The 144,179-nt window shown below is 42.5% G+C and overlaps 1 protein-coding gene across 4 annotated transcripts; it reads left to right on the top strand.

The window, feature by feature from the left end:
* The first annotated feature begins 46,173 nt into the window (after window positions 1-46,173).
* Window positions 46,174-111,507, top strand: UVSSA (UV stimulated scaffold protein A). 4 transcript variants are annotated; one of them, XM_075571238.1, is made up of 14 exons: window positions 46,174-46,285; window positions 51,354-51,455; window positions 52,445-52,775; window positions 52,922-53,042; window positions 53,530-53,937; window positions 54,167-54,276; window positions 56,464-56,592; window positions 78,003-78,102; window positions 93,209-93,383; window positions 96,097-96,225; window positions 99,995-100,178; window positions 101,755-101,866; window positions 105,320-105,506; window positions 111,089-111,507. In XM_075571238.1, exons 2-14 carry the CDS (start codon window positions 51,358-51,360, stop codon window positions 111,180-111,182), a joined length of 2,178 nt encoding a protein of 725 aa, XP_075427353.1. In that variant the 5' UTR covers window positions 46,174-46,285; window positions 51,354-51,357; the 3' UTR covers window positions 111,183-111,507. The 4 variants fall into 4 exon arrangements, with proteins under 4 accessions (XP_075427353.1, XP_075427357.1, XP_075427363.1 ...); XM_075571242.1 differs by having other exon boundaries at window positions 46,174-46,290; XM_075571248.1 differs by lacking the exon at window positions 46,174-46,285 and adding an exon at window positions 46,310-47,151.
* Window positions 111,508-144,179: the final 32,672 nt, after the last annotated feature.

Genomic DNA, 144,179 nt, shown 5'->3' with positions numbered 1-144,179 from the left:
ATTAGCCAAGTTGCTGATCGATCCGTTCTCCTGTGATCGATCGGCGAAGATTCGGCTCAAGGGTTCACTAAATGGCTGCCAGTGCAGCAGAACAGGACCAAAGATGCAAAGTTCTGTGGGGAAGACCATGTGACCAGGAGGTCACTAGATACAATTGGTGCACTGCTAGAGAGAGGACAGGGCTCAAAAAGGTGTGTCAGAGCCTGTTTCAGAAGAGGAAGGGGATTTGACTTTGTAAATGGTTGCTATAGAAACAAAAAAGGCTTGTTACATTATAATTCATAAATGGTTGCTATAGAAACAAAAAATACTTGTTACATTATAATACATTAAAAATGTAATTCAGATTTGTATTTAAAAAAATGCTACAAGTATTTTCTCATAGTACAGAACAGATTTATTTTAAAAAAACACGCATGTAGGATATTGCTTGGTCTGCAGCTTTAATAAGAGTTTAACGGTTAATGTGTGATTATCGAACTTCTCCCACAAATGTTATGTTGCCTAAAAGGTTCTCAGAGCACCGTACATCCATCTCCATGTGCTTTTTAGAAAAATGGGCACAATATATTTAAGTCAGAATAAGGTAGAAATTAACTGTTTAAAAGCATTTCAAAAGTTTCATTAGGTGATAAATATTCACGGCTAACTCCTAGGAGGAAATATGTTAAAACAATGGACATTGAAGGTTCTATACACAAAAAATAAATAAACAAATAGTTAAGATAAAAGAATTGGGCAACATCAGAGAACATGTCCTGTTCCTGTATATTTGCAACAGGATATTCATCCCTGAAAGAGAACGTTAATTGGCTTGGAATATTTGTATGTCTTGAATAGACAATTTATAGAAGCTAAAACTTTGAAGAAATTCAACAGACAATTTGTCACAGGATCTTGCAGCATTAGCTGATTCCTGTAAGGTTCTGTTGCACACTGAATCAGAACTTTTAGAGTTCTTTTAGCCAGAATAGGAAGGGACTGGAGACAGAACTCCTCTTTTTTTTGGTTGTTTCATTTAGATGACTTTGAAAAAGTAGAAGTTTATGACCCAGGTAGAGGAGAGATGTTCCTTCTTTGCAGGTCTTCAAGATGTTGATTTGGTGGTACAGATAGTAACGCAGTCTTCATTCTCCCTCTCTGGAGAAATACATTCAGGCTGTATTGACAGATATTGAGGTCCATCTGTAATCCAGGTATAAAAGCAATGAAGGATCTGCACCTTTGTAAGTAAGAGGTTCATGGCCGAGTAGCAGCTCTGACTTCAAGATTGTTGACCGAGGTTGGAAAGTGGGTTTTTTGCTGTTGCAAAGGACCCACATTAGGGTAGTTGGGTTGAAAATCTTCAGATAGTTTCCAATCGGATACTGAGATCTTGATGTGAAGCAGAGCCATTGATTCCAGCAAGCAGCTCTTTCAAACAGAGGAACACCTGGGAGATATTTACAGAACTAGACTTGCTAGCACTTTTGTGGGCAATTGCTGAGCAAACAAACTGTTACCTGTGTTCACTCCGCAGAGCGCAGCTTCTGTTCGCATCTGTAGCACCATCTGGCTCAGGAGCAGGAATTCAATAGAGGAAAGGTAAGTACTCAGAGTTTTCTAAGCGAGCCACATCAGTAGAACAGAGATCTCTGCCGCATGGTAGGCTGCAATCAAAACTCGTACTGTAATGCCAGGGAAGATCCGTGGTTGGTAATACAGAGAGCTGTCTCCAAGACCTGCAACATGGAATAGAAATGACGGCATAGCTCCAAAAAAGAAGAAGCATGATAAATTGATGCTGAGTATAGTGGTGAATTCTCACTCAAAGCTTGGTACACATTTGCCAATTGAAAAGTGTTTCATTTTCTTTCAAGGAGTATGTCATCACTTACTATTATCATTATAATGGGGTTGTGTGTCACCAGAGAGCAGACAATATATATAATAACCGGGCCAGATTGAACAAGATTAGGATATAGTAAACTGAATGAGTTTATTTCTTATGAGCAGAACAGACAATACATTAAGTAAATAACATTGCAGAAATATTTACACTTAATGATAATGAGATATTCAGTCGAATAGCAGCTCATTAGTTTTTATAGGAATCCGGACAGGCACGACAAGCACAGGAATAAGGGGTGCAAACAATTATATAGATACAGGACGCTATTCCTAACATGGCAGTTCAGTTATTGGTGAACAGTTACCTTGTCCCAATCACAGGTTGACAGGTAACGCGAGAAGCAGGGTTTACCCAGCCCCTCATTAGTATACCCCTCCCCTGGTCCTACTTGGCCAGCCCATTTATTAAAAAAATATGACAAGGGACCTGGAGTGCCATTATGTCAAGCAAAATGGTTATTGGGGCAGAGACCTTTCGTGTAGGGGTGTTACATTTAACAGGTCACAATGGTTAGTATCCATCTGTGATATCTGGCTGCATATGCAATGAGGGCGAGTCACCTCCATTGATGTACAGGTTTTTCTCACCTGTGGCTAACTTCTCTACAGGGGACCGGAGGAGTAAAGTACATCACAAAGCCTTTCAAGTATATTCCTTTGATTGTACAATTACATATCAAAGCTGCCATCTGGCAAGATTTTGCCCTATGTCCAAACTTATAGGAGAAACAGAGATAACTTATAAACTACATTTCCCGTGCAGTAACCAGGTTGAAGATATGTGTGCAACATGTGTTCTTGGCATAGTAAAATATATCCAAAATTCAGCCTTGTAGCACAAACACATACAGAGATATGATTTCTATGGGGTTTACATTATAGCAAATACACGCTTAAACCCTATCTCCACAATAACTCACCTCGATTGCCCCATTAACACATCAGATGACTCATGTAACTCGCACTGCCTTTCTGAATAAAAATATGGCATAAACTATTACATGGTTAAATCATACTTTCTATTGGTATGAAGGGGTTAACAATCCCTGGGCCGCCTGCTAAAGGTGGGATCTAACGTGTGTCCAAATTTCACCTTTCTAGCATGTACAGTATACAGCAAAAGTTATAATTTTACACTTTATCCATTGTCAGGGATACAATACAATTCTCCCCCTCTCTCCATGTTAATACATTACTTTCAATGGGATGTAAGGCTTTTGAACCTCTAGGACAGGATTTATACATACATATGTAGCCATGCTGTAAAATGGACTACAGTCATCTCTCCTGCTGGCAGTAAGGCCTGGTAAGTTATGGGCATGCCAGCAGTAATTATGGAGGTTTGCCCTCATACCCTGGTGAGGTGCTTTATGTATGGATGGGAGTGGTCACATGCTCTGAATCCATAATTAGTGATGTCAGAGTTGTGCCTGCCCCCAGAGGATACATAAGGCACAGCACTGCTCAAAAGTTAGTAGGTTGTAGATGTTGAAGCAAGGAGCAAGTCTGAGTACAGACTTGGAAGGAGGCGGCTCACTAGACTGTGACCAGGGACCTGGCACAGGGAATATCTCCCTGAGGGGAGATAGGGAATCCACCAAATTGGGAAGAGATACCTTTGAAAGGGAAGTGCAGTGAGCATGAGCGGCTGAGCACAACCGCTGTGAGGGGCAGCTGGCCCACCTCACTTCAATAAAGATGCTCTTGTTCAATCATACCCTCGTGTGTAAGTGTGGAGTGATTACACAGAGGAGCGCACCACAGAGGAGTTCCTCACCAGGACTATCCACAAGCGGACGCTGGGATCCTGATGAGGTGGAGGCGCTGCACTGGATATAGGTAGGACTCATGCACACTACCTCAGCTGCCTGTCTGGGTTGGCAATCCCCACACAACATCATGCGGGAGACTCAGGAGTCCTGTTGCCAACAGGTGCACCACCAGACACTACACTGTAATGGGGACTGGTTAGACCACAGGGGCCAATGTGAGATTGGGTGGGTCAGGCTAGGCCAGAAAATCCATTACACATAGTAATTACCACAAAGACTGCAGGAGTTTGCAGCCTTATCCTGGAACAAAACAGATGGATTAGGGCAGGGGTGGGGAACCTTTTTTCTGCCAAGGGCCATTTGGATATTTATAACATCGTTCGCGGGCCATACAGACACAGATAGGCAGGCACAGGGCAGGCACACAGCAGGCATGCAGGCACACAGAACCCCGCCCCCCTACCTCTGGTAGTTGCTGCTGCTGCTGGGGGGATCGTGTAGGGCGGATGCTGGGGTAAGTGCGGGGGGAGCTGCTGGAGAAGCTTTGGGGAAGTGCGGGGAATGCTGCGGGGGAAGTACGGTGGCTGCTGGGGGATTGCTGGGGCTAGTACGGTGGCTGCTGGGGATGTTGGGGGTGGCTGCCGGCGCCTCACACCACCTCCTCCCGATCGGACGCGTGGCGGCCCTTTTTTTTAAAATTAGCGCGACCCCGGTTATAGCAGTTGGCTTAGCAGGGCCAGACCAAATGATTTCGAGGGCCTTATACGGCCCTCGGGCCTAACGTTCCCCACCCCTGGATTAGGGGAATGCAGGTTATACCCAGCACCCATTAACCCCTCATATCCCGATCATGATAACAGGATATATACAATAACACACAGTACTGCGTTGGAAATTTTTCTAAGACCTGGGACAATTCTGCTGAAGCAGGGGAATGCAGATCAACATATACACAGATCCCATTAACCCCTGCATGATTGCAGGGACTGCCGGCTGGGTGTGACTCCTTTATTACAAGCCTGGCAGTCCCTATCATGGCAATGTGTTACAAATAGACCCTATTTTTAGGGGCAATTTAGTGGATAAACTCAAAATCATCTATAAAAAGACGTGGAATCTTAAGAATATTTTGGCCCTAGTGCCCGGAAATAATCCTCAAATTAATACTTTTCTCCAGAGACGCTTGGGTGGTTTTTCTTGCGGGCACTGTGTCATGTGCAAATATATGGCGTGTGACCAGATGGTTGGAGTAGAGGTCACAGGTCAGGAATTCAAAGTTTCTAGTTTCATTACTTGTCGCTCCAATTTCATTATATTTGTGATCACTTGCCCTGGCGGGTGGCAGTATATTGGGAAAACCTGCATGGGTGAGCACATTTAATGGTATTAAGAATGTGAACCTCCTCATTAGTCAGGGGAAAAGCGTACATGGTCAAGCACAGCATTTTGTTGACCAGCATGCAGGAAACCCTAATGACTTGCGTTTTAGGGGTCTTTAAGTGGTCCCTAAGGATCCAAGAGGTGGCCATCGAGACCTTAGGTTGCAACAAAAGGGAACAGTTTGGGATTTTCACCTTTCAAAGTAAGGCCCCTTTGGGTCTTAACGAGATGGTCGAATTAGGTCCTTTTCTTAAATGATACGGATGCAGCCACCAGTATCCGAAAACTTGTCTTGGAAAATCTGGCGCAATATCCTTGTAATGCTGCAACATTTCTGTGAGATTTCTGCAGACAGACTAATGGCCCATCGGATTAACACAACAGGGGTCCCTGGCAGTCCCATTCATACTGGATATAGATCCAATGTTGGTCCTTCTCCTTAATAGAGGTAAATGAGAATTTTAATCGTAATAGTATTTTATCTGGTAGTGTTAGGACCTGCAAACTGGGTCTGCCTTGTCGTGGCTCACAGGCTTACAATGCTTTGGCCAAAGGGTTCAACTAAATGACCCTTTATCAAGAGAATATATAAGTATTTTACTGTGTATTTTTGTCATGTTGGATGTAGCATTGGGCTTCTCTGTCGCTTGTTGTATACATTTGCCACGCTCAATAGCACTCCTTTTTGACACATATATACATATATATTTTGTGGGGGCTCAGAGGTTCCTAAAATGAGCTTGCTGGGGGTTCTGTGTGTTGTTTGTTAACATATTGTTTGTTAACATATTTGATGTAGACTCCATATGAGCCGGGCAGGGAGGGTTACCCAATTACAGTATTCTACAAGGCATACGTCTTTTTAAAGTCTGTCATGTGATCGAGCGATATCTGACTTGTAAATATAATTGCAAGTACATTTTAGCTAAGGATATTAATGCAGCATCAGTAAATTTAACAAATGCATGCTCACTTTATGCAGGAATAAAGCATATACTGTAGGGATTGAGCTATATTTTTTTTTTAGATAATTTGGCTAATAAATATGATGCAAATAAAATGAGCTTTTAGTGCATACAGGCCACTCTGTGCTATCATATAAAGCATGTAGTTTCAACATTTAGATAAGTTTGATTATAGTGCAGAAATACCTCCCACTACTGATTAACCATGGTGGATACTCTACCCACCAGTAGCTTAAAAATGTATATAGTGCAGAATACTAGAAGCCGCATTGGTTTTGGTGAAGTGTGTTTGAGATTGTGTACAATACACAGGATCTGAATACGTGTTTTCTGAGATCTTGAAAGCTTATCTGTAACTATATCACAAGTAAACGCTCATGTTACCATAATCTACTGTGTTGTGGTTGTGGTTCTAAAAGATTTTTGTGTTTTGACAAAACTCTATTGGATTTCAAGATATAAAAATGTGCGCGTTTCTGAAAAGTTGCACCAATTTATTTTTAAAAAAAGGAGTAAAAAAAAAAACATGAAAACCAAAATAAAATACAAGATTGAGCCTTTTTTGGGTTTTGACGCAAATTTTGCTTGGATAGGACAGTTCGCGTTCTCTAACTGCTCGACTCGAAATTAGAGTTGAACAGGGAATCAACAAAGTTTGTATTTTGATCCTGCAGATGTCTCCATCCTTAAAAGGTCACAGAAATTATTTAAGGGTTTAATTGGGCTTGTAAATCATTTCAGGGAAACGGGCGCTTTCAGCATTTATGCTTTGAAATGTATTTATCCTCCCCATGGAAATGAAGAAATTAGCTTGCCCGTGTCATTAAAAATTGTTTTTGCAAGTTTCATGTGTTCCATATCAACTAGTTGAACCGAGTTTTCAAAGAAAGGGAATTATAGGTGCGAGTTTAATTTTTATCACAAAGAACAAACTAGGTTTTCTAGTGCCACCTTCTGGATTACATGGCGAGGTTGAATGTGTAAAAATGTTCTCAGAAATTAAAACAAAAGTTCCCCATAATAATTATATTCGTTCCTATATAGGGCTGTCATTATACACAACTCTGTATATTGCAGGCACGACTCCTTGTCTCTTAGAACTTACAATCTAATTTAGATAACGGAGGCACAGGACAATAATGTAACTTGAACAAGGTCAGGAAAACGGACTGGAATTTTAACCAGGCTCGCGGGCTTCGAAGACAGAGACAAGGTAGTGATATTACCATTGAGCCCATGTCTTAACCCTTTGGGTGCCCTAGGACGTAGTGACTGCGTCCTGCCCACAGAAGTTTGTTTTTCTATGGAGCGCTTGACGCGATCTGCCCAGTAGCGAAACAGAGGACTCCTCTTCTGTTTCCAGGAAAATGGCCTCCACGGTCATGTGACCACAATTGCGAGCGGTCATGTGACCGCACGGTGCCAGAGGAGCTGTGGCACTCTGGTGCCGCGGCCCCTCTGGCACTCAAAGAGTTAAGCAACTTACAGTCCCATTCCACCAGGAAGTGGAGGGGACTGTTCGGCGCCAAACCTCAGTATTTAAACAGTCTGGTAAGTGTCCTCTAGCTACCTTAATAAAGGGCTTTTTTGCCTGAAACGCATAGGTGCTGCTGAGAGTCCTACTGTACATGTCTGTGTTTGTATCCTTTATTTAATACATTTTTTCATTACTTTGGGAAACGTATTCTCTGCATAACATTTTGTTCAATGGAGATGTAGTGTTCTGCCTTTTTCTTTGTTTCACCTGCTATGAATCACAAGCGGATGCACGCCGGTACCCCAGGATGCACGCCGGTACCCCAGGATGCACGCCGGTACCCCAGGATGCACGCCGGTACCCCAGGACAAGTGGAATCTGATTTCCAGAAAAGCGCAACTACACGTGAGTCTCTCATTTTTTTATTGCTGATGTACACTATTGTCTGGACACCAGAGAGTGTTTAATCTTCACTTCAGTGCAAAGTGGGACTTGTTCCAGTTAGTACATTCAGTATTGAAGACTCTAGTGCATAATATTCGGTTTCTGGAAGGGTACACCATTGAAGATCTCATTTATATCTATGCTAGACTAGCAAGATTTGCCATGTGTTTTTTGAGCATCACACAAGTGTTTTTTTTCTATGATCAGCCAAACAGGGTTAACAGGAAAACAAAACAGCCTAACTCCTGTTGGGAGAGCTCACTGCAACTCTCCATACACCATATATATGGGTTGGGGGGCAAGGCCCCTTACCAACAACAAACCCAATTAACAGTGTGGAGGTCAGATACCTTCGGCTGGGGTAGGGTTCTGGAAGTCTCCGTGCAGGGTTTCTCTCCACAGCGGTCCAGGGTCAAGTACCTTACTGACCAGAGAGAAGTCGTTCCTCTGATCTCTCCAGCAGTCCAGGGTAGCTCCCTGGACTAGAGATCCCTTTGAAGTGAATGCTGCAGGCTTTTTAAAGGTGCTAACGAGCCAGCTGAGCAGGTTAATTAAGACAGTCTGCTCTGTATTCACCTGCTCAGTGCTGGGCTCAAGCTCTCCACACAGGTTTTTCCTGCAAAGCTACAAAGAGAGAGAAGGCACCCTGTTACACTCTTATGTAATGGGTATTCCCTCTGGCCTGACCCACCCAATCTCACATTGGCCCCTGTGGTCTAACCAGTCCCCATTACATGGTCGTGTCTGGTGGTGCACCTGTAGGCAACAGGACTCCGGAGTCTCCCGCATGATGGTATTCGGGGTTTGTCAACCCAGACAGGTAGCTGAGGTAGTGTGTGCGAGTCCTACCTATATCACGTGCAGCGCCTCCACCTCATCAGGATCTATGCGTCCGCAGGGAGATGTTCCTGATGAGGAACTCCTTCTTGGTGGTGCCTTCCACTGGAGAGTAACTTCACACTCACACAGTGGGGGTATCTTTGAACAGGGCATCTTTATTGATCTCGTATGGGCAAGCTGCCCTTCACAGCCAGCTGTCTCAGCCGCATATATTGATTTGCTGTCCCTTTGACAGGTACGTCCTCCCAATGGATTGGGATCCCCTCTCCCCGTAGGGAGATCATCCCTGTGCCAGGTCCCTGGACACAGTGTAGCTCTTATCAAGTTTGATGTAGAAATGGACCACTATAACTAGTGGATCCTTCGTTCCCAACGCACTCCAACAACTCAGCAACCACTAACTTTGGGAAGTGCTGTGCCTTATATACCTTAGGAAGCAGGCACACCTCTGATGTCACTAACTGTGGACTCAGAGCATGTAGCCACTCCCATCCATACATAGGGCACCTCACCAGGGTGTGAGGGCAAACCTCCATGATTACTGCTGGAATCCCTGTAACTTACCAGGTTTACTGCCAGCAGGAGAAGAAACTGCAGACCATTTCACAGCATGGCTACACTTATATACCTAAATAGGTTTTTTTTTCTTTTAACATTGAATTCTACACTATTATTGTATAGTACAGCGTTTCCCAACTCCAGTCCTCTGGGAACCCCAACTGGTCAGGTCTTAAGGATATCCCTGCTCCAGATGGCTGACCCACCTGTGCTTGAGCAGGGATATCCTTAAGACCTGACCTGTTGGAGTTCCCTGGGGACTGTAGTTGGGAAACACTGGTCTAGTATGTTTCCTTGCTGTATTTTCATTTTGATACATATAATGATTTTTTTTCTGTGTATGTTTTGTCACTTTATTAGGGTTTGTCTGTATTGATTGGGCAGGGTTTCATGTGGTGTACAGTATGTGGGTATTTATAGACTCCAGAAGTGCTGCTGGTTTCCTTACAAAGAAAAAATAACTCTGGTGCATAGGCTTCACTGTAAATGAAAAGTATATGTAAGAAATATACTGTAAGAAATAAGAAATAATGCAGTCAGAATCAGAATCTGTCCTCAGATGACAATCAAATTGTTTAAACAATGCATATTTATTAAAACCTTTCATTACAAGAACTGTAATTACGTTCTACTTGAACCTAATATAAACAGTGTTACAGAATACATATAATAAAATATTAACGTGCACGTTTTTAAATAGATCCACTAAGTTGCACCAATTATCATTTGGGTGTCTATATCCCACGGAGGGAAGATCCTTTGGGTGGTATTAATCCTCCCCAAATCCTCCTAGGGACTTAATGGTAGTATTGTGGAGTTTATGTCCCGCTAATGTTTGTAGGACAGCTCCGTGGAGCAGTTTTTGAGTCTCTTAAATGACCTTTGAGCGTTTGTTTTTGAGATAACTGTGCTACTCAAGGTATGAACATTGGGACATCTTAACAAAGCAATAAGGTCCAGCCAAGTCAGATAATGAAAGTTATTCTACTAAACCCCAGTGACGCTACACCCAAGCGGGCTAGTATAGCAAGCAGGTGTGTCCAGACCAGCCAGACTGCAAAGTCAAGCACATTGTAGTTATCAGTGTGGCTGTTTCTTGATGCATCTAATCAAATATCAAGGGATTTTTGACAACCCTATAAACTAGGTAACAGCATTTACATCTGCTATTTAGATCTGCAGGTCAATTACTGCATCAGTGCTACTTTGTATACTGAGGAGCAGCACATTGTATCTATACAGTTCCTGTTTGATACAACTGATTCAACCAGTTTCATAGCACTACAGTTGCGACAGATATGTATCCCAGTAAACAGTACCGAATGATAGGTTTACTTCCTTTTTATAGTGAGGTACGGTCATAACAATATTAAGCCATTGAGGGATATCCCTCATCCCTTTTGCATTAGCCATTGTGGGTATTGGGCTCCTAGTTCTGGCTTCTGCACCATCATCTTGTTTTACGTTCCCTTTTATATGTATATATAACGTCACATCCCTACGCTTCCTATATTTGATGTAATAAAGTTTAGTTTTAAGAGTTATTGCCATATGATTCAATATGAATGGCCTCTGACGGGGGTTAATAAGATCCCGGGATATGCCTTTCCCTACTGTATTTGTATCCTGCATGAGTGCAAACTACAAGGGATTCTGTTTGACTGATTTTTCTTTATCAGCCACATTTGTATACAGTAGATGATTACTTCCTTTTGAGCACCTGGTTGACATTGTTTGGTACATTTTGGATATTTTTGGTTGAGCGTCAGGTATATTTTTGTATGTGCTTGTTTCTCCTTCAAGTTTAAATGTCCCGCGTCACGGTGCACGTGACCGAGACACTTAAACTTGTAGGAGATACCGGCACCCCATACTAGGGACTGTACCTCGGGAAGGAGGGGGTCCCCAGGGCTGAAATGAATGTGGATCAGCTCCGGAGACCCCCTGCTTCAATCCTGTGTAATTAAAATAAAATCAGCGCAATCGCCTGTAAGAGCTGTTTAGGAAGAGGGACCGCTTCTGTGAATAACATGGTGGAATTTAATCCTTTTAAGAATTGACAAATAGTCAATATTAATTAAGATTTTACAGTGCAAGTCACATTTTAAAAATAGGTCAAAACACAATACATGTAAATATTTATGTAAGTAGTTGAGTCACATAAACGTTTGCTACTATGTGCATACTAATATGAGGAAGAAGTCTTAATAGACCGGACATTCACAGCTGCATCTCAGGACTTGCTGTTTAAAGGTGGGCAGGGTGAGCGTGGAAACAGGGAGGAGGCGTCACAGACCTCTAAACAATTATTTACCAATTAAAAGCTACACACGCACAAACCCTGTAAACTCAAACCAAGACCCATACTAGAGAGGTAAAGAGAACATTTGCAGAGATAGTGTTAGGACTTGCAGGAATATGAGGGCACAGCTTGATGTGATCTGCAAATATACAATGCTTTGGCCAAAGAATGTAACTAAGTGACCCTCACTGATGAGAGAAGAACAGATAAGTATTTAACTATATGATTTGTCATGTTGGATGTTGCATTGGGGTTCTCTGTCTTTTGTTTTTACATTGTCACATACCCAATAGCACTCCTTTTTGACATAAATATATATGGTGAGTTGGGGTCTGGGTTTGAGATTACAGAGGTTGTGTGTTTTGAGGAGATTAATTGCATTTTCGATGTAAGGTTCTTCCTGGATGTCCTGCTCCCAGCCACAGTTCCTTTGTGTGTCCACCGGGTGTGCTGCTGTCTGCTCTGGGTTTTCCTCTGTCTGTCTCCTCTTAGTTCTCCTGTGTTTCCCTGTTGTCTGCCCTTGCCTGCCTTTATAGATTCCTGTCTTCTGTTCCTCTTTCCCTTTGTTTTGTGTTCTCTGGACTTCTCTGCCACAGTCTGTTCCTGATCCGGGATTCTGTACTTGTTCAGTCTTTGCTAATAAAGATCCTTGTATGTAATTAGGTTTGTCCCACTCAGTGCCTTGCCCTGTCTTTGCCACAGCCTCTGTTCCTATGGTTTCTCTTCTGCTGACCTCTACCTGTGACCCCAACTACAATTATTTCCGCCTGCCCTGGACCCCTGCCTGTGACCCTGAATAAGCTTTGCATTCTTCTGCTGTTCTGGCCACTGAGGTCCAACCTGGACTTGAAGTTCTGACATTCGGACACATTTCTTTACAATAGATTTGTGTATAATTACATAGCCTTGTGGACCAAGGGCTAAGTCACGTTACGGACTGTTTAAATGAACTATGCTAACCCTGATGAACATAAGCGACTTTGTGTTATTTTGTACATACACTGAATATAAGCTCTTTTTGTGATTCACGCTAAATAAAAAGCCTATTCTCGTCACCCCCACGTGTCTTTACCTACTCACTGCAACACCTCCCAACAGATGTTTAGAGATGAATACAGTAAGGGAATTGAGATCTCTAGCGATAGACACCAATGTAAACATCAAACAATTCAGCACGCGCTGGCTTTCAGAAACGCCTAGTCCCCCGCTTGTAAATGCGTTTCCACTGCTTCTCCGTATCCCCCACAGATCACTGGGGAAAACTTGAAGAGGAAAAAACATGAAAGGAGCGCAACGGGGAGACATATAAGTACTATATAACATTTTTATTTTATATGTCTCCCCTTTGAGCTCCTTTCTTGTTTTTTCCCATAGACACTTATGTGTCTTAAATATGAAAGAAAGCTAATGATCTAATTGGATGTAAAATGTCCCATTAGATAGGAAACTGGGCAGATCTCGCCTCAAGTATTGTGTGTGTTTATGGAGTCCACAAAAAAAGGGCAATCCAAACTGATTTGTGGGTTGGATGACAAATCTTTCGTTTGTCCGAGTCTCTTAGACGTAGAATGTGTTCTCCCGCACACACCCATTGTACATATTTTCCCCTGGACGGAGATTCCATCACCTTTATAGTATTCACTCAGTGTGGCAGCACTTATGTATTAAAGTGCACAATCACTCACAAAATGACTTCAGTAACAGTAAGATAATCAATAGATCTCCTTACTGTGCAGACTGTTCATTTGATGCTGCTGATAGTTTCACTCCTTATTTACTTCTCTGCTGCCGCATTCTCTGCTGAATATTGACATTTCCTGATTGCCTATATTTCTCTGATGCCCGGCGTTCTTGGTCTTCTTTCCTGCACTAAACATTTTCCTCTTAAAATTATTACCTAGTTTCATTTATAATGCACAATCAATCTGTGCTTGTGGGGCTCCAAGAAGGCCAAACACCGAAAAAACGTACTAAGTGCCTTATTTGAACACGAACATTGGGGCATCTTAACAAAGCAATAAGGTCCAATGCAACAGGATCTTATTAGTCAGATAATGACCATGTTGGATAATTAAAGTTATTCCACCTAGTGACCCTACACCCAAGTGGGCAAGTAAAGCAAACTGGTGTCCAGAACAGCCAGACTGCAAAGTCAAGCACATTGTTGATATTTTCATCGGTGATTCTAATCCCTTTCAGCAGTTCTAATATGCTGATAATAGATTAGTAATTTGTTGAATAAGTTTTTCTTTTCAAATTTTGGATGAATTGTTAGGAAACGTCATATTCAGTCACAACAAAGTGTCACTATGTGTATATCTGGACCACTAATTAGATACTTGCTCTTGTGTCACAAATATAGCAGTTTTAATATCGCCATAGTAGGCAAATTGTTTTAAGACTTTTTAGTAGCTTTGGAAAAATATAATCAACGTGCTAATAATGCCTGATGGATAAAAGGTAAATCTAGTGAAACTAACAATAAAAAAAGTAAAACGTAAATTAATCAGTTTAAAAATTGTTAAAATTTCTGTGATTAAAAAAAAAATGAAAAATAATCTAATTACATCAAACAGCGATACAAATTGTGTGTACAGTATACAAACTAGTGAAACTTTGTATTATTGATTGCTATTATTATTTATCAAATATTCAAAGTGCATGAATAATAGTGTGTAATAATTGCATCAGTGATAATAAGTAAACAGTTAAAGTATTATAAATTATGAAATGTATATCTTTATAAGCACAAATCTAAGGCAAAACTGGGAGAATACAGATGGTAAAAACACTGCGATGCATGTTTCCGAATGCGGGGTTTCAATTACCGTGTCCATATAAGGCGCGGTGGGCTCCATGGCAGGAAGTGAAGGCCGATGGCTGGAGCAAGGCGGGACTGGATGGAGCCCAGTTGCCGAGATTGGCTGAGCGACACACGGTAGTTGAAGGGCCGGTTCGACAAACACAGTACAATGGGCAAGGCAGAAGCAAAGTTCAGGCAGACTGAGGTCAGAGCAGGCGGCAGGCAGGATAACAGTATAGTGAAGATATTCACAATGCAAAATATGAAGGGCATATGAGGTAGGCTCTTAACAAAGAATTCACTTGTTGCACACCACAGGGTGACACATAACGTTTACTGATTGAAGTTAAAAAATATATCACGGTAAGCAAAAATGAACCATAATAAAAATAGATATAAAGGGTAAAGGGTAGACTGGTATTGCTATAAAGTAATCCGAGTGACCAGTCAAGCTGTGAATAGTAAATGGTTGGGGTAGAACTATAGTTTGATACAGGGGTGCGTAAACTTTCCCCGTTTCGCACCCCTGTCTGCTCTCCCTCCCTGCTCGCGCCCCCCTCCTTACCTTGTCTTCGGCGTCAAATGACGCAGCGGGTCACGTGATGCCATGTTGCCATGGCAACGTGACATCACGTGACCCGTGGCGTCAAATGGCGACACGTCGCCGCAGACAAGGTAAGGGAAGTTGCAGATGCCTCACTCGATCCCCCGGCATTTCATTTAAATGCCTTGGGGAAGAGCACAGGGCCTCTGTAACGGCCACCCCCCCCTGGAAAACTTTGCGCCCCTAGTTTGCACACTTATGGCTTAAAGTATAAAGGTGGAGTACTAAACCTCAATGGGCAAATAGTAACACCAAACAGCAGGGCTGCTGAGCTGAGAGTATATATACTGTATAAATATACTTGTAACTAGCTGTGGGCAGTGGAAATAGGGGCAACAATATATTGAATAGATACTCTCCTGAGCTGGAGAGGACAAAAATGCCACGAGTAACACTCTCTAGTTATATTATAACAAAGACAGTCGCACATCCACTTCTATTAATAGACTCAATAGCTGAGACAGATAAGATAGCATATTGTCACACAGCATACAATGTAGCAGCAGTGGGAGCCTCAGTGAAGTCTGTGTAATGAGTGAGACAGATCAGGTGGCTGCATGCAGGCAGAGCCACGAGAAGCCTCTGCCATGCCCGCTACAATGTAGCAATCTTAGATAATAATGGAGGCATTGCTAGGCACCTGCTCACTCAGATATCCAGCTTGCTAGACGCTACAGTTACATAATACACCCACCAGGAAACCCTATTAGAAAACCATCAGAGTATCTGCAGTGTATAATGCATAATGCTACATGTCCGACATACGTTTCCTTCCTGCAAAGGGGGCTTCGTCAGGACGGCATAAATGCTGAGGCTTCCACTGCTGCTACATTGTATGCAGTGGGACAAAATGCTATCTGTCTCAGCTATTGAGTCTATTAATACCAGTGGATGTGAGACTGTCTTTGTTATAATATCAATAGAGAGTGTTACTTCTGGCATTTTGGTCCTCTCCACCTCATGAGAGTATCTTTTCAATATATTATTGCCCCTATGTCCACTGCCCGCAGCTAGTTACAATTATATTTATATATACTCTCAGCACAGTAGCCCTGCTGTTTGGTATTACTTTTTGCCTATTGAGGTTTACTACTCCACCTTTATATTTGATGCCAGAGGTGCGCAAACTGGGGGTCGTGAGATTTTTTTGGGTGGGCGCGGCAGTTACAGACACGCTCTTCCCCAAGGTATTTAAATTAAATGCCGGGAGACCACGCCAGGCCTCTATAACTTTTTATTGTTCATTTTTTGCATACAGTGATACAGGCAGTCCTCGTTTTACAACGCTTTGCTTTACAACGAATGGCTTATCCAACGCTATGCAATGCATACCTATGTTCATTTTTACAACGCCAAAACGGCTTATCCAACGCTCTTACGACGCTTTGCGAAGTTGTTTATGTATATATAATATATATATATATCATATAATATAATATTATATTATACTATATAATATATTATATTATTAAATTACATGATATATTATGTTATATTATATATATATATAATACAGTATATACACTATATAATGTATGTGTGCTACATATCTTATTGCCTGAGTAAAATATTTTGTGTATTTTAGCATTAAAAATGCCTTCAGGAACGGAACCTTTCATTTAAACAGTGTTCCTATGGGAAAATGTGTTTCGCTTTAAGACGCTTCGCTATCCAACGCCATTTTGAGTAACGCAATGTGTTGGATAACCGAGGACTGCCTGTATATATTTTTAACTTCAATCAGTAAACATTATGTATTACCCTGTGGTGTGCAACAAATTTTTTACAATTGTTAATTCACTAATTCACACTTTTTGCACCCACTGCTATCACTTGATCTCTCAATAACCATGTGGTCAATTTGGTGCTAAATTAGTTGATATATTTCCCCCCTCTCTTTTAGTGAAGATATTCCGCTGAACTACAGTAGTTGGAAAATACTTTTATAGCTTTATACTCTTCTGCCCCTCCTTACATCTCAGCCCTAATTTCTCACTATGCACCGTCCCGACTCTACCTTTCTGCTCAAGGATGTTTTCTCTCTACCCCCTTTGTATCTAAAGCCCTCTCCCACCTTGAACCTTTTCACTGACTGCCCCACACCTCTGAAATGCCCTTCCCCTCAATACCCGTCTAGCATCCTCTCCATCCCCCTTTAAAACCCAACTTAAAACACACCTGCTTAACGAAGCATATGAGTAGCTCCATGGCTAATACTATACACCTGATACATAAAGCTTGGCCCCTTGCAGACGTACTTCCCAGAATGGCCTCCTACTGTACGTTCTTCCTACCAACCAATTCAATTGTAAGCTCTTCGGAGTAGGGACTCCTTTTCCTAAATGGCACTTTTATGTCTGAAGCACTTCTTCCCTTTATGTGTGTAGTCTAGTGCCCCTGGCTACAGTATGTGTTTCCCGGCCCTGGCATATAAGTCCTGGTAAGTGCAGGCAGTGTCAGGGTTAAATCCCTCCACATGGCCAGGATGTGAGTCTGTTGGCACACTAGCAATATTGTTGCCATAGCCAAGTGCAGGCTGGATGGCAGTGGAGTGTTAAGAGATCACACGTGGTATGGTGTGACACCGGGACCTCCTCTATACCTGCCCAGTTTGGGTCAGGGTCAGTAACTCCTCCCCAGGTATATAAGAGGTTCCGAACCCACATTTAGGAAGACAATTCCAGGATGTAGGCTGCTCCCCAGTGAGGGAGGCGGTTTCTGCCTTACCCCATCAGGGGGTAATGGGGTGGCAACTAGCCTCAAGGGCCTCACGCCCTTGGGGGGCCTATTCAGGGACTGACAGTGATGCAAGATGCGAGGGAAGATATTATGTGATGGTCGTGTAAGAAGTACCTCTCTTGCAAGAGATGAAATTGGGTCCTGGCCCACCAAATAAAAGGTGAATGGTTCCATTTCTTTGTGTGATTACTGGAAAAGGGGGTTCCTGTATGAGATACTACCTGTCTCTGGCAGCTACCCTGCAGGATGGAGGCACTGCATCGACGAAGTACCGATATGTCTCGTTGCTATTCCCATTACCATCGTGGAGATTCAGGCTTCCTGGCCTTATGCGTTTTGCGCTTCTCAGCGGGAAGATGCGTGAAACGCGTTAATTTCCTGGTCTGTACCTATCAGATGTCTCATTAATCAGCTTTAAACCAGCCATGATTTTTGGGAAGACACAGCTGTGCTCTGATTTTTTCCAGCTAGTTCAGCTGGATATCTTCACTATCTGCATACTACAGGAAGCACAGCAAGGAGCCGTTTGTGTTTGTGTGCCCAGTGAGTTTCTATTCTGATAATTTTACCTATCTATTGTGGAAACAGCTTGTGGAGTTACTGCAGCCCGTTGGATTACATGCCAGCCAGTGGCCTTTTTCTTATGGATGGGTAGTTGTGATATGGACTTGTGAATGTGTTGAGGGTACCCTTCCTTTCCATACTCCCACATTTCCTTATAATAATAATAATAATAATAGCATGTTCTTGTATAGCGCTGCTAGTTTTTTACGTAGTGCTTTACCCGTGGAGCTTACAATCTATGTTTTTGCTGCCTGAGGCACAGGGAGATAAAGTGACTTGCCCAAGGTCACTAGGAGCCAACACCAGGAATTGAACAAGGTTCCCCTACTTCAAACTCTCAATACCCGTCAGTGTCTTTACTCACTGAGCCACTCCCTGTCCCCAATGTTCTGTGTATACAGAGTGTACAAAATACAGAACACCTACAAGCTCATATTGAACCCCCAAAATACCCACAACATAAATATAAGCATATAAATTTCACAGAGGAGTGCTACTGAGCATGGCAATGTATATATTTAAAACCAGAGACATAACATAAAACACAGACAAAGCTCAGTGCACATCGAGAAAAACCTATATACGGTACAGTGCCTAAATATATATGTATAAATAACTAATAAATAAAATGGTCTTTTAGTTTAACATTTTGGCCAAATTGTTGTAAGCCCTTGAGCCAACTACACGGCAGATCACGTTTCAAGGGTCCCTACACTAATATAGATTCTTAATAACCTGTGCACTGAGCTTTGTCTGGATGTGCACTGGATGTGCACTGAGCTTTGTCTGTGTTTTATGTTACAGTATGTCTCTGGTTTTAAATATATACATTGCCATGCTCAGTAGCACTCCTCTGTGAAACTTATATGCTTATATTTATGTTGTGGGTAACCAGCTCCCATGACCTAATAAAATCCTCATCCACTATGTTATGAGCTGGGGCAACATTGGCACGTAACCCTCTAGGAATAAGTTCAGCTGACAGATAATTTTCAAAACCAAATATTTCCCACCATGCTCTTATACGGTTTCTATAAATATCATCAAGCTCTGTAAAGAATTTGGAAATATTAGGTTGTGTAGAGGTGTCTTCCCCTTCAAACTCACTGGAGAAAACATCCTCTGCCTCCTTCTGCCATGTTTGAAAGTCAGGTAAACCCGACAGGAATCCTGACATGATAATGTAAGTATAGGGCGAGCTAGGGACAGAATAAGGTAAAGGCCACCTTTAGGAGAACTATAAAACAATAGGGGAGCCCCTCAAACAAGTAATCAGTGAACGGTGCTTTGGGTATAAGCACAAATGAAGGTGGGGTAGAGATAGAACCCAAATTCAGCACTCAGGTTCACGCTCTGTGTGATAAGTGAATGATTTAAAACATAACTTTATTAACTGTACCAAATAAAATAATGGGTGTTAAAAACTGACGACCTGAAGGAATAATGACCTTCAATACTAGAACCGTATAGGTTTAGGGTCTAGAGTATAGGTGTGTTCTGTAAGATACAGGTAGCACACTGAACATAAATCCGAGTGAGGATCTGACCAATCTATACTCACTGGCTCTAAGGTAAGTACTAATGGCTGCAATCACCTATGGCAGACCTTGTTGGGCTAAATAGTGGGTGTGTACGCAGAAAGTGACAAATAACTGGTAAGTGGCTGGAGGTCAGTCTCATAAGGTAGATAGAGACTTATAGCTACAAACAGTACTTGTAATGTCCTTATAAGGCCTCGGTCCCGCTGCGCTAGTTGGCGCAGGCGGCCATGTCGCGAGTTCCCCACCAGCAGGGGAATCCTCGCGAGCCGGTCCCGGTCCCCCCTGGCGGCACAGCTGACTACACGCTTATACCCAAAGCACCGTTCACTGATTACTTGTTTGAGGCAGTAGCAGGGGCTCCCCTATTGTTTTATAATAAAAGCTTCAATCAGACTTAGAACTTTTGCAACTTATATTGACAGATTTATTATAAATCATTCTTCCTGGCAATGCACAGGTTATTAAGAATCTATATTAGTGTAGGGACCCTTGAAACGTGGTCTGCCGTGTAGTTGGCTCAAGGGCTTACAACAATTTGGCCAAAATGTTAAACTAAAAGACCATTTTATTTATTAGTTATTTATACATGTATATTTAGGCACTGTACCGTATATAAGTTTTTCTGGATGTGCACTGAGCTTTGTCTGTGTTTTATGTTATGTCTCTGGTTTTAAATATATACAGAGTGTACACCTGAAGCGCACACTCACATATGTATACCAGGTGAATCTCCATAGACTATGTAGCGAAGCTACTTCTTCAGGGTTCGTAGCTTCGCGCTACGAAACGCATAGGATTACGTGATCTCTGACGAGGCTAAATCATTTGCGAACATATCAGGTAACCCCTTGGGCTCTAATACTGTATGCTGCCAAGTACGGGTAAAATCCGATCCCGTTTCTGCCTGCTATTTTTGTTGATACACTGAGCAGCTGTTAACTAGCGGTGCGTTTCTATGAGCCGGGAGGGTTGTCTGCTTTGCTCCACTTGCTCCCTGGATATACGACTTCGATTAGTACTGTTTCCAGAGGCCATACTGAATATACAGGGTGCCTTTAAGGGAGACATACCCCGCCCAGAGACTTTGGACTTTCTTTACGATCTGGGTCCGCAACTATTGAAGTGGGATATCAGAGGAGACGGTTACATCAAGGAGGACTAATAATGCTACTTTGAGACAAGCCACCTACCTTAGAGAACCACACACCCCAGAAGCCATTGACTGAGAACATCAGAGGGTGCAGAACCAAGACTGTCTCTGTTGCATCCTGGTGTCGGGTAACCCATGCCGTAATACATGGAAATGCTTGTTTTATCATACTTGATGTACGCAAAATTATTATCCTTACTAATATAAATGGAAAAATAGGGTAACCCCAATTATCGAGGCCACTACCAGGCACTATGGAGTGTGTTTAGGAAAGAAGGTTTGACGCTGGTATACAGGTGATGCAGGTAATAAGGCAATATTGGGGTATCTCCGATACTAACAAGGGGAGTGGGGTACTGGAAAACCGGTTAGAGGTACAAGGGGACACCTCCCAAGGGGGCGCCCCCAAGTAAATCACGGCCCGGCTACCAATAAATCCTCACCTGTCTCCCCTGTGAATCGCGTGGAGGTCCCTTGAAAGCCGTTCCTGTTTGCGGCTGCAAGCTTGATCCTGGAGGCTCTGTGTGCTGGGATTCTGCTTGCTGGCGTCTGCGTGCCCCAACCGGATATGACGTCACAAGTAAAAAAAATGGAGATTGCTTCCGAGGTTCACAGCACCTTCACTCAGCCAGTTGTATGAATATAAAAAACTTTATTAGTAACCAGCAATGTACAACAGCATGAACACTCTTACGCGTTTCGTCCAAGCCAGGACTTTTTCAAAGAGTGCTGTTCATGCACAATGTACCAGTTTATATAGGGAGAGAGTTAGATCAACAGCCAATCATTTCAAAGGTCAGATAAATCTACCACTGAGGAAATCAATTAGGTGATTCGCTATACTATAGGACTGTTTATATCACATCGCTCTATACATGAAGGGACATACAGACATGCAAATATTGCATACATTGTTAACAATATTAAAATGACAGCCTAATGATGTATAAAATTAAAATCATACAAAGCATTATGTTCAATTACTGGTATAAATAAAACATTAATAAATTGTATAATAATTAATTAATAAATTCGATCTGAAAGAAAGTGGATAGGGATTGTAACTTACATAATCATAGAAATAAATGAATAATGTAACATAGAATTAATTCTCAAAACTTAATAAATGTTATAATACACAGTGTGGATATTTTGAATTAACATATATTAATGATTTTTCTATAATGGGTAATGATACCCAAATAGACATAATTTGGACAGTAAGCACACCCTGAACACCTTTCATACTGGGCCATCACCCCACCAAGAAGTGCTTGAGCTCCCAGTCTTGGTTGATTCCGGCCAGATGGAGTGTGTTCAGGGTGTACACCCAGTACATTTCTTGTTTATTCAATACACCTTCCCTATGTCCTCCTCTAGCATGACAAGGTATATGCTCAATAGCAGTATAGGAGAAATTATTTATACCTCCTTTGGGGCATCTAGAGAAGTGTCTAGGGACAGGGTGGGTAGTATCATTTCTTTTGATAAGTCTTACATGTTCTGCTATGCGAGTTTTAACAGGTCTAATTGTGCGTCCTACATACATTTTATTACAGCCACATCTTAAAAGATATATAGTAAAGGACGTATTGCAATTTAGAAACTCCTTAATAAAATGTTTTTTTGCGTTAGATTCCGATTTTACATATTTGGTACTGTGGACATACCTACACATAGAACAATTTCCACATGCAAAAAAGCCCTTAGGGATCCCTTTTATTTTATTAGAGTTTGATTGAAAATGGCTAGGTGCCAGGTGTGATGCTAAAGTTTTAGCCTTCCTAAATGTGAATCTTGGCCCATTTCTTATATACTCTACAATATCCCTGTCAAGTGACAGAGTATGCCAATGTTTATGTATGATATCACATATTTGTTTAGATTGTCGATTATATGTGGTAACAAAAAATGGACTCAAATCACTTAGCTCAGGGACAGGTTTTGTTTGATCCATAAAACGTTTCTTTTTCTTATATTTTTCCAGGAGTACAGAACGATCCAAAGATCTTGCATGTTCAAATGCCGTTTGGATATCCCTACTGTTATAGCCTCTGGCCTGAAATCTTTGAAACAATGCTTCTGATTGTGAAAAAAAATTCTCATCATTTGAACATATACGTCTTAACCGTATAAATTGAGCTTTAGGGATGCCTTTGAGTAATGATTGGGGGTGGCAACTTTTTGCTGACAGTAATGTATTCCTAGAATTGGGTTTACGGAATATATCAGTTTGGATTTTTTGATCATGGTCGATGTACAGGAGCAGGTCTAGATAATTTATACAATTAATATTATGCTCATAAGTAAATTTAATATTTCTATCATTAGAATTAAGTAGATTGATAAATGTAAGAAGTGATGATTCATCGCCGTCCCATACTATGATGAGATCGTCGATGAATCTTTTGAAATAAATTATTTGTGAACGATAGATATTATTGCTGTGATAAATATATTGTGCTTCCCATAAACCCATAAATAAGTTTGCATATGATGGTGCAAAACTCGTGCCCATTGCAGTGCCTAACAACTGTAAATAAAATTGTGAATCAAACATAAAATAATTGTGAGTTAATAAAAATGTAATAGATTCTAAAAGAAAAGTGCAAAGTGACGTGGATAATTGTGATAATTGTAAAAAATGTGCAATTGCTGTCAACCCGTGATCGTGATGTATAATTGAATAAAGAGAAATCACATCAAGTGTGACCCATCTGTATTCTTTCTTCCATACCAGGTCCTGTACATCGACCATGAGATCCGAAGAATCCTTTATAAAGGATGGCAATGAGCAAACAAGGGGTTGTAAATATGACTCCACAAAGCGTGATAAACCATCTCCCAAAGATCCAATTCCTGCCACTATAGGACGACCAGGCGGGTTGACCAGTGACTTGTGGATCTTTGGGAGATGGTGGAACACCGGAATCACGGGATGTGGGTTACTTAGAAAATCAATTTCCTGTTTGTTCAGTGTACATAGAATTTTACCAAATTCAATGAGTTCCTTATACTGCAAAATAAATTCAGCTGTAGGATCTTTTTTCAATAATCTGTAATGTTGTGGGTTCCCCAACTGTCTCAGTGCTTCCTGTCTGTATTGTGTAGTTGATAAAACAACAAGAGCCCCCCCTTTGTCAGCATTCCTAAACATAATGTCATTGTTACTTTTCAGGACATCAAGCTCCTGGACCTCTGTGTATGTCAGATTATTGGCATGCACAGAAGAACATGAAAAACCTTTTGCTAGTATTTGCAAGTCCCTTTCTACCAACCTTTCGAATGCCGTAATGAACGGTCCCCTACTATTATTTGGGCAAAAGATGGACTTCCTTTTTAAACCAGATGATTGGGTACCGAAGAAAGGTTGGGAGAAGGCATTAATTTCTTCACCTTGCAGTTCAAGTAATGCATCCAAATCTGACAATACACAGGTTTCCTGGAAAGTATGAAGTGAAATATTAGACATAACCTCATTATCTACATTAGAAACAGTATTGGATAAATCAATATCACATGTGTCAGGGATATCTATTTCGGGCGCATTAACAGTGTGGAATTGGCTTCTGGAAGAAAAAAACTTTTTAAGTGATAGTTTACGTGTGAAACGTTGTAGATCAATGACCGTCTGGAATAGATGGAAATCCTGGACTGGGGCAAAGCCCAATCCTTTGTTAAGTAATGTCAGCTGAGAATATGACAAATCCATTCCAGAGAGATTAATCACATTATTAACAGTGTCCTCTACATGTATTTCTTTCTCTTCGTTCGCCCGCGTGTGTCTGCGTTTCCGCTGCGATCGTCTGGTTCGTGGCGTGTTCTTGTTCCTGTTGATAAAAAAGAAGAGGAGGAGGGTGCCTGTTCCTGTATCTTAGATCTGGCTCCAGAGGTTATAATGGAGGATCTGCTGTCACTCCTTGACCTCCCCTGATTGTCCCGTATACTTTCAGTGGAACCTTCAAAGGATACTGAGTGGGATCTGAAATCACCTTCTGAGTAATCTGACTCTGCACCTGACATATCAGTAGATCCCCCTTTTAGGATGGATTTATTTGAATTATTTTTAGACCAGCCTTTCTGTTGGTTTTTAGGGCCTCTTTGTACATTTGGTCCCATATTTTCTCTATTCTGGGGTTTCTGCCAGCAATACACTTGGCCTTTGACGTAGTCTGCACGGTCAAGTTCAAATTTGCTGTGTTTTTTCTCACTTATTGAGTCCTCTATACTCTCAATGTTAGCTAGCAGTGTTTTGTAATTATTAATAAATTGGTCCATTTTGGTGAATGGTTTCAAATTATTTCTAAGAAGGTTTATTTCAAGCATTAGTTGCTCCTTCTGTTTGGTTTTCTGCTGTATTATTAATTCCATCAGTTTGTTTGAACATTGATTTAAAGTGTCCGTCCAATCCTGTTCGAACTGCATGGTAGTAAAACCAAATGTTGGAGTTTTTTTAATACGCAGTCCTCGTGGTATTCTCTTACACCTGATGTAATTATTTAATGATGTGATATCCCACCATAAGCGTATATTGGACAACAAAAGTCTTTCCAATTTAACAAAATAATGTGTGAGGTCTGAGGGCTCCTCACAAATAACCTCCGTGCTTTCATCAAACAAATGAGCAGCTTTTTTTAGACCTTTTAGTATTGTCCCCACAAGCATTGACAAATGTATCCACACATATAGTTTTCAGTTCTATATCCACTTCTTCCATCTCCAAGCTATATTGTATCCTCAATTTGAGGTAAACAATGTGAAAAAATAAAAATAAAAAAGGTTTAATGAAAAAATATATAAATGTAATGTTTTTATAATGATAAAAAAACATACGTTGGCTGAATCCTTTTTGAACACACTCCACAAACTCCAATAAACTTGTATTTGCTTACTTCCTCATAACACAGCAAGAGATGTAATGTCCATAATTCATAAGTTCATAACAAGTATTCCTGGTGGGCCATCAGATAGTAATCATGCAAATGGAAAAATAGGGTAACCCCAATTATCGAGGCCACTACCAGGCACTATGGAGTGTGTTTAGGAAAGAAGGTTTGACGCCGGTATACAGGTGATGCAGGTAATAAGGCAATATTGGGGTATCTCCGATACTAACAAGGGGAGTGGGGTACTGGAAAACCGGTTAGAGGTACAAGGGGACACCTCCCAAGGGGGCGCCCCCAAGTAAATCACGGCCCGGCTACCAATATATCCTCACCTGTCTCCCCTGTGTATCGCGTGGAGGTCCCTTGAAAGCCGTTCCTGTTTGCGGCTGCAAGCTTGATCCTGGAGGCTCTGTGTGCTGGGATTCTGCTTGCTGGCTGTCAAGGTTCTGCTCGCCACAAACCAGGACCGGACCGCGAGGCTGAGGTGGGGTTGTAAAAGCACCGACCTGAGACCGCGCAGGCTGATCCGGGTTGCGCAGTTCGTAGTCGTATGTCGCAGGATCAGGATTGGAGAAGACAGCGTCGTCGTTGTACAAGCCAGGGTCAGAACAGGAGACGTCAGGATAAACATTGTCCATGCAGGAGTTTGGCAACAAGGAGATAGGAGAGACCCGCTTCAGCTTAGGAGCGCGGGGTTGGCCTTTGCGCGAGCGACGACCATGGCCCATGGTGCTGGTCACAGGAGATGGTAGGCAGACCAGAATGGCACACCGTCTTGCTGTACGGGTGCACCAGTGCTACAACGCAAAAGTCCTGAGCGGGCAAGGGAATCCACTGTTTCAGCGCAGGAACCAGGACACGGCCTCTCTATATTAGGGAAAGAGTAGGCCCCAGGAACCAGGAAGCTGTAGATACAGGGAAACCTCCGCTTCAGTGCAGGAATCCAGGAGACTGCAGAACGCAGGGACGAACCTCTACTTTAGTGCAGGAATCCAGGAGGCTGAAGGACGCAGGGACGAAACCTCTGCTTCAGCACAGGGGAACAGAAGCTGAAGGACGCAGGGAATACCTTCGTATCAGCACAAGGAAACAAGCGGCTTGAAGGGAGCTGAAGGATGCAGGACGTAACCTGGAATCAGCATGGGAGAACAAGCGGCTTGAAGGAAGCTGAAGGACGCAGGGCGTGACCTGGTATCAGCAAAGGGGAACAAGCGAGAGCTTGTGGCAAAACAGATGACATCCAGTTAGGACTATGCTCGGCAAGGAGCATTATGGGCAAGCAATACTTAAAGGCCAGCGGGCCAATCCCCGGCAGGGGTGTGAAGGTACTGCCCCTAATGAGTGAATGCAAGTATAGTTTGCAATGAAAGGCTGCACAGGTGCAATAGATACCAGAGGGAGTGTGTATTGCTTTGGTGAGTGAATCCAGGCTGCAGCAAACATCAGGAGAGGTGCTCCAGGACTGCACAAGTCTGCACGGTAAAGCAACCAGTAAACCGCGGAGCGGATTCCTTACAGTACCCCCCCCTTTACGCGAGACCTCCGGGCGAACATGAGCACACCTAGAGTTGGGGAACCGGGAATTGTTGCTGAACCGTCTAGGATTGGGGGTAGAGTCGTGGTCCAGAGACTCGTGGTTACTCCTTAGTGTACCCCCACCCCATGGTGAAAACTGCGGCCAGACAGGGCCATCCATGGGTCTCGGAGACATCGAGTTGTTCCTAAAGTTCTTTAGGTGGAAAGGGGATCCGTAAACGAGCAGTTCCTTGGTGAGTACAGTTCTAGGATATGAGATTGATGGAAGAAACATCCTTGGTACATGGCTTGCCTTGCAAAATGTCTTGGAAATCCAGGGCTGTGAAGAACCAGAGAGTTCCAGAGCAAAAACGGTAGAAGAACCCCCACTGAAAGCCCAGTCCTTAATAAAGAAACCTGAATCTAGAATCAGCGACCCTGATAGTTGATCGAATACACCAGGAGAAACTTTGTAACAGAAAAAGTCTTGGCTGACCACTGCATGTTGGAATTTGCGAGGAATTTTTCCTCTAGAAGGCTCCCAAGTAATAGTTAGTAAAGGTATAGGCTGGTTAGAAGCATCTCCCGGTATTGGTATGGAAGGTGACAAGGCAAGCAGTAAACCTGGCATAGGGACCGAAATCTTGGGATACGTACAGAGTATTTCCAACTGAGAGGAAATAACAGGGGCAACCGAAAATTCCGAGGGACAAAACCATGGTTTAGCAGGAGCAGAGAAGCGAACAACAGTAGAGCTCTCTAATACTGGGAAATCTTCATTGGGAGAATATATTGTCAGTGAATCAGGAATAGTCCTTGGGATCTTCAAATCAGTAGCTTGAGAAAAAGGCAGAGCCAGGGTAGTGGTGGGAGGGAAGCTAACATCAGAATCTGAAGTCTGTACCTCAATGACAGGGCCCTGAGAATCAACAAGCAGCAAGTATGAACTATGAAAACTCTTAATGACATGCACCTTAGGAGTACAAAGAGTCTTCTCTAAAACTGCAATGGCCCTAACCACAGGGGTACCTAACCTGACAAAAACATGAATTGGTGTGTTTTCTAGTGCAAAATCTCTGATCACAGGACTCCTAACCGATAGTGAGGGTATCTGGGTTTGATTAGAGAAAAAATCAGATGTATTGATAAGTGACATAGAAACACTTACTGAGATTCTAAATTTGCTGGACATGTGAGAAAAAATACCCTTTAAGACAGGAGCTTTAATTTCTTCCCAGAGTAACCCCGTGTTTGCTGGGGCATATTTAGACACAGTACTGAGGGACTGGGTTTCAGCAAAGGCAGGACAGCTAAACAGCTCAGAGTTAAACCCCAGGACTTGTAATATATGCATGGTGACCTCAGACAGTACTAAGGGAGTGACCACAGATATGCTGATCCCTGGAGAATTAGCCTGGAGAGAGAAATCAGGGGGACCCCCAGACAGGATACTCCTTGTAGAAAGAGCTTCAGAATCAGAAGGGGAATCATTACCTCTCAGAGTCTCAAAACTAGAAAGACACAATTCAGCGAAAAGAGAAAGAGTGTGCAAGCTTTTTACTAATCTATATGGAAAAGCGTCACTTTTGGGAGAAAACCGTGCGTCAGCAAACATTCCTGGGAACATAATATGAACCCCAGGAGAGACATACAGACTACAGTATGCCTTTAACCCTAAGCTTAAAGAGGAGGAGAACTCAGACAGTACACGGGGGTTAATCATAACTGTACTGGTCTCTGAAGTAGGTATTTGGTAAGGGATGTCTGGGAAACCAGAACTTACTGCAGACTCCATAATGTGGGAACTATGCGCTGAAGCAGGGATCACCGCTATGTGGGCGACAGGCTGGTTCAGTGAAATACCCGGGAGAAGGAACTCTGTGACTAAGCTTAGGGAAAAACCTGACTCCTGAATACATTTAACAGGAACCAGAACTTTAGCCGAAGTCTCCGGAGACGAAACTGCGGAAACTTGAGCTGAAGCAGGGGATTTATAGCAAAGAATATCTAGAGACTCCGTACGGTTATGGGAATCCCTCAATGCAACCTCTGCTGTCTGACTTGTGGACTCATTCTCTGAGGCTACAACGAAAGCATTAACTTGGAGGCAGCAAGAATTTACAGGGGTTAATGCAGACATTGCCTGAGAGTAATACATAGGTAATTTTTTCTCTGTATTAGGAGAGACAAGGGATCTCTCCTCTGGAGCTAGGGGCGTGCCCGTGGCTGGCAGAGAACAGGGAATTATCAAAGGAGACTCAGAGAGCTGCCCCTCAGGGGTTAATACAGAAATGACCCTGGGAACAGAACTTAGGGATTCTTTCTCTGACGGGGAAAGTACACAGGACTGCCTAGCAGAGGTTAAAGCTGGAAAACCCTCAAGACCTAGAGAGAGGGATTCAAAGCTAGAAATAGGAGAACTAAGGGACTTATTCTCTGATACAAGAACCTTAGTGTTAGTTAGTGACACATATGTGTTCTCCAAGGGGACCTCACAGGACTGATCGGCAGGGGTTAATGTAGACATATCATTAGTGTAAGGGAACCCGGGTATACAATCAGAGCTTGGGACTGTGGCAGTTACTACGTTGGGAGATATTGGTAATAGTTCTGTTTGGTTATCTCCCGGAGAGAGAGATACGTCCCCCGGTTTAGCAACAGGACTGGTAGCCGAGGGATACCGCCAAACGACGGCGTGAGCGGCTAAGAGACGATCCTGTTTTAACAAGCAATCATCCAATGCACGGGAAAGTACATGCATCGTCTCGTGAGCGAGAGCCACCATGACGGAAGGTTCCAGGAATACTATAGGAATGTCCAAGGATTTTGTCAGGGCATTGAGCGTACTACAGGCGTTGACTAGTTCCACAGGACACAGCTCCTCCCCAGTTAAAGGGGAATCAGGGGAGCAGGCAATTTTAGCAATGGCCAAAACACTGGCCAGATACTGTTTTAAGTCTCTGAGGCAGTAAGCCTTATAAACCAGATTATTACGGCATTTCTTTTGCAAGGGAGTCAAGCCCTCCAACATAAACGGATCTTCCATCAGAGGTATTATATCGCACAAATAATTATCCTCAAACTGGGACTGGTCTACAGGCTGGGACAGGTTTTTAGGAAAAAACTTACCAACCCACACCTCAGCGGGGTCCGAGTTTGTAGGGCCGAGCATACTGTCAAGGTTCTGCTCGCCACAAACCAGGACCGGACCGCGAGGCTGAGGTGGGGTTGTAAAAGCACCGACCTGAGACCGCGCAGGCTGATCCGGGTTGCGCAGTTCGTAGTCGTATGTCGCAGGATCAGGATTGGAGAAGACAGCGTCGTCGTTGTACAAGCCAGGGTCAGAACAGGAGACGTCAGGATAAACATTGTCCATGCAGGAGTTTGGCAACAAGGAGATAGGAGAGACCCGCTTCAGCTTAGGAGCGCGGGGTTGGCCTTTGCGCGAGCGACGACCATGGCCCATGGTGCTGGTCACAGGAGATGGTAGGCAGACCAGAATGGCACACCGTCTTGCTGTACGGGTGCACCAGTGCTACAACGCAAAAGTCCTGAGCGGGCAAGGGAATCCACTGTTTCAGCGCAGGAACCAGGACACGGCCTCTCTATATTAGGGAAAGAGTAGGCCCCAGGAACCAGGAAGCTGTAGATACAGGGAAACCTCCGCTTCAGTGCAGGAATCCAGGAGACTGCAGAACGCAGGGACGAACCTCTACTTTAGTGCAGGAATCCAGGAGGCTGAAGGACGCAGGGACGAAACCTCTGCTTCAGCACAGGGGAACAGAAGCTGAAGGACGCAGGGAATACCTTCGTATCAGCACAAGGAAACAAGCGGCTTGAAGGGAGCTGAAGGATGCAGGACGTAACCTGGAATCAGCATGGGAGAACAAGCGGCTTGAAGGAAGCTGAAGGACGCAGGGCGTGACCTGGTATCAGCAAAGGGGAACAAGCGAGAGCTTGTGGCAAAACAGATGACATCCAGTTAGGACTATGCTCGGCAAGGAGCATTATGGGCAAGCAATACTTAAAGGCCAGCGGGCCAATCCCCGGCAGGGGTGTGAAGGTACTGCCCCTAATGAGTGAATGCAAGTATAGTTTGCAATGAAAGGCTGCACAGGTGCAATAGATACCAGAGGGAGTGTGTATTGCTTTGGTGAGTGAATCCAGGCTGCAGCAAACATCAGGAGAGGTGCTCCAGGACTGCACAAGTCTGCACGGTAAAGCAACCAGTAAACCGCGGAGCGGATTCCTTACACTGGCGTCTGCGTGCCCCAACCGGATATGACGTCACAGGTAAAAAAATGGAGATTGCTTCCGAGGTTCACAGCACCTTCACTCAGCCAGTTGTATGAATATAAAAAACTTTATTAGTAACCAGCAATGTACAACAGCATGAACACTCTTACGCGTTTCGTCCAAGCAAGGACTTTTTCAAAGAGTGCTGTTCATGCACAATGTCCCAGTTTATATAGGGAGAGAGTTAGATCAACAGCCAATCATTTCAAAGGTCAGATAAATCTACCACTGAGGAAATCAATTAGGTGATTCGCTATACTATAGGACTGTTTATATGACATCGCTCTATACATGAAGGGACATACAGACATGCAAATGCATACTGTATTGCATACATTGTTAACAATATTAAAATGACAGCCTAATGCTGTATAAAATTAAAATCGTACAAAGCATTATGTTCAATTACTGGTATAAATAAAACATTAATAAATTGTATAATAATTAATTAATAAATTCGATCTGAAAGAAAGTGGATAGGGATTGTAACTTACATAATCATAGAAATAAATGAATAATGTAACATAGAATTAATTCTCAAAACTTAATAAATGTTATAATACACAGTGTGGATATTTTGAATTAACATATATTAATGATTTTTCTATAATGGGTAATGATACCCAAATAGACATAATTTGGACAGTAAGCACACCCTGAACACCTTTCATACTGGGCCATCACCCCACCAAGAAGTGCTTGAGCTCCCAGTCTTGGTTGATTCCGGCCGGATGGAGTGTGTTCAGGGTGTACACCCAGTACATTTCTTGTTTATTCAATACACCTTCCCTATGTCCTCCTCTAGCATGACAAGGTATATGCTCAATAGCAGTATAGGAGAAATTATTTATACCTCCTTTGGGGCATCTAGAGAAGTGTCTAGGGACAGGGTGGGTAGTATCATTTCTTTTGATAAGTCTTACATGTTCTGCTATGCGAGTTTTAACAGGTCTAATTGTGCGTCCTACATACATTTTATTACAGCCACATCTTAAAAGATATATAGTAAAGGACGAATTGCAATTTAGAAACTCCTTAATAAAATGGTTTTTTTGCGTTAGATTCCGATTTTACATATTTGGTACTGTGGACATACCTACACATAGAACAATTTCCACGTGCAAAAAAGCCCTTAGGGATCCCTTTTATTTTATTAGAGTTTGATTGAAAATGGCTAGGTGCCAGGTGTGATGCTAAAGTTTTAGCCTTCCTAAATGTGACATATTTTGAACATACTTCACTATTTGCGTTGTGCGTGGTTTTTTCTTGTTTTTCTTGTAGTGTAGGGGTGCTGAGCCACCCCAATATCAACAGCAGCAGACGCCATTCTAATTATCACCAACACTAGAGGTTCTGTATGTTATCTATTCACAGAGGTGTTGTTTGTTTTATGACTGTGGGTTAGCTTCTATTATATTTTGATTCATAGAAATAGTTTATATACACGTCAATACTAGTAGCGCACTTATATCTGTTTTTTGTGTTCAAGACCCTTCCTATGCCTGTGCTGACGTACAAAAGGGGCTTAATTGGGGGTGGGGAGGGGGGTAAGCTATCACTGATGGCTCACTAAAAGTGAAATGTGTGTAATTTAGAAAGCTATAAACGATAGCCAGATCCTGGGCTGTCAGCCTCATAGAGAAATGTAGCATTCTTGAATTATCACAGAGAGAGGTGACAAATAGCTCACCACTTAGTTGGAGGACTTTATTAAAGATGAGGATATCATGTGATGACATCTGTTCTGAATAATAACCGGTACATATTTGGCATTGTTCCAATAAGATGAATCAAATCATACCACACTCTTCAGGATTAAGGGGTGCCAAAGACATATCTGTTTCTCATGCAAAAATAGATGTTGGGCAGTCACATTTTATGTAGGCGTGCCTGTGGAGAGCACAGATGCAACTGTGAAGATGGAGTTTGTCTAAGTATTCGGGAGATTAATTTATGCGTGTTTCTATATTCAGTAATAAACGTCACCCAAGTAGCTGATTTACGACAGGGGTGGTTCTTGTGTGTTTCAATGCAAGGAGGTCTGAGCATATATGTTGGCACATTTGAATTAAAAAAATCAGAATTCAACAGAGGTGTGTTTTGGGATCAGAACACAGGAATTCTCTTCTATTCCAGTGACCTCTCTGGGACAGGACTTATGACACATGGTAACGTACTGTATAGGGATTTCTGTTTGTTTTATCCTTTTATTTTAAGAAACTGTTCTGCATTTATTGTAACAGTATGTTCTTGTAATCCTTTTTCTGTAATCTAAGCACTGTATTTTTTATATATGAAAACATTCTTTAATAAAGTAATGCTTTGGGCCTCTGGATGAACGGTTGCATGCTTTGTAGAGCGTATTTAAATTTTCGAACTAATTTCACTACAACAGATTTTTGTGTTAAGTGCATACTTTTTTTCTGTAATAAACAGGGACCTGAGACCATGGCAGATATTAATTACATATTTCGCATACTTCTCAGGTGGTGGGTGTGGATAGATATAATTGCAATTGAGTAAGGGGTTGATATTACCTAATTGAAAGTACTTTGTGCAGGAGAAAGGCGAGTTGGCTAGAGTAGCCGTGTGTATTAACCCTGGTTGCACAGATAAGTCACGTGCTCACAAGTCTGCTGTTCATGACAGATGGTATATTGGGACATAGTGAGGGGAGATATTGTTCATTTGAATGACCTTTGGGGAAGGGGAAAGGTGGGCCAGCTAGGGAGCGCTGTATTAACCCTTGTCCCGTATGCAGGTCACGTACTCACAGGTGTGCTGTACGTGACAGAGGCGTTTGAATAAAATTGATAAATTGTCAAATAAAAACATGTAAAAAATTGCCTGCTATATGGGACATTACATAAATGCAAATCATACATTCACATGTAATAACTTTTATTTCACGTAGCGCTTTTCTCGCATTGAGACTCAAAGCATTTCATAATTACAGTATAGTGCGTAGTAAACAGCATGGTACATAGGATTGTTACAGACACAGTCCTGCCCCGTAGAGCTTACAATCTGCTTTTAGTGCCTGTACATGTACAGTATGAAACAAGACTGGTGCCCAATCATTAACTATTGTATATCATTTATACGGGTGATTGCCACAGCCATCTGATCAACTGGAATTGTTAAGGATTGGCTCATTGCCCTTGTAAATCTTTACAATTCCAACCCGTTAATTAACACAGGGCTTATAGCTCGAGAAGTCTCATTTGTGCTGTGATGTAGTTCTTCCCAGTGCTTCTTGACACTGCTTCTGACCTGCAGCATTACTGACTTGGAGGAGATCACAACCCCATCAGAGAAGCTCATAAAGCAGAAGCCTTCCAAGGCTTGGCTGGAAACCAAGTGGAGGTCTATTACAGAGAATGTGTTCATGCATGCAGTATCTCATACAGGCCATAGGGAATACATGTATGCTATATTTTCACTAAAGTTAGGCAAAAATTGTCAATTGTTGGTCACAAAATATTTTGCATAAATCTGAAAACTTTGACATGAATTTTTGGCAGGGAATAAAATGCAATGTGACAAGTCACCTGGCCCTTTCTTTGCTGCAATTGTTGCTAAATTCTGTCTTACATTTGATTAAAATTGACAAATGGCTGTCAAAATTCTAGTGAGGTTGACAATATTTAGAGCACGGTAAGCTGCAGAAATGTAAGGAAGAAAACAAACAACTTCATGAAGCAAATTTGAAGAAATTTTCACATCTCTAATGGGGAACCAAAACGTATTGCAATATAAAGAAAGAGGAATAACATAAAAAACAAAAACACACACACATATATGTATATAACATGACATTAAGCGCGATCATGGCCCCTGAAAGGGGGAGGGGGGGTCAATACTGGATATAGCATACAACTTCCAGCTGGGCCTTCCTCCGCCGCTGCTAGGCTCGCTACTCCCCCGGGGCCGGGCCCTCTTCTGTGGCTAATGTACTAATCCTAATCAGGGTCACGGAAAACATTTTTTAGCGCGCAACTTTAACTTAACTGTTTTCATCTTATTGTAATACGGAAAAAAACATTACAATGCAATCCGTTTATTTTAATATTTTCAACAAAAGACAAAGATATCAAATGTTACATCCAATGTGACAAAAGGCCTTGGGGGGGATTCAGTATTGGCCTGTGACAGGCGGTGGGGCCTTCAACTGGCCGGAGGGGGCCTTCAATTGGCAGGTGGTGGGACTGATTTCGCAGGGGCACGTGGGTGGGTGACTGACTGCCTGGGTGGGTGAGTGACTGACTGCCCGGTTGGGTGAGTGAGTGACTGACTGCCTGCATGGGTGACTGACTGCCTGCTCAGGTGGGTGACTGACTGACTGCCTACCCAGGTGGGTGACTGACTGACTGAATGCCCAGGTTGGCTGACTGGGTGGGAGGGTGACTGACTGGGAGGGTGACTGACTGGGTTGGTGGGTGATTGACTGGGTGGGTGACTGACTGGGTGACTGACAGTGTGGGTGGGTGACTGGGTGGGTGCGTGACTGGGTGGGTGACTGACTGGGTGGGTTGGGTGACTGACTGACTGTGTGACTGCCTGGTTGGCTGCCTGCCTGGGTGGGTGACTGCCATGGGTCGGTGACTGACCTTGATTCTTATGAGCGCTCAGATTTGAGTGACCGAGGAGTGGTTTTTTCAAGTGCTCAGCTTCCGGTATATTTGGGTCCCTATTCAGAGCGCAATCTGTGAAAGTTGTGAATAAATAAGACACATCATCTGAGGATCATTTGCAGGATAACAAATAAGTTTATTTCAGTGTACGTGTACTATGGTATTCATATTAGAATTTAAATGACTCAGCAATAACACCTTATACAGGCCGGTGACCTATACTCTACATACGGGACTTCATGGGAACCTCCCTCAGAATGCGAGACGCTCTTGTTATCTATCTTTTATTTTCATAACATTCGCGCTTTTCTCCCCTCTTCAAGGTCTTGTGGCTTAGCTGGACAGCTTAATGTCATTTAAAACTTCAGGAGCAGAAAAAGAAAAAAATTTCTTTAAACTAACTTCCATACCAACACTCGTGCAGACAAATAGACATGACAATATGAGGCACCTAAGATGGATGCTGACTTAAAATGGCTGCTTAGATCCCAGTGCTGTTTACGTCAGACCTTCCCCCCCCCCCCCACCTCCTTGCATCCTATTCTCACTTTGTCAATTTGTTTTACATTCTCTCTCTACATACCTGTATGTATCTTTCACTCCGACAAAGACTGCCTTCCCTGCTCCATGTGAATCCAACTCTTTCTCGGCTGAAATAATATGCCTTGCATCACCCGGCATTTAAACTCCCTAACAACCTCTATTCACCCGAATGTAGTACAAATTTCTAGCTTTTACCATTTGGGAAAATAAGAATTGGGTGTACTTTGGGGGCTTAAAAATGAGGTTTAAAGTTTGCCGACAGAGGAACTATGAATGCCTCAAGGTGTAGAGGAGCGCAGGTTCAATATGTAATAAAGAACAAATAAAATTACAACATATGCAAATAAAGTTCATAACTTGAATGTGTTTGTAGATACTCTGTCAAGTGGAGACACATGTGGTATCAATCTATATAAGGCGTTTCAGAGATCAGTGGCATTAGGCTTGACTCTGGTGTGTATATACTGGAACTTCAATCGAAGAATGGAAGATAGTAGTATAGGTTATTTATTTCGGTGTTGGAATAGGGCAGTTTTGCAGGGTACATGCAATCACACACGCGGATTCTCTTGATAAGGCTTCTTTATTGAGCCTTCAAAACATACAGCACACAAAACAAAATAGCTTCTCTTCAGCATACAAAAACAAAATAGCTTCTCTTCAGCAGACAAAAGCAAAATAGCTTCTCTTTAGCATAGAAACCAAGGCAGCTTCTCTTCAGCATGCAGGACACAGACAGTTCATCACACATGTACTTTGAAAAACAGACCTTATATCAGTAATCTCTTCAGTATTTCAGTCCTGTCTCCTGACAAGCTAGCCTGCATGTGTGTACAGCCTGGGGGTTTTAAAACACCTTGATTATGCAGCTGGGGTCAGACTAATTAAGCAGCGTTTTTCAACTGCAGCTTAAACTCATCACTGCTGCACTGCAAACCTAAACATAGGTTTGCCAGGTATATGGCTGGTGACGTTCATTCATCCTGTCACAGGCAGTTAAGATATATATAGGGTTAATTAGATATCCAGATCTAGAGTGAGAGACAGAGAGTGTGGGTAAGAGAGACAGATAGAGTGTGGGTGAGAGAGAGACAGAGAGAGTGTGGGTGAGAGAGAGAGTGTGGGTGAGAGAGAGAGACAGAGAGAGTGTGGGTGAGAGAGAGAGAGACAGAGAGTGTAGGTGAGAGGGGGTGACAGAGAGAGAGAGAGAGAGTGTAACAGAGAGAGAGGGAGTGACAGAGAGGGAGTGACAGAGAGAGAGAGTGAGAGTGACAGAGAGAGAGTGAGAGAGTGACAGAGAGAGAGAGAGAGTGACAGAGAGAGAGTGACAGAGAGAGAGAGTGACAGAGAGAGAGAGTGACAGAGAGAGAGAGAGACAATGAGTGACAGAGAGAGGGAGGGTTAGAAGGTGGGTGGGCAGGTGGCTGTGGGTGGGCAGGTGACGTGGCTGTGGGTGGGCAGGTGACGGTGGCTGTGGGTGTATGTCTGCACACACACACTCAGTCACAGTGTCACACACACACACTCAGTCACAGAGTCACTCAGTCAGAGTCACACACTCACAGTCACACACACACACTCAGTCACACACTCACAGTCACACACACACACTCAGTCACACACTCACAGTCACACACACACACTCAGTCACACACACACACACACACACACACACACACACACACACACACACACACACACACACACACACACACACACACACACACACACACACACACACACACACACACACACACACACACTCAGTCACACACACACTCAGTCACACACACACTCAGTCACACACTCAGTCACACACACACTCAGTCACACACTCAGTCACACACACACACACACACAAGAAACTGAGCCGTGCGGCACATCGGAGGGCCGTGGGGCACATCGGAGGGCCGTGCGGGACATCGGAGGGCTGCACAGGACATCGGAGGCATGTGGGGGGGGGGGGGGGGGCATCAGAGGCATGTGGGGGGGCATCAGAGGCATGTGGGGTGGGGATGGATCAGGCATGTGGGGGGGATCAGGCATGTGGGGGGACATTGGAGGGGCATGTGGGAGTATGGGAGACGCATAGGAGGGGTATGGGAGAGGCATGTGGAGGTATGGGAGACGCAAAGGAGGGACATGGGAGGGGGGTGTGAGGGTATGGGAGAGTACTTACGTGCTCAGAAAGGATCAAGATTGAAAAGGAAGGCCGCTTCCATGCGAGCTCATATAGAGCCTGGATGTGCGCCAAAAAAAAAAAAATTGTCAGTGTGCCAAGTCTCGTTAGACCAATCAAATAGGAGGATTTTTAATTTTTTTTCTTCCAGCGCGAGCAGGAAAAATTAAAAAAAAAAAATGCTGCTTGGGCTAATAGGAGGTCGCCACACAGGTCACCATGTCAAATCCAGTCGCCCGGGGCGTGCGGGGGACCGGATTTGTCAAACACTGTATATATATAGTTTTATTACAGTAATGCATTGTGTATTTATAGTGTCCATGATGGTACATTGTACTAGCGATAATAAGAATTGTTTGTTCTAGTATAGCTGCTAGTTTTTATGTAACATGGTATGTCCATAAGTACCTCTCTTTTCCCCACAGTGGGCTTGTGATGTAAATCCCTAGTTCAGGGCCTTCATGGGTTAATCTATGGGCCATTGACCCCCCTTTTCAACCACTTGTCAGTGATGGAAATAAGGTGGTAACTCATGGCCTATCGGTGATGGGTACAGTCCATGAGACCACCCCTTCCTGAAGCTGAGTGAGAGGGTGTTGCAAAGTTAGAGCAGTCTTGCTCTGCCTTCCAAGGTAAGAGCATGGGCTGTCAGACTCTCCCATTGCTGGATGAGCTGGCCCGCCTAAGGGCCTGAGGGTCATCAAGACTCAAGGCCCCATACTATCGGGGCAGCACCCTCCTGAATTCCTGGGTCATTGGACCCTAACATCTATGCTGTAAGAAGAGCTGTGCAGCATGTCCAATAAAGCAACCTGTTCATTATACCTCTGCCTGGGTGTCAGTTTCTGGGCAGGAGGGGTACGGAGTGCAGTGGTGGGGACTGACATCCATACACCAAGAATCCCATCACCGCTGGAGGCGCTGACACCATGAACATGAACCCAGAGACCACCCAAAAGTCTGTCCTGTTGCCCCTTACCACCACGGCAGACTCAGCTCTCCTGAACCAGCAGGTACGGCTCAGCACCACACTAGACAGTAATTCAGTCCTTCTCCCAGGGGGGGGGGGGGGGGGGGAGGGGGTAACAGGGGTTACATTTACATAGCGGTATGCAGAGACATTTTTTTTTGCAGACAGTCCCTGCCCCATGGAGCTTACAGTCTATGGTTTTTTTTGGGTGCCTGAGACACAGGGAGATAAAGTGACTTGCCCAAGGTCACAAGGAGCCGACACCGGGAATTGAACCAGGTTCCCCTGCTTCAAACTCTGTGCCAGAGTCAATGTCTTTACTCACTGAGCCACTCCTTCAGATGGAAGAATTTGTCGAAATTCGATTCTCACTCCCCTCCACACCACACCTCCCTAATTTTAGGGGTTAGAGGAAATCGCAAATATGGTGTACATTTTTTTTGCCGCTTTTTTAATTTATGTTTTGTGAATTGCAAACTTTCGCTTACAAGCGAAAGTTGTGTTTCGAGATTTCTGAACTTTCGCTTATTTTCCAATATTCGAGTATTCACACTGTTTAAAATACAGTAATATACAAAACACATTTTGTTTTTTAAATCACTAAAATTTGAAAATGCAAAAAAACGTGCAATTTCTTTGCAGAGAATTAGAATTTGGGGGAAGAATGTGTCACTCTAGTTGTCACCGCACATATAAATCAAACACTACAGAATGAGGCCTTTTCAGAGTTGTGTGTATGGTTTGAATGGATGGGGTATTAAGACCCCCTCTCAGGGTGCTTGGGGGAGCTCATACAGTCGCATGGTTATAAAGTGCCACCTAAAATTTACATACCTCTTGGTCTAAAGATGCCATTTGATTTATAATCTTAATCCTCCTACTTAAAGCAAAGGCAAGAGGTTTGGGACCTTTGGCTGGCAAGGTCAGATGTTAGTCAAGATTTGAGTTCCTCAAATGGATATTTATTGGCCTTATACATATTTACTGTTTTATGGTTATTTAATAAAGAGCTGTGGCCTTTACCATCCTTCAGTGTGTAACATGTTTTATTGGGTTGGGTATAATTACCCACAGAGGGTGGAGGAGGAGTGTAGTCATCCAAGAGTCATATTTCTTAACTGGCTAACAGCAACAGACATTTACCATACTAACAAGACCAGAATATACAGCCTTCCAGCTGCTGCAGAGACTTATAATGCATAGAACAAGAGAAGCAACTGGTGATACAGTAACTGTTCTAACATGTCAGATCTTTTCTTCCAAAACATTTTCCAGTTTTTATTTTCCTGGAATTTATAACACTTGACCATTAACTCAATATTTGTTTATAATGGACCCTGATCAACCGGGTGATCTTTAGTAATATGTTGAAGTGAAAGTTTTTGTCTCTTCGTCAGCAGGAGGTTACAGTAATTGAGGCGGGACAGAATGAGGGCTTGAGTCAGAGTTTTAGCAGTCGAGTAAAAGAGGAAAGGGCGTATCTTTGTTATATTGCGGAGGAAAAAGTGACAGGTTTTAGATACGTTTTGAATGTGAGGGGCGAATGTAAGAGAGGAGTCAAGTGTGACCCCTAGGCAGCGCGCTTGGGCTACTGGGTGAATGATGGTACTTCCAACAATAATGTGGAAGGAGGTAGTAGGGCCAGGTTTGGGAGGAAGTATGAGGAGCTCTGTTTTTGCCATGTTAAGTTTAAGTCGGTGGATGGCTATCCAGGATGATATCCCAGAGAGATATTCAGAAACTTTGGTCTGTACAGCAGGTGTAAGGTCAGGGGTTGAAAGGTAAATTTGTGTGTCGTCAGCATAGAGGTGATATTTAAACCCAAGAGATGTGATTAGGTCACCTAGAGAAAGTGTGAACAGAGAAAAGAGAAGAGATCCCAGGACAGAGCCTTGGGGTACCCCCACAGAGAGATCGATAGAGAAGGAGGAGGTGTTAGCAAACGAGACACTGAAAGTACGATGGGAGAGGTAAGAGGAGATCCAGGATAGAGCATTGTCTTACCAAGAGTATACCAAGAGTATGAAGAATGTGAAGGAGAAGAGGGTGGTCCATGGTGTCAAATGCTGCAGAGAGGTCGAGTAATAGGAGCAGAGTGTAATGACCTCTGTCTTTGGCAGCATGGAGGTCATTAGTTATTTTAGTGAGGGCTGTCTCAGGGGAGTGAGCAGTGCGGAAGCCAGATTGTAGAGGGTCTAGGAGAGAATAAGTATTGAGAAAATGTAGCAATCGAGAGAATACAAGACGTTCAAGGAGTTTAGAGGCAAAAGTCAGGAGGGAGACAGGTCGATAGTTAGAAAGACAGGTAGGGTCAAGCTTGCTGTTTTTGAGTAATGGTACAACTGTTGCATGCTTGAAGGAGGATGGAAAGGTACCAGAGTAGAGGGAAGAGTTAAAAATCTGTGTGAGCGTAGGGATTATAGAAGGAGCAAGAGGTTTTAGGAGATGGGAGGGAATGGGATTAAGAGGGCAGGTGGTAGAGGGAGAAGAGGAGATCAGCAGTGACACATCCTCCTCCGAGACAGCGGAAAAATAGTCAAGGAAGGCAGGAGGAGAGTTAGGAAGCGGTGTGGGATGGGAGGAGGCAACAGAGGGGATGTTCTGACGTATGGATTCCACCTTTTCCTTAAAAAAGTTAGCAAAGTCCTGAGGTGAGATGGAGGAAGAAGAGGAGGCAGCCGAGGGTGGTCTGAGTAGAGAGTCAAAGACAGAGAAGAGTCGGCATGGGTTAGACTTGTGCGTGGTGATTAGTGATGAAAAGTAGGTTTGTTAGCCTGAGAGAGGGCAGAGTTGAAACAGAACAGCATAAATTTGTAGTGAAGGAAGTGTGTGTGAGATTTCCTACAGAGGCATTCAGAAGAACGAGTGGAGGAACGCAGCATGCACGTGTGGGAATCTAGCCAGGGCCTGGGATTAGAAGGGCGAGGATGGCAGTGAGAAAGCGGGGCATGTAGATCAAGAGAGGACAAGGCAGAGTTGTAGTTCCTGACCGGGTTGTCAGGGTTTGAAGAATGGCTGAGAGAGGAGAGTGAGGAGAGTAAAGTGGAATCAAAAGCTGGTAGGTTAATAGAGCGCCGGTTTCTGCAGAAACGAGGGCTAGATAGAGAGGGGGAGAAGCGAGAGAGAGAAAATGAGACGAGGTGATGTCAGAGAGAGGAAAAGGGGAAATGGAGAAATCAGTGAGAGAATTTTTTTTAGTGAAAACCAGGTCTAGGTAGTGGCCATCCTTGTGGGTGCTGGCTGCAGTCCACTGTTGAAGGCCAAAAGAAGAGGTTAGAGAGAGAAAGCAGGAAGCCCAAGGGAGAGAGGGGTCATCAATGTGGCAATTGAAGTCCCCAAGGAGAAGAACAGGGGAGTCTGAGGAGAGAAAGAAAGAGAGCCAGGATTCAAAGTGAGAGAGAAAGGCAGAAGGGAGATGAGTAGAGGTAGGTGGGTGATAGATGACCGCCACGTGGACAGGGAGAGGAGAGAAGATCTGGACTGTGTGAGCCTCAAAGGAAGGAAAAGCAAGAGAGGGGGGAATAGGAAGGGTTCGGTAACAGCAGAGAAACGGGAGCAGGAGCCCCACGCCTCCACCCCTGCCACCAGGGTGTGGGCACATGACCCTGTTGCCATGGAGATGGACGTATTGGGTCTCTCCGCATCGCGGCATCATTTGACGCCGCATTGCCATGGGAATGCGTTCCTGCAGCTCTTCAGAATCCCGGTAAGTTAGTTGCAGAGGCCTCACGCGATCCCCGGCATTTAATTTAAATGCCTGGGGGAAGAGCGCAGGACCTCTGCATCAGCCCGTGTCCCCCCAGACAAATCTCCCGCCCCCCCTGGGGGGCACACCCCCCAGTTTGCGCACTGCAGTGTTAAAGATATTAATCACCAATTCCGTTGCCTTATTCGCTCCCCTCTCTTTGACTAAACCAACCCGTTTGTGCCTTCGACCAGCCCGCCGTGTCTGTCTCTTCTGCTTCTGATTTCTCTCCGCTCTATAGGAAGCCTTAACCCCATCGAATGATGAGTCTCTTGTATTGAATTCAGTGTGTTCTGACTGACTGTGACTGCTGTCTCATTGACGTTTTCTGGCCTCTGCAACTTTGTTCATTAAATCTAGAATCCCAAGTATAGACTCTGTCATGCGCATAATCTCTTGCATCATGGAGGAATTTAATCCTCTTCCTGCTGTAAAACACTAGAATCTCATCCAGTTTTTTCCAAAGATGGCTGATGTCAGCCGGTTGCAATGTGCTCTTAAGTGTTTCCTCTAGCTCGACTATTCGTGAATTTGAGTCAATCAAATCCTTCTGAATATATTAAATTGTTAGAATGATCAAGTCTAGTGAGCACTTGTTCAAAATCCCATCCCATTTCTCACAATACTCAATCTGATTGGAGAAAAGATTGGGTCCTAATGGGCAGCGACGTCCCCTGGGGATGCGCTTGAGCCGTTAGTATTCCACCAATGTTGTGGCGTGAAGTTCCAAATTAACCCTGTATTGAAGTAGTTTTTCAAGATCCCTACGTGTGTCTGGAGCATGATCTATCTGGAGAAAATCCCTAAACAGAGCGCTGCAATGCATGTTATGTCACTATTTAAATATGAAAAAGTGTGGGAGCCGGCTGGTCAGGCACCAGGCTCTTGAATAAAAGACATATGCCTAAGGCCTTGTCCAGGGTCGCGCTTAGCGGGCAGGCGCGTTCACGCTGGCCGCAGTGAAACACATTGTGGCAATGTGTGTGGCCAGCGTGAGCAAGCGCCTGAGCATGCGCTGCGCTTAGCTGCTTGCCAAAACAAGCAAATTTGAATCTGCCGCCCGCGCGTCATGCGAGCGGTTCGCCCAATGAGGGCAAACCAGCTGTTTTGTCTTGGCTGCGCCCCCTGACACGTCTCCCCCGTGCGCGCACCTAGCCTGCCACAAATCGCCCGGCCGAGTAGGAGCGCGTGACATCATCGCCATGAGTGCCAGCGAGCTCTCTCCCTGCCTGGCCGCAGCCGTAATGGGTGCGCGCCTATGGAGGGGAATCATACAGAAAGCATGTGGTAAAAGTAGCGCTTCCGTTCATATAATAGATGGAATACTAAGGCTGCGTCCCTGCTAGCGCTGAGTTCGCTGAGCAGGCGGCGCTTGGCGAGGTGACTTGCGTATATATATATGCAAGTCCCTGCTCACGCGATGCGCGCGCGGGTATGCGCGTGCACACACGCTCACCAACGCTCAGCGCTTAAGTAAACACATTTTTTAAACTTTCTAGCGCGCTCAGCTTCCCCCCCGCACCCCCTCCCCGCGAGCGCTTGCGAAACTTTAAAGGACACCCGGCGCTCATGCTTGGAGAGCTCTCTAAGCATGAGTGCGCTCAGCGCCAGCGGGGACAAAGCCGGAGATGTAAAAAGGTGCAGGGGAACAAATGGAGCGACCCCAATTCTCTCCTAAACAAACAATGTACAGTAACAAACTGGTGTTCGAAGCACTCCAAAATACAACAAGAACACTGATAGTACATCAATAAAGAGTGCGTATTGCAAGACTCAACAACATTATGCAACAATATGCAAAGGCAAACAGGAATGCAAAAAAATGACTGCGGGTCCAGCCTGGATGGGAATAGGGGAGGAAAGTGAGTGGGGGAGGGAAATGTGAGATCACAGGGGGCTGGTGCCCCCGTCACTCTGAGGAGTGTCCCTAAGTCCCCTCCTAGCCTGTCCGCACGTCACCTCCTACATTCGCAGTAGATCTTATCATACCCATTGGTGCCTCTGCCCACCTCTGCCCTTCCACCTGTACATGTCATAGACCACAGGTCTTATTATTGTTTAACTTCAACCTTATGCCTGGTAAAATGTGTTGGCTGTTCATTTGTATCTGAAGGGTACCACTAACTTTACCCTAGTTGTTGGGTTAATATATCTTAACAACATTAACCTCCCCTCTCATTGCGTATCCCTTCTGTGTGTCTGTGTGAGGTTTCCTGACAGCACATAGGCCAAGGAGGAGTCTGTGCTTCTGCAGCCACGCCCCCGCCATCCTGATAGGACCATCCTTTCCCCTCTCTGCGCATGCCCAGTATCCAGCATGAAGCACAAGCATTGCTACACAGGCTGGATGATGTCACACGCATGGTATGTAACCAGGAAGTGAGTGCTGCTATGCCCCGCCCCCCTGATGGCACCCCTGGACAAGAAGAATAAAGCAGTCGCACAGACTGCACGGAGTCACCCCGCAGCCTGCCACGGACACTGACACGTAATGTACACACTGCGCTAGTCTGTACTTCAGGTTCCCAATGGAGCTGCTGCCGGTCTCATAGGCTGTAACACAGGGACTTCTCTGCTCTCAGGAGGGCTGTCTGATGCGGTGTAGCTGCGGCTGGTGACTCCGAGTCACAGGATTTTCTGTCTTGGTTATCCTCTGCTTACTGTTGCTTAGCTTTTACTAAGAATGAGTATCTCAGCTGCCTGCTCAGGTTGTATAATAAGGTGTTAATACCATAGTGTGACACACAGATCTTACTGCACTGATCACAAGTAACATAGCCCTTTGCTTACTACCTGTATTTACTAGACCCTCATGTTGGGTGATACTAGTTGTCATTTTTTACATTCCTGTTTGCCTTTACATGTTGTTGTGTCTTGCAATACACACTCTTTATTGCTATACTATCAGTATTCTTGTCTTTTGGAGTGCTGGGAACAGCAGGAGTGTTACATAGTTTGTTTAGGAGAGAATTGGGGTCTCTCCATTTGTTCCCCAGCACCTTTTTTTACACCATAGGCTGGGGCCATGGTACCGCAGACCGTGCGGATGCGTCCCCACGCTGAGGGGACAGACTGCCTTGTTTGTGTCCATGCTGTGTGCGTGCGGAAGCGGGAGGGGGCACGTGTTGCGCAAAAAATCAGTTCAAACTGATTACTTGGCGCGACAGGCCAGTCACGTGAGCGGTTCGCCCACTGAGGGCAAACCAGCTCCGTGACGTCACTGGCACGCCCCTAGATACGCCCACGGATGGCGTGCGTACCATGGGCAAAAACCACACCTGCTTCAAGAGGGTCACGGCCGTGCACGCCTCCGCATGGGCGAAGGCGCTATGGACTTGGCCTTAGTATATGAACGTAAGTGTTGCCTTCACCGCATACTTTCTGTATAATAATCAATGGTCCGAAATTAAGAGCATTCTAAGTCGCCATTGGCATATCCTCTTGGAGGATGATGACTTGAAACAGGTGTTACAAACTAGAGCAACCCTAGTGAGTAGGAGAGCACAAAACATCAAGGATAAACTTGTTCACAGCCACTTCACTGCATCCACTAAAGACACGTGGCTGACCAATAGGTCGATAGGCAACTTTTAGATGTCAAGGGTGTAGAGCTTGAAGATTCTTACATCTTACCAAGTCGTTCTCCAACTGGGATGACAGCAGAAATTACATCATTAAACAGTTTATTAACTGTCGTATAGTTGGAGTTGTATATCAAGTGGTATGCACTTGTCGAAAAAAGTATGTGGGGAAAACCAGCAGACCATTAGGACGGAGGGTTCTAGAGCACTTTGGTGCAATACAAAATCACCTCGATACCCCTCTGGCAAACCATGTTCATCAGCGAGACACATCGGGCCTATTATTCATGTGCATCGAGCATGTACCACCTGGTTTAAGAGGAGGTAATTGGAATAAATTGATTTTTTGCAGGGTGGATCTGTAACCTGGGGACTTGGCTCCCCAAGGCTTGAAATGAGAGATTTGATTTTTCACCTTTTTGTGTGAAGAACGGCCTTCCTGGTACAATTCCCCTTCACTCCCCTTCTTTTAATGAGATCATACTTCATTGTTTTCAGATGAGACGTAAATATTTGTGTGCACCTATCATCTCGATGTACTGAGATGGCACAACTAATATATATTGTTTATAAGGGATCCACTATCACACATTGTATTTAGATCCTCTGATAATGCTAATCATATGTGCCAATCGTAGAGTTATGCATAAATTTGTCCTATTGCAGATTGATCACAAGATATCGTTTTAATATCCTTCTGTGATTTTAACAAAATCAGGAATGGATTTTGAGTAAATTTTTATTTTATGTTTAATATAAGCCTTTTTACACCAATGAGCACTAGAAACAGGAGCAATCCTTAAAATAAACTACTAGAGTGTCCTGTCTACTAACAGAGTTGTAATCTCTATACTTTACATTATGAACCAGCATTTTAAGGGGTTAACACTTACCTTGTTACATTGGAGAACAAAAGTGTATAAAAACCTTTACTGCTGACTGGGTGGTTCTCACCTATGAAAAAGCGCGAAACGTACGTCGGTGATGCGCGCCGACGTCATGATGCTCGTGCATGTGTCCTGAGGGGAGTAACAGCCAGAACAAACCACTGTGGCTAAGGTGCTATTTAATCATTATAAAATGACTGTGCTATAACGCAATACTGGCAAAATGTCATTCAAGATACAATTTGTATCAGCTGAAACGTGGGCTATAATTTGACACGGCCGTTGAGCCGTGCCCCATGGCTAATAACCCACTTTGTGTGCCTACTCCTTATATATTAGCTATATAGTTACCTGCAATAAGCTATACAGTCATACCCCGGTTTAAGGACACTCACTTTAAGTACACTCACGAGTAAGGACACATCGCCCAATAGGCAAACGGCAGCTCGCGCATGCGCCTGTCAGCTCGTCCTGAACAGCAATACCGTCTCCCTACCTGTACCGAAGCTGTGCGCAAGCGGGGAGACTATAGAGCCTGTTACACATGTGTTATTTACATCAGTTATGCACGTATATGACGATTGCAGTACAGTACATGCATCATTAAGTGGGAAAAGGGTAGTGCTTCACTTTAAGTACATTTTTCGCTTTACATACATGCTCTGGACCCATTGCGTATATTAATGCGGGGTATGCCTGTAAATGGTTACATATAGTGGCCGAATTATACAGATTCTTTCAATCTGTTTGTATGAGATATTGTTAAGCATATCCCAATTCAGGCTGTTTTCATGAGATGTCTAAGTATGCGCTGGAAAGGGGGGTTTAAGCTAATTACGAATACCTTTTTTGTGGTATAATTATGTGATATTTACCTTATTTATCTGTTACAATTACTAACCACTACATGTAGCTTATCACTATTAGGCCACGCTTATAGTGACGGCGACGCAACGTCGTCCGAAAACAAATACATTGCCACTGCTGCGTGCGCTTACAGCCCTTGAAAAATCAAATGTTGCCAGTTTCCAGTCGCGGAAACTGGAAGCCGGCAAAATTAGATTTTTCAAGGGCTGTCGCGTCACGTGACGGCCCTTGAACAAATCAAATTGCCGGAATCCCGCGCCGCCACCCGTCGAAACATAACGTTCGTCGGTGACGTCGCCATCGACGGCACTATAGGCACGGCCTTACCATTGCAGTCTTAGTGCTCCTATTTACACTTCACCTCAGGCTGCTTGCATGCGAGTTTCTAGTAGGCACTAGATAGAATGATCCTAGTTAGCGGATTATAGAGGGACCCCTAGTTTTGTGGTATTATATTGTGGTAATAATACTATTGGTGCCTAATAACTGCCACACACACTGGCTATAATATACTGCTTACTAGGGTTAACCTCACTAGCGAACATTTTTGCTTATAGTTATTCACCCTTTTTGAGCATTCAGACTATATATATATATATATATATATATATTTAGAGGCAGTCGCTACATGTGACTTTCTAAACCAATCAAATTGTGTGGCCCCCTTTAGTGACGTCACTGGCGACCATCGTTATTTTTTTTTTTTATATATATACCTTTTGCTGGTGGCGACCGATGATGTCATCGGTCGCGTCGCCAGCGCTATACGCACGGCCTTATACTGTTCTTTTAAAGTATTTCACATTGTTTAAGCTGCCAGAGCTTCTTTGTTGTTTGTACAAAATCCAGGGTTCCAAAGGCCAGCAGCATAAAGTCCAGGGTTTTCAGTGACCAAAGTCCCTCTGTATCAAGTACTCATGTGATGTTTTGGTGTCCCACGTGGTCTGTACACTGACCAGGGGAGAGGGGCAAACACTTCCCTCTCCTGTCTTTTTAACCATTGCTGCACTCAGGTGGGCTGATTAGTAGCACTGCAGGAAGGCAGACAGGGATTAACTACCACTTGGCCGACACCCAACAGCTCTATCTGTTGTTACTACGCTTGCCCCTCTTACAGAGTCCCACACACCTGAGATCTAATCATATGAGGGAATCGCACACCTGGGATCTGAATATCTCTATCATGAGTGTCAGCATGAAATAATCTGATTGTAATTTGATCAAATCTGGGAAATCCAAGGTAGCAAGCATACTGTTATTTGACAGGACGGAAAGCACAAGACTTGCTCCCTGGATACTGTATGGATCTTAAGTGTCCAATTGGCTATTTTCTGAAGTCATACCTGTTCCTGATGCTATTTTTTGTATAACTCCAAATCAAGCTGCTATGTTTAATTGCCTTTTTTGTGTATGATAAATATCCCTTTTGACTGACAGGTCTTATTAGAGATCAGTCACTCACGTTTACCATCAATATCGATCATTCCATAGTAACTTTTTCACCTACTCTTTGCCTTAACTTTTCGTTACTAAAATCCTGCTTTTCATTCTAGTGAATGCTGGTGTCTGCGCTTTACAGACTAAACATGAATACACAATACAGTATATTGAGTCTAAAGGGATGGAACAACTGTCCTTAAGGTGGATCCACTGATACAGTAATTCCCTGTCCCAGGCTAGGCTGTACAAGATGTGTACAAAGAACCCTACAGCTAAAAGTAGCATGCCCAGTGTGTTCATGGGCATGTCACTACCCACAATCCTTGTCTACAGCTTCAGCACTGTAAATGTCTTAATGACATGGCAAATGATGCCGATTTAGAGGATCTAGCGGAGACCTGCAGCTAACCCGTGTGTTTTCTGTGTCTTATTTGCAATTACAGAGACTGATTTTTAAATGTTTCTTCCCTCTGGCAATGCTGTGCAGCCGTTAAAGATACGCTTTACAATGAATGGCAGACCCACTGGCAATGAAAGGGTTAATGGGCAACGCCTTTTGACCTTGTGCCCTGGTCATACCAAAGTGGGCATGGGTCATGCAGGCAAACAGATTTGTATTTGCCTGGCCAATATTACAGAGGGATTAAAAATGGTTACTATGCCCCATACTGAGATATTGAAATATTACAGTTGTAAGAATCTATCGACTACACAATTGTCACCCTTTTCTGTTTCTGAGTTCCACAATCTTTAAATTATTCACTTTGTCTTTTCTACTTAGAAATATGGATGAGAAACTGAGTGACTTGGTGGAATCGCTTACTACATCTGGAGAACCACAGCTGAATCCAGAGAAACTGAAGGAGCTCAAGAAAATCTGCAAGTATGGCTTGTCTTGGCACAGGATTGCATGCTTCTAAAAGAACACAGAAATATCAGGCTTAGAAAACATCTGATCTTAAAAGCCATTTGTAAATGCCGTTTGCAAATTGAAAAAAATCTATAAAAGGAGGTGGAGAGAAAAAGGTCAACACCGACCCTTCATCAGGTCTAAGATGAAGATGCAAACTGTATCAGTCAATACCCCATGCAACTTTCTTTTTTGGGGTATTTTTACAATACTGAAGAATGCTATCGCCTAAGCCCTTTTTATAACATTACTGATAGGACATGGTAGCCATTTTTTCTAGATGTCTTTAAGACCCACCTTAAGACACATCTGCTTAAAGATGCATATGAATAGCACTGGATAATCCTGGACACATGATACATAAAGCTTGGCCCCCTGCAGACGCACTTAGCAGAACTCCCTCCTACTGTCTCTGTACGTTCTCCCTACCTACCAATTAGATTGTAAGCTCCTCGGAGCAGGGACTCCTCTTCCTTAATGTTACATTATGTCTGAAGCACTTATTCCCATGACCTGATTTATATTATTTGTTATTTATATGATATGTATTACTACTGTGAAGTGCTATGTACATTTATGGCGCTATATAAATAAAGACATCCAATACAATACAAATGTAGGAGCTTCTAAACGGGTGTTTATCTTCAATGTTGCCGTGCATAAGGAATCGTTGTGTAAAAGAAAAAGGCTTGTTAAGGCTTACTCCAGAAAGGGTTTTTGAGAGACTGCAAGGCAAAGTACTTTATATGAAATATTTAGCACACAAAGAAAAGCGAGTGTGTAGAGACTTTGAAAAATAATTTTTGAAAGGGGGCTTAAACCTCCCCAAACAGTTTTTGCAAAATAGATGTTGTTGGACATTTCAGAGGCTACGGATATTAAATATGTCCAACGAATGCAGTTTCAGGTCCAGACGGTAATCACTGTTGGCTTTTATTTCTCTTCCTCAACCCTTTTTTAAGGTCTTCAGATGCACATATCGATCACGTGTACCATCTCCTCATGACTCAGCTGAATCAGGAACATGCCGAGATCCGCCTGTCCGCTTTTCAGATCGTCGACGCGCTCTTTGCGCGGTCTCATCACTTCCGGACGCTGCTGATTTCCAACTTCCAGGAGTTCCTGGAACTCACCGTTGAGACAGATTATGAGCAGCCGCTGCCGCCTCCCAAAGCAGTGGCTCAAAAGCTGAAGAACATGACAATTAAAGCGGTGCAGGGATGGCATGACAAATTTGGGGAGGCTTACAAGAAACTGTCTTTGGGCTACCACTTTTTAAAGCGGAACAAAAAGGTAATCTCGATAGTGTTTACCCTCCATTTATAGGCTCATTGTCACTCCGTGGTGGCACCTTCGCAATGTCATTAGGTTTCTTAAAGAAATCTTTGAAGTCAAAATAGTTTTTTGTTTCTGTTGCTAATGGTTGGTTGGTTTTTCAGGTGGATTTTCAGGACGTGACATCCAGGACTTTGGCTGACAGGAAGAGGGAAGAAGAAAAGCAGAAACGTTTAGAAAATATTTATAAAGAGAAGGCCAAGAAAGCGGAGAAAGAAATGGAAGGTAAGGAAATTGTGCCACACATTCCAGGTCCCATTAGCACGGTAGGGGTGAAATATTTTATATATATAAATATGTACGTAAGATTGTTTGTTTGGGAAGCATGCAGGTTTTGGTTAGTGGTTCAGATTAATAAAAAAAAAAACAGCACTGCCTGTTTAAAATGTATGTAAAGTGAAACTGTGCTTGGGTTCAGCATTATTCACCCCACGGTGTTGACAGAATAGGTACTTTTCATATGCCATTTTATTTGAAAGAGATTAGTCAACGTAATACCGCACAATGATGATGTGGCCACTTAGAGCTATGAGTATAACCAGTCCTGATACCTTGTAAGAGAGTGCATTATTCGTGTCATTCGTTCATACAGAACTTTTAGAACCTCCCAGTTCTCTTGTTTTTATATCGGTCCTTTAAAAGGTATTGGATAATTGGTGTTTGGAGCATTGACCACCTTTTTTTTTTATTTTTATTTTTTTGCTTTAAATAGAAATGTTGGAGGAGATCCAATCAAGTCTGACGGAGATGGAGAACTGCTTTAAACTTTTGTTGCCAGACCCACTTGATTTTGCTGTGGTCAGTGAGGACAAGGACTCCTCATTGAAAAAGGACAATAAAGATGAAGCAGTTTCTTCTCAGTCTAAACCAGCCAGGCAAACGCCCCCTCTTTCTTGTGATGTGGATGACGAGCAGCCGTGTTGTAGCAAGGATTTGCCTCCTCTCTCCTTGTCCCGCAGCAGTTGTGCGAATGGAGTTCAGGAAACGTTAGGGGAAGTCTCGAGGAACTTGGACTCTGATGAAGAATCAGATGTTGACTATGAAGATGTGGAAGAACCATTCATCAGGGACCATGGCCTTGGATCTCACAAGTACACTCTCAGTCTTGATATACCAACAGGTAACATGCTAATTGTATATTATATTTAATTATTCGCTGTGGAACACAATAATTATAATGAGCAACTTCTTCCCAAGCCCCTGTTCCATGTACTTGACACCCTAAGGAGTATCTGACCTTTTGCATTTCATGTGTGTGTCCTCGGGCATTGTAATACACCCTGATTACAAAAAAAAGGTGGTGGGTGGTAGTTTTCAAGATCCAATTGTGTAATTTATTTGTTCCGCAGAACTGAAAGTGAATGAAAATGAAAATAATACCGATATAGTAAACAACCTGATGGACGCACACAAACTTGTTAAGAACAAGTACTGGCCGGCGGTGCAGTCTTGGATACAGGTACATGTCCGGTTTTTGTTTCCTTTTTGGAGTTTGTTTCTAGTCGGGTTAAGTGGGTTCCGTGTCACCTGTAACAAAGCAAATTGAGAGTACTTTGTAAGTTCTTTTGTTACTGAATTTCATTTTTGCAATAAATATGGTTTCAAATAATTTTTTAAACTGCATTTTGTCAATGTATGTATGCTTTTTAGTGGAATTATTGAAAATAACTTGTAGATCCCTTGTGTCGCTTCTTTTCAATACTTCCAAGACTAATAAAACTTCATCTTGTGCAAAATAGTGCAAAGTAAAATAAAGACACATACATCCTCGCTTGAACTGATTTAAAATAAATTTAAAGTGTGGGGCGGGGGAGGGGGTATACTCGGACCAATAGTTAAATCATTAGTCCCTTTATGAGATTAAGGGCCTCATGCAGAGAACAGCGCTAATAGCAATCTCGCCATTTTCCGGCGAAAATCGCGCTAAAAACAGCCAAAAATGGCGAGATTTGAAAAAAGCGCCATTTTTTTTTTTCCCTTGAAATTCGCCGCGCGGCTGGAGAGTTTCTAATCTCTCCAGTTTTTTTTCCTGCCATATGCAGAGAGCCGCGATCGCCATCTAGTGGCTGTTCGCGCCAAAAAAATGGCGCGATTTTCAACATTTTTCCTCTCCACCAAGCAGCTGGCGCTCCGCGGCCGGTGGAGAGGGAAAAAAAAAAACCCCATTTTTTCCCCACTAGTTTCAACAGCGCTTATAGCGCTGGTTGAAACTCTCCATATGCAGAAAGGCAGTTTTATGCCCTTTCTGCATATGGAGATAAAAACTCTCCAAAAAAGCTTAAATTTTTCCCCCTCTCCAATTCTAAATAGCGCTGCTCTCTGCATGAGGCCCTAAGTTTTATTATAGTCTTGAGATATGCAAAAGAGGGCAGCAGAAGGGATCTATTTCTTTTCAATAATTCTATTACATTGATCCTAGCCAGCACCTCCTCACCTTCTAAAATTAGTACTCCATACTTGTACATTTGTGTAGCATGATTATTCATTCTTTTTCATTTGAATGCTCTTTACTGACCATAGTTTAAATAGGAACCTTTTAGGGTTTGAGGATCCGAATAATGGGACTCTAGTTGATGTACTTTGGGGCTTTAATTGTTTGTGCCTGTGAGTAGGGATTGCCTAGTGACACAAGTCTACATTAATTTGTGTGCGCGTATGTATAATATATATGAAAATTCTGACAATTGCATCATATCAACCTATTAGTTTTCTAATAGTCCGAATTTTAAGTATAGTTTATTTTGTTTTAATGTTTACATACATACGCGCACACAAATTAATACAGACTTGTGTCACTAGGCAATCCCTACTCACAGGCACAAACAATTAAAGCCCCAAAGTATATCAACTAGAGTCCCATTATTCGGATCCTATATATATATATATATTAATAATATTGTATTTTTGGCAAATCAACCAAGTCTGGATTGGTGTAAAGGTGTAAACCTCTCTGGCTAACCGCTTGAGTCACACACTTTCTTACATTTGAAACAACGCAAGCAGAAAAATGAGTCATATGTTAAAACAAACTTCTATTTGGACTTACTTTATGTTGATCTGCCTCCCCTTCATTAGTGTAACACAATATATATCTATATCTATCTCGGGGATGGAAAAATCCCAGGCACCTAAAAACAAAATCCTGGTGCCTTTGTTGAGGCATAGTGCTGACTGACCTGTCAGTCACCGCTGCTACCAGCAACGGTACAGCCTTTTGCTTACTGACAGGTCAGTCAGCACTGCACCTCATACGACGGAATGTAGGGAGGGGGAGAGGGAGCAGGTGCTGGAGACGGGTGCGAAGGGGAGCCGGAGTGTTCCAGGACTATGCCCACCCCTGCTCTCATTTCTCCCAGTGCAGCTAACTTGGAGAGGGGGTGTCTGTGGTGCGCAAACTCTGATACACAGCTGCTGACGGGGAATGCCATGACAGCTCTCCCTTCTTTACCAAACGCTGGCTCCTAAATAATTTGTGCTGGCCCCTATTTAAATTTATTCTTAAACTATTTTTGTTCCCCACTGATAAATATCTACAGTATATATCCATATCCATATATCCTTGTACCTGTTAGTGTTATCTATGGGATACTGTTGCTTTATTCGGTTGACAAGCAAGGTTTATTTATTTATTCTCTCTTCTTTACAGGTATTTACTAAGGCAGGGGTAAATGATAACTGCCTTAAACGCACAATTGACCTCAAAAAGAAATTAGAAACTGCCATGACGATGCATAAGGAAATGAACATTGAATGCAAAAGCAGAGAGAGAAAAGTGGTGAGCGTTTTGATTTTAAGGTTGGCCTTGATTTTAAACGTTCTGATTTGACCGCCACGTTACATAGTGTAAGGGGCGTCTTTAAGGATCTCCACATGGAGATGGGCATAGACCACTACTCACCACTTCATCTCTGCCGTGCATGCTCAGAAGAGGGCGGACTCAAAAGATCACAAAGATATGCATGGTATAGCTTTAATAAATGCTTGTTAGGAAACAGAAGTGTTGTATGTAGCGGATGTTGAAGTACATAATGTTTCGGTTCTGTTTAAGTATGTATGGGGCTTATTTTATATCAGTTTAAGGCCGCCGTGGCTGATATACAATGAGCCCATAAATGGCATAATTCCTCAGAAAAGTGGTGTGTGTGTGAGAATGTGTGTGTGTGTGTGAGAATGTGTGTGTGTGTGTTACTGGGGGGGAGAGGAGGGAGTGTATTTCTGGACGACTGCTAGCCCAGGTAGGCTAAACATTGATTGGACACCTTCATTTTACTCCCCCCCCCCCCACCCATACTCGGGTAATCACATCAGGGTGGCTGGGGGTTAGGGGAAAACAAGAAAAAATGGACATTTAATAACCATGTTTGGTCAGCTGCATATTCAAATAGGCGATGGTGTTGAAAGAGCTAATAAAAACAGAGTTTTAACTAGAAATTTAGAGTCTGAAATTTTGCTCACATTTCTTCAAATCTAAAACAATCTGGATAGATTCCGCAGACCTTTTTCATAAATAAACACATTGAGTTATTAAGCGGCGGATATTAGAAACCCTATTTAGATACGCCAATGGTGTCACTAAAGTACAATTCGTGTCAATTTTTCTTCTCGCCACCGCGATTTATAAATATGCGTTTACAGGGAAACTATTTCACTCTTCTAGAACTCGACATACCGTGGCCTACTGTTTTAGTGGCACAGTAACTCAAAGCCATACATATTCGCAAAAAACATCCATTTGTCCACCAACCAATTTCTTGTCTTTATTGCCATTGAGTTTATTTTTTAACATCTCTGTATAATATAATATTTTTACAGTAGAAGCGTAAGGATAAAGAACTGAAGTTTTTAATACATTTTTCTCATTTACTTTAATCTTCCTTTTATTATTTATCTTTACCGCAGTAGGGAACGTTCATTTTGGGATAGAAATCTTTGAGTGTTATCCTTTTATCTGCTGCACAGACCATTTATCAATGGCTTAGTTATCTTGTTATAATTAAAGAGAGCGTCGCGAAAGGCTAGAGCTTTCTCCATGTACCGACAAACCGCACGATCATGCTGGAAATAATTATTTAACTCTGGTCTACTTGTGAGCTTGCGAAATTCACTTAATCTCCTTGAGCCTCAGGCATCAACATAGGATTGTAAGCTCTTCGGGGAAGGGAATCCTGGTGTGTATGATTATGTACAGTGATTTGTACATTGTCGGCGATACTGTATATAACAACATATATAGAGGGTTATTCATTATACTGCGATAGTGCCTATCTGTGCACTATTGCACGGAAACCGCCATTGACTTCAACGGGAGTTTCCGTAGGTCGGCTCTATTGCAGTTTTATTCTTTTGCGTGCCTCTGACGTTCCCCGAATGTCACGTGGGCCACGACTCTCGGGGTCCCGTGACGTATATGACATATCATGTCGTCATTGCTCATTTTGTAGTGGGAGAGAGATCTTTCACTGCTCCCTCAGAGCGGTGACCAAGATTGTAACACAAGTGGAGAGCCCCCTTCTCTTCCATTCACGTCATGGGGGGGGGGGGGGGGGATTTTTCTAGATTAGACGGTCCATGAGAGGATTTTGAACAATTATGAAGTCCTTTAAAAAAAAAAAAAAAAAAAAAAGAGTGAGTTAACTTCAATAAAATGCATCTTGCTGAGCAGGATCCAGTTTTCCTTATACTCCAAAACCATGGGTGTGCAAGATTTTTTTTTTTGGGGGGTGCGTTGGTTACAAAGGCCCCAAGCTCTTTCTCTCCCGTCCTCTTCCCCCCTCACCCCCCCCCCAGGGCATTTAAATTAAATGACGGGTGACTGTGCGAGGCCTCTAAGTAGCTTAGCTTGATTCAGATGGCTTCTGGCGATGCGGGGTCACGTGATGTTAAATGACCCCACTGCGTCATTTGACACTTGCTTCAAGGTGAGGGGTGTCGCGTGCAGTGGGGGAGAGCAGGGCAAAAAGTTTGTGCACCCCTGCTCTACAATACATGCAATCTGTTTTGATAGAATACTCTGTATGCCACTGGTTAGAATACTCTGTAATCCACTGGTTATATATGTGGAGTATCCCTGCTCTGCTGTAAGTATTAATATATGTCCATGATGGCTGCTATTAGGGATAGATAACTACAAAAACTGAGTTAAAAAAAAACACTATTGTTAAACACTCATAAACTAGCCTTTTAAAATAATACAGGGAATAATTTGGGTCCCTCGTTCAATAAGCTCTCAGGAGTGAAACGTGTATCGGGCCATTACGATGTCACAAGGTCGACTTAGGCGCTTTAGATAGAAAGCAGTCATGCAGTAGAAGACGCTGCAGATTTTTTGATACACTGTAGGGACTGAGTGTAGGATTTATCCCCATACTTGCAGCTTTATCATATTCTAAGCACATTTGCAGTATTATTTTCATTCCTCAATGTATACATTGTTTAGAATCAGTCATTGATAGTTACAGCAGGTCACAGGGTGAGCTCATGTCGCCCTCGTCTCGTCACTTCTCTTTCTCACACCGATGATTTACAGATTTTATTTCTTCTCTCTATTTCTCTATCTTGGCAACTACTTAGTTTGCACTCATACTCGTGAGCAAGCGTCATTTCACACTCTCACTATTTCTCACTTTGAGAGACACAGGTTATTCATTTGGTGATTACACTGCTTTATTTTTTTGTATTTCTCATAGCAAGTATAGATTTAGTTTATTATTCTTAATAGCAGTTCTGTTCATCATTTTATATTTCCCATTGGCTCCATCAACAGTTGGTCGCCGCTTCTGTTGAGATTTGACCATATGTTTTAATTTTGGCAGCATCTTTCCTAGTATTACATTTTACTGCATATATCAAGTTACTTTTTTTAAATATAGAGGCTGCTCTTTAAGTGCTTAACAATGGGGGTCGTGTTGAATATAATATATATATATATATATATATATATATATATATATATATATATATATCACACCAAATTAAAGGTGCAGTTCCCTCTTGTTTTTTTTTTTTTTCCTTAATTTTTCAAGGGCGTTTTTCCCGCAGGCCAACCTGAAAATTCCTGCTGTCGGGGTTAGGTGCGCATAGCAGAATCAGACTTGTCAGAGCCAGAATGGGACCATGATTCTCCCTCAGAGTTAGACACCTGCTTTTCATGCGAATGCCGAAAAGTTTGGGAGTTGATGGATAACAGTTGACCACGGTGGTCAGCTGTTAACCAGCAACTCCCTCACCTTTCTGCATTTGTATTCCTGAGGGAATGTGGTTGTTACTTGTTAGAGGTCGAGTGATTCCTGCAGTTGTTTGGCTTTCATCCATCTGTGTATATCTATATACCGTTTTTATAACCACTTAATATCTTTTACACCTCAAAGTGGTGTAACCTTACTGCTGTGTTTTTGTGTTTGGGGAGCGCCAAATAGTCACATCTTTTACCCCCCTAACTTGCTTTTCATGCAGCCTGGAGTCATGTGTGGACACAGATTTCATGCCATTTGTTTTCAGGCTTTTGAAAGCAAAATGATTGTTTAAGGCTTGGTATAAAAGTACCAGTAAGAATGTGTCTGTGATGCATTCTGTCCTCCTTTTTCGACGGAACAAATTAGTTTAATAATCTCAGAAATCTATATTCTGTAAGTGTACAGTGCCGACACCCGAGGAAGATTCATGTTGGGTTTGCATGTTAAGTAGCGGGAGAACGCATTATTGGGCTTTTGTGACTCTCCCCCAATGTGTCTAGTTGATTTACCATGTTCATTTCGCTTGGTGGATGGGCAAAACCTATTTCCTAGAAAGACACAGTAGTTCTAATAGTTCTGATATATTTTATGGGTAGGAGGCTTGTCTCTACTGATAAAATGTATTGCCCTCTGATTTCATGAGTTTATTAGTATGTTGGCTGAATTACTGTGTTGCATAGCTACTATGTGTACAGATTTACTTCTCTGCATGGGATAATACGGAGATAAAATATATAAATCTTTATTGGCTAAGCTTTTAGTCCCTAAATATTTAGTGCTGCCAAGACGCATTTAATACTAATATAATCAAGGACATCAACAGTAGTAGTTTTGTGGACATAGCTAATTAGATAGCTGCACTCTGAAGTGTCAAAATTGTGATTTATCTCATCACGAGACTCGTTTGTCTGCTTTTCAAGTTCTATTTTTGAATGCATCTCAGTAGATTGTGTTACTGTGTTATTACCACAAAGTAAGCAGCAGTGTCCGTTTCTTGATTTAACTTAAGTCTAAATGAAACAAATGTAGGAGTACGCATATGCAAAAATTATTTATTGCAAATGTGTTTTTCTAAAAGACAACTAACTGGATACCACTAGGCCCAGATGGGCCAGTGATCCAGTAAAGTCCCCCTATAATAGCACTCAATGTCACTCTGGAGGGAGTACTATACAAATATAGATGGTAGACTACGGAAATAAGAAATAACACGGACTGTAATGTATATTGGTTAAAAAATATTTTTAATAGTAAAATAATGGGGGTTAAAATAGGAATACACGAGTGGAGACGTGCCGCTAGACCTCCTGGTCGGATGGCCAATATATATGGGACACAAATGTACCAGAAAGGATAGATATATCCAATGGACTAGGTAATACACTTTCCAGCCCAACGTCTGGTCTGATGTATATAAAGTACCCCAATTGTGACGATTAATACACACTACTAGAGGTGCTCCCCCAGTGGGGTCTGCAAGAAGATAATACCTGGGTAATAGCCCAGGCAAATGCGACAAACCAACCAATCCGCTGGGTGGAATGGAAAATCCTATACTGCAGCTACACACAAGAACGTGTACTGCCTGGGGGCATCAGCAGATAAATGGCCCTACCGCTAAGGCTATAAAGTGATCGGACAGGTGGGTATCCCTACAATGTCCCCAGCCTAAAAACGCTGGTAGAGACCGAGTGTATAACTCGTATGTAGGCAACAGCAAAATATTTCTGTGTGCACAGCCAAACATCAAATCCTGCTAACATCCCTGTAACGAAGGCTATACAGTGTACGGACAAGTGGGTGCCCCTACTATGTCCCTAGCCTTGTATACCGGTATGGGAGATGGTGATTTGGCTGAATGCAGATGTGCACAAACAATACTTCCTAAGCCTATAAAGACTCACTATGAGTGTGAACCAGCACTAAATCCCTTCTGTATGGTAATGTAACAGGAGGGTGTGCTGGGTATGGCGCTTTGGCGGTCTTGCACAGCTCTCTAGCTGGCCCACTTTTCACCTGCGCAAAGGTTCCTAAAGTGAACAATATCTTCCTTCAATCCATACCTATATACCATCTGTCATGAACAGCGCTCAAGTGAGCACGTGACTTGGATACGCAACCGGGGTTAATACAGAAGGCTACTCTATCCAACTCGCCTTTCTTCTCCGCAAGGTACTTTCAATTAGTTATATTAACCCCTTACTCAATTGCAATCATATCTATCTGCTTCCACCACCCAAGAAATATGCAAAAATATGTTAATATTTCTGCCAGGTCGTGTGTGTGTGTGTGTGTTCTTAACCCACACATCTGTTGTAGCAAAATATGTCCGAAAATGTAAATTACACTCTGTGTGCAACAGTTGATTCAGAGCCCAAAGCATCACTTAAGAATCGTTTAATATATATGTAAAAATACAGTGCTTTAGATTACAGATAAAGATTACCAGAACATAGTTACAGTAAATGCAGAATAGTTTCTTTAAAATAAAAGGATAAAACATAACACTGAAATCCATATACAGTACGTTGCCATAGGGGTTTTTTTTCCCCCCCAGAGAGGGCACTGGTGTAGAAAGACGAAAATTCCTGTGTCTCATCCCCAACATACCTCTGTGGAATTTATCATTAAAAAGTAGGGCTTTTTATTCTGTCTTCCCGTCTTTGGGAACACTGAGACCACCCCTGTCGTAAATCAGCTGCTAGGGTGACGGTTTTACGACTTAGAAAAAACCCTTCTCTTAAAAGACCTTTTTAAAAGGTGCCTCAATATATGAAAGACTTCATATCATAATTCCTCTAAACTTGGACAGATGCAAGTCATATTAATAGATTCAGCGAGTTTGCTGAATGTAACAAGACTGGTTTCGACCGACTTTCCTATAAGTTTGAGTGAATAAAGGATACCTGTCCCTTACTACCTTTGTAGACATGAAGGGATTGGCCTTATTGCATTTGTCTCCTTGCAATTATTCCCCATTTCTAAACGCTCTGATTTAGAATAGAAATTATCACCTGATAGCCTCATTTTTATTTGACTATTGTGAAGTACCATCTTAGCCACGCCCTTTGAACCTTGCAGAACCCTCCAGAGGAGGCCTTGAAAGTCCCTTTTAAAAGTGTCCTGTTTATCTGGGTGTTGGAAGAGCCATAATTTTAATTCGATCTCTGGCAAATAAATTTCCCTTAATTCTAGATGTTATCAGTCCCATACAACACATTTCACTTTTAGTGGACTGTAAGTGATAATTCCCCCCCCCCTCCACAACCTGTCAAACCCAATATTTTCAAGACAAACCAACCACATTAACCCCATAAAGCACCCGATTGATTAAAATACTTAATATCTCATGTTATGATCATAACAGACAGACATATTTCCACTTACATTTTTTTTTTAAATAGTTACTTTTTTAAATGTTTTGAAACGTGTGTATTTTATGTAGACAGGTAACCTTGACCATGGACCAAGTGCAAACCGGGAACTCGCATGACGGGTACGGTTTTTGGTAGATCTGGGTTAGCAAGATGTCTTTCACCGGTGATTCTGAAACCCTCCTCAAGCACCTTAGGCTGCGTCCACAGTGAGCGCACGCGCGACCGTGCTCGTGGTGTCACGCGCGCCTGTAGCTGCAGCGATTTGTGGCTTGGGGTAGACGCGACCGGGATGCGTGGCCGTGACTTCAGCTCTCTTGCCCTTATTGGGCGAACCGCGCAAGTGCCCCGGCCGTCGTGCGACAAATTTGTCTTCTGGTAAATTGCGCATGCCCTATGGCCTGCCTCATAGAGGCACAGAATTTTGATCGCGCCATCGTGGGCACGCTCACCATGGACATGGCCTGTGGAAGCAAGCCAGTGCTATATTCATATGCAAATTATGTGCAAGGTTACGCCTAAAACTTAATGTGATGGGTTGTCCCTCTGGAATAGTGTGAAGACCATGGGCGTGCACATAAAAGGGGTATAGTAGAGAAGGCATCACTAAAATGAAGTTGTGGAGGTGTTGTAGTATGCTAGCGATGCTCCTTCACGGCTTGTTTAATTGAATCGGGTCAAAATCCCACCTTGCTCCTGATAAAGGGGACACAGGCACTCTATAACAGAACTATTCCATTACTTTTGAAAACCATTGTGTATCCTGCTGCATACACTTCTTGCTGACATTTTAGGCAAACAGGCGATATCAGGGTCTGCAAATAGCTCTAAGAGAGAAACAAATCAGGCATACATTATTATCCAAGTTTGAAAGTCGTCATAAAGGTATGAATAAAGTTAGTACCTCGCAGACCCCCTTAGCATGCTTAGTGTTGTGTACAGATGTTTGAGTAATTATAGTTGCATTTTATTACATTGCAGGAAAACATTGGTATGTACAGTTTTGCGTCATTTAGCTCTCTGCCCAGTAGAGGGCGTGCATAGCACATGCTGCAATTTATTTCCACTCACCACTTTGGCTAGATTTGATGTTGGCTGGGATTATTTTATTATTATTGTTTGTTTATGAAGTGCCAACATATTCCACCGCGCGGATCAGAATTACAGCAATTACATAAACGATGACATGTCAAATAAGCAAACACAAACCGATACAAACCGTGATGAGGACCCGGCTCGTGAGAGCTTAAAGGAGCTTTTAATGTTGCACGGGATTGAAGCAGGGGGTCTTCAGAACTGGACTCCATTAATTTCGCTCCGGGGACCCCCTTCTTCAGGAGTTACCTCCGTAGGGGGTGCTAGTAGCCGCTCCAGGTAAGATAGCTGGGCTTTAAAGTTTAAAGATCCCGCCTCACATGGGCCAATAGGAAGCCGAACCTGATGTCACGGCCTCCCATTGGCTCGCAGGGCGCGTTGCTAGGGGCCATTTATTACGTGAGCTTCAGTAGCCGAGCGAGAGCGGCTACCCTCCCCTACTACGGAGGGAAGTATCTCCGGAAGCAGGGGGTCCCCGGAGCTGAATTTAACGGGGTTCAGCTTGGGAGACCCCATGCTTCAAAAATGGGTAAAAAAAAATTAGCCGCCTTACTACCTTTCACCGAACCAACATTACAGTTCTTCATAGATGAAATGATAGTGTACAGAGCTTTCAAAAACCTCATAAGTTTCTTTAAGTTCGCCGTATTATTGCCTACACGCAATAATACTTTTTATTTTCCCTTTGACATAGTATCTTTTGCTCTATTGACTGTCCTTTTAATAATAATAATAATAATAATAGCATGTTCTTGTATAGCGCTGCTAGTTGTATGCAGCGCTTTACAGAGACATTTTGCAGGCACAGATCCCTGCCCCATGGAGCTTACAATCTATAGTTTTGGTGCCTGAGGCACAGGGAGATAAAGTGACTTGCCCAAGGTCACAAGGAGCCGACACCGGGAATTGAACCAGGCTCCCCTGCAGCAATCTCAGTGTCAGTCAGTGTCGTTGCTCACTGAGCCACTCCCTCTCCCAGCGTTTTGTGTCGCCAGCGTATGCATAAGAACAATGAAGCTATAGTGGCAAATTTGGCCTCTGAATAATGTTTTTGTGCCTTTTTTTTCGTAATGTAGCTATTAGCTGGTGAATGCCCCAAGAGATGTGATTCTCTTTCAAATGCTATATTTAGTTTTGGCTTTTTTTTCCCCCCTGATATCTTCAGTAAAAGTCTGCTGTATTTTTTTTAGTTGAATCCTGCACATTATAAAGATGACATTATAACGTAGTGAGGGCGTGTAAAAAGCACTTGAGTGAGACTCATGTTTCACACTGGATCTCCTAGTCTGTGGCAATAGCTGCAATATCTCGCAGTATTTTAAACTGTTATTAAGTTTGTGGCACGGGCATACAAATTAGCACATTAAGTGGACAACTTTTTAGTTCCTGTACCTGTAGTTTAAACGTCTAGGAAAGGCGGGTTTATGGTTGGAAGTAGAAAGCCCAGAATCCAAATAAACAATTTGAAATTGGTCATCTTGACTTAATGTGCATTTTCTTTTTCTTGAAGAAAAACAGTGTTTTACCCAATTCAAAGTTGTGTTGTAGTAATGTTCAATTATGTAATGTAATTAATACCAGTTTTGTCTTTAGTGAGCTTGCAAAACTCTGACCACTAGTTCAGCTAATATAATATTCTCTTGCCCAAAACTCTTCTTGCATGGCACTGCCACCACTAAAAAGTCTCAAACAATGGACTGAACCCGCAGCCTAGCTTAATTTGTATTTAAGTGCACTTTTTATTTCTTTATCACTTCATAGAATAAGTATAACACAAAGCACAAAGATGCCCGTGATGGGGGCAGAGTATAGTCTCGTCTTCCTGTGTCACGTTTCATGACCTAGACACGTGCTCAGAGAAAAAGTCTTGCTTTAAGCCAGGGGTGCGCAAAGTTTGTGCGCTGCGCCCCCCCTTCCTGCCAGCCCCAGCGCTGCACCCCCCACCCCTTTGACAGGAACCGGCGTCAAATGACGCCCACAGGTCATGTGACGTCACGAGATCTGCAGCGTCATTGGACGCACGTTGCCATGGCGAAGTGAAGTAGGAGACATTGCAGGGGCCTCACGCGATTCCCCAGTTTGCTCACCCCTACTGTAAGCCATCATGCAGTGACACTAAAGTTTAACATCGCTAGTTTAGCTTGAAGTTTTTTAATGCAGCAAATATAAATCCCATTTGTGCGCACATCCGCATGTCTCAGACAGATCTGCAACCCTATCTTTCCCCATTATCGCTTCCTAAACAGTGCTTCCACTGCAGCCGGGGATTCTGGGTAATGACGTGCAAATGAGCACCCGCAGTGAGTCGCTCTTTAGGTCTTATCCATTTTAACATGGACCCCTATAGCTCTAATAGAAGCACATGCATGTTTTTAGAAAGCTGAAGGGGCATACCATTACTGTTGGAGACACCCATATTGGGCAGTGAACATACACGCATCAGCTTTTCATTTTATCTGCGGGGACCAGATGAGTAATGATGACATTTTCAGAATATTCGTTTTCCGTTTATAACAACCAAATGACACTAAAAGAATTGCAATGGACCAATGACCACAATTATGCATTTTGTAGAGCCTTTTCATGTTGTCTTTTCCCAAAAATATTTTTGGCAGAACTGCACCCTTTTTTTTGTTAAAAACCATGACTCGCTTTGATGCTGCTGCCTGCAAAACGCACTAATTTGCACAAATGTAAATGATCTCTCTGAGCAATGTCCATTCCCCTTGAAACATTTTGTCTAAGTGATTTAAATTCCATAATTTAACACGAGATAAGGCAATCGGAAATTCTTCTGGAATAATTAACAAAGCATCCTTCCCCTGAGAGAAATTAGCATCTTATTCTCTGCTAGCTTTTTTTTTTTTCTTCTTCTTCTTGTAGAAACAAAGCAGTCGGAGGCCATATCAAATTCAGTGAAATTGGCCATGAAATTCATTGCCCAGTAAATAAAGATAATTCCACTCAAAACAAACTGTATGCTTCTTCATTCTGGGATCTACAGTGTATAATGAAAATGAATGTTTTGCCATTTAAGAAACAGATAAGCACTTTAAGCCAGGATGCGGTTTAACCGCTTCTGTGCTGGGGGAGCTTACAATTTATAAGGACACCCTCATCGGCCCTTTTGCTACCTGTATTAGCTAAAATCAGGTTCTGGCTGCTTATTTGTATTGATATTGCCTTGTGCTATATGCGCCTAAGCAATTGGTCATTCAGCACTGTTTGTATCAAGCCCAGACAATATTTTTCTTGCCCTGCCTTGGAGAAGAAGCAGGCATGTTTGCTGGAATTTTATGTTAAATCACTGGACCTTGGAAATTATTTCTTGAGCCAAACCTAATCTTCCCTCCCCTGCTGAAATTATGCTTTCTAAATGTTGCCTTAGTGCCTTTTCCATTTTTAAGCATTTGAAGCATACATTTTAACATCCAACCTACTGCTGCTTGATTCAATGAAGTTGACCTAGGAGCATGAATTTCACGAACTAGTTTTGAAATTACTGTATATGTCCATTTATTTTGAAATGGAATATGCGTAGCCAGAAAATATGATCATCATTTCTCTCAGGCGTGTTGCATTGTTATTTATTTAATTCCATATAGTCCCATGTCAAGTACAATTTAATAGTGGTCATCTTGTTTAACCAAATTGATTTTATTTAATTTTAAGTCTCTTTTTGAATTCTTGTGGCACATAAAACATCATTGGAAGCAGTATATACATTGTAAGATTTGTAAATGGCAGAAAGCCATGTGTATAACTGAAATAAGTTTGAAGACCAGTTATTTTGTAATATGAGTCTATGGTAGCTGTATCTTTTCTGTAACTACATTTGAATAGATGGCTTTAACAAAACATTTGAGTATCTAATTTCTTACGTTCTACAAAAAAACATGACCAGATATAATGGTAAAATCGGATGTTGGTGGAAAGCACAAGTTAGTAGCTGTATCTTTGCAAGGAATTCGCACAGTAAATTGTACTTGGAAATCGGTTTTCATTTGTTTATACTGTTTGATAGTGAAACTGCATTCCCTTCATTTGAAGAACCTCCCAAAAGTTTGAAAAACATGGCTATTTACGCATTAAATATATATATATATTAATGCTTATATTATACAATATCCATTCATTCACTGGGAAGCAGAGCCCTTTTTTTTGTGAGAGAAGACGGCAGCTTTTTATGCTATTAAAAAATATAATGTAATCGGATATCAGGATCATTGTAGACAGGATAAAAAAAAAGAAAAAGGTTTGTTACAAGGCACCCTAAAGAAAATGTACAGATGAAATTCCCATAGGAGGTCCTGCATCTCATTCACTTCAGCGCTGACGAGGTTGAGCAGGTTCTGTGGTAGTAAATTTGTAAAATGCTTTGGTTGAAACCTCCCATCCCTTGGAAAGAGAGAGAGAGGGGGGGGGGGGAAGCTTTGGCTGAGTAGATGCATATGAGATATTGGCATGGCAGAATAATTTGCAAGACCTTCTAGTTGAGGGTATTAGCATATAAATAGCAGATGCAATGGCGACCATCACAGCTGAGTACATTTAATTTTTAGTTTATAAGACAGAATGGGTTTTTAAATGCGTAGCCATCAAGCTTTGCCGAAAAGACAAATGAAGTTTAGAGTTCACTTGCCTTCGAAATAAATAAATGAGAGTGGCTTAAAGCATCCTAAGCAAGGGAGCACAACACAGACACAACCCAGTTTTGTTAGGTGGAGAGTAATTGAGATTGCACAGCAAATTAATTGCAAAATGTATTTAATAGTCCTGACGGTAGTTTCTGAGCTGTGGATTAGCAGGTTAGTTGATGTGCCGGAGTGTTGCAGTATTTCTCCCCCCCTCCAACTCTCTTCCAAAACTAATTAGTTAACATCACTTCATCCAGCTCTGCGAACTGATTAGGTTATATGTTTTCATCGCTTTTATTACCCTATATAGCTTGTTTAATTGTGATTGCCTGGTCATTTTTTTAAGTCCTCTTAACATCGCGCAGAATTGATGTCTAAAACTGTACTATCTGAATATTTGTAATCTGTTTTTATATGACATTCATAAACAATTAATCGGAGTAGTATTCTTGAATACACTACTTTGCTTTTTGCTTTCTATGAACTAGAGCGCTAAAGTAGCTTCATTAAATCATTATTCCATTTAAAAATAAATAGAAATGACCTTTTTTACTACTAGTCTGCCATTTTTGACATCTCGATTTTATATTTATTTTTTTGTAACGGTATTTGCTTTTGTATTTTGTGATTTATGTTTATTTTATTTTGATTGCTTCGCCCCAGAATTCACCCTTTCCCTACATGCTGCTTAACAATCTTATTGGCTTCTTGAAACAAATTAAATCATACTTAAATAACAAAAAAATCCACTTTTTGGGGGGGGGGGGAGGAGAGAGTGGTTTCCGAAGAGCAATGTCTGTAATTCAACGTATATTTTCACCCTTGGCTTTCTGCTCCCTCCCTGTCAGACCCAAGCGGGAAAAGTGGAAAGAGGGGAGTGTATTTAAACCACACATTGTGGATGCTGGACAAGATGGCGGCTCATTATATTTGTGCTGTACGGCAGGGGCAACTGGATTCTAATATGGTTTTCCAGACGTTTCATGCTGTGAAGCAATAAAATCGTTTATAGGTGTCAAACCGTAAATTTGGCATTGGTTCCGTTAGGTCCTTGGAGAAACAGTATATTCTAATGTCTTTATTACAGTATATTTTTAACTAGAAACTTGACAGGACAGTACACTATTAACTCTGCGGCATTTAAATAAAATGTTTTACCGATATTCATGTATATGATACCCCATGGTAGGGTACGTGTCCGCTCCCTTGAGTGCTAAGAAATGCAAGGCAATTTGGGCAACTTGTATAAATAATGTGAAAGCCTATTACATTGAAGATATATGTGAAAGTAGACCAAAAAGCGATGTTAAATGTGTACGTGATAAACATATATAATTGTTGAGTGATACAGTCATGTGAACTTCTTTTTTTTTTTTTTTTTTTTTAATTGCAATGTTGATTCTGTGTTGTAATGTAGCCCCTTTTCTGCCAGCTGGTATTGGGTAGAACTGTATACACTTGCTTGGTGTCTTGGTTTTGTGTTTGCACTTAGCAAAAATGTTCTTTTTGAAATTAGGGAAGCAGGGATAACCCATATGCGATTTAAAAGCAAAATGTTGCATTGTCATTGAAATGAAGAAAAAGATTGCTGCAAATAGCGCTACAAGCTTAAAACAATGTGTATTGTGTGAAGTGAAAGCTAATATTCTAACACTCAAATATACCCAATGATTACTGGGCAAGGCTGCCAGGAATAATTGACCCAAAACTAAGTCAACCAAAACAACAACAACAACAAAAACAATACAAACCGGCGCCTACAAATGTGTCCAAAATCAGTCTGATTAGAGTACAAGAGAAATGACTGTTGCAATGATGCACTTGAACTTCTGTAATTCCAAACTTGAATGAGTCCACTGCCACTTAGCTGCGATGCGTCCCGGTGGCAAGGTGAGCAGCACCTAAACGCCTGCGGTCATTTGTTTGTGGCGAGACGGCCACTACCGAATCTCATAGACTGCCTTACGGCCATTCACTTGAATGTGTCACTTGGGTGTCTTCCAGGGCACAGGGTTATCTTCTGGAATGGCTCCGCTTAATCAATATGGGCCCTAATCTTCAAACAAGCGCTGGCATCGTGATCATGTGATCACTTGTGTGACATCACAAATGGAAGAACGCCTGCTTGCTATGCGTATAATCTCCCGTAGAACGGAGCACACGTCGGACGGTATAAGGGCCACCAGCATGCATTGTCATTGAAATGATTAAATAGCAGTCCAGTGCAAACCCAAGAAATAAAACCCTACGAGTGACGTGTTTCGAGGAAGAAATCCTTTATTTAAAATAGTGTTTCCATGTCTGTTTGTAAATACAAGAGACTGAAACGAGTGTCTGACTTGCTTTAACTCCTCTTTTGTGTGATGTTACTGCATTGTTCAGGACCTGCCCTACCACAGGCAAAGTACCCTCCTCTTTCCTATAGGGTCTTCTCACCGGTGTGCCGAGTACAGGGACAACAATTGATTTACAAGCAATTCTTAAGGGTGTCCTCTAGAAAGAAACTTCAGTTTTCAATGCGCCAAAAAATGGAAAAGGCCGGTTACGTTTGTTTACGAAATGCATGTGCATTTTTAGGCTGGCGGATCTGTTTCCTTAAGACGTTGATTGTGAAATAGAGAAAAACACAAAAAACAACGCACAACGCTCATAGTGCATTAAATAAAATATTATTGGGTTACACAATACAAGGTAAGTAATCTGCGTACATCATGGAAGAGTTATAACAGCAGAGACCTGGTCCTGCTGGTTGGCGCTTGGGTAACCATATCCCTTGAAATGCTGTTATAACTCTTCCTTGATGTACGCAGATCACTTACCGTGTATTGTGTAACCCAATAATATTTATTTAATGCACTATGAGCGTTGTGCGCTGTTTTTTGTGTTTTTCTCTGTTTTAGTTCAGGGGGTGTTTGAGACACCCCTGCTTCTACAGCTGCAGACGCTCGCTTCAATATACAGTTAAGATCACGTAATTAGTTTTTTTTTCACTATTTTTGTTTTACCACCATCTCACTTGGGTTTTTATGTGTGGTTGAATATTGAGTTTGATTTTTAGTAGCGCATTACTATCATGTAAATTGAGAAATAATTGCAGTAAAAGGAAAAAAGTTGGCATGACATTTGCCTGCCAGGTTGGAGAGTCAGTTCAATATCTTCACTATTTTTGGCTAATGAGTATCTCGCAGAGCCGCTAAATCGGAAAGGAGTCTGGATTTTATCATTGTATTTGCTGTACTCTGCGGTGTACATTGTGAAAAAGAATTTCGCTGTTCACCCACAGTTATCACTTTTCTAGTTACGCGGGTAAAATTACCTTTTTTGTTTGGAAATGCTTTTTTAACTGGGGGATGAAAACCTTTGCTTAGATAAATGCTTGGATGCTTTTTTGGTAACCTATACTTGGATATTTTACAGATAAAAAATTGTCTGCTGCATCCGTACCACTTTTGATCTATAATGCAGCATTTTTCATGTGTGCATACAGTACAGAGATTTGGTTTGAGCATGTAATTCTGCCCATAATGTTATAGGAGTTTTCACCGTCTACCAGTATTTTACTCCTTGGTTTTTATCAGCCTGGCATGCAAAAATTCAAGCCAGACTTATCGCCTATCAAGCTCTTTAAGTTGAAACAATGACATGTCTTCCGTAAAGGAGCAAATATGACACTATCCGTGTAATAAAAGAAAGTGAATAGAAACCAACTTAATAATGTAACCGGCTTCCTTAACCTCCTTTTTAGACATCAATAAAGCAAAAACAATAATTTTTTTGTTTCTTTGGAGGAAATGTTTTCCTTACAACAGAGGCCCCATTCCATATGCTAGGAAAGCCACCTCCTCCCCATGCTGGGGAAACATTCAGCTCCATGCAGACAAAAGATGTGAAAACCGATTCCTTGTGTTGGAGAAGTACAAATTCAAAAGAAGGGAGCTGAACATTTTCCCAGCACAGGGGCGTCTGCTTTACTGCACACCGAATAGCAGCCCTTATCTGCAGAAGAGAATAGCTAATACCAATCAAATATTCAAGACCTTTAGTATTCAGAGATCCTATAACCTTGTTACCCCTATTGGTTCATTTTGGTCCAAGAGGCGACTTCAGTTTAAAGCAGAAAAATGTATAATCGGAAGCTGGGCTATTATCACCCCCACTTCCTGAGTTATTTCCCTTTATGTGCCATTGAAGATGATTGCCGGGATTGGTCACTAAGAATCCGCGATGTCCTGCTCTGACATTGCAGCTTCCTACTAGCCAGTAAGACTGAGGCTTGGTTAGCGGCGATATTGATCTCCCAAAAGGGACCGGAAAGTGCTGGCTCATTAAACTGGAAGTATGGCTGCACCTGGGGGTATCCCAGGGCAAAAAAAAAGCCCCTCAGTTCCAATTCCTACTACAGTATTATTTATTTATTTATTACAATGTTAATACATATGCGTATTAGAGAATGCTGCTTTAAGCATTACAAAGCAAACTACATTTGCGTGACATTTGCAGTTAATGTTTCTGCTGAAACGAAAAATATTAAAATGAGACTAGTTCTTATTCCATTGACCGCACGGATTCCCAGATCAGAGGACTTGCGAAGCCTCCATCCCACATTCTTCCACCTTCCTTAATTTCATCAGCTCAATAATGGACAAGACAGAGTAAATTGTCTTGTGTGTTGGGAAAAAAATGTTACACCACATGCATTTACTTAGTTAGGACTAATATAGATAGTTTAGTAAGTTAGCTCAACTTCATCATTTGAATTTGCTTCTGGTAAGAGAAATCGACGCTTCCTCCTTTTGAGAGAGAACTACAAACATTACTTGCTAACTATGCCCAGGACAGACTTGAAAACGAGAGTTAACTCAATGTATTACTTCCTGGTAAAACATTTTATAAACAAATATATATTTAGTGCCAAATGCATGCAGCATTTAAATGTTATGTTCTTGGTAATAATGCAATATATGCCTAAACATATTACATAATGAAAGGGAAGTCCTGCCTGTGTGAACTCCATTATCTTCCTTTTCCAACACAACTTTAATAGGATGTGAAAAAAAAACCCAGCATGGCAATGTATATTAAAAAAAATATATATACTTCTACATATGTTTTCCTTATATTGTGACAGCATCCACTTATACACAGGTTACTGTTTGTTAGTTATATTTGCGCACCTTTCTTTTTTCCTTTATACATCTACATATACCTAAACAGCACGCAGGGCTGTGCTGGTGATTCATAACGTAAGATCGTTAACCTCTTGGCATTTTAGCCCAAACAGTCAAACTCTGAATAGCACTGTGGGAATTATGAGACTCACCAATATTACATATAGATCGTAGCCACAATAGAAAATTGCAGGTACGATCTGGCAATAGAGTATTAGACTAGTGCAAAATGCAAGACTAAGGCCTCGGCCATGTTACTTGCTTGCTGGCGGAAGCGCGCTGAGGCGCGCTCCCGCTCAGCACTGAGCCCCTACAGCCGCAATTAGAGCGGCTTTAGTAGGGGCTCACCTGCGCTTCCGCGCGCTTGCGGAAGCGCAGGTCTTGGGGGAATTTAAAATTCCCCCGCTTGCCGGCGAGACAGGCCGGTCACGTGAGCGGTTCGCCCAATGAGGGCGAACCAGCTCCGTGACGTCACTGGCCCGCCCCCGGCCAGTGACGCGCCCGCCCCCGGACCGCCCCCGGACCGCCCCCTGACGGCTGCTGAGAGCGCTTGCGGTAAGCAACCGCAAGGCCAGGGAAAGCACCCGCTTTCCCTGCGCCTCAGCGCGCCTCAGCACGCCAGCAGGGACCGTGGACTCGGCCTAAAGGAGAAAAGATGCAAAACTATCATGCGTATTTGAGCAGACTAAATGGAGGTGGGGACTAGTTAAGCATCCCGAGTGTCCTATTGCTGTAAAGGTCAGGGCCAAGGAGTTGCATATATTTGCAGAAGATTAGGATTCCCGATGAAACACACAGGTGCAAACAAGAAGCATAATATTTTATTAAAATTACCCCCCTATTCAAAACCTGGCACTGTTATGCATTGTAGCACCGAACTCATATCTACCTTTTTAGGAAATTAAAACCCATAAATTCTGTTTAGTGTTTGATATGCACTGCAGTCGGTGAAAGCAATAATGCCCCTAAAACCTTGGGTTGCTTTTCACCTTTCATAAATTCCTGGGTAGATTCTATACAAAAAATAATTTTCAGCTCCGCAGCTCATTGTTATTCAAACTTGATTGATCGTCGTCATTTACTCAGTGAGGAAGTTAAGTGCTCCTGTCATTTGGGAGAGTATAATTGGGACGTTTCACAGGTCAGCGATAGTGGCAGGGTTTCCCTTTTGATTAGTGTTAGACTGATAACAAAAATTACAGTTTCCAGTGATGGATGGGTCCCATAGTGTCTAAATGCACCGCTCACGCATTGTACCTAAACAAAATGAATTTGCATCTGCTTATCCTTTTTTAAAGAGCATGGGGTATGATCTCTGCATTTTTTTTGTTTTATTTAAAGGAAAAAGCTATGCATAAATGGCTCCTCTAGCTAGCTTAATACACGGATGTTAGGTTTCTGTTTGGTTGGTAATCTATAAACTGCATCCTCGCTGAGACTAAAATCGGGGAAGGTAATATATTTTATTTCACCCCTTGGTCAAAACCCTCAATGGCTCTGAATCAAGTTTCCTTATTCTGGAAGGGCAGTGAGATGCCACCGGAATGCACCGCAGGGCCTTCTGACAGTGAAAGCGTTAAACCTCTCATGCAGCATAGTTTTCCTTACCTGCCCCACTTCTGCCGGGGGGGGGTAAATCACGAAGGTTGGGCGTTTGAAAGGGCAGTTCTGGCCGTGGTATGTATAAAACTGTTCCACTGTGGCAATTGATGCCTTTTGAAATGTCAAATCAAACAAGCTTTTCAAAGCACGACTGCATGTTTTCTCTCATGACTCTGAGAAAGGAGGGTAGGTATTATCTGAGTTCTTATGTTAATTACGATGAAACGCAATCGCATGCATATACATCGCCAATCCTGTCAAAGAACAGGCTTGGAAAGCTGTAGGTGGCTTCTTAACCCTTTTGCTGCCAGAAGGGAAGGCGCCTGTTGGCATGCAGTTCGGGCCGCGGCGTGCCCGGGTTTATTGAATGTTGCACGCCAGATATTCCATGAGCACCATGTAATAAGGTTGCGGTAACAATCGCTGCGCCCGTAGAGGACAGCGCATTCAAAGAACCACGTAGCCGGGGGGGGTGGGGGGGGGGCTCAACTCCAGTCAGTCCTCAGGGCCCCTCAACAGGTCAGGTTTTCAGGATATCCCAGCTTCAGCACAGGTGGCTCAATCAGGTTGAGCCACCTGTGCTGAAGCAGGGACTTATTGAGCCACCTGTGCATGGGGGGGGGGGGGGTGAGCTTGAGGACTGGAGTTGAGCCCCCCCTTGTGTAGCGGATTGGAAAAAATTAAATAAAACCACTTAACGGTGTTATCCGCTTATTGAAAAAGTTTCCTGTTAAACAAGAAACTAACAACCCTTCGGGCCCCCTGCGTTTTGCGTGTGCCAATTACTTATGGTTATCTGTATGACTAACGATGGCATCATAATTATTAAAAAAAAAAAAAACTAGTCGCCTTATAATTTTGCGGATTGATATAGTCTCATCATTAAATGACCTTACAGAAAGACTGTAAAAACCTCCAGAGCTTTTACCGTGTTCAGGGTGTTGTTTTTTTTTTTTTTTTTTCTAAGTGTCAAATGGCTACATTTAATCTATCGAACATACCACAGTCGTTAATGCCCTTTTATCCTATGTAGGGGTGCCACTGTGAAAGCAGGTACTGTATAAATGGCCCTCTCTTTAGCTGCTTTGATGCACTGCACATGGTTATGGTGAGATTCTTGTCTTTTTGTGTGTTTTACCAGTTCTACCAAGAGAGGTGATGATAGCCAGGTACATCCCTAATCATACCTTTGCCAGAGGCCTACAACCTTCACCCACCCATTAACCCCATATGATTTTGGTTTCCTAATTTCATCCAATGGAACATTTTAAAACAAGGTCGTTACAGGCGGAAACTTGAATGATATCAAGTAGGTGAATCCGGCTGCTTGTGGTCCTGAAGCAATTTGCTTCTGTTGTTGTTTTTTTTTGCCTGTGTCCAGCTCTGTGCTTGAAGACCAGCTTATCCCCTCTTGAATAGTAATTGAGCTAGTGAAAGTGGCGTTACCATTTCTTGCTGACATTGCCCCAGGCGTGGCGGCAGTTGTTTGTACACTGATTTAGGGAGAAGGTCACCAATGAGCATTAGTGCTTAGTGATCATGGTCCCATTTGTCTAGTTCAGGGGTCTCAAACTCAGTCCTCAAGGGCCACCAACAGGCCAGGTTTTATGGATATCCCTGCTTTAGCACAGGTGGATCAGTCTTCAATTGAGCCACCCATGCTGAAGCAGGGATATCATAAAAGCTGGCGTTGGTTGCCTTTGAGGACTGAGGTTATGACCCCTGGTCTAGTTAGTACGGCAGATACAGTGCGACAATGATTACTTTAGCAAAGAGCGCTGTGTGTTCCAATACAAACTGGGCTGTACGACAATGGGACAGGAGACCTTACCTGTAGCGTTTTTTGTGCACGGAAATGGACGCTATTTTTTTTATACTACCTTTAAAAATAAAAAATACCATCAACACGCAAACAGACCTCATACATGCAATGGTGAGAATCACTGTAGACAGTATAAAAATGTTTGTTAAAATGTGACATCCACAGCATTTGTAAAGTGGTGTCACATTTAAATCGCCCTTCGCTTTTGTAGAGTAAATCTCCGTCGATATTCAATAGCTGCATATTTTTGTGTAGGTCCGAGCCAGCGACGACGAAGACGAAGACGAATTTGAAGAGGTCCCTGAGAAGGAAGGTTACGAGCCTCACATTCCAGACCACCTTCGGGAGGAGTACGGTGAGTTTGCCCAGCTGTGAAAAGCTTTATCCCGGCATGTTACTGCGGCAGTAAAGTAAATAAACAGCCATTATGAAGTAATAAAGTGATCAGTGGTGTGGGTAATCTCTCTGACTGCTGCGAGGAAGTCATTACAGAGATAGGAAAGCAGTGATTGGCCCTAGATAAACAAATACTTTGTAGGAGAAGCAGCACAGGAGACTGCCGGCTTATTTCATTCAGTCATGTAGCACTGTAGTTTAGAGCCTGCTGCTGTTATGTGGACTACAAAGGAATATTTATAAAGGGATATTTATTTTCTGTGGAAGAAAAATATACAGCTTCAGCTGGCTTCGTAGTAAATGTTTTTTTTTTTTTTGGTGCGCTAGAATTACAGTAAATCTGTTTAATTAAATCCCATTATACAGAGTGATATGACACCCCTCAGTACTATACAATTACAGTGTATAGGAGATCTTTGCCTTATTATGTGATTACATTGTAAAGTTATGTATGAAAGAAGCTATCGTTGGTGTTATAAGACGGCATTCTCCGCTCCCTATAAAAAGACATTACACACTACCTTTTTATTTTTTTTTGCGTGGTATCGCTTTGCATATATTATGCTCGTGTGTATATAGAGATAACTTGTAATGTTTTAATACTCAAGCTAAATTCTGCATAGAGGACACGTACATTATAACACGAAAGAAAGATTAAGCTCTGAATAGAGGAACATTACATTGGATGCCAACTTGTATACAGCATGGAAGCACTTTTATACTATAAGATTAAATGCTAACCCCTATGCAGAAAAGCCTTGCCTTAGTGCTATATCATTGTATTTAAGGTTCTGAATAGGGGGGGTTTGCATCATCCCTTAATACTATGATTTCATGTTAACTTGCATCTTGTCCTGGTACTGTGTGATTATGTTATGGCTGCTTGGAAGGAGCTTGGTGGCTTATTGTACGGTTGTTACTGCTTTATATAGGAGGAACGTGCCTTGCGTAGTCTTCGGTGTAGAAGGATACTGGGTGATACTCTTGCATGTTCTCAGTATGTTGGTCCTTGTAGGTTTATTTCCAACGTAAGTGGAGAATCTGATTGAAATAGGGAAGTGTCTGTCTTTATTGTATTTCATAATATTACAGGGGCTACCCCTCTCGGAACCAAAGTGAATTTATGCAGTAAAATATTTAATGTAGGTAATTGGTACCATTAAAAATAATAATAATAATAATAATAATAAAATTGGTGCAAGTCCTTCCTTCTTTATTTATTTGTAACATTACCTGAATCCAGGAGGTTCTCCGGAGACAATCCATGATCCTCGGCCTTCTGGGGAACCCTTTGGTTCCTGAGATATACAGTATACCCGATTTTTAGCCACTGAGGAAAAATACTTGCCCAGTGGACACTGACTGCTGGGGTTAGCCGAGCTTCAGCGGGTAATAGAGCACTGAGTAGGCTGGCGTTCTGTGTTCGTGTTGGGTTTTGGGGCGTTGAGGAGCCCTACGGACTCTTGGTGCACCTAAAATGTTTTTAGACAATTAGAATACGACTCCCTTTTTTGTTAGGGGAGCAAGAGCGCACAGCTTTTATTGTAACCCTTATAGGTGGTAAATAGATTTATAAATTGGGTGTATTTCTTGTTGGGCTTTAATTCAGATTATTGTAAAAGGTGGGGCAGCTTAATTTGTTATGCACCCTTATTACCCTTATATGAAGTGTGCTGCTGGTAAAAGGATTGGCCTTGCATAAATGGAAAACAGAAGAACAGATCGTGCGCTCCTACCAATTTGGGCTAAAATGTATTCGTGACAGGTTTACATTTAGAACCCAAGTCTGTGTAACAAAGGAGTCATTTGGCTGCATCTTTTGATCTAAGCATGATTCAAGCCGCCAACCTCGTCAAGGTGGCCTCCGTTGAGTTTGTTATGCAGTTAAAGTTACTATTTTATCCCAGAGTAAATAAAATGAAAACATGCATTGGCCTATTGTACCAGAGGTCATGGGGATTGGTTATTCTTATATCATGTAATAAAGCAGAAGAGAAAGGTATGTATCTCTTATGCCTCACAGGAGAATCACCAGAACTCAATCTGAGTCAATGATGGAGGTAATTTCCTCACGTTCAGTTCTATTGCTGCAAACCATGACGTTGCTTGAATTTTGCCATTTGACGTGACTATTAATACAATTCCCTGGGTTTATTTTTATTTTTTGTGCATATCCCTAAGTGCCTTCTTTGCGTCTTGGAGATTTGTCTACCCACTCTGTGGGTTGTTTTGTTTTATATATGCACCCCAATATATATATTTGGTTTGCGATTATGCTTCATCTTTGCTTTTCATGGGGTTGTAGTGCAGAGACACAGTGACCTAGTTGTGCTGTTGTACTGAACGTTTAGTTTGTGTCCATGCTGGGTGGTCAGCACCTCGCCCCTGTGCACGTTGGTATGGTCCTTCCCGTGCTTCAGCACTGGATGTTTCACTCCCACTATAGAGATTAGATCAGATGAGTGGATTAAACAGATCGCAAGATACAGTGCAATATAAAAGGTTTTGATCCTTGAAGGCCTGAAAATTAAATAGCAAGTGAATAGTCTGCTTTCCTTCTCTTTGCAGACTATTTGCTTACCCCCCATCAAAAAAAAATTAAAAAAAAGACTTGAGCTACATCTGAGAAAAGGGTGGTTTGAGATCTTGGAATCTAAAATTAAATTCTTTAAATGGTTAGCCGTACCCAATGCATTAATAACATTGTGTTTTTATTAATAGAAGCAACAGCCCTTCAAAGGAGATTATGGCTAGTGATGGTGGGAAGGGTTTGACAACATCCCAGTAAATCACTTGTCCATTGCTGGAGAACTAGAGTACAACAGGTGTGTTCTTGACCGTGTGTTCCCATCATCATTAGCTGGCATTGCTGGCACCTATTATTATTATTATTTTTTTAGTTTCTGTTCCACGAGAACATAGAAACACAGAACTTGACGGCAGAAAAGTTTGCATATATTCCTGTTTGCTGTAAAACCTCCGACACAATGTAATCCTTGGTTTTATATTATATTATATTTAGGCTAAGCCTCATGTCTCTCAAGCATTTTTACATTTTCTTACTGTATTATCCTCTGCCACCTCTGGGAGGCTATGCCATCAATCCACTACCTTGGCTGTGAAGTACCAACTCCTGTTTACCCTACGCATACCACCTACCTGCTTCAGAGCATGACCTCTTGTCTAGCACTTCTCATTCTCTGAACATCTCGTTGGAGGATCAAACCAAAACAAGGCAAATATTGGTGAAAGTAACCAGGAATAAAACTGCTTACTGCAGCAGGAGTTTAACTTTACAACGAGAGTCCCCCCCCCCCCGGCTCTCTGATTTACGGTATCTTCCATTTTAGGTCCTGTAAATGTGCTGTTTTTAGTAGCCCAGGGTTATTACCTGCCTATTACAATTATATTTTAATGTTTTGTCTTAAATTTTTAGTTGTTGGGTAATTACCTTACAGTATGTTGAGCCCAATTTCAATCGGAATAAAAAATAAAGAAAAAAAGAAGCAGAGTATATATGCTGTATTGTGAATTGCCCATAAAAACAAATATATTTACTATTGTAATACTTTGATTTGAAGATTATAACAACGGACGTCATCGTCATATCCCTCCCCCCCCCCCCCCAAAGTAAGATCTATGGATATACTACTTCAGCTCGAAATGTGAATTTGTTTTAAGATTAATAATTAATTGGTTTAGTGAGCTGTGAAGCTATTGCCTATTAGAGAGCGTCATACTAAATGAAGGTGCTCATTTGATTTTTTTTTTTTGTTTTTTTTAAAGGAACTTCCATTAATAAAACTCTTATTTGCATCTGATGCCCAGGTGGTATCTGTGAACTAGCTGTAAACAAATTAAAATATGTACAGTATGAAGATATGAAGTATGTACAGATCTTTTCATTTGTTGTAAAATGTGGTCCCTTATTTTCTTTTATGCTCCCATGACTGGTTCTACATTATTTCAAAACCCCCTTGGATTAATATGTGATAAAGCAAGCTATCTTCTGTAAAACCATTTCGTCTCTTGTATATGTAATTTAAAAATATGTATTGTTTCAAAAAGTTTGTTTCCAGTAATAGCATGTTCTTGTATAGCGCTGCTTGTTTTATTTAGCGCTTTACAGAGACATTTTACAGGCACAGGTCCCGGCCCCGTGGAGCTTACAATCTATTTTTTTTGGTGCCTGGGGCACAGGGAGATAAAGTGACTTGCCCAAGGTCACATGGAGCCGACGCCGGGCATTGAACCAGATTCCCCATGCCAGTCAGTGTCTTTACTCACTGAGCCACTCCTTCCAGTGAAGATGCAGTTCTACTTATCCTTTCTGAACCTATTCACTGCCCAACATCTGACAAACTATTTGATAACGGCCCGAATCCCATTCACTGGAGGAGTTTAAATAAAAAATATACCTTTCATCAGATTTTCAACTCTGTTTCTATTCGTTTTGATACAATGAAGAACTGGAAAAGTGATTATTTCCTCTGTAATTATATGGAAATGAAACTTGATTAAAAACAAACAAGTAATTGCATTTTGGAGACGTGTATTTTTGGTGGCACTGATTATAAATGTTGTTTACACAGCCTCACACCTAATGGACTCATAAATTCATCACCTATAAGTACTTTACACAAAGCATCATTGCTAGAACTTATTTTTACAATACAGGTGTGCCGACGAGTATTCTAAAACTTGCCTTGGAAAATTTGGGGCTATAACCAACAAGACCCAGGTACATGCTGGGGTACATGCTGCAACATTTCAGTGACATTTCTGCAGAGACTAATGGCCCATCGGATTAACACCGCAGGGGTCCCTGGCAGTCCCATTCAGTTTCAATGGGACTGCCAGGGACCCCTGCTGTTAATCCGATGGGCCATTAGTCTGTCTGCAGAAATGTTGCAGCATGTACCCAGCATGTACCTTGGTCTTGTTGGTGATTGCCCCAGATTTGTTTTAGGCACTACAGTACATCCTACTATTCAGGAATTGGGTTTATGCTGTCTCCTGTCGGTGTCTTTGACTGCATCCTTTTCTAATGGGAACATACATTTTCCTGACTGGTGCGAATGCTGTATGAACAAAATGCTTGGGTTAGACATGAGGCTATCCTAAATGTGACCAACAAGGATCACATCGGGCCTGAGGTTTTACAACAGATGGGGAATGTGGGCTAGATGAGCCAAGTGTCTTTTATCTACTGTCAAGTTCCATGTTGCTATAGTAATTGCTGTCATTTAACTGTCCCTTTACATTAACTAAAGAAAAGGGCAGGAATATATTTCATAAGGTAAGTTGATCAAGGTGCAGTACTATAAAAGAGATACGTGGCCAATTTGACCGAACATCTGCAGCATCAGTCCCCTGATTTGTATGATATAAGTTTCTGTCAATCATTTACCATGATTTTCACAGTGATTTGCTACTTTCCTTTTTGTGTGGATTAACATGAACATGTTCTAACTTTTGAGCCCTTTAAAGATGGTTGCCATAAGCCAGGTAATGCGGTCTGTGTTTTTTGCTTGTTGCTGGGTTTTGTTTTTATATATATATATATATTTTAAGATATATTTATATATATATATATATATATCTTAACATGCAGCGTTAACTGCGGCTTTACAAACATCTGACCCCTTGTTGTTATGTCTATGAAAAACAGTCTTAACATTTAACATTGGTGATCGTGTGTTAGTCCAAGTCAATATTCACAAAGCTTAAGGAACGGGCACGAGAGAGGAAAAAAAGTGATGGGACAGCATCTTAGGCCATCGTAGAGGCCCCCACTGAATAGTTCTGCAGAACAGAGTATTACACACTTGACCTTGAGAAAGATCTCTTTCTGAAACAGAACATTTGCAGCACTTGCAGCAATATTCGGCTTTCTTGCAAAAACAAAACCCAGCAACATATATATTTTTTTACCTTATTTGGAAAAGTGGCCCCCCTGGGGCTGAATCCAATCTTGGATCAGTTTCATATTTTAAAAATTCCCTACATTCCCTCGGGTGGCCAATACAAAACCACAACAAAATTGTGAGACAACATTGCAGCTTCCAGTTGAGTGACCTGGCAGTCATCTTTGTTTTTTCCTTGTATGTTCTGGAGAAAGTAAAAAAAGAAATATCTATATATCTCTCTCTTCATTCCCCCGAAGCTTGAGTATCACAGTTCAGCTCTTGGAGGCCCCCTTGTTCGTACTGTATGTTTAAAAAAACAAACAAAAAAAAAGATTGCTGCCTTAACATGACTTTTTGAAAATGCATGAATTTCCTTAAGTCCGTCATTAATAATTTCCTCCGAGGAAGATGCATCATACTTTCTATAGGTATTTGAAAAAGAAGGCATTCATGTTTAGGTTCTGTCACCACTTGGGGCTTGTTTGATGCAGTTGGAAGTCCATACTTCAATACTAGATGACAGACACCTCTTAATTTGACTTGGAGCGCTTCGTCAAATTAATATGGCCTGCATTTGACAACAATGTTCAAACCCGGATAGCATCAGAAACGGAACATGGCTCAGCTTACCCCAATCCTCCTGCCGGCAGACTTCGGAGACCAAGCTGTTGGTAAGAAAACATCCGAGGCAGGAACAGTGTGTTTCCTTATCACTGTACTAGTACGCCCATTGCAGCATTGGTTTGGAGAACAATACGCTGCCCACAGTATGCCTCTAATCAGTGTTCCTTTCATTGAACCTTTCTGTAAGCTGCGGTGTGGGAGCACATACATCAGAAAGCTGTTGTGTGAAGTTCAAAGGGATCCAATTCCCTCTGTGGCAGAAAAGATTAGAAGTAATTAAAAAAAATATATCAACTAACTGGTCTAGTAACAAATGAGCTGGAAAAGTAACGTCCTCGTGCTATTAATCAGTTCTTTAAGGAAACAAAATAAAAACCGTGTTACGTATTCTCTCTCCCCCCCCCCCCCCCCTGCCTAAAGCTGTTCTTGTCCCTAATATTAGATGTATATTACAGAAGGATTGTCAGACGGTTTATTGAAAACCGTGTTATACACTTATTCTTGGGGGAATAAATCTTTGGGAAAATAGAGACTGAACAACTCCAAGTCCATAGTCCTATTTTTGTTCCAATATTTAAAAAAAAGAGGAAATAGCAGCCGTCTTAAACGTGGCCAATACATCGATCTGCAAAGTTTTTTTTTAGTGCGCCAAACAAAAATCAATTACTGTAGGAAATATTGAAATGGTTTGAATAGAAATCTACAAAATCATAACCAGGCAATTTGACTTATTTTGAATACGCAGCCCAGGATATCTAAACATGTGTAAGCAGTGCCTTGGATCATTTGCGTCTCAATGCTAAGTATTAGTTTTATAGCCTGTTTTATTCCCATCTAATTTTGACACTACTTTTGAAAGTGACAGTTGTGCAATAAAAACAATGGGCCAAACACCAATATCTTCCTTGGATTCAATTTTGGATTTTTATTTTGGTGCAATGCTTGGCGTACCCATTTTCTCATCGTTTCAAGACTTGAACTCTTGGCAATGCAATGAAAGTTCATGTACAGTATTTAAAAATAAATAATGATTTGAACATAGTTAAAAAAAAATTTGATTATTACTTTTAATTGGGAACAAAGATTTCCCCAGAAACCTTTGGTGGCGACCTGCTGTGTAAATCTGTCCTCTCTGTACCCGTAGAGTTAAAGGGAGATAATGGTTTGCTCAAGTAGTTCCACAAAATAACTTCAATACTAATGTTGAGAATACATTAAAAGAGGACTCTAATAACTAGTTTGAATCCATAGCCCACCACTATTTAAGTCTTGTACTTTTCTCGGTAACCAAAAAATACCCCCTGAAGGTCACAGAGGATAAAGATATTCCACACCTCTGTAGCCTCATTGGGGATATCCATTCAGGTAGGAATCTTGAACAAGACCGTACAGTCACACCCCAGTTTAAGTACACTCGCGAGTAAGGACATATCGCCCAATAGGCAAACGGCAGTTTGCGCCTGTCCGCACGTCCTGAACAGCAATACCGGCTCCCTACCTGTACCGAAGGTGTGCACAAGTGGGGAGACTATAGAGTCTGTTACACATGCGTTATTTACATCAGTTATGCACGTATATGACGATTGCAGTACAGTACATGCATCGATAAGTGGGGGAAAAGGTAGTGCTAAACTTTAAGTTCGCTTTACCTACATTGCGTACGTTAATGCGGGGTATGCCTGTACTCACATTTTCTTTGAGTTTCTATTCCTTCAGTCGTTTCCCACTCCTTGAGTCTATTGAAGGTGTGACCAGCCCCAGGTAAGCGAAATCCAGAGACAAAAATACAAAGATAGCGCACAGCCAAACTTTTTTTTCTCTCTCCCCGTTTCTCTGTACCCAAAGTGACTACGAGGTTTTTACTTGCCTATAGGGATACGATTGTGCTGCATCAGGAGTGACCGCAACATTCTATACACCTTCCTTGACCCTCGGACCCTATTTGATCCTTTGCTTGCTCTTGTATTTAGGATAGCTTTGTCTATCCCAAGCCCTTTCCTTTATTAACCCCTACACAAGCTGTTGGAAAGCTATTCCACGAATCTACCACCCTTTCAGTGAAGTACTTCCTAACATTTCCCCCTTTGTGTGTGTGTGTGTGTGTGTGTGTCTTAGTCTTAGAACAGGTCAGCCTGTGTCTATCTGCATCCTGTTGCCTAATGCCTGGGTCCGGCTTACAGCAGGACTCTGAGTGAACTAGCGGAACTAAACCCCCTGTCTGTGTGAGGGGCCTGGTTCCATACGCTCTGGTGCGTCTTGAGCCAAGGAAATAAGAATCCGTAAGTAATTTACCATATCTGAAAAGTCAGCCTTCCTAAAATCTAAGACCTACGTTTTTTTTTGTTTTTGTGTGTTTGGTATGTCTCTGCCTCTGTCTTTTTACTAAACCACACATTGATCACTGGAACCCATGTTCTCACCTACAAATACATCTGATACTTTATCCCCATGAAGTCCAGGATTACTTGAGTGCTAGTTGCCTATGTCACCAGCAATTGTTTGTCTGCCCCTTGCAAGGAATCCAGGATGTCGCTGCTATTGGATGAACCTGAAAAAGGCAGATGCAGGTTCATAGTTGTGTATAGATGACACATTCTTGCAACATATTGGTATCAACACACAGAACCCCAGCAAGCTCTTTTTGGGAGCTCCACAAAATATGTATGTGTCAAAAAGGAGAGCTACTGAGCGTGGCAAATGTATACAACAAGTAACAGAGAAGCCCAATGCTACATCCAATATGACAAAAATACACAGTAAAATAGTTATATATTCTCTTGAAAAAGGGTCATTTAGTTTAACCCTTTGGCCAAAGCGTTGTAAGCTTGCGAGCCACGTCAAGGCAGACCCTGTCCACAGGTCCTAACACTACCAGATAAAATACTAATATACCTCTACTAGGATTAAAATTCTCATTTACCTCTATTAGGAGGGAGAAAGACCACATTGGATCTATATCCAGTAAAATGAATGGAACCTGCTGACTTGGGAAGTGGGGAGGGGTGGGTGTAAAACCTGGGAAGGAGGAGCCACTAACCTCCAACAGCTGTGACAGCTGAAATTAAGTTAACAAGGCCTGCCTTGTCGTGGCTCACAGGCTGAGGGGGCTCAGGGGTTCCCAAAAAGAGCTTGCTGTTATGTGTGTTTTGTTAACTTAATTTCAGCTGTTGGAGGTTAGTGGCTCCTCCTTCCCAGGTTTTAAGCCTAACCCCTCCCCACTTCCCAAGTCAGCAGTCCCATTCATTTTACTGGATATAGATACAATGTTGGTCTTTCTCCCTCCTAATAGAGGTAAATGAGAATTTTAATCCTATTAGAGGTATATTTGTATTTTACCTGGTAGTGTTCGGACCTGTGGACAGGGTCTGCCTTGTCGTGGCTCACAGGCTTACAGTGCTTTGGCCAAGGGGTTAAACTAAATGACCCTTTTTCAAGAGAATATATAAGTATTTTATTGTGTATTTTTGTCATGTTGGATGTAGCATTGGGCTTGTCTGTCGCTTGTTGCTTAACATATTGGTATACTCTGTTGTACCAACATTTACCACTCATATAGGTGAACTTTCTATAGCCTGTTAATATAAGATACAGATGCAACGGCCGTTATCTGAACATTTACCTCGGTACATTTTGCGTTGTGCCGTGTGTAGGTTGCGATATATTCACGAGTTTTGCCACTGCAGACATAATGGCCCATCGGGTTAACACAGCAAGAGTCCCTACTGTGTGAGTCCTACCGGGTCTGCCTTTCTGTAATAGACGCGCAGTAAGAGGCTGAATCAGTCACTAACTGCACGCCTCTCACAGGCGATCGCGGGGGTTTTATTTAATTTTAAACATTACAGTATTGTAGCAGGGGGGGTCTCTGGAGCTGAACCTCATTGGTTTCAGGTCCGGGGACACCCTGCTTCCCGAGATACAGGCCCCGTTATGGGGCCTGTATCTCGGGAAGTAGGGGGTCCACGGACCTGAAATCAATGCGGTTCAGCTCCGGAGACCCCCTGCTACATTACTGTAATGTTTAAAATTAAATAAAACCGTAAGCCCCAATACACAACCCACCCCGTGTCCCCACATACTGTAAACCAATATTTATTTTTATAGACACACGATTAATACCGGAGGGTGGCTGGCGTCCCCGGGTGGCCCCGACAGGTGTCCGCAGGCCCCACAGTGCACCCCGGGGGGTACCCACGGTGTCTGGGGGCCTCCAGGTGATCCGTGCTAGTCTCCGTGGTTTCTGGGGGTCCCCTGGTCATCCCCACGGGTGTCTGGGGGCCCTCGGGTGGTTCCCACTGGGGTCTGGGGACATTTCAATGCATAGGAGATACCGACACCCCATAACGGGGCCTGTATCTCGGGAAGCAGGGGGTCCCCGGACCTGAAACCAATGCGGTTCAGCTCCGGAGACCCCCTGCTACATTACTGTAATGTTTAAAATTAAATAAAACCCCTGTGAGAGGCGCACAGTTAGTGACTGATTCAGCCCTCGTACTGCGCGTCTCTAACAGTCAGCAGACCCCGGTAGGACTCACACAGCAGGGACCCCTGCTGTGTTAATCCAATGGGCCATTATAGACTGCCTTGCAAAACTTGTGCGGATCACAGGGAGATTTCAAGATTTGTTCGAATAACGGCCGCTGCATCTGTACCTTATTGAATTTACTAATTTTAACCAACAGGTCACCGTTTTAACCAACAGGCCACCATCAAAATGATGACAAAATAGACTTATAACCTAATCTTATCTATCCCTTGGAAGCATGGATATTTGAGTTTCTTTCAGACCTATATCCAGTGTACCCAATACAGGACGCCAGTGATTAGTTCTCATCTCTCATACATACCATGCAATGCCCTGCGTTTTGTACCATTACGTGAGTAATATGTATACGATTACCTTTGTAGCAACTACCATCATTGGAATAATGCTTTCAATTGTTTATAAATGTTAGTTTGATATGCTACTTGTAGGCATTCGGTTTTTATCAAATGTCTCACAAAATACCTCTAATAAGCCCACCCCCCTTCTGCACGTGTCTTGGACAGACTTGAAAAATTACCACCACCACCCCCTTCCTCTCCCCCTCCCCCTCTCCCCCCCCCCTCCCCCCTCACTCCTATTTCTCAGCTCTTTTTCACTTAGTTAAGCACAATAGAAAGTATAGCGCACAACCAAGAGAGTGGGTATCCAAAAAATGATGAGCTTTATTCGTCCATTAAAAACGGAGGTCTAACAATCTTCCTCTATGTTTCATGCAATAGCACTTTATCAAGGAGTGAATAAAGGATTTTTGGATACACATTTTGACCCACTCTCTTGGTTGTGCGCTATACTTCCTATCGTGCTTATCTTCAGTTCACCACTAGCAGCACGCTTACTCAAGGCACAGGATGGTGGCAACTCTAACATTTGAGTACACTTATAATTGTTCAACTCATGTGGTCTAATAGTGGTCATGGGACTATCCCAATGAGGTATTGAGGAGTCGGCTCATACCCCATTAATCTTTCCCCTCGGGGGTTATATTTTGTCTCTTTCAAGGACTCCATACCATGTGGGAGTTGGTTTCAGAAAAATACTCGCCATCTAATTATTATTACTAGCCCCATACCCTGTGCCTTTGATCATTCTCCAATTTTTACAATACTTTACAGTGATTCGGCGCTAGAGCGCGTATACCACTCAACTTTATTTTTCATTTAGTTGCCCACACTTTCAACCACTACACAACACCCGCCCCTTCTTTTCACTGTTGCTAGGTAACATGAGTTGAAAGACGCCAGAATTTTGCACTTTTTTTTTTTTTTTTGCTCCATTATTTTGATAAAACTCCCCAAGGAGGACCGAAACGTGAAAATGTTAGAATAAACCAATGTTTTCAATTCACAAGACCCATGCGTGCCAGCATCATTTCTTCATATAAACGGATACATTGGCCGAGCACCAGGGCGAGTCCACCGATATGTTATCTTGAGTGCCTTTTGGACCTGCTGGTTCATTAGCTACTTGCCCTGCTAATTGCTTGTGTCTTCGTTGCCATTTTGGAAATCAAAATGGCCACCAAATAGGCTTTGGTATTGCAGGGAAATAGGAAGCCACAACGTCCTCGTGCGATGAGGTTTTGGATTCTTATTGGACAACTGCGGTCGGCCGTCTTTAAATATCTAGAAAGTACACTATTGCCTAAAAAGACACAGTGTTTGAGGGGAGCATGGTTCAAATCCCGGTGTTGACCTTTTGTGACCTTGGGCAAGTCACTTTATCTCCTTGTGCCTCAGGCACCAAAAATTAGATTGGAAGCTTTACGGGGCAAGGACGCACTATACCTGCAATTCTAATTGCGCATCTTTGAAATAGCTATTAAAAAAAAAGTGCAGTTCAGTCTTGGGTCAAATTCATTTAAAAAAAAAAAAAGTGGTGGCTGTTTTTAACCTTTTGAGTGCTGAAAGACCAATGGCACCCTGTTCTTCCATAATCCCGACCTAGTGAACAATTGGAGTACAGCAGCAATCATGTAGCTGCAGCCAGCCTCTGGTGATGTGATCGAGCGTGGAGGGGTTCCATTCCAATTGCGTTCACTGCTCACAGCATGACGCCGCGATCGTGGACTTCACCTCCCCAAAGCGAGCAGTAGTGACGTGGCCCCTAGAGTGTGTCTGACCTCATAGCGTACAGGGAACGTCCTAAGGCAACTCAAAGGGTTAATACAGCAAGATAAACTTAAGCTCTAATACAGTATTTCTTTTCAGATATCCAACTAAAAGCACAAGCGGTTCAGCAGCCATATTTAGGTTTTAGAGTAAAGCCCGCACAGCTGTTCAGACCTGTACATTCTCTCTCTCTCCTTTTATCTCCTTTCACTGAATTTTCACAGAGGGGCTTTTATCTCCCATTTTAATCCCACCATTTCTGTCAGGACATAATCTCTTTCTCAAATTTACATTTTAATTACCAGGCCAGCTGAACTGGCTAAAATCAATAATGTCAGCATTCAGCGGCCTAAGTTGGAGCTGAGCGCCCAGCCTCTCTCTCCCACTATCGATTGGTTCCCTGAACACGCACTGTTTTATTGCTCCAAGCAAATAGGGTGCCATTTGGTCATTTTAGACATGAAAAACCTTTGACCATATTATAATTGAGTCCAAACATTAAAAAGATCTTCTAAAGAATCTACTAAATACATTGATTACAATTCCTTCCTGAGCCCCCAAACTCGCAAGAGAACATTTGAAGATACTTTAGTAAAAATAATTGACTTTGTCCTTTTTAAAGGGAGTATTTGTGTACAAGCTTTTGGTTTTCAAGAGTATTTAATTGGTTTTATCTTGTTCTCTTGTGTATTTTTTGGAGGTGAGAGGGGGTGATATTAATATCAACCTTAGAACACAAAGATGAGTTATATGTCCAAACTCATTCCGTCTTTAACTGCCTGACGCCGCCTCTACTTGTATACTTAATGATTTAGAAATCCATGTCTCGCACATATACCCCACATTTTTAGCTGCACCCCATATTGCAGTGTACTCTTAAAAACCAGAGAACCCATTGCTCTAAGATGTAATGTTCGTATTACTGTCACGCAAACAAGTAAAATTGGGGTATATACAATATTTGACAAGCAAAATATGCTTGAAGGGGCTGGGAATCTCTCTACAGTAGAGTTGCTTGGGGAGAGTACAAATATCCTGCTTAAAGGGCATATTTTATATCCGCTGATGCAGCCAAGCGGGCCGTTTCCAGCTGAAATTCTCTATTGGCTTCATTAGGGGATTTGGTACAAAAGAGGACCGATCTGCCACTTCGGTGGATCTAGAATAAGCCTCCAAGTCCTTGGTGTAAAATGTTACTTTGAGGTAAGTTTATGTACAAAACAAAGGTGGAAACATTCCATATTATTAAGGACTTGTTTTAACAAATCATCGAAGTACTTTGGTGTATTTATTTCTCAAATGAATTAATTTAGCTTGTAATGAAATGAAACATGATGTAGACAGGAACATATCGGCCGTACAGAGTAGTCATTTCTGCCTATTACAGTACAGCATTGGAGTGGAATAACAAGGCAGTAATGGTGCCTAGTGTTGAACTGCGTAAACCCTTTCATTGCCAATGGGGCAGGCATCACAAAGCCTTCTCTCTGGCACGCCAGGATTTCATGCTGCGTTGAGGAACACTGATTCTTTACCGACCATGGGTAGAAACCCTGAATCAGAATATTCTTCTCCGAATGGTTATTAATGTTTGTGTTCATTTTAATACAAGTAGGCTTGGCTTTTTTTATGCCATGTTTCTAAAATATTCAAACTGATATTTCAAGAGTATTCAAGCTGCAAATATCATGTATTTAAGCCATGGAACATAAACCACAGCGACCTTTCTACACTGATCTGCTCTCTGTAATCTCCACCCTTCTTCCATGTAGAGTTCCCTCTTCAGAGAAGAAACTACCTTACCTGTTGTCTCTGTATATGTTAACTTGCCCATCCTACTGTTGGCACATAATAAATGATGGTAAAATGTCTTTGTAGGTCTAGAGACTTCTACAACTCCACCAGTTAAGAGGGTTGAAGTCAGAAAAGCAGTTGTATCCCACTCCCAGCCACCTCCAAAGAGGAATGATGGTGAGCTGGATCCCACCTGTGCTGCGGCGACGCTAAAACTAATGAAGGGCAAGCTAAAAAACATACCTTCTTCAACCTGCAGGTAGCTTTTCCTTCTTTACAATGCAATCTCTCCTGGGGATAAAATGAACCAATGACATGCTGAATAAGGGCCAATATTTTACTAGGCGAGCTGTGCTATAAGACCTCTTGCATTCAAGTGAGTGGGTTGTTAGGCGTCTTCTGCAAGATGTCCCATGCATAGCACAACTTATTACACATGGCCCTGAATTTCGGTTATTCTACTTTTTATTCATTTGCAATCAAAATGATTAGTTTCCCCCTCGCCCCCCCCCTCCCTCCCCCCATAGTTTGTAGGTATGGTAAGCTGGAACTTGAGAGATGTTTAGTTAAGTTGTCCCTTTTGTGTAATGTCGGTGCTTGTTGAAAGAGTCATCGGCTTCTGCTCAAAATACAAACTGCCCCTCTGTCATTCAGGGTTTTCAGACAGGGAGCAGGTTGACCAGCGGTAGAAGAAACATTTGGTGTTCATAGATATTGCTTTAAATAGTTTACCTTGAAGAGGACAGATTTTATTTAAATTTTTTTGCTTCTTTATAAATTAGTTTTCATTTTTTTTTCTTTGTAGTTGATTGAAGAAGCTGTCCCGCCTAGTAGGTCACTGCACTTGGTGATTTAATGTACATTTTTGATAGTGCTGATCAGAACTATCCCCGTTCAATGTAAAACTCCTCTGTGAAATTGTATGTACGTGTATGTATGTTATCTCCGCTAGCTATGTCGTTCTGGAGATAAATGGATCTGCAATTTGAATGTAATTGCCCTCCCAAGGTTCTGAATGTGTGATCTTGGCACAATCCCCTCTACACAGAAGTACAAATGCAAATCTTCATCGTGTATGGTAAATGTGTGAGGGGGTATATAAAAATGCCATAAAACAAGTCGTCTGTCACCATATAACAAGCAGCTCTTAAAATCACAATTCTTGTTAAAATAGTTCAATTTTACAGTTTAGTGTTTGTGAAATATGATGTAAAAGGAGCAGGGTTATAGGCAATATATAACCATAACCAAACTTTTCCAAACTCGTCACATTTGTGGTCCGCAATGTAGTTTGTTAAAGGAACAGTCTCTCTTGGGATAAATGTGAACTAATGAAGTGTCATGTCATGTAAAATGTACCTAACGGAACCCCTTTAAAAAATTTTTTTAAATTGTGTATATATATATATATATATATATATATATATATATATATATATATATATATCAACTGTAAATATTACTGTATGTTCATTTGCATGTCTTAGACAGGTCTGCAACCCTGTCTTTCCCCATTGTCACCCAGCATACAGCGCTTCCACTGCAGCAATGGATTCTGGGAAATGACATGCAAATGAGCACTCAGTGCCACCTTTTGTCTCAAGCTCGTATTACACAAGACAATCCTCAAGCCATGTATATGTATATATACATATACATATACACACACACAGTGGTCGACAAATCACCAAAAAATCTACTCGCCACCTAGTACCAAACGTGTGCTGCTTGGGCCAATAGGAGCTCGCCACGATGTTAAATCCACTCGCCCGGGGCGAGCAAATTTATAGGTTTGTCGAACACTGTGTATATGTATATATATTTATGTGTGTATATATATATATGTATATATATATATATATATATATATATATATATATATATATATATATATATATATATATATATATATATATATATTATTTTTATTTTTTTTAATAAAACAAACAGGTATTGGTATTTTGGAAATATTATTCTACACCTGTAATATCCCGTAGTAACACAATACCTTGGAATGTTTTTACGGTCTGTACGAAAGCTCTTTTACGATGAGACAGGTTTTTATATAGACCTCTAGGTTGTGGGAATGTTTCCCTCTTGATGTTTTGTTTGGCCAATTATGGTAGCATAATTAGGTAATGAAGCATAACAATTATCAGTTTTTTTTTTTTTTTAATTAAACAGACCTGGAGAAAAATAGAAACGTGCCCATTTTTACACAAGCAAATAAGTGAAAATATTACTTAAAGCTGCAATACTACTCCCCCCCCCTTTTTCCCCCCTATATGTAAAGCATGTGACCATGTATAATTCTACATGTTGCCTAAGCTGGCAATCGATTGGTGCTGCTGTTATAAATTTGTAAAAATCCTCCTTGTGTGCCTAACATAATGGCCGCCTTTTCAGTTTCAATCAATCCTTCATTCAGTAACTCAGCAGTTATAATATATCCTTATATTACTAAGGTAACATTATCTATTTTTACAGTTTACAGCACAAACTGGTGTGTACATTGGCAAGAAATTATCACAAACAGGAAAGTGTTGTAAAAAACTTGCACTGCTTGGGAGGTGGCAAAATCCTTCTATACAAATCAAGGGTTGCTTTAAAACACATTTAAAAATGGAAGAAGAAGAAATATATAAAAACAAAATACAGTCACTATAATACAGAACTGATTTTATTTTAAAAACAAAACAAAGATTTCACATGTTTTGCTGCTTTAAGGAGAATTGCATATTTTAGAAAACCAACTCTTCTGATTAAGTGGTTTAAAAAGAAAACTTTTTCCGATGTGACTCTTTAAATAATGGTTTAGACACATTGAAAGTTTTGTATGTAATGGTATAAACGTGGAAATCGGCCTTAACATATTCTTAAGTTCATTCCTATATAATTCATATTGTCAGTATTATATTTTCTGTATTTTCCTCCTTTTTGTTTATTTAAAAAAATATAATATATTTCTACAGCAGTTCAGGAGAGGCCAGCAGCGAACGTGAGAAGCGGGAGGCTGGGCTGTGTAAGGCACCTGTCATTCCCTTTGGATTAGACCTGCAGTATTGGGGAAAGGAGCAGCCCACAGCTGGAAAAATACTCAAGTTAGTCCAATGTTTTTCTTTTGCAAAAGTGACTTATTACATGAAGGTTTGGCATGAAGGTTACCTTTTAATTTGTTTGTCTGTTCATACATAAGTCCCTTAAGAGGAAGCGGGGATTAAGTGGGTGAAGTACTGGCTCCCAAATAATGACTCTCTGAGCCAATTTAGTATGAAACGAGGTGTGTCCCCCCCCCCCCCCATTATGACCATCTGTGCCTCAGGTATTACACAAAAAAATAAATACTGTCGTTTTCTGTATAGCATTGACATCTGAACTAATTGCAATTAAATAGATTCATATTCTAGAATAGTGTTTCCTATTCCGTGTGTGTTTATTTCATATAGTCCTCATGGTTAATGACGCGTGTGCACAGAATGTTATAGACAGTCCCTGCCCTGTAGAGCTTGCAATGTACATTTTGGCGGCACGTGGTAACAAAATGACTTGCCCACGGTCACAAGGAGGGCACACTAGGATTTAAACTGGGTTCACTTACCTCATAGACCAGGGAGGGCCAACCAACAAGTCAGGTGTTCAGAATATCCCAGCTTCAGCACTAGTGGCTTAATCCGTGGCTCAGTCGACTGAGCCACCTGTGCTGGAGCAGGGATATCCTGAAAACCTGACCTGTTGATGACCCTTGAGGGCTGGAGTTGGCCTCCCTGTCATAGATCGTGTCCTTACTACTACGTACATCTGCGGCCCCCCGTGCTAGGCCTCGGCAATACGTTTGTCCTTTTGAGGTGGTTAAGTTTTGAATGAATGGGCAGGATAGAGCATTTCTCTGGTTGGAAGTTGCCTGAACTGCGGCATTTTATTTTACTGCTGAGTTATTCAACTCACAGGTGAAATCAAAAGCATATTTCACAGCCTGTCTGCCTCTCGCTGTACAGCTTTACTTTTATGCTTTGCTATAAAATAGAGGGCACGCCTCTGAACCACATAGCTTATTACTACAGATATGCCAAACTAACAAAAGATAATTTACTTCCCCCAGTCCAAAAAATGACCAGTTTATGGCTCTGGGTGATGCATTAACTATAAAAGTATTTTTTAGAGGGCACTCACCCCCCACTTTTATATGGAGTTAAATGCTGGCAAATACACTTAAAATGAACCGAAGAACCCTTTTTGTTCTGGAAGGTAGAATGAGGCTCTTACTTTATTCGGGGTAGTTTTAGCTCTGCAGTGCTGCCCAGGCTTCCATACTGCTGGTTTGTATGGGCTGAATAGCGGCTTGAAAATACTTTTTGCCGCCTTTGTCACTTAAATTAACATTACAGAGCCACAGAGAGAAGAAAAAAAGCGAATGTTTTATTTTTAATTTTTAATATAGCCATGGTATAATATTCAGTGAGTCATTATTTCACGAGTTAATTTTCAATGTAAATATGTTTCACTTGTGAATCTTCTACAGTGCGAATTAGGCTGGTATTTAAATTCTTTCCAATTGGCACAAGGAATAACCCAATGCCACTGCAACCCGTGTAATATCAATTCTTGCCAAGACCGCCTCTGTTATGACTCAACTTTTCAAAACGGCATTTCGATGGGTTTGCCCTCTTCTTAAAAACAGTTTGTTTTATCCCGACTTCAGGGAATCCTATCTTTTTGTTTTTTTAACACTTATTTTAGTAAAGTTTAGAAAAAGTAAAAAAAACGTAATCTGAGATTCACGTATAAGTTATGAAAACGAATATCTCATACAAATGTTTGTGAAATATTATTTTAGTTTTTTTGATCTGGTATAATAAATATGTAAGTTTTGTTAAATATATTGTATCTACCATTAATAATAGTATAAAATATTCTTCCCGCCCACATACAATCTTTTTTTTTCTTCATTTTTTTTATCCAGCCCCCTTGGAAAAATAGTAGAACAGCACTTCAAAATAAATATCAGTAAGAAGTATACGTGGTGATTTACTAACCACAAGTCTCAATGTAGTTCGTATTAATGGTGCTGACATCAGACTGGTTTCTGTTCAAGAATACAACCACTTCAGTAAAAATCCAGCACTGTCATTTTCAAAATGCGTATAATTTTATTACGCCGTAATTGAAACATGCATGGTTTCAGGGAACAAAATTCTCTGGCGAGTACAAGCAGCAAAGTTGTATGTTTAAATATGCAGAAAAAAAAACACTTTTATTGATAGAGAAAAAGTGAGTGTGAGCACTACATAGACTTTGGCTAAAGAAGTAGTTGAAGAGCATCAAACTCCATTGATGGACTAATATGCCTCTCAAGCTGCATGCAAGCTTTTTAGCCAATTCTGGGGTTACAGTGGGGAGTATTGTACGAATCTGTAACTTAAATCGGGCCAAAGTTCTGTTGGTTCGTGTTGCAATTCTTACATTTGTAGCCTTTATCTCAATGGCATTACAAAATTATTTTGGAAAATCATATAAAAACGTCATATTTTTCATGCTGAAATTTGTGACTGGCTTTATATTCAGGTGTAATTTGATGGAGAGGATGACCACGATGCAGTATATTTCCCAGCATTCATTTTTCTGTGGGCTTGTCTTCCATGTTCTCATTTGAGTGTCGTTCTATGAAGCTACCCACTTGCCTAACTATATGTATGAAGTGGTACTGCTGGTGTGTGCTGTAGTACACATCTGCTGTGCATACAGTATCTCGGACTAGACTGTTATTCCCATCACACTTCAACTTTCCCTTTCGACTGACAGGTTTAAGAACATACATTGACCAACGGCTTAACTGTTTTGTGTTCTGTTCTAATACCTCATCTCCTACACAGTGAGGTTATCTCAGCAGGAGCAGTATTGACCACAGAGTTGTGTAGTTTAATTGGTTTCTGGCCAAGATGAATTTGTAGCTAAACTTGTGTCAAGTTAGGGCAGTGAAGAAGTAATGCAGCCATTCATGCCAAGCAACACTGATTCTGAGACTTATCAATTGTTAGCTATGGCATGTGGCAGAAAGCTGTATCTTAAGATTTGTCGATGCAGAAAATGAGTTGAATCCCCATACACCCTGCTTAAGCTTTATAAAACACCGTGAAAGTGGTAAATAAATAACTGCTGTAGAGCAAGGTATATTATAATGTTAACATCACCATTTGATTCTGGAGAGGCATTCATTTTTAAATGCAGATCCCCCATTTTGCACATAAAAATAGGTACCACTATATTTAATGTATTTGTGCCGGATGGGGGTACAGTACTTGCAAGAAATTATTTTGCAGTACCCCTTCTATTTAATAGTTCTTATAATAGCTGATCTTCCAGGATCCCAAAAGATGCAGCGTACCTGCTATGTCAGTGTGCTATGTTTTTAGCCAGTACTTGCATATTTAGTTTGTATAAGGCCGCGCTTATATTGCCGGCGACGCGACGTCGCCTAAAAACAAACGCATTGGCGCTGTCACGTGTGCTTATAGTAAGCGCGACAAAGCGACGTGGCGACGCAATTTTCTGCAGCCAGGAATATTTGATTTTTTTTAGGGTCTGTTGCGTCACGTGACAGCCCCGGAACCAATCAATGGCCCGGCCGCGCAAAGCGAAATAAAACTTTCGCTAGCGACGATGGCTACAGGTGACGTCACGCGTTCGGTCGCGTCACCCGTCGCGGGCACGATACGCGCGGCCTAAAGCAGGTGGTGAGACTTAACACAGCTGTTTCCATGACACAGACATGGAAAACACAAAAAAAGGATACACAAAACGATGTGTAACGTAAATGCAAAATGTTAATGGCAAACTTCAGCGTCTTGATTTCCTTTCTATCCCTAACTATAGAGTCCGTTCTGAACATAGATTCTGGGCACACAGTGAGGTGGAAGAAGAAGAAGAAAATAAAGAGTTGGAAGCCATGTTGAACACACGTTATGTAACGATCCCTGGCCGCTTTGAGCCCGTGGAACACAAGTGCAGTGTGCCACTGCCTAATGGGAGCTTGTGTGAGAGGCAAGACAGGTTTAAGGTATGTATGCAGTGTGCCACTGCCTAATGGGAGCTTGTGTGAGAGGCAAGACAGGTTTAAGGTATGTATGCAGTGTGCAAACCACATTATACCATTATACCTCAACGCCAGTCATCAAGACCCCCCCCCCTCCCCCCAACAGGTCACAATATCCCTGCTTCAGCACAGGTGGCACTCATTGAGCCATCTATTATGCTGAAGCTGGGATATCCTGAAAACCTGACCTGTTTGGGGGGGGGGGGGGGTCTTGAGGAGACTGGAGTTGAGGACCCCTGCATTATACTTTGATGGTTAAAAAGTGCATTCGCTCGTTACAAACCTGCTCAAATATTCAAAGTTCATCTCATGTTATAGCAAAAGAATGCTTTTGTTTTACTTTCATTTATATGACTTGCAACATTTAATGGTTTAAAAGGAAGCACAAAGCTCCAATACAGGTAGTCCTCGCTATCCGACGTTTCACTTGAAAACAAATGGCATATCCAACGCTTTACAATGCAACCCTTTGGGCCGTTTTTCGACGCCGAAATGCACTATCCAACGCCTGAATGCGTTATCCAACGCTCACCGCCACTGATTAACACGGGACTCACTTTACAACGGTTTCACTATCCCACGCTACTTCCAGAAAGGACTCCGTTGGATAACCGAGGACTGCCTGTACAGACACGTTTATGCTTTCCTTAGATGCTATCTGGAAATCTGCTGCTTGTCATGTCTCGTGCTACAATTGTACTTCATTACAATGCCATGTATCAACCGTGTCAGTGATATTTTTATTTATTTATAAAAATATTTTACCAGGAAGTAATACATTGAGAGTTACCTCTCGTTTTCAAGTATGTCCTGGGCACAGAGTAAAACAAATAGTACATGGTTACAAGTACAGTTACAGAAATGAGCAGTGATACCTACAAGGGTACTCCAGCTTAGCTCACAAAACATGCTAAGGAGCTGGAAATATAATTATCTTCCTTGACCAAGTTTATTTATCCACATGGTGACCATTTTACTTTTTTCAGGGTTTCTTTGAAAAAAGAAGTACATTCATGTCACTGCTACGTTAAAATGCTGCGTTCTTGTCAATTCAGTTCCCTGAATCCTAGGCCCATTCTAACTATGCAAAGTCCCTCTGTCTGAGGGCGCTCCCTGCTCCACACATTGTTATATCACACAGAAGGAAGGCGCAAACATGCAGTGGTATGTTTAGTGCATTAAATATGCATGGGGCGCACCATTTTTAAGCCAATCAGACAAGTAGAAATACTGTACTTAAAGTGTTGTGTTTTTTTATTTTTTTTATTCATAGTAACGGAATGCTTTCGTGTTTTTATGATGAGCTCCTTATCATTTCTGTACTCTGGCACATTTTTACAGACAATATGTGAAAATGTAACTTTAATGGAGATTAAGCCAATCAAATCTAGAAGTGATTTAAAACAAAAACAAAAATCTTTGTTTTTTTTGGCTTTTACAGTTTGTGGAGGGTCAGATTGTTAACTTCATTAAATACAAAGAACCTATTTAAATAAAAATCTTACATACCTTTCTTTTTGTCTTTTAAAAAAAAAACAAGTGCCCATTCCATGGGAAGATAATTCCACGGGATGAACTTGGAGTCCCAATTAGCCCTGAAGACCAGGCCAGAGAAGCCAAGCAGAAGTTTGAGAAGCAGACAGAGGAACAAGGTTTGTTGTACAAGATTAGAGTGGTACAGAGAGGGAGGTTTAACGCTGCATGTCAGCAGTTTACCCATAACCCAGAGGTTCTCTACGCCAGTCCTCAAGGACCCCCCCGAACAGGTCAGATTTTCAGGGTATCCCTGCTTCAGCACAGGTGGCTCACTGAGCCACCTGTGCTGAAGCTGGGATATCCTTGAAACCTTACCTGTGGGGGAGGCTGGGGACTTGAGAACCTCTGCCATAAAACAAACAGCAATGTGGTGTAGATCAGCGGTGCGCAAATTGGGGGAGGCAAGACTTTTTGGGGGGGTGGGAGCGGGATGCAGCGTTTAGAGGCCCCACGTTGAGAGCGCGAGGCCTCTGTTAACTTACCCGGCTCCAGTCACGCGTCTATGACGTGTCAAATGACGCCCGTTGCCATAGAGACGTGACGTCAAATGACACCGCGGGTCACGTGACGTCACATGACCCTGCAGTGCCATTTGACGCAACATTAGAGGCGAGGGGGGGCATGACCGAGGAGGAGAGAAGTTGGGGGGGAGGCGCCAGGCAGGGAGTTTGCGCACCGCTGGTGTAGATTGTCATTGTGCTGTTTGGGAGTAGACTTTTACACTAGTAAATATGTCTTCTACCATCCTTTTTTTCGTGTGGCCTGTATACTTTGTGGGGTCAAACTGCTGCATAAAGAATTCAGGTGCATGCCCTTATAGGACCAAAAATGCAGTAGCAGAGGGAATCCGTTAATATGTTTGAGCCAGGTGATTTACCTTCTTTTCTTCAATAATTGAGCCAATTGTTAGTGTTTTTTTAATTGTTTTTGAAAGTTTTCAAAGCTTTTATTTAAAGTGTGGCTTCCATGATAAGGTAATGAGATGCCTGTGCCGTGGTAAAAGAAACCGTTCTGGAAAGGGTGGGACAGGATACTTAACATGCAGCATGACCAACACAAGGTAAACATTAAAGGGATGAATCAAACTCCCAAGTCACAGTTTACACTGATTACAAACATTGAGGAGCCGCTATCTGCTCTACCCACCATACAAAATACACGGCTTTTTACCAGCTGTTCTTTTGCTGCTGTTTCTTTCTTTTTTTTTTAGCAATCCAGTGTGGGTGAAAACCGCAAAAAAAAAAAAAGGAACAGGTAGAAATTGATCAGCACACGGTGTACATCGGGTTATGTGCAGACCTTGTTTCTGTCTTTGGAGGACTGCTGGTATAAAATGATTTTAAATACAAATTCTTGAAGGTTTTGATTTAAAAGATTTAAATAAAAATCAATCCGTGAGGTTTAACCCATTGCATGAACTCCAGCCATTTTTTTTTTTTACTATGTGGGACTGCACCTTTAATCAGGCTTATTCCTGGTGGAAGAGGAAATAGCAGCAGAAGTCCCTGCAGCCAGTACATACAGTGTGGGATAGAGCTGTGAGCTGACCCCAGTGGCTTATAAATTATTGCACTGACCTGCTAATCTGCAGTGTTCATCCTTTCCAATAGCTCATACACTGAAGCAAATTAAGTGCCTATTTTTTGTGTCAACGTTGAGGAGTATCTGGTTCTTCAGCCTTTAGTGACTTGTTAACAAACAGGTATCAAGACGAGCCAGTTGAGACAGGCCCCTGGCCAGTCAGTTGTGAAATAGCATCTCTTTACCAACTAGAGTATTGATTCCCACCTACCCTCGCAAACTGTGTAATTTTCTTTTCCCTGCCGCTAAACTCGGTAACAATGTATGAAGAGCTGTAGGCCCCCATCAGTGCTCGAAATAGCTGCTCTTCCCTGGCATCTTATTGATTTTTCTCAAAAGCTTTTAAATTGCTCCTTCATTTTACGCGGGTTCATTTCAGCTGTACTGGATGCCGGCATTTCTTTCTTGTGTTTAAACAATTGCTCCATTCACTGGGTTCCTAAACTGCAAACGCCTCCTTATTACTGCGAGGCAAACTCTTTACGCCACGTGCCTTCATCTGGAGTCTCTGGTTCCTGTGCCCGAGTTGGGGCTTCTCCGTAGGATAGTAGCAGATCGGGCTGGGGAGGTTTCCAGCTACCACCGGTATATCCTAGACCAAGGGTGAGCAACTCCAGTCCTCAAGGGCCACCAACATATCAGGTTTTCAGGATATCCCTGCTTCAGCACAGGTGGCTTAGTCTTTGATTGAGCCACGTGGGCTGATGCAGGGATATCCTTAACCTGACTGGTTAGTGGTCCTTGAGGACTGCAGTTGGCCACTCTTGTCCTAGATGTACCTTGTTTAATTGTAATGCTATAACGTCCAGTGCGTATATCTCCTGGTCCAGCATGTCACTAAGGCCTCGGGCATGGTGCCTCGGGCCGCGCTGATCCGCGCTCCTGCTCTGCCTCGCCTGCTCAAACTGGAGCTTTTTTGTGTCCTGGCAGGCAAGGCAGTGAGCGCGCTTTGGGGGCGGAGGCGTGGCGGAACGGAGGCGGGGCTAGTCCCTCGCTCCCATTGGATGTGAGCGGTCACATGACCTCTCCCCTGAGCGGCAAATTTTAAATTTGCCTGTCTCCTCAGAATTTCTCAGCCTCCGCACGCATGCGGAAGCAGCTGCTAAAGCCGCGCTGATCACAGATGAAGGGGGTAAGTTCACCTGCTCAGCGCGGCTCAGAGGGGTCTGTGGGACTATGTCCCAGGCCTAATTAGCAGCATTAGCAGTCTCTTATTGTGAGAAATATGGGTTTCTGCTTCTTCTGTCATTTTAGCAATAACACTTTTACAACTCTACTCTTTCCTGCAACTTTTGGTTCCCTTCAGAGTCCCCCTGTCTTTCCCGACAATATGTGCTATTGGGCTGTTTGGACTTTCAGAAGCCATGTTGTTGCATGGCTCTGAGCATTTGCTGTACTTTACTCCGACTTTAATACATTTTAAATGGTTTGCCGAATTGGTTTATTATCGCAGGGCCGTTTCAGATGCGAAATTAACTCTTTCTATGCCAATATCTTGGCTTTCAAAATTTACTCTTCCAAAATGTATTTTCTCTGTCTTAAAAAGGGGGCTGATTTTACAAATGAGTTTTTCTTGAGTCTCATACTGGATTATTCAACATTTCTGTTGGCTTTCTGCTGTGGAGATCTTTGATGTTAAAGAGCTTTTGTGATGCCTACAGATACCATTATGAATTTAAAATTCTTTACCTTAATTCATTGTAGTGTTCTAATCACTTCAGCTTTGTTTCATTAATTAGCATTGAGATCCTAACCGAAGTATTATATATAGTGTGTGTATAGTTTATAAATGGTCATTATATACAGTCTGTTCTTCTAGTCAGATTTTTGTGCTCCTTTCGAACCGATTTTCAGTTAAAATATTTTTGCGGTGATTCTCTCTTTAACCTCCCGTGTATCGGCTTTTGAACCAACAGTGCTCTTCATTGTTTTGTGTTGTATTGACAAGCAGCTTGGAGAACTGAAATCCCTTCATTGATTCCCCGCAGACTGGCGAGACCCTGAGCTGATGAGAGAAATCGAGGAAGCTACAGGAGTAGATCTCGGGTCATCCAAATACAGCAAGAAAGGAAAGGGCGGGAAAAAGAAGGGCAAGAAAAAGTACCCAAACCTGACAGATCTGAAGCAGAAGGCCAACACCTCCCGCTCCCGGCTGGAGAAAAAAGTCTTTAACACGTAAGATACTATAGAGCATTTCTGGCACGTTGTGAAAGGTTGCTGCATTGTCTGGTTCTAGTAAGAAGACTAGACACGTCCCCAAACTAGAGGATTTATTATTTTGGTTTGTATTATTTGACTATATCTTGCATCATACATTAAAGGAAGCACGGGTCCCAAAGGCTGTGAACATCAATGGGAAAAAGGACCAAACTGTTCATCTCTAGACATGGATGTACAGAACATGCAATACATAAAAATATGTTTTTTTTTTATTGAATAGTGCTGACTGTGTGTGTGACGGCAATGAATGGTACCTCCTTCAATACATTGTATAACGGGGTAGATGAGGCATAAGGATCCCTCATATATAAATTCTTAACCCTTTTACTGCCAGAGGGGCCGGCAGTACATTGCAAAGGCCCCGTTGGTGAGGAAAGGGTTAAGGCCTTATTAGGCAACACGTGCCATCCCGGGAGATTTGATATGACACAGTACGAGATCTCTATCTTTTCAGGGAGGAAGGAGTAGATGAAGGAGCCTCTATTATGAATAGGGAGGGTTTGCCGCTATGCTGACGGCCCTGCAAATAGCATGTGCTATTTGTGTCCTGTTTCTTAAATACTACAGCTGAGAGTAGCTAAGCACTCAACGTTATTCACTCTAATGCAAAGTTATGTCGTTTTCCCCAACTTTGTTACGTTACTTAGACAAACACAAGTAGCACTTTTCCACCAGACTCTGGCTTGTTAGGATAATAAGTGGCAAGGATTTCATCACCAAATAAAGCAGGGCGTAAACACCAACAGGACCGGCTGCAGTCCCTAATGTGCTTAAAAGTGCTCTTTCCCATTGTTGTGTAGCATGTTTGGGGGACTGAATTGGGTTAGAGACGGTTGACCTGCAAATGTTTGTTTGCTTTTTTGTTTTTGATGAAAGCCAAAGGAAATCTCTATAAATACAAAAAAAAAATCTATTTATTGACATCTGTTTAAGCATTCCTTGCCCTCCGGAGAAGGCACACATGGTGTCGCTGCACTGAAAAGCGTCAAACGGCAAGCGCATAGCAATAGATTTCTGTACCGTGAGGTAGAAAACCGAATTACTGTAGAAAATAGAAGAAACATTTTTAATGACAAGATAATATCAAGTATTTTACAGTTCTGAAGCACAGAACGTCAGAACTGTAACATCATGCTGACATTACTGGATATTAGGCAGTTTTCAATAAACATGCAGAGAAATTGTAGGCTTGTCTATCAGCAGAAGGGTTAATTAAGTGTTTTACGCCTCACAATTGCTATTTTCCTATATGCACACTGTATGGACGGGTGAACAACAGTTAACCCCTCAGGCGCTCAAAAGCAAAAGCAATAGCTGTTGAACATTCTCAAAATGTAACTTAGGGAGTATAGGTCACAGCAAACTACACATTGGTGAGAGTCTTTTCCAGCAACTGGCTCAGAACGAGCTCCAATAAGATTGAGATAAAAAGAAACTCACGTAGAAATGAAGTGTGTATTGCCGTGCCTCACGATCCTCATGCCGCCCATCCTGCCGCCAATCCTGCGGTAGTGCCTCAATCAGTGTAGTGTGTAATACAGCATCTGCGCGGTCCTCTGATTCTGAATCCGGCCGCCTACCCTGCTGTGATGGCTCCCTCGCAGTGGGTGGTCACGTGACCGGCGGAGATACGTCATATCCGGTATGACGAGTAGTGTGGCAACAGCCCGGCGTGCTAGCAACAATACAGGAACACAGGAACTCCTCCCGCAGGAGGCAAATGCAAAGCACAGCCGCAAATAGAGAACGAAGGAAGGCTGGTGAAGTGACTAAATGATCTTTATTCGCACAGTATACTTAGAGGATCCGTCAGTATACTGTGCGAATAAAGATCATTTAGTCACTTCACCAGCCTTCCTTCGTTCTCTATTTGCGGCTGTGCTTTGCTTTTGCCTCCTGCAGGAGGAGTTCCTGTGTTCCTATATGCACATCCTAATATCTCCAGTCCGGCTTCCAGAATTGCTTTCGTTCATTACCTCCTGTTGCACTCAGTGCCAATACCGATCTGTCCGCCTGCATATACCTGTACTTGTATGGCCGGGCACAAATTTGAAGATGTAAGGCCGCGCTTACAGTGACGGCGACGCGACCGATGCCGTCGCCACTAGCGAAAGTTATAATTTAACTTTCAGCGACGTCGCTGGCGACAGGGTCATGGATTGGTTTACAGACGTCACATGTGACGACAGTGTGTAAAAAAAATCAAATTTACCCTGCTTCCAAATTTTGTCGCTCCGTCGCCGTCGCAGGCACTAAAAGCGCAGCCTAAGACTTGTCTAAGAGCTGTAGAAATTACAGCCGGAATTAGGCAGATCTCCCGTGTCGGGATACCTTTATTTTACAGCAAAAAAAAAATAACCGACATGATACACAAATATTTTATATTTCCTTTTTTTTGTTTTTCCTTACCCCCTACTGTCTAAGTGGGGATCAGAGAGAAATCTTTAAATAAAACTCTAAAACAGCTCCCCAATTATTCAAACGTTGTATTGCTTGATGAAAAAATACTTTTGGAGCAAAATCGTTTTAGCTGTGTATTAATTTGATTTAATTTAGATTTTATGCCTTTGATGAAGAGCCTCAACCACATCCACATTGTATGTGTATTTATTTTAGTTCCAATACTACTTTGCTGATCGTGTGGCAACCCTTTTTAAGTGTTTTTTCTTTGTGACGTACCTGTGCATTTCTTAAATGTTGATGCTTGCATACATCCACTTTGAACATCCCCTTTACTACAATATGCATCATAAAGCATCGTATTTGACACCTTACTGCCATGTTATTAAAGTACAAATTATATGATGGTGCTCAACAGGTCTTAATTAACAAAGGGATGGACCAGTATAGGAGTGTACTAGAAATCGATTAAGAGTGCCCTTTCTTTGAGAACAAACAAGGTATAATTACCTTTCTGGAATTGAAAGCAAGTCATGCATCCAGTTGTAGCACACAAGAAAGCTTTGGACAACTGTTGACCATAAACCAGTCTCCAGTGGAAAAACCGTGTTAAGTACGGTAACTATATCATCACATGGATAATATACTAATGGACATATATACATTCAGAAAGGTATACATCTTTTTAAATCATTTTTTAAAGTTGTTTTGGAAATGCTAGTAAATCTTTTATAATTGAGACTGAAAGGTTTTTTTTTTTTAGTGCCCTTTTGCCTTTTTGTTAATGTATTATTTATGTTTGTCACCTGTATTCTTTGGGAGAGGAAAAATAGGTGTGTGCCTTTTTGGGAACACACACACACACACACACACACAGCCCATGTAAGCTCAGAACGCAAATCCACCACATCATATATATTTGTGTCAAATGGGTTGCTACTGGGATTGTTTATAGAACAAAAGACAAGGCCCTAGTGCTACATCCAACTTGACATATGATATAGTTAAATACTTATGCGTATATCTTTATAAGCAAGGGTCAATTAATTCAATTCTTTGGCCCATCTGTAGGTCCTAACACGGCTGGCCCTTGCTTATGAGTAGATAAACAGATACGTATTTCACTATATCATTTGTCAAGCTGGATGTTGCACTAGAGCCTTTTTGCCTTTTGCCGTTTTGGAAGCCTCAGTTGCAGATTTAGCTGATTTTAAGCGGCCAGCATTCGTTCACATTGTACTGCCAGCTGAAGTTTGCTGGAAGTTAGTTGGTTTGCAGCTGCTGTTCCTAGACTTCGTCCCTGGTGCCCTCTACGGGGCAGGCCCCAGTCTGTGTGTGCGCGCGCGCACAAGGCGCGATGAACGACTGCCTTTGCTAAAAGACAAGATTTTTGTCTTCTGGTGCGGCGGCCGAGCGTTGGCCACATCGCAGCGGCGGTTGAGGCAATGAAGGCGATCCAGCCACGTGACATCATGGCCGTGCCCCCACCAGGTGTTGCCTGAAGTCCATCAGATCGCTCTGATGCAGGGAATGAGTGCCGCCAGACACCCCGTCGCGCACGCAGTGGGGCCGTAACCTTAAAAAGCAACGCAACCTCCACACTGTAGAGAGTCCGGACAGGATAACACCTACAAAATAAGAATAAATCTAATGGTAGTAAGCCCCACACTATCCCCCTATGGGTGAGGTGCACCTTAATAGATGTGAATATAGTACACTAATTCAATCAGGCAAAGACACCTATTTCTAAAGGTTGGTATCAAGTTAATGTGCACTCAAGTTAGTTGGTTTGCAGCTGCTGTTCTTAGGAAGCCTAGAATCTTGGTGATATTCCCCCATCTGTTTGCATGCTACAAGTTTGGAAAGCAACGCCCTTCTGTGTATGCATATCTATGCCCTCCCACGCTGCTATATTATGCCACCATTGTGAGAGTGCTACATCAGAGCATGTGATGTTCCAATGATAATTAGTACTAAAAAAAAAAATGTAACATTTGAAGAGATTTCATGTTCTTTAACCAGTACCAAAGAAACATACAAGTTTATCCTAAACTTTGAAAATGGACACAAAATATGTTATGGTGAGTTAAAAACAAATGACAATGTGCGCATGCGTGGTATTTAAAATGGACAAATGACTTCTGTTCAGCTAGATGAGGCATTAGAAAAGGTTGGACAATAACGGTAATTCTGATTTTGTTTTGAGGATTAATGCTGCAGTAGTTGGAAGTGTAAAAGAAGAAAATGAAACACACATGCACTTTCAAGGACCCTTTTTGTCAGAATACTTGTTTAGCATAGAAGCCAATTTTACCCATATTAGAGAGGCTTCATGTTTTGGTAGATGTAGGAGGAAAATACCCAAGGCCACTATCCCATCTCTGGATTATACGTTTGTGCGTTGCAGATTTTACTATAGGGTATCACTTTACTATTCAAGTTCTTTCATGTTTGTGCATTGGGGTCACTCTATCTGCCTTTACGGAGTAGGACTTGCTTCCTAAAAGCTGGTATTTGATGTTTGGGCGAAGCTTGTGTGTGGGGAGCGAGTATCAACCGCTTTTACTATTGTGGGTATCCCATAGTGTTTTTGGGATTCCCATTCTGTAATTGGTGACATAGGTGTTATTCATGCTCTGTATTGCTATGTGTCTTAAAGTTTCGGGGACTGGAATATGCTGGAACAGTCTGTTCTCACTGAGTACTTTGTTGCTTACTTCACTGAAGCTACCACAATAGTCTGGATAAGGGTATTTTACCTTTGCCTAATAACCGTCCTCCTTTCAAAGAACCTTGGATGCCTGCTGTTTATCTTCTAAGGTCGGTGTTAAAGCATAATGACAAAGGTGGAGTGTACACACATTAAACCGAGCCTTCAATTTGTTTACTCCTGTTATTAAAACCTTGTTGGATTAAAACTATTTGTATTGCAGTACTTAATTTAGTTAACATGTCTAATTTGTTCTGCCTCATCAGTGCAATGTTGGGAGGAACGATCAGTAATTAATGATACCTCCTTTTTTCTTTAACATATCTATAAACACTCTCTAGCATGACTTTATTTGAGGAAGGGAATAGCCAGGCTGTGTGTGTGTTTATTTTAGGCCAACGTTTGCTTTTTTTTCCCCTTCTTGCAGAGGATCAGTGAAACGAGTGATAAGCGCAATGAACCAAATGGATCAGAGGCGACATGAGAAGTTTGCAAACCAGTTTAATTATGCATTAAATTAAAACGCAAGAGAAAGATAAGCCATCAAGCCTGCCGCTACATGGAACACTTATTTTAAGGACCTTTGAAGAAAAATTGTTGTAATAGAAGTATTTTTCCCCCTAATGATAATGTCTTAACATATTTGCATAATTTGTTATACTACATGCATTTTTCTATACTTGAAAATGTTGTACATATTTGTATGTTTAAAATGTTTTTTTTTTAAAAAATGGTATGATTGCTTGGAGCAAACATTACAAAGTATCAAATGCTTAATATACTTGCTCAGGGTTTTGGCCAAATGCGGTCTATGCTTTGTACCATTATAAATAAGTAATGTCTCTTTTTTAACTCTTGTTTTTGGTATACTAAGCATTGTAAAGCTTTCTCCAATTAAAGACACTTTGCAGTACAGGAATAGTTAATTCCCCTCCTGAGCAACTTTCGGTTGCCAAGTGACAGATTCACCAAGCGCCGGTACAGGATAGGGCCCCATCCAGCGTTAATTTTATTTCGCCAGTGCCACGTCTGGAGCGCTAACCTGTACCAGCGCTTAGGCAAACAAATAGAAATAACCCTCTAAAAAGCGCTGACCTACAGTGATGCCTAAATGCTAGTGCAATTCAATTAAGTGCAAATTCAATTAATTAAGTGCAAATAAATAGTGATATCAATGTGATGATAAGTGAATAAGCGACTACAGGAACAATAAACTACAGACTATTCCAAATCTGGTAACAAACATATATACATACAAAATAAAGTTCCTAGCGCTAATAAGTCCAAGATACCGTGATCTTAAAGGCAGTCTCTGATCTTTTAGATGGAAGATGGGCTTGGTGAAGATGTTTCAGATGGGAAGATGTCTTTTTGGTGTGGATTTTCACAGCATCTGGAATAACAGATAATGGACACACTTGATTGCGTAGCGTGTTTTCACATTCAGTCCCTATCTCTAGCTATGAAGAATCTTACTCACATAATGGACGCCTGCATATTCAGTGGAGAGAATCTGTGCTTGATCCACTTCACATCAGCTCTTCTCACGGACCCCACGTGGGATGATTAGCTGGAGTACACCTCGTTCAGTGGCGGCGTCGGTGGTGGTGACAATGCACCCCCACGAATATGGAATAAGGGGTAGACACAATATAGTGTAATACGAACACACACTTTAATACAGGTTAAAAACAGTAAAAACCACACTCACATGTTCCATGAGTGTGTAGAGACATACACAATGCCGTCCTCAACTTGAAATCTCCTCGTTGCGCGACAGAGAGGATCACTGCACACAGACCCGCTGTCGACTGCGCGTGTGACGTCAGTGATGCAGGGAACTCTCTTCGCGTGTGGAGTACGAGTGCTGGGACGGCTCACAAGGCTAGGCTCCTCCTCCCTACGCGTTTCGTGACACGTGGTCACTTCGTCAGGGGATGTAGGAGCCTAGTCAATGTATCCCTTATGTAGCAGAACCCAAATTGAGTGAACCTCCTACTGGGGGCGGGGCATGCAATTGGATATGGCATGGAGGATCAGCATTTATATTGCAAACGTGAACGGGGTTAACCCCATGACATGATCACCCATACTGCTGCATATAGGATAATGTTAAAAGAGGAGTATTATTAAAACAATAAAAATACATGATAATTACAATGTGATTCATATAGATGGTGAAATACACCTAATACATATGACATGAATATAAAACTGACAGTGGAATGGATAACTGTGAAAAAATATATAGTAACAAACTTGGAAGGATCCATACAATGGAGAGCATTACAATAAAATACAAATGACTTGGAGTTAAAAACTGGTAGGGAATATATGACGACATGCTAGTTGTCTTTTAAAAAAGCTGCAAGGTCAAACTCAATATTAAGTCCCAGGGGGGACAGGGTTTTGAGTGTATATATCCAATAGCTTTCCCGTTTGGAAACCATATTGAGCCTGTCCCCCCCCCGCCAGCTCTTTTTTGGATTGTCAATCCCTACACATACTAGGCCTTCAGGGTTTTGGCCATGGTGCAGTCTGAAATGATTTGAGACGCTATGCGTCTCGAGGCCCCTCTTTATATTGTAAACGTGTTCTGCGAACCGTCTTTTGAGGGGTCTCCCTGTGCGGCCCACATATTGCAGGCCGCACGGGCATTCCAGTAAATAGACGCAGAAATCTGTCTTGCAGTTGATAAAGGTTTTTATATCAAAACTTTTCCCTGTCACATTTGATTTGAACTTTTTTGTTTTTCTGCTGTGTTTGCATCCAATACAGTTCATGCATGTGTACCAGCGCTTGATTAATCTGCCCCATAAAATGTGTAGTGGTTGTGACACCGGGGGAAGGGATTTACCCAAAGCCACATGGATCATCTGGCAATATGACATGAACAAGAGTCACATTTCAGAGGCCAGTCCGTACTCGGCTTGGTTTTTATGTAACACTTTTTTGACTTCTGACTGTAGAGCCCTGATGATAACATGCCCCGTTTAGATGTAATTGCCCTGATGATAACATGCCCCGTTTAGATGTAATTGCCCTGATGATAACATGCGCCATTTAGATGTAATTGCCCTGATGATAACATGCCCCGTTTAGATGCCATTGCCCTGATGATAACATGCCCCGTTTAGATGTAATTGCCCTGATGATAACATGCCCCGTTTAGATGCCATTGCCCTGATGATAACATGCCCCGTTTAGATGTAATTGCCCTGATGATAACATGCGCCGTTTAGATGTAATTGCCCTGATGATAACATGCCCCGTTTAGATGCCATTGCCCTGATGATAACATGCCCCGTTTAGATGTAATTGCCCTGATGATAACATGCCCCGTTTAGATGTAATTGCCCTGATGATAACATGCCCCGTTTAGATGTAATTGCCCTGATGATAACATGCCCCGTTTAGATGTAATTGCCCTGATGATAACATGCCCCGTTTAGATGTAATTGCCCTGATGATAACATGCCCCGTTTAGATGTAATTGCCCTGATGATAACATGCCCCGTTTAGATGCCATTGCCCTGATGATAACATGCCCCGTTTAGATGCCATTGCCCTGATGATAACATGCCCCGTTTAGATGTAATTGCCCTGATGATAACATGCCCCGTTTAGATGCCATTGCCCTGATGATAACATGCCCCGTTTAGATGTAATTGCCCTGATGATAACATGCCCCGTTTAGATGTAATTGCCCTGATGATAACATGCCCCGTTTAGATGTAATTGCCCTGATGATAACATGCCCCGTTTAGATGTAATTGCCCTGATGATAACATGCCCCGTTTAGATGCCATTGCCCTGATGTGAACATGCCCCGTTTAGATGTAATTGCCCTGATGTTAACATGCCCCGTTTAGATGTAATTGCCCTGATGATAACATGCCCCGTTTAGATGTAATTGCCCTGATGTTAACATGCCCCGTTTAGATGCCATTGCCCTGATGTTAACATGCCCCGTTTAGATGTAATTGCCCTGATGATAACATGCCCCGTTTAGATGTAATTGCCCTGATGATAACATGCCCCGTTTAGATGCCATTGCCCTGATGGTAACATGCCCCGTTTAGATGTAATTGCCCTGATGATAACATGCCCCGTTTAGATGCCATTGCCCTGATGGTAACATGCCCCGTTTAGATGTAATTGCCCTGATGGTAACATGCCCCGTTTAGATGCCATTGCCCTGATGGTAACATGCCCCGTTTAGATGCCATTGCCCTGATGATAACATGCCCCGTTTAGATGTAATTGCCCTGATGTTAACATGCCCCGTTTAGATGTAATTGCCCTGATGATAACATGCCCCGTTTAGATGTAATTGCCCTGATGATAACATGCCCCGTTTAGATGTAATTGCCCTGATGATAACATGCCCCGTTTAGATGTAATTGCCCTGATGATAACATGCCCCGTTTAGATGTAATTGCCCTGATGATAACATGCCCCGTTTAGATGTAATTGCCCTGATGATAACATGCCCCGTTTAGATGTAATTGCCCTGATGATAACATGCCCCGTTTAGATGTAATTGCCCTGATGATAACATGCCCCGTTTAGATGTAATTGCCCTGATGTGAACATGCCCTGTTTAGATGTAATTGCCCTGATGTTAACATGCCCCGTTTAGATGTAATTGCCCTGATGATAACATGCCCCGTTTAGATGCCATTGCCCTGATGTTAACATGCCCCGTTTAGATGTAATTGCCCTGATGTTAACATGCCCCGTTTAGATGTAATTGCCCTGATGTTAACATGCCCCGTTTAGATGTAATTGCCCTGATGTGAACATGCCCCGTTTAGATGTAATTGCCCTGATGATAACATGCCCCGTTTAGATGTAATTGCCCTGATGATAACATGCCCCGTTTAGATGTAATTGCCCTGATGTTAACATGCCCCGTTTAGATGTAATTGCCCTGATGATAACATGCCCCGTTTAGATGTAATTGCCCTGATGATAACATGCCCCGTTTAGATGCCATTGCCCTGATGATAACATGCCCCGTTTAGATGTAATTGCCCTGATGATAACATGCCCCGTTTAGATGTAATTGCCCTGATGATAACATGCCCCGTTTAGATGTAATTGCCCTGATGATAACATGCCCCGTTTAGATGCCATTGCCCTGATGATAACATGCCCCGTTTAGATGTAATTGCCCTGATGATAACATGCCCCGTTTAGATGTAATTGCCCTGATGATAACATGCCCCGTTTAGATGTAATTGCCCTGATGATAACATGCCCCGTTTAGATGTAATTGCCCTGATGATAACATGCCCCGTTTAGATGTAATTGCCCTGATGATAACATGCCCCGTTTAGATGTAATTGCCCTGATGTTAACATGCCCCGTTTAGATGTAATTGCCCTGATGATAACATGCCCCGTTTAGATGTAATTGCCCTGATGATAACATGCCCCGTTTAGATGCCATTGCCCTGATGATAACATGCCCCGTTTAGATGCCATTGCCCTGATGATAACATGCCCCGTTTAGATGTAATTGCCCTGATGATAACATGCCCCGTTTAGATGTAATTGCCCTGATGATAACATGCCCCGTTTAGATGTAATTGCCCTGATGATAACATGCCCCGTTTAGATGTAATTGCCCTGATGATAACATGCCCCGTTTAGATGTAATTGCCCTGATGATAACATGCCCCGTTTAGATGCCATTGCCCTGATGATAACATGCCCCGTTTAGATGTAATTGCCCTGATGTTAACATGCCCCGTTTAGATGTAATTGCCCTGATGATAACATGCCCCGTTTAGATGCCATTGCCCTGATGATAACATGCCCCGTTTAGATGTAATTGCCCTGATGATAACATGCCCCGTTTAGATGTAATTGCCCTGATGATAACATGCCCCGTTTAGATGTAATTGCCCTGATGATAACATGCCCCGTTTAGATGTAATTGCCCTGATGTTAACATGCCCCGTTTAGATGCCATTGCCCTGATGTGAACATGCCCCGTTTAGATGTAATTGCCCTGATGATAACATGCCCCGTTTAGATGTAATTGCCCTGATGATAACATGCCCCGTTTAGATGCCATTGCCCTGATGATAACATGCCCCGTTTAGATGTAATTGCCCTGATGATAACATGCCCCGTTTAGATGTAATTGCCCTGATGATAACATGCCCCGTTTAGATGCCATTGCCCTGATGATAACATGCCCCGTTTAGATGTAATTGCCCTGATGATAACATGCCCCGTTTAGATGTAATTGCCCTGATGATAACATGCCCCGTTTAGATGTAATTGCCCTGATGATAACATGCCCCGTTTAGATGCCATTGCCCTGATGATAACATGCCCCGTTTAGATGTAATTGCCCTGATGATAACATGCCCCGTTTAGATGTAATTGCCCTGATGATAACATGCCCCGTTTAGATGTAATTGCCCTGATGATAACATGCCCCGTTTAGATGTAATTGCCCTGATGATATCATGCCCCGTTTAGATGCCATTGCCCTGATGATAACATGCCCCGTTTAGATGTAATTGCCCTGATGATAACATGCCCCGTTTAGATGCCATTGCCCTGATGATAACATGCCCCGTTTAGATGTAATTGCCCTGATGTTAACATGCCCCGTTTAGATGCCATTGCCCTGATGATAACATGCCCCGTTTAGATGTAATTGCCCTGATGATAACATGCCCCGTTTAGATGTAATTGCCCTGATGATAACATGCCCCGTTTAGATGCCATTGCCCTGATGTTAACATGCCCCGTTTAGATGTAATTGCCCTGATGATAACATGCCCCGTTTAGATGTAATTGCCCTGATGTGAACATGCCCCGTTTAGATGTAATTGCCCTGATGGTAACATGCCCCGTTTAGATGTAATTGCCCTGATGTGAACATGCCCCGTTTAGATGTAATTGCCCTGATGGTAACATGCCCCGTTTAGATGTAATTGCCCTGATGTTAACATGCCCCGTTTAGATGTAATTGCCCTGATGATAACATGCCCCGTTTAGATGTAATTGCCCTGATGGTAACATGCCCCGTTTAGATGTAATTGCCCTGATGTTAACATGCCCCGTTTAGATGTAATTGCCCTGATGATAACATGCCCCGTTTAGATGTAATTGCCCTGATGATAACATGCCCCGTTTAGATGTAATTGCCCTGATGATAACATGCCCCGTTTAGATGTAATTGCCCTGATGATAACATGCCCCGTTTAGATGTAATTGCCCTGATGGTAACATGCCCCGTTTAGATGTAATTGCCCTGATGGTAACATGCCCCGTTTAGATGTAATTGCCCTGATGTTAACATGCCCCGTTTAGATGCCATTGCCCTGATGATAACATGCCCCGTTTAGATGTAATTGCCCTGATGATAACATGCCCCGTTTAGATGTAATTGCCCTGATGATAACATGCCCCGTTTAGATGCCATTGCCCTGATGATAACATGCCCCGTTTAGATGTAATTGCCCTGATGTTAACATGCCCCGTTTAGATGTAATTGCCCTGATGATAACATGCCCCGTTTAGATGTAATTGCCCTGATGTTAACATGCCCCGTTTAGATGTAATTGCCCTGATGATAACATGCCCCGTTTAGATGTAATTGCCCTGATGATAACATGCCCCGTTTAGATGTAATTGCCCTGATGATAACATGCCCCGTTTAGATGTAATTGCCCTGATGATAACATGCCCCGTTTAGATGCCATTGCCCTGATGATAACATGCCCCGTTTAGATGTAATTGCCCTGATGATAACATGCCCCGTTTAGATGTAATTGCCCTGATGTTAACATGCCCCGTTTAGATGTAATTGCCCTGATGGTAACATGCCCCGTTTAGATGTAATTGCCCTGATGATAACATGCCCCGTTTAGATGTAATTGCCCTGATGATAACATGCCCCGTTTAGATGTAATTGCCCTGATGTTAACATGCCCCGTTTAGATGCTATTGCCCTGATGGTAACATGCCCCGTTTAGATGTAATTGCCCTGATGATAACATGCCCCGTTTAGATGTAATTGCCCTGATGATAACATGCCCCGTTTAGATGTAATTGCCCTGATGATAACATGCCCCGTTTAGATGTAATTGCCCTGATGATAACATGCCCCGTTTAGATGTAATTGCCCTGATGTTAACATGCCCCGTTTAGATGTAATTGCCCTGATGATAACATGCCCCGTTTAGATGTAATTGCCCTGATGATAACATGCCCCGTTTAGATGTAATTGCCCTGATGATAACATGCCCCGTTTAGATGTAATTGCCCTGATGATAACATGCCCCGTTTAGATGCCATTGCCCTGATGTTAACATGCCCCGTTTAGATGTAATTGCCCTGATGATAACATGCCCCGTTTAGATGTAATTGCCCTGATGTTAACATGCCCCGTTTAGATGCCATTGCCCTGATGTTAACATGCCCCGTTTAGATGTAATTGCCCTGATGATAACATGCCCCGTTTAGATGTAATTGCCCTGATGATAACATGCCCCGTTTAGATGCCATTGCCCTGATGGTAACATGCCCCGTTTAGATGTAATTGCCCTGATGATAACATGCCCCGTTTAGATGCCATTGCCCTGATGGTAACATGCCCCGTTTAGATGCCATTGCCCTGATGATAACATGCCCCGTTTAGATGTAATTGCCCTGATGTTAACATGCCCCGTTTAGATGTAATTGCCCTGATGTTAACATGCCCCGTTTAGATGTAATTGCCCTGATGATAACATGCCCCGTTTAGATGTAATTGCCCTGATGATAACATGCCCCGTTTAGATGTAATTGCCCTGATGATAACATGCCCCGTTTAGATGTAATTGCCCTGATGATAACATGCCCCGTTTAGATGTAATTGCCCTGATGATAACATGCCCCGTTTAGATGTAATTGCCCTGATGATAACATGCCCCGTTTAGATGTAATTGCCCTGATGATAACATGCCCCGTTTAGATGTAATTGCCCTGATGATAACATGCCCCGTTTAGATGTAATTGCCCTGATGATAACATGCCCCGTTTAGATGTAATTGCCCTGATGATAACATGCCCCGTTTAGATGTAATTGCCCTGATGATAACATGCCCCGTTTAGATGCCATTGCCCTGATGTTAACATGCCCCGTTTAGATGTAATTGCCCTGATGTTAACATGCCCCGTTTAGATGTAATTGCCCTGATGTTAACATGCCCCGTTTAGATGTAATTGCCCTGATGTGAACATGCCCCGTTTAGATGTAATTGCCCTGATGTTAACATGCCCCGTTTAGATGTAATTGCCCTGATGTTAACATGCCCCGTTTAGATGTAATTGCCCTGATGATAACATGCCCCGTTTAGATGTAATTGCCCTGATGATAACATGCCCCGTTTAGATGTAATTGCCCTGATGATAACATGCCCCGTTTAGATGTAATTGCCCTGATGATAACATGCCCCGTTTAGATGTAATTGCCCTGATGATAACATGCCCCGTTTAGATGTAATTGCCCTGATGATAACATGCCCCGTTTAGATGTAATTGCCCTGATGATAACATGCCCCGTTTAGATGCCATTGCCCTGATGATAACATGCCCCGTTTAGATGTAATTGCCCTGATGTTAACATGCCCCGTTTAGATGTAATTGCCCTGATGTTAACATGCCCCGTTTAGATGTAATTGCCCTGATGTTAACATGCCCCGTTTAGATGTAATTGCCCTGATGATAACATGCCCCGTTTAGATGTAATTGCCCTGATGTTAACATGCCCCGTTTAGATGTAATTGCCCTGATGATAACATGCCCCGTTTAGATGTAATTGCCCTGATGTGAACATGCCCCGTTTAGATGTAATTGCCCTGATGTTAACATGCCCCGTTTAGATGTAATTGCCCTGATGTTAACATGCCCCGTTTAGATGTAATTGCCCTGATGATAACATGCCCCGTTTAGATGTAATTGCCCTGATGATAACATGCCCCGTTTAGATGCCATTGCCCTGATGATAACATGCCCCGTTTAGATGTAATTGCCCTGATGATAACATGCCCCGTTTAGATGTAATTGCCCTGATGATAACATGCCCCGTTTAGATGTAATTGCCCTGATGATAACATGCCCCGTTTAGATGCCATTGCCCTGATGATAACATGCCCCGTTTAGATGTAATTGCCCTGATGATAACATGCCCCGTTTAGATGTAATTGCCCTGATGATAACATGCCCCGTTTAGATGTAATTGCCCTGATGATAACATGCCCCGTTTAGATGCCATTGCCCTGATGATAACATGCCCCGTTTAGATGTAATTGCCCTGATGATAACATGCCCCGTTTAGATGTAATTGCCCTGATGATAACATGCCCCGTTTAGATGTAATTGCCCTGATGATAACATGCCCCGTTTAGATGTAATTGCCCTGATGATAACATGCCCCGTTTAGATGCCATTGCCCTGATGATAACATGCCCCGTTTAGATGCCATTGCCCTGATGATAACATGCCCCGTTTAGATGTAATTGCCCTGATGATAACATGCCCCGTTTAGATGTAATTGCCCTGATGATAACATGCCCCGTTTAGATGTAATTGCCCTGATGATAACATGCCCCGTTTAGATGCCATTGCCCTGATGATAACATGCCCCGTTTAGATGTAATTGCCCTGATGATAACATGCCCCGTTTAGATGTAATTGCCCTGATGATAACATGCCCCGTTTAGATGTAATTGCCCTGATGATAACATGCCCCGTTTAGATGCCATTGCCCTGATGATAACATGCCCCGTTTAGATGTAATTGCCCTGATGATAACATGCCCCGTTTAGATGTAATTGCCCTGATGATAACATGCCCCGTTTAGATGTAATTGCCCTGATGATAACATGCCCCGTTTAGATGTAATTGCCCTGATGATAACATGCCCCGTTTAGATGCCATTGCCCTGATGATAACATGCCCCGTTTAGATGCCATTGCCCTGATGATAACATGCCCCGTTTAGATGTAATTGCCCTGATGATAACATGCCCCGTTTAGATGTAATTGCCCTGATGATAACATGCCCCGTTTAGATGTAATTGCCCTGATGGTAACATGCCCCGTTTAGATGTAATTGCCCTGATGGTAACATGCCCCGTTTAGATGTAATTGCCCTGATGGTAACATGCCCCGTTTAGATGCCATTGCCCTGATGATAACATGCCCCGTTTAGATGTAATTGCCCTGATGATAACATGCCCCGTTTAGATGTAATTGCCCTGATGATAACATGCCCCGTTTAGATGCCATTGCCCTGATGTTAACATGCCCCGTTTAGATGTAATTGCCCTGATGGTAACATGCCCCGTTTAGATGTAATTGCCCTGATGGTAACATGCCCCGTTTAGATGTAATTGCCCTGATGGTAACATGCCCCGTTTAGATGTAATTGCCCTGATGTTAACATGCCCCGTTTAGATGTAATTGCCCTGATGATAACATGCCCCGTTTAGATGTAATTGCCCTGATGTGAACATGCCCCGTTTAGATGTAATTGCCCTGATGGTAACATGCCCCGTTTAGATGTAATTGCCCTGATGTGAACATGCCCCGTTTAGATGTAATTGCCCTGATGGTAACATGCCCCGTTTAGATGTAATTGCCCTGATGTTAACATGCCCCGTTTAGATGTAATTGCCCTGATGATAACATGCCCCGTTTAGATGTAATTGCCCTGATGGTAACATGCCCCGTTTAGATGTAATTGCCCTGATGTTAACATGCCCCGTTTAGATGTAATTGCCCTGATGATAACATGCCCCGTTTAGATGTAATTGCCCTGATGATAACATGCCCCGTTTAGATGTAATTGCCCTGATGATAACATGCCCCGTTTAGATGTAATTGCCCTGATGATAACATGCCCCGTTTAGATGTAATTGCCCTGATGGTAACATGCCCCGTTTAGATGTAATTGCCCTGATGGTAACATGCCCCGTTTAGATGTAATTGCCCTGATGTTAACATGCCCCGTTTAGATGTAATTGCCCTGATGATAACATGCCCCGTTTAGATGCCATTGCCCTGATGATAACATGCCCCGTTTAGATGCCATTGCCCTGATGATAACATGCCCCGTTTAGATGCCATTGCCCTGATGATAACATGCCCCGTTTAGATGTAATTGCCCTGATGATAACATGCCCCGTTTAGATGTAATTGCCCTGATGATAACATGCCCCGTTTAGATGTAATTGCCCTGATGGTAACATGCCCCGTTTAGATGTAATTGCCCTGATGGTAACATGCCCCGTTTAGATGTAATTGCCCTGATGTTAACATGCCCCGTTTAGATGTAATTGCCCTGATGATAACATGCCCCGTTTAGATGTAATTGCCCTGATGATAACATGCCCCGTTTAGATGTAATTGCCCTGATGATAACATGCCCCGTTTAGATGTAATTGCCCTGATGATAACATGCCCCGTTTAGATGTAATTGCCCTGATGATAACATGCCCCGTTTAGATGCCATTGCCCTGATGATAACATGCCCCGTTTAGATGTAATTGCCCTGATGTTAACATGCCCCGTTTAGATGTAATTGCCCTGATGTTAACATGCCCCGTTTAGATGTAATTGCCCTGATGATAACATGCCCCGTTTAGATGTAATTGCCCTGATGATAACATGCCCCGTTTAGATGCCATTGCCCTGATGATAACATGCCCCGTTTAGATGTAATTGCCCTGATGATAACATGCCCCGTTTAGATGTAATTGCCCTGATGATAACATGCCCCGTTTAGATGCCATTGCCCTGATGATAACATGCCCCGTTTAGATGTAATTGCCCTGATGATAACATGCCCCGTTTAGATGTAATTGCCCTGATGTTAACATGCCCCGTTTAGATGTAATTGCCCTGATGATAACATGCCCCGTTTAGATGTAATTGCCCTGATGTTAACATGCCCCGTTTAGATGTAATTGCCCTGATGATAACATGCCCCGTTTAGATGTAATTGCCCTGATGATAACATGCCCCGTTTAGATGTAATTGCCCTGATGATAACATGCCCCGTTTAGATGTAATTGCCCTGATGATAACATGCCCCGTTTAGATGCCATTGCCCTGATGTTAACATGCCCCGTTTAGATGTAATTGCCCTGATGATAACATGCCCCGTTTAGATGTAATTGCCCTGATGTTAACATGCCCCGTTTAGATGTAATTGCCCTGATGATAACATGCCCCGTTTAGATGTAATTGCCCTGATGATAACATGCCCCGTTTAGATGCCATTGCCCTGATGGTAACATGCCCCGTTTAGATGTAATTGCCCTGATGATAACATGCCCCGTTTAGATGCCATTGCCCTGATGATAACATGCCCCGTTTAGATGTAATTGCCCTGATGGTAACATGCCCCGTTTAGATGTAATTGCCCTGATGGTAACATGCCCCGTTTAGATGCCATTGCCCTGATGGTAACATGCCCCGTTTAGATGCCATTGCCCTGATGGTAACATGCCCCGTTTAGATGTAATTGCCCTGATGTTAACATGCCCCGTTTAGATGTAATTGCCCTGATGATAACATGCCCCGTTTAGATGCCATTGCCCTGATGATAACATGCCCCGTTTAGATGTAATTGCCCTGATGTTAACATGCCCCGTTTAGATGTAATTGCCCTGATGTTAACATGCCCCGTTTAGATGTAATTGCCCTGATGATAACATGCCCCGTTTAGATGTAATTGCCCTGATGATAACATGCCCCGTTTAGATGTAATTGCCCTGATGATAACATGCCCCGTTTAGATGTAATTGCCCTGATGATAACATGCCCCGTTTAGATGTAATTGCCCTGATGATAACATGCCCCGTTTAGATGTAATTGCCCTGATGATAACATGCCCCGTTTAGATGTAATTGCCCTGATGATAACATGCCCCGTTTAGATGTAATTGCCCTGATGATAACATGCCCCGTTTAGATGTAATTGCCCTGATGTGAACATGCCCTGTTTAGATGTAATTGCCCTGATGTTAACATGCCCCGTTTAGATGTAATTGCCCTGATGATAACATGCCCCGTTTAGATGTAATTGCCCTGATGATAACATGCCCCGTTTAGATGTAATTGCCCTGATGGTAACATGCCCCGTTTAGATGTAATTGCCCTGATGTTAACATGCCCCGTTTAGATGTAATTGCCCTGATGTTAACATGCCCCGTTTAGATGTAATTGCCCTGATGTTAACATGCCCCGTTTAGATGTAATTGCCCTGATGTGAACATGCCCCGTTTAGATGTAATTGCCCTGATGTTAACATGCCCCGTTTAGATGTAATTGCCCTGATGTTAACATGCCCCGTTTAGATGTAATTGCCCTGATGATAACATGCCCCGTTTAGATGTAATTGCCCTGATGATAACATGCCCCGTTTAGATGCCATTGCCCTGATGTTAACATGCCCCGTTTAGATGCCATTGCCCTGATGATAACATGCCCCGTTTAGATGTAATTGCCCTGATGGTAACATGCCCCGTTTAGATGTAATTGCCCTGATGGTAACATGCCCCGTTTAGATGCCATTGCCCTGATGTTAACATGCCCCGTTTAGATGTAATTGCCCTGATGATAACATGCCCCGTTTAGATGTAATTGCCCTGATGTTAACATGCCCCGTTTAGATGTAATTGCCCTGATGATAACATGCCCCGTTTAGATGTAATTGCCCTGATGATAACATGCCCCGTTTAGATGTAATTGCCCTGATGATAACATGCCCCGTTTAGATGCCATTGCCCTGATGTTAACATGCCCCGTTTAGATGTAATTGCCCTGATGTGAACATGCCCCGTTTAGATGCCATTGCCCTGATGATAACATGCCCCGTTTAGATGTAATTGCCCTGATGTTAACATGCCCCGTTTAGATGCCATTGCCCTGATGATAACATGCCCCGTTTAGATGTAATTGCCCTGATGTTAACATGCCCCGTTTAGATGCCATTGCCCTGATGGTAACATGCCCCGTTTAGATGTAATTGCCCTGATGATAACATGCCCCGTTTAGATGTAATTGCCCTGATGATAACATGCCCCGTTTAGATGTAATTGCCCTGATGATAACATGCCCCGTTTAGATGCCATTGCCCTGATGATAACATGCCCGTTTAGATGTAATTGCCCTGATGATAACATGCCCCGTTTAGATGTAATTGCCCTGATGATAACATGCCCCGTTTAGATGTAATTGCCCTGATGATAACATGCCCCGTTTAGATGTAATTGCCCTGATGATAACATGCCCCGTTTAGATGTAATTGCCCTGATGATAACATGCCCCGTTTAGATGCATTGCCCTGATGATAACATGCCCCGTTTAGATGTAATTGCCCTGATGATAACATGCCCCGTTTAGATGTAATTGCCCTGATGATAACATGCCCCGTTTAGATGTAATTGCCCTGATGATAACATGCCCCGTTTAGATGCCATTGCCCTGATGTTAACATGCCCCGTTTAGATGCCATTGCCCTGATGTGAACATGCCCCGTTTAGATGTAATTGCCCTGATGATAACATGCCCCGTTTAGATGTAATTGCCCTGATGATAACATGCCCCGTTTAGATGTAATTGCCCTGATGATAACATGCCCCGTTTAGATGCCATTGCCCTGATGATAACATGCCCCGTTTAGATGTAATTGCCCTGATGATAACATGCCCCGTTTAGATGTAATTGCCCTGATGATAACATGCCCCGTTTAGATGTAATTGCCCTGATGATAACATGCCCCGTTTAGATGTAATTGCCCTGATGATAACATGCCCCGTTTAGATGTAATTGCCCTGATGATAACATGCCCCGTTTAGATGTAATTGCCCTGATGATAACATGCCCCGTTTAGATGTAATTGCCCTGATGATAACATGCCCCGTTTAGATGTAATTGCCCTGATGATAACATGCCCCGTTTAGATGTAATTGCCCTGATGATAACATGCCCCGTTTAGATGCATTGCCCTGATGTTAACATGCCCCGTTTAGATGCCATTGCCCTGATGTGAACATGCCCCGTTTAGATGTAATTGCCCTGATGATAACATGCCCCGTTTAGATGTAATTGCCCTGATGATAACATGCCCCGTTTAGATGTAATTGCCCTGATGATAACATGCCCCGTTTAGATGCCATTGCCCTGATGATAACATGCCCCGTTTAGATGTAATTGCCCTGATGATAACATGCCCCGTTTAGATGTAATTGCCCTGATGATAACATGCCCCGTTTAGATGTAATTGCCCTGATGATAACATGCCCCGTTTAGATGTCATTGCCCTGATGATAACATGCCCCGTTTAGATGTAATTGCCCTGATGATAACATGCCCGTTTAGATGTAATTGCCCTGATGATAACATGCCCCGTTTAGATGTAATTGCCCTGATGTTAACATGCCCCGTTTAGATGTAATTGCCCTGATGATAACATGCCCCGTTTAGATGTAATTGCCCTGATGATAACATGCCCCGTTTAGATGTAATTGCCCTGATGATAACATGCCCCGTTTAGATGTAATTGCCCTGATGATAACATGCCCCGTTTAGATGCCATTGCCCTGATGTGAACATGCCCCGTTTAGATGTAATTGCCCTGATGTTAACATGCCCCGTTTAGATGTAATTGCCCTGATGATAACATGCCCCGTTTAGATGTAATTGCCCTGATGTTAACATGCCCCGTTTAGATGTAATTGCCCTGATGATAACATGCCCCGTTTAGATGTAATTGCCCTGATGTTAACATGCCCCGTTTAGATGTAATTGCCCTGATGATAACATGCCCCGTTTAGATGTAATTGCCCTGATGATAACATGCCCCGTTTAGATGTAATTGCCCTGATGATAACATGCCCCGTTTAGATGTAATTGCCCTGATGATAACATGCCCCGTTTAGATGTAATTGCCCTGATGATAACATGCCCCGTTTAGATGTAATTGCCCTGATGATAACATGCCCCGTTTAGATGTAATTGCCCTGATGATAACATGCCCCGTTTAGATGTAATTGCCCTGATGATAACATGCCCCGTTTAGATGTAATTGCCCTGATGGTAACATGCCCCGTTTAGATGTAATTGCCCTGATGTTAACATGCCCCGTTTAGATGTAATTGCCCTGATGATAACATGCCCCGTTTAGATGTAATTGCCCTGATGATAACATGCCCCGTTTAGATGTAATTGCCCTGATGATAACATGCCCCGTTTAGATGTCATTGCCCTGATGATAACATGCCCCGTTTAGATGTAATTGCCCTGATGATAACATGCCCCGTTTAGATGTAATTGCCCTGATGATAACATGCCCCGTTTAGATGCAATTGCCCTGATGATAACATGCCCCGTTTAGATGTAATTGCCCTGATGATAACATGCCCCGTTTAGATGTAATTGCCCTGATGATAACATGCCCCGTTTAGATGTAATTGCCCTGATGATAACATGCCCCGTTTAGATGTAATTGCCCTGATGTTAACATGCCCCGTTTAGATGTAATTGCCCTGATGATAACATGCCCCGTTTAGATGTAATTGCCCTGATGATAACATGCCCCGTTTAGATGTAATTGCCCTGATGATAACATGCCCCGTTTAGATGTAATTGCCCTGATGATAACATGCCCCGTTTAGATGTAATTGCCCTGATGATAACATGCCCCGTTTAGATGTAATTGCCCTGATGTTAACATGCCCCGTTTAGATGTAATTGCCCTGATGATAACATGCCCCGTTTAGATGTAATTGCCCTGATGATAACATGCCCCGTTTAGATGTAATTGCCCTGATGATAACATGCCCCGTTTAGATGTAATTGCCCTGATGATAACATGCCCCGTTTAGATGTAATTGCCCTGATGATAACATGCCCCGTTTAGATGTAATTGCCCTGATGATAACATGCCCCGTTTAGATGTAATTGCCCTGATGATAACATGCCCCGTTTAGATGTAATTGCCCTGATGATAACATGCCCCGTTTAGATGTAATTGCCCTGATGATAACATGCCCCGTTTAGATGTAATTGCCCTGATGATAACATGCCCCGTTTAGATGTAATTGCCCTGATGATAACATGCCCCGTTTAGATGTAATTGCCCTGATGATAACATGCCCCGTTTAGATGTAATTGCCCTGATGTTAACATGCCCCGTTTAGATGTAATTGCCCTGATGATAACATGCCCGTTTAGATGACATTGCCCTGATGATAACATGCCCCGTTTAGATGTAATTGCCCTGATGATAACATGCCCCGTTTAGATGTAATTGCCCTGATGATAACATGCCCCGTTTAGATGTCATTGCCCTGATGATAACATGCCCCGTTTAGATGTAATTGCCCTGATGATAACATGCCCCGTTTAGATGTAATTGCCCTGATGATAACATGCCCCGTTTAGATGTAATTGCCCTGATGATAACATGCCCCGTTTAGATGTAATTGCCCTGATGATAACATGCCCCGTTTAGATGCCATTGCCCTGATGATAACATGCCCCGTTTAGATGTAATTGCCCTGATGATAACATGCCCCGTTTAGATGCATTGCCCTGATGATAACATGCCCCGTTTAGATGTAATTGCCCTGATGATAACATGCCCCGTTTAGATGTAATTGCCCTGATGATAACATGCCCCGTTTAGATGTAATTGCCCTGATGTTAACATGCCCCGTTTAGATGTAATTGCCCTGATGATAACATGCCCCGTTTAGATGTAATTGCCCTGATGATAACATGCCCCGTTTAGATGTAATTGCCCTGATGATAACATGCCCCGTTTAGATGTAATTGCCCTGATGATAACATGCCCCGTTTAGATGTAATTGCCCTGATGATAACATGCCCCGTTTAGATGTAATTGCCCTGATGATAACATGCCCCGTTTAGATGTAATTGCCCTGATGATAACATGCCCCGTTTAGATGTAATTGCCCTGATGATAACATGCCCCGTTTAGATGCAATTGCCCTGATGTGAACATGCCCCGTTTAGATGTAATTGCCCTGATGATAACATGCCCCGTTTAGATGTAATTGCCCTGATGATAACATGCCCCGTTTAGATGTAATTGCCCTGATGATAACATGCCCCGTTTAGATGTAATTGCCCTGATGATAACATGCCCCGTTTAGATGCCATTGCCCTGATGATAACATGCCCCGTTTAGATGTAATTGCCCTGATGATAACATGCCCCGTTTAGATGTAATTGCCCTGATGATAACATGCCCCGTTTAGATGTAATTGCCCTGATGATAACATGCCCCGTTTAGATGCCATTGCCCTGATGATAACATGCCCGTTTAGATGTAATTGCCCTGATGATAACATGCCCCGTTTAGATGTAATTGCCCTGATGATAACATGCCCCGTTTAGATGTAATTGCCCTGATGATAACATGCCCCGTTTAGATGTAATTGCCCTGATGATAACATGCCCCGTTTAGATGTAATTGCCCTGATGATAACATGCCCCGTTTAGATGTAATTGCCCTGATGATAACATGCCCCGTTTAGATGTAATTGCCCTGATGATAACATGCCCCGTTTAGATGTAATTGCCCTGATGATAACATGCCCCGTTTAGATGTAATTGCCCTGATGATAACATGCCCCGTTTAGATGTAATTGCCCTGATGATAACATGCCCCGTTTAGATGCCATTGCCCTGATGATAACATGCCCGTTTAGATGTAATTGCCCTGATGATAACATGCCCCGTTTAGATGTAATTGCCCTGATGATAACATGCCCCGTTTAGATGTAATTGCCCTGATGATAACATGCCCCGTTTAGATGCCATTGCCCTGATGATAACATGCCCCGTTTAGATGTAATTGCCCTGATGATAACATGCCCCGTTTAGATGTCATTGCCCTGATGATAACATGCCCCGTTTAGATGTAATTGCCCTGATGTTAACATGCCCCGTTTAGATGTAATTGCCCTGATGATAACATGCCCCGTTTAGATGTAATTGCCCTGATGTTAACATGCCCCGTTTAGATGTAATTGCCCTGATGTTAACATGCCCCGTTTAGATGTAATTGCCCTGATGATAACATGCCCCGTTTAGATGTAATTGCCCTGATGATAACATGCCCCGTTTAGATGTCATTGCCCTGATGATAACATGCCCCGTTTAGATGTAATTGCCCTGATGTTAACATGCCCCGTTTAGATGTAATTGCCCTGATGATAACATGCCCCGTTTAGATGTAATTGCCCTGATGATAACATGCCCGTTTAGATGTAATTGCCCTGATGATAACATGCCCCGTTTAGATGTAATTGCCCTGATGATAACATGCCCCGTTTAGATGTAATTGCCCTGATGATAACATGCCCCGTTTAGATGTAATTGCCCTGATGTTAACATGCCCCGTTTAGATGTAATTGCCCTGATGATAACATGCCCCGTTTAGATGTAATTGCCCTGATGTTAACATGCCCCGTTTAGATGTAATTGCCCTGATGATAACATGCCCCGTTTAGATGTAATTGCCCTGATGATAACATGCCCCGTTTAGATGTAATTGCCCTGATGATAACATGCCCCGTTTAGATGTAATTGCCCTGATGTTAACATGCCCCGTTTAGATGTAATTGCCCTGATGATAACATGCCCCGTTTAGATGTAATTGCCCTGATGATAACATGCCCCGTTTAGATGTAATTGCCCTGATGATAACATGCCCCGTTTAGATGTAATTGCCCTGATGTAACATGCCCCGTTTAGATGTAATTGCCCTGATGATAACATGCCCCGTTTAGATGTAATTGCCCTGATGATAACATGCCCCGTTTAGATGTAATTGCCCTGATGATAACATGCCCCGTTTAGATGTAATTGCCCTGATGATAACATGCCCCGTTTAGATGTAATTGCCCTGATGATAACATGCCCCGTTTAGATGTAATTGCCCTGATGATAACATGCCCCGTTTAGATGCCATTGCCCTGATGTTAACATGCCCCGTTTAGATGTCATTGCCCTGATGATAACATGCCCCGTTTAGATGTAATTGCCCTGATGATACATGCCCCGTTTAGATGTAATTGCCCTGATGTAACATGCCCCGTTTAGATGTAATTGCCCTGATGTGAACATGCCCCGTTTAGATGTAATTGCCCTGATGATAACATGCCCCGTTTAGATGTAATTGCCCTGATGTTAACATGCCCCGTTTAGATGTAATTGCCCTGATGATAACATGCCCCGTTTAGATGCCATTGCCCTGATGATAACATGCCCCGTTTAGATGTAATTGCCCTGATGATAACATGCCCCGTTTAGATGTAATTGCCCTGATGGTAACATGCCCCGTTTAGATGCCATTGCCCTGATGATAACATGCCCGTTTAGATGTAATTGCCCTGATGATAACATGCCCCGTTTAGATGTAATTGCCCTGATGATAACATGCCCCGTTTAGATGTAATTGCCCTGATGATAACATGCCCCGTTTAGATGTAATTGCCCTGATGTTAACATGCCCCGTTTAGATGTAATTGCCCTGATGGTAACATGCCCCGTTTAGATGTAATTGCCCTGATGATAACATGCCCCGTTTAGATGTAATTGCCCTGATGATAACATGCCCCGTTTAGATGTAATTGCCCTGATGGTAACATGCCCCGTTTAGATGTAATTGCCCTGATGATAACATGCCCCGTTTAGATGTAATTGCCCTGATGATAACATGCCCCGTTTAGATGTAATTGCCCTGATGATAACATGCCCCGTTTAGATGTAATTGCCCTGATGGTAACATGCCCCGTTTAGATGCCATTGCCCTGATGATAACATGCCCGTTTAGATGTAATTGCCCTGATGATAACATGCCCCGTTTAGATGTAATTGCCCTGATGATAACATGCCCCGTTTAGATGTAATTGCCCTGATGATAACATGCCCCGTTTAGATGTAATTGCCCTGATGATAACATGCCCCGTTTAGATGTAATTGCCCTGATGATAACATGCCCCGTTTAGATGTAATTGCCCTGATGATAACATGCCCCGTTTAGATGTAATTGCCCTGATGATAACATGCCCCGTTTAGATGTAATTGCCCTGATGATAACATGCCCCGTTTAGATGTAATTGCCCTGATGATAACATGCCCCGTTTAGATGTAATTGCCCTGATGATAACATGCCCCGTTTAGATGCCATTGCCCTGATGATAACATGCCCCGTTTAGATGTAATTGCCCTGATGATAACATGCCCCGTTTAGATGTAATTGCCCTGATGGTAACATGCCCCGTTTAGATGTAATTGCCCTGATGGTAACATGCCCCGTTTAGATGCCATTGCCCTGATGATAACATGCCCCGTTTAGATGTAATTGCCCTGATGATAACATGCCCCGTTTAGATGTAATTGCCCTGATGATAACATGCCCCGTTTAGATGTAATTGCCCTGATGATAACATGCCCCGTTTAGATGTAATTGCCCTGATGATAACATGCCCCGTTTAGATGTAATTGCCCTGATGATAACATGCCCCGTTTAGATGTAATTGCCCTGATGATAACATGCCCCGTTTAGATGTAATTGCCCTGATGATAACATGCCCCGTTTAGATGTAATTGCCCTGATGATAACATGCCCCGTTTAGATGTAATTGCCCTGATGATAACATGCCCCGTTTAGATGTAATTGCCCTGATGATAACATGCCCCGTTTAGATGTAATTGCCCTGATGATAACATGCCCCGTTTAGATGTAATTGCCCTGATGATAACATGCCCCGTTTAGATGTAATTGCCCTGATGATAACATGCCCGTTTAGATGTAATTGCCCTGATGATAACATGCCCCGTTTAGATGTAATTGCCCTGATGATAACATGCCCCGTTTAGATGTAATTGCCCTGATGATAACATGCCCCGTTTAGATGTAATTGCCCTGATGATAACATGCCCCGTTTAGATGCCATTGCCCTGATGATAACATGCCCCGTTTAGATGTAATTGCCCTGATGATAACATGCCCCGTTTAGATGTAATTGCCCTGATGGTAACATGCCCCGTTTAGATGTAATTGCCCTGATGGTAACATGCCCCGTTTAGATGCCATTGCCCTGATGATAACATGCCCCGTTTAGATGTAATTGCCCTGATGATAACATGCCCCGTTTAGATGCATTGCCCTGATGATAACATGCCCCGTTTAGATGTAATTGCCCTGATGATAACATGCCCCGTTTAGATGTAATTGCCCTGATGATACATGCCCCGTTTAGATGCCATTGCCCTGATGATAACATGCCCCGTTTAGATGTAATTGCCCTGATGATAACATGCCCCGTTTAGATGCCATTGCCCTGATGATAACATGCCCCGTTTAGATGTAATTGCCCTGATGATAACATGCCCCGTTTAGATGTAATTGCCCTGATGATAACATGCCCCGTTTAGATGTAATTGCCCTGATGATAACATGCCCGTTTAGATGTAATTGCCCTGATGATAACATGCCCCGTTTAGATGCCATTGCCCTGATGATAACATGCCCCGTTTAGATGTAATTGCCCTGATGTTAACATGCCCCGTTTAGATGTAATTGCCCTGATGTTAACATGCCCCGTTTAGATGTAATTGCCCTGATGATAACATGCCCCGTTTAGATGTAATTGCCCTGATGATAACATGCCCCGTTTAGATGTAATTGCCCTGATGATAACATGCCCCGTTTAGATGTAATTGCCCTGATGGTAACATGCCCCGTTTAGATGTAATTGCCCTGATGTAACATGCCCCGTTTAGATGTAATTGCCCTGATGATAACATGCCCCGTTTAGATGTAATTGCCCTGATGATAACATGCCCCGTTTAGATGTAATTGCCCTGATGATAACATGCCCCGTTTAGATGTAATTGCCCTGATGATAACATGCCCCGTTTAGATGTAATTGCCCTGATGATAACATGCCCGTTTAGATGCCATTGCCCTGATGATAACATGCCCCGTTTAGATGTAATTGCCCTGATGTTAACATGCCCCGTTTAGATGTAATTGCCCTGATGATAACATGCCCCGTTTAGATGTAATTGCCCTGATGTTAACATGCCCCGTTTAGATGTAATTGCCTGATGTGAACATGCCCCGTTTAGATGTAATTGCCCTGATGTTAACATGCCCCGTTTAGATGTAATTGCCCTGATGATAACATGCCCCGTTTAGATGTAATTGCCCTGATGTTAACATGCCCCGTTTAGATGTAATTGCCCTGATGATAACATGCCCCGTTTAGATGCCATTGCCCTGATGGTAACATGCCCCGTTTAGATGTAATTGCCCTGATGATAACATGCCCCGTTTAGATGCCATTGCCCTGATGGTAACATGCCCCGTTTAGATGTAATTGCCCTGATGATAACATGCCCCGTTTAGATGTAATTGCCCTGATGATAACATGCCCCGTTTAGATGTAATTGCCCTGATGTTAACATGCCCCGTTTAGATGTAATTGCCCTGATGATAACATGCCCCGTTTAGATGTAATTGCCCTGATGATAACATGCCCCGTTTAGATGTAATTGCCCTGATGTTAACATGCCCCGTTTAGATGTAATTGCCCTGATGATAACATGCCCCGTTTAGATGTAATTGCCCTGATGATAACATGCCCCGTTTAGATGTAATTGCCCTGATGATAACATGCCCCGTTTAGATGTAATTGCCCTGATGATAACATGCCCCGTTTAGATGTAATTGCCCTGATGATAACATGCCCCGTTTAGATGTAATTGCCCTGATGATAACATGCCCCGTTTAGATGTAATTGCCCTGATGTTAACATGCCCCGTTTAGATGTAATTGCCCTGATGATAACATGCCCCGTTTAGATGTAATTGCCCTGATGATAACATGCCCCGTTTAGATGTAATTGCCCTGATGTTAACATGCCCCGTTTAGATGTAATTGCCCTGATGGTAACATGCCCCGTTTAGATGTAATTGCCCTGATGATAACATGCCCCGTTTAGATGTAATTGCCCTGATGATAACATGCCCCGTTTAGATGTAATTGCCCTGATGTTAACATGCCCCGTTTAGATGTAATTGCCCTGATGATAACATGCCCGTTTAGATGTAATTGCCCTGATGATAACATGCCCCGTTTAGATGCCATTGCCCTGATGATAACATGCCCGTTTAGATGTAATTGCCCTGATGGTAACATGCCCCGTTTAGATGTAATTGCCCTGATGATAACATGCCCCGTTTAGATGTAATTGCCCTGATGATAACATGCCCCGTTTAGATGCCATTGCCCTGATGATAACATGCCCCGTTTAGATGTAATTGCCCTGATGATAACATGCCCCGTTTAGATGTAATTGCCCTGATGGTAACATGCCCCGTTTAGATGCCATTGCCCTGATGATAACATGCCCCGTTTAGATGTAATTGCCCTGATGTTAACATGCCCCGTTTAGATGTAATTGCCCTGATGTTAACATGCCCCGTTTAGATGTAATTGCCCTGATGATAACATGCCCCGTTTAGATGTAATTGCCCTGATGTTAACATGCCCCGTTTAGATGTAATTGCCCTGATGATAACATGCCCGTTTAGATGTAATTGCCCTGATGATAACATGCCCCGTTTAGATGTAATTGCCCTGATGTTAACATGCCCCGTTTAGATGTAATTGCCCTGATGATAACATGCCCCGTTTAGATGTAATTGCCCTGATGATAACATGCCCGTTTAGATGTAATTGCCCTGATGGTAACATGCCCCGTTTAGATGTAATTGCCCTGATGATAACATGCCCCGTTTAGATGTAATTGCCCTGATGTTAACATGCCCCGTTTAGATGTAATTGCCCTGATGATAACATGCCCCGTTTAGATGCCATTGCCCTGATGGTAACATGCCCCGTTTAGATGTAATTGCCCTGATGATAACATGCCCCGTTTAGATGTAATTGCCCTGATGATAACATGCCCCGTTTAGATGCCATTACCCTGATGATAACATGCCCCGTTTAGATGTAATTGCCCTGATGTGAACATGCCCCGTTTAGATGCCATTGCCCTGATGATAACATGCCCCGTTTAGATGTAATTGCCCTGATGATAACATGCCCCGTTTAGATGCCATTGCCCTGATGATAACATGCCCCGTTTAGATGTAATTGCCCTGATGATAACATGCCCCGTTTAGATGTAATTGCCCTGATGATAACATGCCCCGTTTAGATGTAATTGCCCTGATGATAACATGCCCCGTTTAGATGCCATTACCCTGATGATAACATGCCCCGTTTAGATGTAATTGCCCTGATGTGAACATGCCCCGTTTAGATGCCATTGCCCTGATGATAACATGCCCCGTTTAGATGTAATTGCCTGATGATAACATGCCCCGTTTAGATGTAATTGCCCTGATGATTATGTATTTCTCACCCAGGGGAGCATGTAGGGAAAGAACAACAAAGAAAAAAACACACTAAGTGCAAACAATTTTGTTCAAGGGTGATATATGATGCTTGGCCCCTGTGTGCTCCCTACTCACAGAAAGTTAGTAGGATAAGTGCAGTGGCGGGATTTGTGAAGTCAGGTGGATATCACTGGACATATGCAGGAAGCAGCTAGAACTCAATAGTATATGAGTGGCTGTCCCAGTCATCCGGAATCCAAAGGAGATGAGTAAAGGTCCCAAGGAGGTCCAGGCAGGAACAGCATGCAATGATAGTACTAGCAGGAACCAGGTCAGGCAGCAAATGACTCTGTAGTATATGAGTGGCTGTCCCAGTCTTCCGGAATCCAAAGGAGATGAGTAAAGGTCCCAAGGAGGTCCAGGCAGGAACAGCATGCAATGATAGTACTAGCAGGAACCAGGTCAGGCAGCAAATGACTAATCGCCTTGGGACCTTTACTCATCTCCTTTGGATTCCGGAAGACTGGGACAGCCACTCATATACTACAGAGTCATTTGCTGCCTGACCTGGTTCCTGCTAGTACTATCATTGCATGCTGTTCCTGCCTGGACCTCCTTGGGACCTTTACTCATCTCCTTTGGATTCCGGATGACTGGGACAGCCACTCATATACTATTGAGTTCTAGCTGCTTCCTGCATATGTCCAGTGATATCCACCTGACTTCACATATCCCGCCACTGCACTTATCCTACTAACTTTCTGTGAGTAGGGAGCACACAGGGGCCAAGCATCATATATCACCCTTGAACAAAATTGTTTGCACTTAGTGTGTTTTTTTCTTTGTTGTTCTTTCCTACATGCTCCCCTGGGTTGAGAAAATACATATTGATCATCTGGGACCAGTGAAGACAGTCCCTTCCAGAGGGTCTGAGCAGGGGGTTACAACCTATATTATACTTTTTTTCACTATTGCACTATTTTTAGGCACTATATTATTTTGAATCACTATATGTGTGTTATATAGTCACTGTATTTTAAGTGATCACTAGTATTTAATTAGCGCCAGATTTTTCACCAGTCACGTTGTCACATTGCCCTGATGATAACATGCCCCGTTTAGATGTAATTGCCCTGATGATAACATGCCCCGTTTAGATGTAATTGCCCTGATGATAACATGCCCCGTTTAGATGTAATTGCCCTGATGATAACATGCCCCGTTTAGATGCCATTACCCTGATGATAACATGCCCCGTTTAGATGTAATTGCCCTGATGGTAACATGCCCCGTTTAGATGTAATTGCCCTGATGTTAACATGCCCCGTTTAGATGCCATTGCCCTGATGTTAACATGCCCCGTTTAGATGTAATTGCCCTGATGATAACATGCCCCGTTTAGATGTAATTGCCCTGATGATAACATGCCCCGTTTAGATGTAATTGCCCTGATGATAACATGCCCCGTTTAGATGTAATTGCCCTGATGATAACATGCCCCGTTTAGATGTAATTGCCCTGATGATAACATGCCCGTTTAGATGCCATTGCCCTGATGATAACATGCCCCGTTTAGATGTAATTGCCCTGATGATAACATGCCCCGTTTAGATGTAATTGCCCTGATGATAACATGCCCGTTTAGATGTAATTGCCCTGATGATAACATGCCCCGTTTAGATGTAATTGCCCTGATGATAACATGCCCCGTTTAGATGCCATTGCCCTGATGATAACATGCCCCGTTTAGATGTAATTGCCCTGATGATAACATGCCCCGTTTAGATTTAATTGCCCTGATGATAACATGCCCCGTTTAGATGCATTGCCCTGATGATAACATGCCCCGTTTAGATGTAATTGCCCTGATGATAACATGCCCCGTTTAGATGTAATTGCCCTGATGATAACATGCCCCGTTTAGATGTAATTGCCCTGATGATAACATGCCCCGTTTAGATGTAATTGCCCTGATGATAACATGCCCCGTTTAGATGTAATTGCCCTGATGATAACATGCCCCGTTTAGATGTAATTGCCCTGATGATAACATGCCCCGTTTAGATGCCATTGCCCTGATGATAACATGCCCCGTTTAGATGTAATTGCCCTGATGGTAACATGCCCCGTTTAGATGCCATTGCCCTGATGATAACATGCCCCGTTTAGATGTAATTGCCCTGATGATAACATGCCCCGTTTAGATGTAATTGCCCTGATGATAACATGCCCCGTTTAGATGTAATTGCCCTGATGATAACATGCCCCGTTTAGATGTAATTGCCCTGATGTTAACATGCCCCGTTTAGATGTAATTGCCCTGATGATAACATGCCCCGTTTAGATGTAATTGCCCTGATGGTAACATGCCCCGTTTAGATGTAATTGCCCTGATGATAACATGCCCCGTTTAGATGCCATTGCCCTGATGATAACATGCCCGTTTAGATGTAATTGCCCTGATGATAACATGCCCCGTTTAGATGTAATTGCCCTGATGATAACATGCCCCGTTTAGATGTAATTGCCCTGATGATAACATGCCCCGTTTAGATGTAATTGCCCTGATGATAACATGCCCCGTTTAGATGTAATTGCCCTGATGATAACATGCCCCGTTTAGATGTAATTGCCCTGATGGTAACATGCCCCGTTTAGATGCCATTGCCCTGATGATAACATGCCCCGTTTAGATGTAATTGCCCTGATGATAACATGCCCCGTTTAGATGTAATTGCCCTGATGATAACATGCCCCGTTTAGATGTAATTGCCCTGATGATAACATGCCCCGTTTAGATGTAATTGCCCTGATGATAACATGCCCCGTTTAGATGTAATTGCCCTGATGATAACATGCCCCGTTTAGATGTAATTGCCCTGATGTGAACATGCCCCGTTTAGATGTAATTGCCCTGATGTGAACATGCCCCGTTTAGATGTAATTGCCCTGATGTTAACATGCCCCGTTTAGATGTAATTGCCCTGATGATAACATGCCCCGTTTAGATGTAATTGCCCTGATGATAACATGCCCCGTTTAGATGTAATTGCCCTGATGATAACATGCCCCGTTTAGATGTAATTGCCCTGATGTTAACATGCCCCGTTTAGATGTAATTGCCCTGATGATAACATGCCCCGTTTAGATGTAATTGCCCTGATGTTAACATGCCCCGTTTAGATGTAATTGCCCTGATGGTAACATGCCCCGTTTAGATGCCATTGCCCTGATGATAACATGCCCCGTTTAGATGTAATTGCCCTGATGATAACATGCCCCGTTTAGATGTAATTGCCCTGATGATAACATGCCCCGTTTAGATGTAATTGCCCTGATGATAACATGCCCCGTTTAGATGTAATTGCCCTGATGTGAACATGCCCCGTTTAGATGTAATTGCCCTGATGTGAACATGCCCCGTTTAGATGTAATTGCCCTGATGTTAACATGCCCCGTTTAGATGTAATTGCCCTGATGTGAACATGCCCCGTTTAGATGCCATTGCCCTGATGATAACATGCCCCGTTTAGATGTAATTGCCCTGATGGTAACATGCCCCGTTTAGATGTAATTGCCCTGATGATAACATGCCCCGTTTAGATGCCATTGCCCTGATGATAACATGCCCCGTTTAGATGTAATTGCCCTGATGATAACATGCCCCGTTTAGATGTAATTGCCCTGATGATAACATGCCCCGTTTAGATGCCATTGCCCTGATGGTAACATGCCCCGTTTAGATGTAATTGCCCTGATGATAACATGCCCCGTTTAGATGTAATTGCCCTGATGATAACATGCCCCGTTTAGATGTAATTGCCCTGATGATAACATGCCCCGTTTAGATGCCATTGCCCTGATGTGAACATGCCCCGTTAGATGTAATTGCCCTGATGATAACATGCCCCGTTTAGATGTAATTGCCCTGATGTTAACATGCCCCGTTTAGATGTAATTGCCCTGATGATAACATGCCCCGTTTAGATGTAATTGCCCTGATGTTAACATGCCCCGTTTAGATGTAATTGCCCTGATGTTAACATGCCCCGTTTAGATGCCATTGCCCTGATGATAACATGCCCCGTTTAGATGCCATTGCCCTGATGATAACATGCCCCGTTTAGATGTAATTGCCCTGATGATAACATGCCCCGTTTAGATGTAATTGCCCTGATGATAACATGCCCCGTTTAGATGTAATTGCCCTGATGATAACATGCCCCGTTTAGATGTAATTGCCCTGATGATAACATGCCCCGTTTAGATGTAATTGCCCTGATGATAACATGCCCCGTTTAGATGTAATTGCCCTGATGTTAACATGCCCCGTTTAGATGTAATTGCCTTGATGTGAACATGCCCCGTTTAGATGTAATTGCCCTGATGATAACATGCCCCGTTTAGATGCCATTGCCCTGATGGTAACATGCCCCGTTTAGATGTAATTGCCCTGATGATAACATGCCCCGTTTAGATGTAATTGCCCTGATGATAACATGCCCCGTTTAGATGTAATTGCCCTGATGATAACATGCCCCGTTTAAATGTAATTGCCCTGATGATAACATGCCCCGTTTAGATGTAATTGCCCTGATGATAACATGCCCCGTTTAGATGCCATTGCCCTGATGGTAACATGCCCCGTTTAGATGTAATTGCCCTGATGATAACATGCCCCGTTTAGATGTAATTGCCCTGATGATAACATGCCCCGTTTAGATGCCATTGCCCTGATGATAACATGCCCCGTTTAGATGTAATTGCCCTGATGATAACATGCCCCGTTTAGATGCCATTGCCCTGATGTGAACATGCCCCGTTTAGATGTAATTGCCCTGATGTTAACATGCCCCGTTTAGATGTAATTGCCCTGATGATAACATGCCCCGTTTAGATGTAATTGCCCTGATGTGAACATGCCCCGTTTAGATGTAATTGCCCTGATGGTAACATGCCCCGTTTAGATGTAATTGCCCTGATGTTAACATGCCCCGTTTAGATGTAATTGCCCTGATGATAACATGCCCCGTTTAGATGTAATTGCCCTGATGGTAACATGCCCCGTTTAGATGTAATTGCCCTGATGTTAACATGCCCCGTTTAGATGTAATTGCCCTGATGATAACATGCCCCGTTTAGATGTAATTGCCCTGATGATAACATGCCCGTTTAGATGTAATTGCCCTGATGATAACATGCCCCGTTTAGATGTAATTGCTCTGATGATAACATGCCCCGTTTAGATGTAATTGCCCTGATGGTAACATGCCCCGTTTAGATGTAATTGCCCTGATGGTAACATGCCCCGTTTAGATGTAATTGCCCTGATGTTAACATGCCCCGTTTAGATGCCATTGCCCTGATGATAACATGCCCCGTTTAGATGTAATTGCCCTGATGTTAACATGCCCCGTTTAGATGTAATTGCCCTGATGTTAACATGCCCCGTTTAGATGTAATTGCCCTGATGATAACATGCCCCGTTTAGATGTAATTGCCCTGATGATAACATGCCCCGTTTAGATGTAATTGCCCTGATGATAACATGCCCCGTTTAGATGCCATTGCCCTGATGATAACATGCCCCGTTTAGATGTAATTGCCCTGATGATAACATGCCCCGTTTAGATGTAATTGCCCTGATGATAACATGCCCCGTTTAGATGTAATTGCCCTGATGATAACATGCCCCGTTTAGATGCCATTGCCCTGATGATAACATGCCCCGTTTAGATGTAATTGCCCTGATGATAACATGCCCGTTTAGATGTAATTGCCCTGATGTTAACATGCCCCGTTTAGATGTAATTGCCCTGATGATAACATGCCCCGTTTAGATGTAATTGCCCTGATGTTAACATGCCCCGTTTAGATGTAATTGCCCTGATGATAACATGCCCCGTTTAGATGTAATTGCCCTGATGATAACATGCCCCGTTTAGATGTAATTGCCCTGATGATAACATGCCCCGTTTAGATGTAATTGCCCTGATGATAACATGCCCCGTTTAGATGTAATTGCCCTGATGATAACATGCCCCGTTTAGATGCCATTGCCCTGATGTTAACATGCCCCGTTTAGATGTAATTGCCCTGATGATAACATGCCCCGTTTAGATGTAATTGCCCTGATGATAACATGCCCCGTTTAGATGTAATTGCCCTGATGATAACATGCCCCGTTTAGATGTAATTGCCCTGATGATAACATGCCCCGTTTAGATGTAATTGCCCTGATGATAACATGCCCCGTTTAGATGTAATTGCCCTGATGATAACATGCCCCGTTTAGATGTAATTGCCCTGATGATAACATGCCCCGTTTAGATGTAATTGCCCTGATGATAACATGCCCCGTTTAGATGTAATTGCCCTGATGATAACATGCCCCGTTTAGATGTAATTGCCCTGATGATAACATGCCCCGTTTAGATGCCATTGCCCTGATGTTAACATGCCCCGTTTAGATGTAATTGCCCTGATGATACAGCCCCCGTTTAGATGCCATTGCCCTGATGATAACATGCCCGTTTAGATGTAATTGCCCTGATGATAACATGCCCCGTTTAGATGTAATTGCCCTGATGTTAACATGCCCCGTTTAGATGTAATTGCCCTGATGATAACATGCCCCGTTTAGATGTAATTGCCCTGATGATAACATGCCCCGTTTAGATGTAATTGCCCTGATGATAACATGCCCCGTTTAGATGCATTGCCCTGATGTTAACATGCCCCGTTTAGATGTAATTGCCCTGATGTTAACATGCCCCGTTTAGATGTAATTGCCCTGATGATAACATGCCCGTTTAGATGCCATTGCCCTGATGTTAACATGCCCGTTTAGATGTAATTGCCCTGATGTTAACATGCCCCGTTTAGATGTAATTGCCCTGATGTAACATGCCCGTTTAGATGTAATTGCCCTGATGGTAACATGCCCCGTTTAGATGTAATTGCCCTGATGATAACATGCCCCGTTTAGATGTAATTGCCCTGATGTTAACATGCCCCGTTTAGATGTAATTGCCCTGATGATAACATGCCCCGTT

The sequence above is a fragment of the Ascaphus truei genome, chromosome 1 (genome assembly GCF_040206685.1).
Source record: "Ascaphus truei isolate aAscTru1 chromosome 1, aAscTru1.hap1, whole genome shotgun sequence".
Taxonomy (NCBI): Eukaryota; Metazoa; Chordata; class Amphibia; order Anura; family Ascaphidae; genus Ascaphus; species Ascaphus truei.
This window is presented reverse-complemented; position numbering and strand designations above follow the sequence as displayed.

Excerpts from the sequence above, each read along its gene's own strand:
- UVSSA (XM_075571232.1), top strand. The coding sequence starts at position 47,521 with ATGCACTTGTCGAAAAAAGTATGTGGGGAAAACCAGCAGACCATTAGG. Across the intron at positions 51,456-52,444 it reads GAGCTCAAGAAAATCTGCAA|GTCTTCAGATGCACATATCG; the intron begins GTATGGCTTGTC and ends CCCTTTTTTAAG. Across the intron at positions 105,507-111,088 it reads GAGAAAAAAGTCTTTAACAC|AGGATCAGTGAAACGAGTGA; the intron begins GTAAGATACTAT and ends CCCTTCTTGCAG.